General features: G+C 51.8%; 5 protein-coding genes and 1 non-coding gene across 8 annotated transcripts; 2 read left to right on the forward strand and 4 right to left on the reverse strand.

Annotated features, from left to right (window-relative positions):
- Window positions 1-506: 506 nt before the first annotated feature.
- LOC125442021 lies at window positions 507-5460 on the reverse strand. Its single transcript, XM_048513118.1, has 2 exons — window positions 5360-5460; window positions 507-2732 (listed from the first exon to the last, which is right to left on the reverse strand). The coding sequence occupies exon 2, from the start codon at window positions 2585-2587 to the stop codon at window positions 680-682; it is 1908 nt and encodes a 635-aa protein (XP_048369075.1). The 5' UTR covers window positions 2588-2732; window positions 5360-5460; the 3' UTR covers window positions 507-679.
- Window positions 5398-14632, forward strand: GPATCH4 (G-patch domain containing 4). The gene is made up of 8 exons (XM_048513130.1): window positions 5398-5583; window positions 6563-6724; window positions 7570-7643; window positions 9175-9267; window positions 11144-11251; window positions 12480-12586; window positions 13365-13415; window positions 13969-14632. Exons 2-8 carry the CDS (start codon window positions 6643-6645, stop codon window positions 14273-14275), a joined length of 822 nt encoding a protein of 273 aa, XP_048369087.1. The 5' UTR covers window positions 5398-5583; window positions 6563-6642; the 3' UTR covers window positions 14276-14632.
- A 1121-nt stretch (window positions 14633-15753) lies between these two features.
- Window positions 15754-28073, reverse strand: NAXE (NAD(P)HX epimerase). The gene is made up of 6 exons (XM_048514880.1): window positions 27764-28073; window positions 24156-24264; window positions 23303-23413; window positions 21315-21428; window positions 18200-18347; window positions 15754-16425 (listed from the first exon to the last, which is right to left on the reverse strand). The coding sequence occupies exons 1-6, from the start codon at window positions 27973-27975 to the stop codon at window positions 16223-16225; spliced, it is 897 nt and encodes a 298-aa protein (XP_048370837.1). The 5' UTR covers window positions 27976-28073; the 3' UTR covers window positions 15754-16222.
- Window positions 28074-31557: 3484 nt separating this feature from the next.
- On the reverse strand, window positions 31558-56951 carry TTC24 (tetratricopeptide repeat domain 24). 3 transcript variants are annotated; one of them, XM_048504002.1, is made up of 13 exons: window positions 55524-56951; window positions 54541-54708; window positions 52656-53451; window positions 49704-49919; window positions 44771-44899; window positions 42095-42216; window positions 39128-39247; window positions 38070-38161; window positions 37618-37766; window positions 36265-36421; window positions 34988-35061; window positions 34045-34093; window positions 31558-32617 (listed from the first exon to the last, which is right to left on the reverse strand). In XM_048504002.1, exons 3-13 carry the CDS (start codon window positions 53416-53418, stop codon window positions 32530-32532), a joined length of 1959 nt encoding a protein of 652 aa, XP_048359959.1. In that variant the 5' UTR covers window positions 53419-53451; window positions 54541-54708; window positions 55524-56951; the 3' UTR covers window positions 31558-32529. The 3 variants fall into 3 exon arrangements, with proteins under 3 accessions (XP_048359959.1, XP_048359875.1, XP_048359795.1); XM_048503918.1 differs by having other exon boundaries at window positions 55364-56951; XM_048503838.1 differs by having other exon boundaries at window positions 54442-56951.
- On the reverse strand, window positions 56514-56704 carry LOC125425451. Its single transcript, XR_007243366.1, has one exon. It is a non-coding gene; the product is annotated as a U2 spliceosomal RNA (small nuclear RNA).
- Window positions 56952-65651: 8700 nt separating the features above from the next.
- Window positions 65652-115575, forward strand: LOC125436915 (ras GTPase-activating-like protein IQGAP3). The gene is made up of 25 exons (XM_048504292.1): window positions 65652-65759; window positions 70022-70109; window positions 71285-71441; window positions 73887-73964; window positions 74084-74160; window positions 75337-75404; window positions 75860-75943; window positions 86481-86497; window positions 86814-86897; window positions 87006-87077; window positions 89108-89177; window positions 89468-89676; window positions 93129-93281; window positions 94097-94260; window positions 95671-95895; window positions 96788-96928; window positions 98109-98193; window positions 99079-99311; window positions 104967-105122; window positions 106491-106578; window positions 107891-108103; window positions 109195-109361; window positions 110432-110524; window positions 112062-112170; window positions 114075-115575. The coding sequence occupies exons 1-25, from the start codon at window positions 65711-65713 to the stop codon at window positions 114186-114188; spliced, it is 2994 nt and encodes a 997-aa protein (XP_048360249.1). The 5' UTR covers window positions 65652-65710; the 3' UTR covers window positions 114189-115575.
- Window positions 115576-141073: the final 25498 nt, after the last annotated feature.

Below are 141073 nucleotides of genomic sequence, written 5' to 3' on the forward strand. Positions count from 1 at the left end.
AGCCGAAGGGTCTGGAAGCTGGAGAGTCACTGCTACTCTGAGTAGACCATACTGACCAAGAGGCTGGTTCAGTACAAAGCAGCTTCATGTGTTTACTCCGCCTGCGACCGAGACGGTGATTTCTGCACAGCCCAAATATAACAGGCTGAGGAAGCAATTTATCCTATCTTGAGGAAGAACTTTGCACAGGGTCAGATGCGTATCTAGGGAAAATGGAGTCTAGGGCAAAATCTGAGTGTTCTCTTCCTACCCCCGTATGAGCGGCCACCCTCCCCCACCACAACCAAACGATGTTTTTTGGCACCAGGTCATCTCGAAGTCACCATCACATTATAAAACATGCCCCGACTCACAAATGCAAACACAGCAATGATCACAAATGCAAATCCAGCAATGATTCCGCCACACAGCGGAAATAAATTTTTTTGACGTTTTGAAAATGCTTTCAAAATGTTCAACTACTGTTATAACACTTTAAAGTGTTTTAAGGGTCACATGACTTAAAATGCTTTCAAAATATTTTATTTAGAATCTTTACAAAATAACTTCTCTTGTAATACTCATACAAAGATTTCTGTTAAGATAAGATGGAAGTAGTCTTCTATTGTACGGATTTGTTAAAGTCACAAACCTGTATTACCTTTACATTGTGGAAACTATTCCTGAATTAATAAACATTTCAACAAAAACGCATCTCAAGAATTCTGTCGATGATGCCATCAAAGTCCGTCTTCTCTGTCTCTTCTCTTTCCACATTCAGCAGAGCAAGATTACAGAGTCTTTGTTGATCCTCCAATGAGCTGCTCAGATATGGAAGTATCCGTTTCAACTTGCTGGATGATCGCTCACAGGTGGCGAAGGAAACTCCAATAATTAGCAGTATCTGGGTAGCAACAGCGAGATTGAGGAAGGTGGACTCATCTCCAAACTGAATGAATTCAAGAAGTTGTTCAGGGCTAGATAGCCGCAGCTCATCCCGCCCTGACAGCAGCATTCTGCAGTCCAAGATTTCTTGATAGAGCTTCTGCCCGTCCACATCACTGCTGTACACATTGCCCAAATTCACACACTTCTCTTCTAGGTCTTGCACGTCAGTGCCATAACACAATTTCCCGACGTCAAGGAGGAATCCAAAGTTGGTATCGAGACCGTGCAAGCGAGTGGACCTTTCGTTCAGCTCTCTGTGAAGATGATCAAGTGCTGCCTTCATACTGCTTTCCAGTGCCTCCTTCGCTGTTAACTCTGCATCGCTTGCTTGCTCACCAGGCGTTGCTTTCCTGAATCTCTTAGGACATTTAAATGGAACATCAAATTTCTGGCACAGACCAAACCCTTCATCAATTGACTCGCTGATCAAAATGTCTCTGTTAGCCTCAAAATAATCTCGGAGAGATCTTAGATGTTGGGCAGCATCGTGAAAGTTCGTGCTGGGATTCTGCAGACTCCTTTGAACAAGGTCAATGCGACCAAGTACCTTGTCCCAAAATCCTATGAAAGTTAGAAACTCATAATCCAACAGGCACTTGACCAGTGAACTTGCTTCATACATTGACAATTCATCCATTTCTAGATCCTCTGCCATGTCCTCGAGAAGTTCGATTATACCCTCAAGATACATTCGGACAGGTTTCACGGCTTCTACCTCTGTACTCCACCTGGTTTTGGACCGTGACCTGAGAGTGAAAGGCACAACCTCTTGGAGTTTTGCCCTGCGCTCGTCTGAACTTGCAAAAAACTCATACAGACAATCGAAGTTTGCAAAAAATATGCCCATTTTTGGTGCTTGAGAGGACGCATGACGACCCACCAAGTTGAGTGAGCGATTGTCACAATTTATGGACAAAGCCAGGTGGTTTTTTTCAGTTATTCTTTGATGTACAGTTCTGAATCCAGCCACGGTAGCATTGTCATAGCACTGTGACCGGCAATCCTTCAGATCCAGTTCGTCCTTTTCCAGCTGTCTCATGATTTCCCTGGTCCAGCTCTCTGCATCTTTCTCGTGGAGCCAGATGAAACCAAGAAAGGACTCTCTAACATGGACTTTTCTGCTCGCACCATCCATTTCCACGTACCTAACAACTTCTGACAACCGGTCAGGGAGTGCCCCATCAGGAACTGAGTCAAACATGATGCCATAATACTTGGCAGAACAAATCTTTCTCAGTATACTCTTACGAACCGCAGAAGCCATGAGGTGGAGGAATTTGTTTTGGATACTCGTTGAAAGGAAAGGCAGCGAGCCTAGATTACTTTGGACGTGACCAAAGTGCTGTTTCATGACAGGGTCATGGCGAATCAGCAGATTAAGTAACTCCAGGACAGTGCCTACGCCGGATTCATCATCCAGTGGAAATGACTCCCCGTTGCCTTGATAAGGCAAGTACTGGCATGCAAGGATTTTTACACAGTCTACGAAACGGCTCGAAACATCACGCCACTTCTCAAACTCTGTCTGTAGGTCAGCGTCTTCCTCCGTCTCAACAACCTCTGATGTATCCATCGTCACGTCTTCTGAGAATGCTGCACCAGATCCCACCTCTGCTACTGAGAAACTTGTGGAAGGACGTGGTGGCTCCTCAGATTGCATTGAAGTAGCTGATCAGGGATTCTTAAAGAAAGGTCAAGAGGACTTGACTTGATTTCTTTGCCTCCTCCGCTGCCAACGTTCGACTCTTCCGTGCTTGGTTGTCTGCGCTCCACTGTGGTAGCCTCACACATCAACTGCTTTTCACCTGTAATAAAGAAGGACATTTTTCATCACCAATAAACTTGCAGAAGAACTCTGTGAAATCTAGAGGCAGGCAGCGCAAACAAAGTAGAGGCTAACAGAAGGTTGCAGTGTTATCCTTATGAGGAGAGGCTGCAGCGTTTGGGACTCTTTAGTTTGGAGAGGAGACGTCTGAGTGGGGATATGATTGAAGTCTATAAAATTATGCATGGGGTAGAAAATGTTGACAGAGAGAAATTTTTCTCTCTTTCTCACAATACTACAACCAGGGGCATTCATTGAAAATGCTGGGGGGAAGAATTAGGACTAATAAAAGGAAACTCACGCAACATGTGATTGGTGTTTGGAATATGCTGCCACAGGAGGTGGTGATGGCCACTAACCTGGATAGCTTTAAAAGGGGCTTGGACAGATTTATGGAGAAGTCGATTTATGGCTACCAATCTTGATCCTCTTTGATCTGAGATTGCAAATGTCTTAGTCCAGGTGCTAGGGAGCAACAGCCGCAGAAGGCCATTGCTTTCCCATCCTGCACATGAGCTCCCAAAGGCACCTAGTGGGCCACTGCGAGTAGCAGAGAGCTGGACTAGATGGACTTTGGTCTGATCCAGCTGGCTTGTTCTTATGTTCTTATCCCTAACAAATTAAATGTTTTAGACGCACATACAACAGGAAGACAGTGTTGAAATGCAAGCCAGCTGGCATGTGTGGCAGTGCACAACCTAACCTGGTTCACCAGATAAGCCTCCTTAAAACAGAATCTTACTGAAACACAGACCAGAGCAATTGGCTGCAACAGACCCAGGATTTATATCTGCAGGCCAGTTGGCAACACAGTGAAACATTAAAAAGCATTCAGATGAACATGCAACAGGAAGAAAGTCTTTTAGGAAGAAGACACAATATTGTTCTTCTGAAATACTGCTCTTCAGTCTCTTATACAAAGCAGTGAGTAATACTGGTATATGTGCTGGGGCCCCAGTGCCTTCAGACATCTTCTGGCCTTCTGAAGATGCCAGGGGCCACGGCACGCATGGTGGCCAAAGCGTTTTCTGAAGGCAGCCTTCTGAAGATGCGCCTCAGCAGTGCCTGCAAAGTACAGTCACCAGCACGGTTAAACCAAGTCTGCAAACTTGTCTTGAAGTCAGTGTATGGACCGGGATGGGGAGGAGGAGTGTGGAGGCAATTTTCCGTTCCCCATGTGACTAAATGGCCGCAGCCTGGGGACATTTGCACAGGGCTCGTCCCCAAAACAGGGTCAGCTCGCTAAATTTCCCTCAACCCGGGTTTTACCAAGATCGCTAAACTAGCCACAGCAACCCGGACTGTTTCCAACTGCGTCTTGGAGAAGTGAAATCTCCAGTGCGACGGCAAACAGGGGAAACTAGGTTCCATAATAAGGCAGTATACACATTATTATTAATGTGCAGTGCAGAAACCACTACAGTTAACCTCTTCGGACTACCACTGATTTCAGAGATGGAACAAAGTACATCTTTACATCTCACTGTGCTACTCTAACAAAGGCACTGGCATTTTCTCTCTTCTTAGCCATCAAAACAACATTGACTGCTCCTTGGACCTGTAGTTTATATTTTAAAACAAAGCAACAGGAACTAACTGCATCATCCATTTCCTTTTATGCTTGCAAAAGAGCAGGAGGGGAAGATGCTACCATACTGTGCTTTTGCACGTAAAAAAAAAGTCTTAAACCTCAGACCTACATAACTCCTAATGAACAGCAGAGCAGCATAAAGTGAAATTTTAAAAATCAGGAAAGATTCCCTTTCTGCTCAGCAGATACGTAGCTCAGGTCCCTTCCGCACATGCTAAATAATGAACTTTCAATTCACTTTCAGTGCACTTTGCAGCTGGATTCTACTGTGCGGTATAGCAAAAGCCACTTGCAAACAGTGGTGAAAGTGGATTGAAAGTGCATTATTCTGCAGGTGCAGAAGGGGCCTCGGTCTACACCAGAAGCGTTCCTGGAGATAATGGCGTCCGGGGCAACAACTGCCCTGGGTGTCGTCCCCCCCCCCCGCCCCCAAAGCAGGTCAGGTCCCTTATGCATATACTGAATAATGCACTTTCAGCGCACTTTGCAGCTGGATTTTACTCTGCGGAATAGCAACAGGCAGTTGCAAACAATGGGGGAAGTGGGTAGAAAGTGCATTATTCTAAAGGTGCAGAAGGGACCTCAGTCTTTGCTAGAGGCGTTCCTGGGGAAAATGGCGCCGGGCCAACAAACCACCCTGGTTCCCCCCCTCCCCCCGCGGCGCCTGAAGGCAGCTCAAGAGGCCGCGGTTGGGCGCCTGAGCCAGGGCCTCAAACCAGCTCCAGGCTGGGGAAGGCAGGATCCGGCCTGCAGCCGCCCGACATAAAGGAAGCCGCCGGGCAGCCATCCCCCCCTGCCGCGGCGACCCGGCTCCGACCAGCAGGGTCAGCGTGGGGTGGGCAAAATCGCGCCATCTCCTCCTTCCCCCCGCGGCGACCCGGCTCCGGGTGGGCATGGAGGAGGGATGGGGGGCCCATTTTGCGGGGGTGGGGGCTCGTGACCTGATGGCGCTCTCCCGGGCACTCTAGACAGCTACTTGGAATCAAGTCCCGCAGAGTTCAACAGGATTTACTCACAAGCAAGCACGCAGCCCAGCGCAGCTCTCCAGGATCCTGCAACTTGGAAGCCTTCCTCCTCCTTCTAAGGATAGAATCTGGATCACGCCTCTCCGCAGCGCGCCCACAATCCTTTGCGGCCCGGGGAAAGGTGAAAGGGTTTACTTCATGTCAAGATGGCGACCCCCATCGTCCTCGTGTGACTCCGCGACGAGGATTGAATTTGGGAGCTTTGTAAAGGAATGGTAAGTTAAATGTTTCCATAGGATCAAAGAGGAGGAGGAAATAAGGGGCAACTGTTGTCATCACGCTTTTATTTAAGCAACATTTCAAGTTTGAAAGGGGAGGGAGTTGGCTTGTAGTGATTTTTTCGTGGTACTCCGAAATAAGACGGTGAACGATCTCGGTAGGACTGGGGGGAAAGGGAAAACTCCCATGTTTTCCAGAAGAAATGATGCGATGTGATTTTGCTCAGAAGGAATCTGGTTTGGCCAAACCTCTTTGAGGACAGTTCCCCACGCCCCCCCTGTTAGGGTGTGACTATGTGTATGCTCAGGGTGCGTTAACATAAAGTGGATCCCAGCCCCTTTGGGTCATCATAGCTAGAAGTTTGTAAACTTTCAAACTTATCTTTATTTTTTGTTTTTTTAAACTTTTCAGACAAAATGGGCTGTCAGTGTAAAGATCTGTTCAGATGACATTAAAGCAAAGAACAGATTTTTTTTGACAAGTAAGTTCTCAGTTGCAACTAGCTCCAAGCATGCCGACGCCTTTCAAAAAACGGAGTTAACCCGTTGTAGCAAAATAAAAGTCTGCTGCACCTTAAAGACTAACCATGTTTGTGTCCAAGATTTTACTAGATTTTAATATAGTTATTTTACTGCAAAACGTGTGAAACCTTTTATTTCAGCATATCTGCCTGTTTCCTTCTGTCCTCCTGGTATTTTCATTGAAAGCAGCAGACAGCCAGAGAAGGATTCCTTTTGAAAAAATAAGTTTATATTCTTGGGGAGCTATATTTTGCAATGACCATACTCTGTTTTCTGCCTTCACATGTGATTTATACAATTCTGCCGTGTAGTGAGACGATGGAAACATACTGGAGTTCACCATTTGGTTTAATTAATGTGAAATCTCTCATGTTGGACTATACAGAGTTGGACTATATTAAAGCCATGTTGAGGTAATGCATCTACATAATGCCTTTTCACTTCTGCTGGGCAGGTGATCCTAGGAGGCAAAGTCCAGATCCCTGAGGATTTCAAACCGAAGGTTTCCACTTCCTGGCATATGCAGCTTCCATCATGAGCAACTTTTCTCAGCAGCAAACGAGCAAAGGCTTAACATTTGCAGAGAAGCAGTTGAAGAAACATGGCTGGAAAAAAGGTTGGGAGAAGCTGAGTGTGCTTCGCTGGTCTCCATTTAAACACATCTCTAAAACCAGAAGCACTAGAACCTTAGGAGCAGCAGTGGCGTAGTGGTTAAAAGCAGGTGTACTCTAATCTGGAGGAACCGGGTTTGATTCCCAGCTCTGCCGCCTGAGCTGTGGAGGCTTATCTGGGGAATTAAGATTGGCCTGTACACTCCTACACTCGCCAGCTGGGTGACCTTGGGTTAGTCACAGTTCTTCTGAGCTCTCTCAGCCCCACCCAGCTCACAGGGTGTTTGTTGTGAGGGGGGAAGGGCAAGGATTTTGTAAGCCCCTTTGAGTCTCCTATAGGAGAGAAAGGGGGGATATAAATCCAACTCTTCTTCAGGGTTCTGATTGTTTTTGAATAAAAGTTATATCATCTGAATTGCATATTGAATGCCATGTTTCAAAGGAATTCTTCCTACCCCAGAATTTGTCAGTTATTGTATCTTATCCTTTGTCCTGGTTCTAACCAGGCCTCCTGTACCAGCTGTAGACGTTTTGGCCACTTGTTTTGGTTTAATTTGGAATTGTGTTTGAAGTGATCCCAGGAGCAAAGTCCCCTCCCTATATACATTAAAAACATTAAATTAATATGACACAGTTGTATGAAGCACCAAAAAGAGAATACATGACCACTTAATTACGCTGGATCTTCTGTAATATGTCTGTTGCGGATCAAGCCTTTCCATTAAGGAATACCTAACCATCATTCTATGAATCAATTTGCTTTCTGGCTGCCGGTACAAAGTTAAGTGTCCGTCTGTCTCCTATTAGTTTTTCTGTTTTCCCCTCATTCATTTTGAAAAATGTCTTGTAGGGAAAGGACTAGGAAAGAAAGAGAATGGGATCTCTGAGGCCATCAAGGTTAAAGTGAAGTGTGACGCCGCTGGGGTAAGTAGAGAGACAGATTTGGACTTTGGGGTTTAAAGAGACTGAGGTTTTCCATACACATAAACACACTTTATTATTGAAATTAAATCTGTAATCACCAGATGGATCTTTGAAGCCGTTTGTGATATTTTATTTAACTCATTCTTGTCCTGGCCACACAGCTTAAAAAGTTGACAGGGCACCTGTAAGATTCATGGATGGTAATAAAACTGATTAATAAAGAACAACAAATCAATATCAGTAACATTGCATTCCTGGGAGGTGAGGGGCAGAGAGCAAAGGGCTATAGAGCCAGCATAACCCTGTTGCTGGTGTCATTGTCACTCCGCGTGGCACAAGTGGCATCCATGTGCCTCACTAGGCTTGCAAGTATTCTTAAGGACTGCAGACTTTAAAAAAAAAACATAACCATAGCGTTGGAAGAGACCACAATGGCCATCAAGTCCAACCCCCTTCAAGGCAGGAACACACAATCAAAGCACTCCTGATATATGTTCATCCAGCCTCTGTTTTAAAATTTCCAAAGAAGGAGACTCCACAACTCTCCGAGACAGTGAATTCCACTGTTGAACAGTCAGGAAGTTCTTCCTAATGTTTAGGCGGAATCTCTTTTCCTGCACCTTGAATCCATTACTTCGTGTCCTCGTCTCTGAGGCAGCAGAAAATAAGCTTGCTCCCTCTTCAACATGGCATCCCTTCAAATATTTAAACATAGCTATTATGTCCCCCCGTAACCGTCACTTCTCCAGACTAAACACCCCCAGCTCCCTAAGCCTCTCTTCGTAGGGCGTGGACTCCAGACCTTTTACCATTTTTGTTGCCTTCCTCTGGATTCGTTCCAGCATGTCAATATCCTTCTTGAATTGCGGATATTGACAAACTGGAACGGGTCCAGAGGAGGACAACAAAAGTGGATCAAGGGTTAGGACCTTGAATGTTATCAGTAAGTACTTTTGTCAATAATGGGAAAAATATAGGATAGAATATAGGGATGGACTGAGATGTAGTTGAAAAGTAAAAATGTATTTACCAGATTTAGTAAAGGTTTATGAAAGCTAGTGTGGGGTAAAAGTTAGGATGTTGGAGTAAGATCCGGGAAACCCAGGTCTGAACCGCCACTTTACCATCAAGGTCTCTAGGTGAGGCTGAGCCCATTAGAATCTCTTGCAGCCTACCCCACCTTACAGGATTGTTGTGAGAATAACATGGAAGAGGAAGAATGATGTACACTGGCTACAGCACCTGAGCTGTAAATCTTATTTTAGTAGACATATGTAATGTTTTTAAACAATATTTACTGTGCAGTAGAAATTTATAGTTGGTCGTATGTTTTATATTTATATCATGTTAGAAACTGCCCTGAACCCAAGAATGAAGGGGTGGTATAGAAATTTAATAGGGTAAAAAAAATTAAATGGAGGAAGAGAGACTTGAATATACCACACTGGGGGAAAGGCAGGGTACAATGAGGATAGATAAGAGAGTCAGTCCCAAATAACCAGCTGTAATGCATATTTCTTCCTCAACACAGGTAGGCCATGATTCAGCTGAGCAGTTCACCTTCCATTGGTGGGATCACGTCTTCAATTCATCAGCTGCTAATATTTCTGTTGAGGCTGGACAGGTAGGAGGCCTCTGAGCAGTCCTGGCCCCTTTTCCTGACGCAACAGGATCTGAGGGGGTAAATCTGCTGGACCCAGCCTACCATATGTGAAACTAGCATTTTAAATGTGGTGTTAGGATGGTACAGCCTTAATGGCATGCATAAAACCCAAAGAGACCCATTCATTGTATTGTCAAAGGCTTTCACGGCCGGAAGAGGTTGGGAGTTTGAGTTAAGGGGAAATGAATTTAAAGAGCATTTTATCTTGAGCGAGCCTACGGCTGGCATCTTCAGAGGATCCTCTGAAGATGCCAGCCACAGATGCAGGCGAAACGTCAGGAGAGAATGCTGCTAGAACACGGCCATACAGCCCGGAAACCACACAGACCCATTCATGTTACATGGATTATGGCAGCAGGTGTAGGAGCAAAACTGCATCCCTCTTACACTCATGGAGCTATGCTTGTGGAAAAATGGATGAGAGCTAGTGTAGTGTAATGGTTAAGGGCAGGCGGATTCTAATCTGGAGAACCGGGTTTGATTCCCCTCTCCTCCAATCTGACTAATATCTTGAGTCTCCTTACAGGAGAGAATGGTGGGGTATAAATCCAACTATTCTTCTTACAGTCAGTTCTTCCTCCCCACAGTAACTTCCAGGCTCACATAACTATATTGCCTAATTGGGTCCTACAACTCCAGGCATCATGTTTCTTTTTTTTTTCAATGAAAGATAATATACACAAATTCTTATGCACATTATACACTAAGGAAGCATAGTAATGTAGAAAGCAACTGCTGAAGTCATTTGGAATAACTCTTAGATCTTCATGCTTACAGTGATGGAAAGTGTCTTCAGCTGACTAATGGCAACCTTGTAAGATTTTCAAGGAAAGAGAAGTTCAGAGGTTGTTTGCCATGGTCTTCCACTGCATAGCAACCCTGATTTTCTTTGGCGGTCCCCCATCCAAGTACTGATCAGGGCTTTCCTTGCTTAGTTTGTGACTATTTGTATGAAAATTAACTAAACTTTCACTCTGTAATTACTCTGAAAGCAGTTTCTAACAATCATCTCAGTGAGCGAAAAGGACCAAAAAAATAATTACCTGATTTTCAAAGTTCTGCGAGAACCAAAATATTAACAAAGATAAACAGCAACTTAAACCAATTTATTATCTAATCTTCTCCAACTATCCAGTCCTGTCTTACTTAATTGACATTACCGTATATCATTCATTGGCCTTGTCTTAGATACACTGTAGCATCTCTTGTTCCACATTAGAGTTAGGATAATAACAATTCCAATATTTAATTCAAGCCAACCGGACCGCTGCAATTTTTTTACAAGATCATGTATACTTAAATATTGAAATCTGTCTTGAGTTCGAAATAAGCTGCTGGAGGAAAGATCGCATGAAGGAACATCGTGTTTGCCACGGGTGGTTGGCTAGATGCAACCTTACATATAGTTGTCAGTCGCTAATTAAACTTTGACTTGGAAGTCTTGTTAAATACCAATTTAAAAGGAAAGACAAAGAAGAAGAGACTGGATTTATATCCCCCCTTTCTCTCCTGCAGGAGACTCAAAGGGGCTTACAATCTCCTTGCCCTTCCCCCCTCACAACAAACACCCTGTGAGGTGGGTGGGGCTGAGAGAGCTCCGAGAAGCTGTGAATAGCCCAAGGTCACCCAGCTGGCGTATGTGGGAGTGTACAGGCTAATCTAGAGAATTCCCCAGATAAGCCTCCACAGCTAAGGTGGCAGAGCTGGGAATCAAACCCAGTTCCGCCCGATTAGATACACGAGCTCTTAACCTCCTACGCCACTGCTGCTCGCATACATGAGCTCTTAACCTCCTACACCACTATATATTTGTTTTCTTTCCCCCTCTCACTTTTAGGATGGTGTTAAAGTGAAACAGGTTTCCAAGCAAGATGGAATGATAACAAATAAAAAGCCCCGCAAAGCGCTGAGGGACAAGGACATGCTGTATGGCCGCTTTGTGAAGGTAACGGGACATGAAAGAATTTGCTTACTACTTGTAGTCTGCCGCTCTCACTGCGACTCAAGGCGGGCTATGCAGGGTTAGTCAACAGGATAGGATATCCAGTAGACAACACCATAAGTTTCGGATTGCAGAGATCTGATTGCAAAGCATTAACATCACACTTTAAATGATGCCGAAGTTACGTAACGCTGGTGGAAAATGCCGTCAATTCAAAGCTGACTTATGGCAACCCCGTAGGGCTTTCAAGGCAAGAGATATTAGGAGTCGGTTTGCCATTGCCTGCCTCTGCATGCACTGACAAGTGTTCTGGGAGAACTAACAGGCTCAAGGCCACCCAACAGGGGGAGTGGGGAATCGAACCTGGTTCTCTAAATTAGAGTCCGCCACTCTTAAACGCTACACTCATCACACATTAAATGACACCGAAGTTACATAATAGGCTCGTGCATACAAGAATGGCCAGTACATATTACACATAGTGTAGCCCATAGTTTCTGTTCTTATGAGGAGCGACGTTGAAGGGATGTCATGTTGAAGATGGAGCAAGCTTGTTTTCTGCTGCTCCAGTGACTACGAAAAGGTGTAATGGATTCAAAGTACAGGAAAAGAGATTCCACCTAAATGTTAGGAAGAACTTCCTTGCAATAAGGGCTGTTAGATGGTGCAGTTCACTGCCTTGGGGAGTGGTGGAGTCTCCTTCTGTGAAGGTTTTTAAAGAGAGGCTGGATGGCCATCTGTCAGGAGTGCTTTGATTGGGTTGGACTGGATGGCCCTTGTGGCCTTTTCCAACTTTATGATTCTATCCCTTTACCAAAGTAGCAAACAAACATTGGTTACAGTAGAGCCCTAATTACCCACGTAAAAACATATGTTTTGCATATGTTTATTTTTATTTATTTACTGCATTTATACCCCGCTAATTCTCCCAGGAGGACTCAGAGCGGTTGTTGTGGAAAGCCAGGATGGTGGGATCCTCCCTGGTCTCATCAGGCAGGCCATTCCAGAAGTGGGGCGGTGTGGCCACAACAGTAGATGCACCTGTTGATTTTCCTCATTTGCAGGGTGGCACCTGCAGAGATCTACCATCTCTGGGATTGGACAGTGGTTCTGTGGCAGAGCATGTTCAGAAAACCCACTTTTCAGTCCTTGCAGGGAGCCGCTTGCTTTTGCTTGGCCAGAGGCATTGGTAGTTAGAACTGATTCTGGCCCCGTCTGTGCTTCGTTCCAGGCAGCCACACTGACGGCCAGCAGAGAGGAGCCGCTGAAGCCGGCTTCCTCTTCCGACAGCAGCGAAGAGGATGAGGATGAGAAACTGGATCTGTCCACAGCTAAGAGGTAAACAAGGCGAGGGGAAGAGAGTTGTTCGAGCCACAATCTGATTGCCTGGAAACATGGATTCGGCTGGGTCCAACTGGAATATAACCCCAACTTGCCTTTATAACAGAAGTCCCCAACCTTTTTGAGCCTGTGGGGACGTTTGGAATTCTGATTCATCAGAATGGCTGCTGCGAAAGGCGGAGCCAGTCACGCAACAACTGACACAATTCAACTTCAGCAACACCATGTAGATTCTTGTGCTGTGATTGCCACTTCTGTGAAAGCAAGTTTTAAAAAATCTGCACAGCCAATCACAAGCCCTACCTGGCCCCAGTCAATTCCTAAAAACACTTGGTGGGCACCTGAAAAGGTGCTGCCAGGTACCATGGTGCTCCCAGGCACCATTTTTGGAGACCCCTGCTGTAGAGCATATCCAAAATCAGGAGAGTCTAAATGTGTGTTACTATGTGTGTGGTCTGGCACAGGTTTGTATCCCCCCTTTCTCTCCTGTAAGGAGACTCAAAGGGGCTTACAAACTCCTTTCCATTCCCCCCCACAACAAACACCCTGTGAGGTGGGTGGGGCTGAGAGAGCTCAGAAGAACTGTGACTAGTCCAAGGTCACCCAGCTGGCGTGTGTTGGAGTGCACAGGCTAATCTAGTTCCCCAGATAAGCCTCCACAGCTCAGGTGGCAGAGTGGGGAATCAAACCCAGTTCTCCAGATTAGAGTGCACCTGCTCTTAACCGCTACGCCACCGCTGCTTCTCTCTCAACCCATTTCTGCTCTTTTTCACAGGCTCACAGATGAAGAACTGGTTCGAGCTTGTGGGGGACGTACAGCACATAAGTGAGTGTAAAGCTTACGGTCAGTTGGAGTATCCCCAGTTGGGAAGTTTCCAAATTGTTAGCAGGGAGAGCCAAATTCACACCCCGTGCTTTCAGATAGCCACTGGACTAGCACCTGTGTTTACTGCGGTTTCCTTCAACTGCTTCTGTGGCGCTACTCTGAGAAATCTCTAGTTTGTGCAAGGATTAGGAGAGCGGAAGTTCAGGAAGCATCTGTAAACATAATACCAGGCAGCAAGGCAGTATCTGCTTGGTGACCATTAGCAGGCCGGCAGAATTTTGAAGTCCTTGAGAATTCACTGAAACCCCCATCTCAGATCCATTATCAGTAAGCATACATCAGTAAGCCTTGGCGTTTCATATACATTCTCATCCTTACAACGACCCTTTAAGGTAGGCCTAGTATTATCCCCCAGTTACAGGTGGGAGGCCTCTGGTTAAGAAAGAAAGGCTACATTTGCACCTGGGATGGCCTGCCTCTTTGCTTCTGTTCAGTATGAGCAGTGACTTGAGCGTCAGAAAACGTTTGTTTCCCCCCTTTTTTTCTTCCCCAGAGGAGCTCGTCACGGCTTGACCATGAGTGCGAAGTTAGCCCGCCTGGAAGAGCAGGAGAAGGCTTTCTTGGCCAGGTATAGTAAGCAGGATGCGGCGCCTGAGGCTGCTTCAAGCAATAGCAGCGAGGCTGAGAGACAGAATCCAAGCAAGAGGAAGAAGCGGAAGAAAGCAAGAGAGCCAGACTTGGAGAAAGCCATTTGTGAGAACGGGCAAGTTGAAGGAGAAGAGGTGCCTTTGGTAGATCGAAAGAAGAAGAAAGCCAAGAAAAGGAAGAAGAAACGGGGAAGTGAAGAGGACGGAGAATGAAATGCTGACCAAGGAAGCCCCCAGCCCCAGGAGACCTTAGAACTGAAATTTCTGGTCGAGGGGAGGAAGTCTCGCAATGCAAAAGGAGGGCGTATTTGTGGTGGGAATCAAACTGTATTGTGCCTTGTCATGATTCCTGGTGGACCTCCCATCCCGCATTTGTTCTAGGAACAGAGTTTTTGCAAATATGTGTAGCCAGTGCCTTGCCTGCTTCATTGTGGGGGGAACGGCTCTCTCCTCTGTCGTGAAAAAGATCACCTTCAATATGAGAGGAGGGAGAACATCAAGAAGATTCGGAAACAGGAAGAAAAAAAATCAGATAACCAGTTGTGAAATAAATGGATACCGGAGAGGGGATAAGGAGTGGGGTTTCATTATTTGTTTGACTGCTTGTTTATTAGCTACCCCCGCCCCCATTCATGTGCAGGGTTTGAACCCACTAGAAGAGTTCAGCCAGCTGAGCATGACAATTTCTTTTCCCCATCTTGCTGAGGCCCAAAAGGTCCCCTGAAAGGATGCAGCTGGGAAAAAGCAGATGCGTCGCTCTGGGTAATATAATAACAGGAAAAGCTGAAAATCTGTCCCTCCCCCTTGGTGAATACAGGCCCTTGGCTTCACATTCAACTTTTTGCCATAGAGCGGATTATCCAGAGGACGCACAGAGGCTGGGTTTAATCTAAAGCATCCTTCACCGTGCTGTGATATAAATGAGACAATGCCACAGAGTTATAACAATAGTGCACCATCAAGTCACAACCACCTCGCACTCAAAGGGCTTTCACGGGGAGAGATGAGCAGAGCAAGGTTGTTGTTGCCTGCCTCTTGATAGCAACCTGGTTTCCCTTGGTGGCCTCCCATCTAAGTGCTAGCCAGGACTGACCCTGCTTAGCTTCACAATCTTTGATCTGATTGGGCTAGGCAGTGCTATCAGGATGCTGCCCTATGTCCATAATGTTATACATATGTAGTGTTGTATCCTAAAACCATAGAGTTGGAGGAGACTGCATGGGTCATCAAGTCCAAGAATACACAATCAAAGCACTCCTGACAGATGGCCATCCAGCCTCTTTGACCACCACCCTCCGAGGCAGCGTATTCCACTGTCCAATAGCCCCTACCATCAGGAAATTCTTCTTAATGTTTGGGCGAAATCTCTTTTCCTGCACTTTGAATCCATTACTCTCTGTCCTAGCCTCTGGAGCAGCAGAAAACAAACTTGCTCCATCTTCAACAAGATGCCCCTTCAAATAATTAAGCGTGGTTATCATGTCACCCCTTCTCCACACTAAACATCCCCAGCTACCTAAGTCTCTCCTCAGAGGGCATGGAATTCAGAACTTTGACCATTTTGGTTGCCTTCCTCTGGACCCATCCCAGTTTGTCAATCCATGACCCCTTGAAACAAAGGAAATCACTGCTGATAGCAGAACACATCAAACCGGCACTGGTTTCTTAATAACAAGTCAAGACCAAAACTGTAAATTATTAGCAATATGTATTTTATTGAATAAAAGGAGAAACAGACCCTTGGTTAAGTGAGGATGGTTCACACTTAGCAGTAAGCCTCTACATTGTGCGGGTGTGAAAAGCTAGACCAAATGAAATACAGAAAGAAGCTCTGAAAAGGACAAATGGTATCTAGGGAATGTTCTCTTTAAAAGTGACTTGAAGTAAGGAGAGTGATGCTGCTTAAAGAAACTTTTTGGTCTAGAGCTAAAGGAGTTTCTTCTTTCCCAAAGATGAACATCCTTGTATTTTTTTTTAACAGCCATGTATCCACAAAGGAACCACAGCGTCCCTCGAAGCCAGATAGCTGCACCTAACAAGGGGCCAAGTGCCCTTCCCTTGGCTTCTGGCCCCACTACCCCAAACAAGTTTTGTTCCTTAGCACCGAGTCATCTTCCTGCAGGGCTCTGTAATCCTGATCGCTCCCCTTCCCCCAGTCTACTAAGGCAGCTGCAGCACACAATCCGTATCCGGGTACGCGGGGAGGTTCAGTGCATACTTCTTCTGCAGCGCTAAGGGCACAAACCTGCCACCAAGAAAATGGTAGCGGCCAGTGAAATGCTTTGCGGCTTTCTTTGGCGCGGTGAGAGAGATCAGCATGTCCGGACTGATACCGTCAGGCTTGCCCTTCTCCACGTCCCACCCTGAAAATAAAGGTGCAGATGATTGGAATAAAGAATCTGGTGACTGACTGGGGGGAACACCCACTGAAAACTCACAGAATATGACAAAAGAAACCACTTCTGTGTTCCCTGTTGGAGAGAAAACACAGGGTAAAAATCAGCCGATTACCACCCACTAGACCAGAGGCGCCCAGTGCACCTTTTACCTCTGGCTTTTACCCTCCCCTCTGGCCGGCGCCCTCCCATAGCGCTGAAAGCCCCCCAACCCCCCCGCGTACCCCACCCTACTTACTTTTAGGAAAGGAGCAGGCCAGAGAAGAAGGTCAGAAGCCTGCCTGCGTTGCCTGGGACTGGTGGGAACTACATTTCCCAGGAGCCCCTGAGAAATGTAGTTCGTACCAGGCCCAGGCAACATAGGTAGGCTTCTGGCCTGCTCCATTCCTAAAAGTAAGTGAGGTGAAATCAACGCCCCGGCGGGAGAAGAGGGTGGTCCGATCAAGTGCTGTTGTGAAGCCAACAACCGCGCATTGTTGGACTGATCTCGGCGGCATGGAAGCTGGGGGGTTCATTCCTGCATGCCTGCATAGATACACATGTTTTGCAGGAAATTTTAAAAAAGAGAGAAGCATCTCTGTGCAAGGGCGTGAAAGCTACCTGGACTGTTTCCATGGCACACATGTGAACAGGAAAATGGGTTCTTTCATAATGACTGCAACCCTTTATACATTTGCTGTGCGGAAGATGCTGCTGTCCAATAAGAATTAACAATCACACAACCAAAAACTTTACCAAACAACTTGCATTGCAGAGGTACCAAGAAAAGAGAAACCTTGATTTACAACCATTCAAGGTTCTAGCAGGGGAGCACAGATTTCATATACCCTTGACTGAAGAACGGTATGCTCCTTCGATGGGATGGTGGTCCCCTTCCACTGAGTGGGCAGCTTCGGGAGGGAGATACATGGAGTGGTGAGGGAGGTAGGAGATACCTGTTAGCGAGCCAGAACAGCCAAATGAACCTGGTGATTCATAGAGTGACAGATGTCACAGCCAGATCGCCCTCACATCCTGATCTACAACTGTTCCAAGTATTTTAAAGCGCAAACTTCATCAGAACAACAGAAAACAAATGTATACAATCAAATATATACAATGTAGAAGAAGAAGGAGAAGAGTTTGGATTTATATCCCCCCTTTCTCTCCTGCAGGAGACTCAAAGGGGCTTACAATCTCCTTGCCCTTCCCCTCTCACAACAAACACCCTGTGAGGTAGGTGGGGCTGAGAGAGCTCCGGGAAGCTGTGACTAGCCCAAGGTCACCCAGCTGGCATGCGTGGGAGTGCATAGGCTAATCTGAATTCCCCAGATAAGCCTCCACAACTCAAGCGGCAGAGCTGGGAATCAAACCCGGTTCCTCCAGACCAGAGTGCACCTGCTCTTAGCCACTATGCCACTGCTGCTCTCAGTGTACACTAATTATCAAGGCCTGGATCATATGAACCAGTACCTTGTGGGCTGGATCTTGGAAGAAGACTGGTGCTCCATGGCAGAGGCTATCTAGTACACACAGAACATGTTCCCAGGATCCAAGCCAAAAACATTTTCATTTTTTTCCACAATATTGTCTTTTAACAATGCAACAAATCCAACAACTCCATTCTACAGAAGCTGCTCCTTATAGAAGTGGAAAGCATTGTTAACAATTTTAGGTAAGTTCTCTGTAGATGTGAATGATTCTGTAAACTGATACCACAGCTGGAAGCCAGCCAGCCAGCCAGCTGCCACCTCCCACTTACCAGACGGGATGTCAATGCTCACGATGGGAATAGAGACCTTCTCTAGAGTATCCAAGATGGTACCGAAGGGTTCCCGGACAGCCCCTTGGAAGCTGAACCCAAAAATGGCATCCACCACCAGGCCATACACCTCCTCAATCACCGCAGCCTGTCAAGCAGAGAAGCCAGCGAGTCAGTGCAGTGGGGCATCGCTGCCTTAAGCGGACATGTTAGCTGACTACACAGATGGCATACACAGTACAGAAGAAACTTCTGCAAAGCTAAGATGGAGAAGCCTTGGCTGAAACAACTACAAATTGAACAAAGGCAAGAAAAAGTGTTTTTTGGTTTTTTTTACTGCACTTGTTCATTAGCAATTGGAAAACAGAAACCCCTAAGAAGAAGAAGAGTTTGGATTTATATCCCACCTTTCTCTCCTGTAAGGAGATTCAAGGTGGCTTACAAACCCCTTTCCCTTCCTCTCCCTACAACAGACACCTTGTGAGGCAGGTGGGGCTAAGAGAACTGTGACTAGCCCAAGTTCGGAGAGAACTGTGACTAGCCCAGGGGTCAGGAACCTTTTACACTCAAAGAGCCATTTGGACCCATTTTCCCCAGAAAAGAAAACTCATGGAGCCACAGATACTTTTTGACATTTAAAATGAAGATATCACTGTGTATTTTGGTTTTTTACCTTTACGCTTCGTATAAAACAATTATAGTGTGTTGCTTATGAAACACTTATGCTTATAGTGTGTTGCTTAAGAGCCGCAGAAGAAGCATTAAAGAGCTGCTTGCGGCTCCAGAGCCGAAGGTTCCCGACCCCTGGACTAGCCCAAGGTCATCCAGCAGGAATGTAGGAATGCAGAAACACACCTGGTTCACCAGATAAGCCTTTGCCACTCAGGTGGAAGAGTGAGGAATCAAACCTGGTTCTCCAGATTAGAATCCACCTGCTACTACACCACGCTGGCTCTAGTGATAATTTTTCCCCTGTGCCAATAAAGGCTATGGATGGATAATTTTTCCCATTCATAATGGAAAGGGGCCCTTTTTTGTAACAGTTCACGGCAATTCCTTGTTTCTGTTACCTACTTAACTTTGCCAATTTCTAGCTACAGAAAAGAAAGGTTGACAGGGCTGACATAACGTATGTGTTTAAAGTGCTGTCCAATTGCAGCCAACCTACATGGTTTTCAAGGCAAGAGATGTTCAGAGGTGTTTGCCATTGCCTGCCATTGCACAGAATCTTGCTATTCCTTAGTACAGTGATGGCGAACCTATGGCACAGGTGCCAGAGGTGGCACTCGGAGCCCTCTCTGTGGGCATGCGCACACAGAGTTTGTCACGTGGGGGTGGAAAATCACCCTCCACACAGACACATCTAGGCTGGCCTGGGCCACTGAGCACAACATGCACACACCGCGGTGAGCAGGGAGGACTTGGCTAACAGGCCTGGTGCCTGTGCTCCGGGTGGCTGTTGCCCAAGAAGGGGGGGTGGGCTCAGAGGAGGCAGAGATGCTAGAGAGGCACAGAGCGGTGCACATGGGACTTGCTGGAGGCTAGAGCAGGCTGGCCTCTGCTCGAGCGGGTGGGGCGGAGGAAGAGGGAGCCAACCATTTTTTTCTAAACTAAAACCTCAGCATTCAGGTTAAATTGCCGGGTTGGCCTTTTGCGATAAATAAGTAGGGTTTGGGTTGCAATTTGGGCACTCGGTCTCGAAAAGGTTCGCCACCACTGCCTTAGTAGGCTCCTATCCAAACACTAACCAAGCCCGACCCTGCTTAGCTTCTGAGATCCCATGAAATTGTGACAGTCCGGGCCATCCAGGTCAGGGCTGAAATGAAATGAAACTCAAAGAGTTTTGAGCTTGAGCGGAGCTTCATGATTTTTTAATGCCAGCATGGTGCAGCAGCGGCAGGTTCACCAAACCTGGTGAAGCAGGTCTGTTTCCCCACTCCCCCACACGAAGCCTGCTGGATAACTTTAGGTTTGTCACAGTTCTCTCAGAACTCTCACCTACCTGACGAGGTATCTGTTGTGAGGACAGGAAAGGAAGGTGATTGTAGGCCATTTTGAAACTCCTTACAGGAGAGAATAATGGGGTAAAAAAACCTTATTCTTCGTCAAATCTCCTTGGGCATACTCCGAAAGGTGAGTCCCATCTAGGTGTCAAACTCGCGGCCCTCCAGATGTTATGGACTACAGTCCCCATCATCTCCTGCCAGCATGGCTAATTGCTTGTGCTGGCAGGGAATGATGGGAACTGTAGTCCATAACATTTGGAGAGCCACGAGTTTGACACCTAGTTCAACTGTATTTATTCTAATTTTCACTGATGCAACAGGAAGAATGAATGTCTTTCACCAAAGACACCAGAGATGGATTTGCATGCAGAGCATGTGGTCTTAAACTCAGTCACAGTATCCACCTATCCCAGATTTGCTTTTTTTGGATGGACTATTGGTGTGTTCACCCCATGTTTATCCACATTTACTTTCCAAGTCCTGCTACCCGTTTAGCTAGAAGAGTTTGGATTTATACCTCCTCCCCCTTTCTCTCCTGTAAGGAGACTCAAAGTGACCTACAAACTCCTTTCCCTTCCTCTCCCCACAACAGACATCTTGTGAGGTAGTTTGAACTTAGCGAGTTCTGAGAGAACTGTGACTGGCCCAAGGTCACCCAGTAGGCTTCATGTGCAGGAATGGAAAAACAAATCTGGTTCACCAGATAAGAGTCCATTGCTTATGTGGAGGAGTAACCACTACATCATGCTGTGTAGATGGAGCTTAGAACTTTCCGCATGCAAAACGCATGCTCTGCCCCTTCTATAGAATGGGGCTTCATTGCTCCCGTGTTAACAATGATGGTCCGTATAAAGCACTTCCAGTGTTTAAAGAGCACTGGAAAGACTATTCACTGCACTGCAACGATCTTTGCAACAATCCTGTAAGGCAGGTGAATGTTGCCACATTACAATCAGGAAGGTAGGGCAGGCAGAGTGGCTTCCCACTAGGTGAGCACTCAGCAGAGAAGAGACTCAGAGCAGTGATCTCCTGCTTTGTAGCTCAACCACTAGCCACGATGGGGTGTGGGACTAGTACAAATTTCCTAGTTCTAGAGAAATTCTACTCACTTCTGATGGGAACTCCGAGAGAAAAGGGATATCCATCTTCTTGCACTGGGTGGTTAAGCCTTCAAAGAGTGGTTTGTTGGGGTGTTTCGGGTAGTATATTGTTGGCTCATAACCCTGTAGAAAAAAGAAGAGTTTGGATTTATATCCTCCCTTTCTCTCCTGTAAGGAGACTCATAAGGGCTTACAATCTCCTTTCCCTCCCACCCACCCCCAACAAACATCCTGTGAGGTGGGTGGGGCTGAGAGAGCTCCAAAGAACTGTGACTAGTCCAAGGTCACCCAGCTGGCATGTTTTGGAGTGAATAAGCTAATCTGATTCACCAGATAATCCTCCACAGCTCAAGTGACAGAGCGGGGAATCGAACCCAGTGCACCTGCTCTTAACCACTATACCATGCTGGATCCCAAGGACACCCCCCCCCACCCCCCATGCAAGATCTAACAGGTAAGGAAAGTTTATTTAAATATCTGAATGCTGCCTTTCCCTTTGGGTTCAAAACAGCTTGCAGCACATTCCATTGAAGCTACACAGCCACTCCTGCATCGCAGAAAATCCCATGCTGGGGTTATCCAACTGTAATGGCTTAAATTCACACCTTTCTCAAGCTCCAGTGAAACCTTTTTTTAAAAAATCCAGTAGCTGTGCCACAATGTGCTGCGTGAAGAAGTGTTAAGGTTTGAGAAAGGCTATGCACTCCAGCTTCTAATGTGGGTGGAAACTTGAGCCTCCTAAAAACACAAACCCTGCCCCGAAAGTAAGACGTAGCAAAGTTTATTTTTGGAAGCATGCCTGTCAAACAGAACACTAGAGCATGCAGCTATAGAGCGGAAAAAGAAGACATCCCCTGAAAATAAGACATAGTGCATCTTTGGGGGGAAAAATTAATATAAGACATTGTCTTATTTTCGGGGAAACACAGTAGTAGTTCTGCAGAATTTAGTCATAATAATATACCCAAAACTAGGTTTTGCAGAAGTCCGCTGGCTTCTTAAATGTTTAACGAGACAGCTAGACTGCCATAGTGGGTTTGTGTAACATACGAGGATTGGGAGGAAAATCCCTGCTCAATTGTGAACTTATTGGGTCATCCATAGCCAGTCTCAAACACAGCCTAGCTCACCTTACCTCACAGGGTTGGTGTAAGGCTAAAACGAAGGAGAAAGCCACCTACTGATCCTTGGAGACAGACCAAGATAAAAATGTGATTAAACCCTTCTACTGTGGATGACTGTGGTTGCTTGCATAATAGTCAAAAGGAGAAGGCACATTCACTAGTGATACAGCCCTAGCTGCTGCCACAGCTATGTAAAAGGAACATGTCACATTAGCCATATTTACAAGTGGAAGGGAAATCCTGATTTATATTTACTTATATTCTAGATTTCTATCCCGCCCTATCCCTATAGGACAGTGGTGGCAAACCTATGGCACGGGTGCCAGAGGTGGCACTCAGAGCCCTCTCTGTGTGCACGCACAGAGTGCCCCCCACACACACATCTAGGCTGGCCTGGGCCGCTGGGCTTGATTATTAGCATTAAAACTAAGATCTTGGGGAAGAAGTATAGGTAACCCTGTTAAGTGCTGTTAAACTGCACTGATTTTCATGTGAAGAACTAAAGCGAAATCCTTTACCTGGGAGTAAGCTTGGTTGCTGGCAATGGGGCTTGCTTCTGAGTAAACCCTCCTAGGGTCGTGATTCACCCGTTGGATGAGTTGCACAGTTGCTTCAAAGCAAAGCCACTGATTACCACCAAGCTCACTGCTGAGTAATGCACGCCTCAGAGCCAACGAAAACCTCAGTATTCTGGTTAAATTGCTGGGTTGGCACTTTGCGATAAATAAGTGGGTTTTGGGTTGCAATTTGGGCACTCGGTCTTGAAAAGGTTCGCCATCACTGCTATAGGACTTTATAATATGAATGCACACATACCAACAACAAACATGCCCTGAATTTGCATCAAAAGGAACAACAGATGAGAATACTCACAAACATTTTGAGATGCCGGGCACAAACCAGCCCATCTCCGCCATTATTTCCGGGACCGCACACAATCAACACAGCTGGCTGGCTGACTGTGAAGGAGCTGGCTGGGTAGGCCTGGGGTTAGGAAAGAGCAGAAATATGCTGTGTTAGGTGAAGGGTCACCAAGGAAGATAATGCTACAACTGCATGGAAAACCCGCAACTGCAGTTCTGGGTACAGAATTCAATTTCAAGACAATCTTGACTTACTTGGAACGCCCACCAACACAAAACAAAAACAGAATCCCCCCCCAAAAAAAACAAAAAAAACCAAACCCACCCCCAAATAAGTTTCAGAGTGTCTGATGAAGTCCTGGTAAAACTATGGATGTCACAGATGGCCAAATATGCTATCCGCTGGTGTTTGTGTATATATGGAAGGGATCCCAGAAGATGGGAGAACTGAATGATTAATTTCTTCACTATTATGCTATAATTACTTTGTAAAAGGCATTAAAAAGAAAGAAACTGTAACATCTAAGGACAAGGATTGCCCCATTTTGTTCTTGGGCATGTCTTAGGCCCCTTCCGCACACGCAAAATAATGCGTTTTCAAACCACTTTCACAACTGTTTGCAAGTGGATTTTGCTATTCCGCACAGCTTCAAAGAGCACTGAAAGCAGTTTGAAAGTGCATTATTCTGCATGTGCAGAATGAGCCTATGATATACTTAGATCCTCCCATGCTAAATAGCATATCGGGCAACAAGTGCTCTCCAGGAGTTCCAGTCTTGGGCGAGTGTTTCAGCCTCTTTCTACATAGTGTTCATTTTTACATACTACTACATTGTTCTAATGGCAGACACGGTCTCGTTTACCTTGGCAATGGCAGTGGCGCAACTCAAACCGGCCAGTTCCATCAGCTGGTCAACGCTGAACTTATATTCCTCAAACAGCTCCTGGTCAATGGCTTGGGCTTCCTTTTGGCTGCAGGGAAGGAGACATGAGCTTTTAATTTTAAGAACACGAAACAACCCCCTCAAAGAACCTTGAAATACGTTGGGATGTAGAATGGTAGGGTATACCAGAGGTGTCCAACTCTGGCTCTTCAGATGTTCATGGACTACAAATCCATGAATTGTAGTCCATGGGGCTGATGGGAATTGTAGTCCATGAACATCTGAAGCACCGGGGTTGGACACCCCTGGTATAGCCTGATTGCATCAGATATCAGAAGCTAAGAAGAGTCAGTACTTGGATGGAAGAACACAAAAGAAGTCTCTGCAGGGGAAGATGATAGCAAACCACTTCTGCTTTGTATTTGTCCGGAAAGTCCCGTGCTGGGGTCGCTATAAATCTGCTGCAGTGTGTCAGAATTTATGCATGTGTATACATAATACTGCTTAATTTTCATCCTCTACAGCAGTAGTTCCCAACCTTTTTTCACTCGTGCACCCCTTGGCAACCTATTTCCCTAAAACTGTACTCCCATATTAGCAAACCCACTATGTAATTTATTTTGTGTACCCTCAAACGCTCTGGCGCACATGTACTCCAGGTTAGGAACCACACACCACAAATATTACTAGAGATATGGATCTCACATCTCTGAAAATGGATATTGACAAGCTGGAACATGTCCAGAGGAGGGCAACCAAAATGTTAAAAGGTCTGGAATCCATTCCCTATGAGGAGAGACTTGGGGAGCTGGAGATGTTTAGTCTGGAGAAGCGAAGGTTAAGGGGGGACATGATAGCTATGTTTAAATAGAATCACAGAATTGGAAGAGACCTCAAGGGCCATCAAGTCCAACCCCATGGAATGCAGGAACATACAATAAAAGCATTCCCGACATTTGTTTGAAGGGATGTCATGTCAAAGAAGGAGCAACCTTGTTTTCTGCTGTTTTAGAGACCAGGACATGGAGTAATGGATTCAAGGTGCAGGAAAAGAGATTCCATCTGAACATTAGGAAAAACTTTCTGTCAGGGCTGTTCGACAGTGGAATTCACTGCCGCAGAGAGTGATGGAGCCTCCTTCTTCGGAGGTTTTTAAACAGAGGCTGGATTGACATATGTCGGGAGTGCCTTGATTGTGTCTTCCTGCATGGCAGGGGGGTTGGACTGGATGGCCCTTGTAGTCTCTTCCAACTCTATGATTCTATGATGGTGCTCACCATCACGCATCCATCCATCATCTACGAACGACATCCCTTTTGCTTCAGAGCAACCATTTTTATTCATAAGCAAGCTGATGCACGTTTAAATGGCTTATTCAACTAGAACTCATATAATTAATCAGCTAAGATTCTTTTAATTGGGCGACAGCCCTAAATAAACATTGTTCTGGCCTAATTAACCTAATTCAACAAATCAAGGTTTTGATACTACTACATGTATCACTTAATTTAAGTGTGATTTATTACCCTAATTTAGGCAAACTACTGGTAGAGCGTTATTTAAGTACCAGGTGATTATCTACCATACATATACAACCAAATTCAGCATCTAAACATAGGCAAGGACCATTAACATGTCTTCCCCCACACCAAGAAGATGTTTCCACAAATCCTTTTCAAAAGAGATGCTTTCTCCCTTAAATTGCAGGGCAGCCTGCACTGAAGTCTGGAGGTCTAGGCCTAGTCCTTAATTAAATTAGTGTTGAAGGTACCTTCAGTTGTCCAATAATTAGGGAATATTTATGGCTCAACTATTTCACTGAGAGATCCACCCATAAAAGAAGTCTATAAGCAAGATGCAAGTGCTCTATTTATGTGTAATAAAGTTGTGGACATTCACGATATATGGTAAAAATCCATATTCTTTTAATGGACTCTGGTGATTTAAAAGGACTCAAATGTTCTTTTAAAAATTTTGTGGAAATGAAATGTGTACCTGTATTAGGGAATAAGTATAATATAGGAATTAGTATATATGTTCATTCAAATGTTTGTACGTTTTAGGCACTTTATCGCACAAAAATAGAGAACTTACACCTTTCTTTTCTGTGTATATGTTTCTGTTTTAAGCCATTGGGCATAGTGTAAACAGTAGGTCTTTCTATACACCAGGACTGGCTGCAGTTACACAATTACGGAGAAAGTGCAATATGCAAGTGGCACTTATTGGTATATTACATGCTTCAGCCATGATCCTGAAAACCAATTCCAGGACTAGGTACCTCTTGGCTGTTTCTGCGAACTTCCTTTCTTTTCTCTATATCCCTCCCTTCTGACCCACTTCTCAATACTATTTCCAGGCAGTCTTGAGGACTTTACGGTTGAAACAAATCTCCAAGCCTGTCTAGAGCCAGGGTTCCCTGACCCAGTTTTCGTTGCCAGTACTGCGATGCAAATCATGATAAAGAGTGCTTCTGAGCATGTGCAAAATGCTTTCTGCATTTCAAGGGCAGCAATCACAGGCTCATATCCCACAGGTGGGACTACAAGGAAGGGCTTCATTAGGGGAATCTAAACTATCGGATTTACAGAGGTAGGTGCAAAATCCAGTGTTATGTAGTACAACAAAGCATTTTTCTGGTTTTCACACTCCTCGACCTGACATCTAAGGTACAGGGGTTCAGGCATGCCTTTCTCACAATGCCACGTGCATCCCTGTTTGCCAAATGCTGAGCAGCTGCGGATGCCGTTCCCCGGCTTCAGTTCTCCAAGACTTCAGCCCCTTCAGCACATGCAAAATAATGGAACTTTCAATCCACTTTGCAGTTGGATTTTGCTGTGCGGAATAGCAAAATCCACTTGCAAGCAATTGTGAAAGTGGATTGAAAGTGCATTATCCTGCATGTGCGGATTCCCTATTCCTGAGCCCCAACACCTCTTTCCAACAATTACATTCCCCTCTCTTCTTTTGTCTCCCAGGCTCTTAGTAAGCTCTGAACTCACTACCCAAATCCACAAAGCCATATTTTGACTGGATTTCTTTCACCCAGAGAGGTACCGGGGCTGGGTTTCGTGGCTTTTTGGGGAGAGCTGCTGGGATTCAGAACTGACTGAGCCCCTGGTACCTCTCTGGGTGAAAGAACTCCAAAATGTATCTATTTTTATTTCCCCACCCTACCCCCAAAGAGCTCAGGGCAGCTTACAACATCAAGAAATACAGACCCTTGCTCAAAGTTTCACACCCTCAGTACAAAACAGAAGGGGGCATTTAAAATACCTGGGAGAACAGGTCTTTAACCATTCTTTGGCAACTGGATATATTGCTTTGTGAACATGCGTTCAGGCCCCTTCCGCACATGCAGAATAATAATGCACTTTCAATGCCCTTTGCAGCTGTGCAGAATAGCAAAAACCACTTGCAAGCAATTGTGAACGTGGGCTGAAAGTGCCTTATTCTAATAGCACGTGCGGAAGGGGCCCCGCAGTTCCCTCTCCCTACGAGATCTGCGCCGGGGCACCCCTTCCAGCCCTGCTTTTGGACCCCCGACTCTCCCCACTCCCCAGCCGCCTTCCGCCCCGCCGCCCTACCCGAGGTACTTGACCCCCTGCGCGGCCGCCGCTGTCTGCATGGCCGCGGCCCCTGGCTGGCGATGGCCCGCGGGCGAGGGACCAGGCGGCCAGCGTCCGGCCGGGCAGTAGCCGGCCTGAGCCGCTCTCGCAAGCCTCCAGCCCCGGCAGGACGAGGAGGAGGAGGAAACCAAGAGGCCGAGTCCCAGCAAGGCGCGCCGCAGCGCGGACATTCGGCTATGGCGCGGCGCCCTCCCGCTTCCGAGCGCGCCAGGCCGGGCGCAGGGAGCAGGCGGGCCTCGCCAGGCGTGGGGCGGGCCTGAGCTCCGGGAGGAGGGCCTGCGGATCCGGCAGAGCAACCCCAGCAGGGGTGCCCAAATCAGAGGTTCGTGGACTACGATTCCCATCAGCCCTTGCCAACGTGGCCTTGGTCATGCTGGCAGGGTCTGATGGGAATCGTAGTCCACGAACCTCTGATTTGGGCACCCTTGCTAGGGTTGCTCTGCCTTAAAGAGTCCCGCCCTTCTCACCCCACTGCCTTCGGTGGGCTTAATAGGTGGGCTGTGTGGGATTGCCACCTTGCACCTCCTGGCCCCAGGGACCTGTTTTCAGAGGCTTTGCCTAACTTTGCGCTTGCTGGCAGGCCCAGCTCTCTTCCTAATGGGCCCTGCTGCCTCAAAGCATCAGCCCTGACACCTTTCCTTCTGTTTCCGTTCAACTCCAGCTTCGAAACTCACCATATCTGTGGTCTTCCCTCCTTGTTTTCAATAGAAATGCATCGTAATTGTAACGATGGGGGCATAGGCGAATCCATGGAGAGGGCCCCATCCGTTGCTCTTAGCCCGGGTAGCAGAATAGAACTGCCATGGCCAGAGGCAGTGTACCTCTGAAAGCAGCTGATGGAAGACCAACAATAGGGAAAGAGGCAGCTGTTTTTTCCTGTGGGTTTCCCAGCAACAGCTGGTGGGTTGCTGACTGTTGGAGCCTGGGAGTTGGCCCAAAGCTTTTCTTACATTCTTATGTATTGCAATAGCTAACAGAACCTCCATGTTCAAAGGCAGTGGGTCTCTGAATGGCAAGTGCTGCTGGGGGATGTGTGGCCTTCAAGCCCTGCTTCTGGTGCTTCCCAGAAGCTGGACTAGATGTACCTTCACAGTCTGATCCTGGAGGATTCTTACTTCTGCTGCCTTGGCTGACATTTTGTTCTCACCATTTCTTTTCCTTCTCTTTTGACATTTTCCAGATTGCCAGTTAGCACAGACCTTGGAGCAAAACATGAAAAGTCAGCTCAATGAGAAGGAAAAGGAACAGGTGGCCGAACCACCTCTCTCTGTGCTGGAGGCCAGGCAGCCCACTGGTTACAGCAGCGCCTCTTTCTATGACCTCACCAGCCTTCCGTCTCTCACAGAATCCACCAGCGATCCAGATTTCGAATATAGCAGTCCCTCCGAACCCACCAGTTCTTCAGACAATGCCAGCCCGGCCCACTCAGAACATAGTAGTGCCTCCCTTTCTTTAGCTTCTGACATTTCCTGGGCGGGCACTGCCCAGCCTTCTGCGGGTAGCGGTTCCCACTCTGAGCGCCAGTCGAGCGCTGAAAGCGGGCCTTCCTTTCCAGAGCCTAGCTGGGCAGCTTCTGAAAACACCACACCCTTTGGGCACAGCTTGGGCCTTGAAGGATGGTCTGTTGATTCAGACTCCTCGGGTCTCAGTTATGGCGGAGAAAACGGTGTTGCTTGGCCCACCAGTCTTATCCCTTCCGTAATGGCAAGTCCCCAAAATGGCCACAGCCCCATCGTGGTCAGTCCCACGAGCTCTCTGGCATCTGGGCCGTCAGAACAGCCACAGAGATGTGACCACCCAGGACATAGAAGCCGCTTGTCTTCAGAGGGTGAAAGTGACCACGAAGGCCCTGTCAGATTTGTGGTTTATTCTCCACACAAAACACTGAAGGACCTGAGAGGAGATTGCGGCTGCTGGCAAGAAAAAAAGAAACTACGTTGGAAGAGTTTGAAAGCTTACACTTAAAGGAGGTCCCTTGAATTTAACAGGGTTTGTTTTGAAGGTTACAGACTTGAGGCAGAAGGACGATGGTCCTCACAGAACGTACTTGAGAGGGGACGGAGTTAAAATGTGTTTGAAAAATAGACCATGTTCTAGATCACAAAATTCAGATCTTAGGGAATCATTTGTAAAATGGAGGATTTCTCCTTGGCTCGCTGTCTAGATGTGTGAGAACATTAAGTGAGGTCACATAACTGAAGGCTGAAGGCCATGAATTTCCCAGAAACAACTACAGCTGTCAGTTAGAAGTCTCCAGGAAATGCTGTTTGTTGACAGAGTGAACATTTTTATAATTTGTACGGTAACGTAATATGCAATGTACTGCATCCTACTACATCATATTTATAATTCTCGACCTGAAAAAAATCACACACTGCAATGACTGGAAACTAAAAAGATAATCAGTGTATTAAAAGATTGTGGATTCAGTCTAAGAAAAATGGGAATACAGAGTTATTCAGATATAATTTTAAATTGGGTAACTAAAAGCTGTGCAAAAATATGATTTAATTTCATTTTTAAAATATGGATTTTATCCACAGAACTGTGCCTTATTGCTTCATTTCTATAAAACTGGCAGTTTTAAAAACTATGTCATTGTTACTATTTGGGGCTAGGTAAATTTGTTTCAGGGGGGAGGTCCAATTTGTTATCCTGAGTAAAAATACTCCATTTTTCCAGCTTGTAATAAAAGAATGATTTCAGATTGCCCGTGGAGTCATTCCCAGAATTTCCCCCCTTAAATCATGGTGATCGCAACTAGACACAGTCCTTTGCTCCATGTGAGTTAAGTTAACGGTGAGTTAAGGAAACATCCATAAAGGCAGCAAACCCCTGAAACCAGGACTAGGAGGCAACACCAAGGCAGAGGCATATCTGGGGAAAATGTAGCCCTTATGTTCCCCAGGGCAGTACGCCCCCACACCGAGGGGAAATTTATGCTACTTGTCCTGTACGTTCGGCCCTCCAGGGCAACTGTTTGGCTGCTGTGTGAAAAAAGGATGCTGGAATAGATGGACCCCTAGACTGATGTAGCAGGGCTCTTTGTGTATTCAAATTCAGGGGGAAAGTCTCTTGTAGGTTCTGTGGCCGCATTCCTCCACAAAGAGTCAAGGACACTTTAATGCCACATAGTTTATTATATTTTGAATTCCAATATAACTTGACATTTTGTTTGAACTGCAGAGTCCAGCCAGCAGAACTAACAGTAGATTCCAGGGGAACGGGAGTTTTTCAGATGGCGCCAGGTCGTGTTCTTGAGCAAATCAATCCTAATCCCTGGGGGGAGGGGGGTGCACCATTGAGAGCGTCAGGGGAGCATTCCTAAAACTTTTCCCCTGACACCGCTGGTGAAGACACTGACCAGATGGGGAGCCACAACGTGAGAAAACATAGAGAAAAGGGGTTGGGCCCCCTCCTCTGCCAGGATTAACTATATCCATCTGGATAGCATCCCTGAAAAGTGGGCATAACATAAACAATAAAGCCAGCGTGGTGTAGTGGTTAAGAGCAGGTCAATTCGGGGATGGGGCGGTATAAAAGTTCCAAAAATAAATAAATAAATAAAATAAATTCTAATCTGGAGAACCGGGTTTGATTGCCCACTCCTCCACCTGAGTGGCAGAGACTTATCTGGTGAACCAGATGTGTTTCTGCACTCCGACATTCCTGCTGGGTAACCTTGGGCTAATCACAGTTCTCTCTGAACTCTCTCAGCCCCACCTACCTCACACGGTGTCTGTTGTGGGGGAAGGAAGGGAAAGGAGCTTGTAAGCCATCTTGAGTCTTCTTACAGGAGGGAAAGGTGGGATATAAATCCAAAACTACTCCTCTTCTTCTTTAAAACATTTGAGGCTGTGTAATTTATGCAGGAAAGAACAACTGAGGAAATGACTGAGCTTTATAAAATTATGTATGATATGGTGGAGAAGATGGATAGAGAGACATTTTTGCCCCATCTCTTAGAACATTGCTAGTAGCACTTTGGGTCACCTGATACAATCAATTGGCAGTAGATTCAGGTTAGGCAATAGGTAATACTTCCCCTGGCAATGCATAAAACACTTTTCAAGCTCATTGCATGTGAGTACACTTATGGGTTTCATCTCAATATTTAGCTCAGATGACTTTAAAAGGGGATTAGACGAAGATGTGTAGCAACCCTAATAGCCCAGAAAAGCCCGAACTCATCAGAGCTTGGAAGCTAAGCAGGGTTGACCACGGTCAGTATTTGGATGAGAAACCACCAAGGAAGTCCAGGGTTGCTTTGCAGAGGAAGGCAATGGCAAACCACCTCCGTTCATCTCTTGCCTTGAAAGCCCCATGAGGTGGAAATTCATTCATGGGGTAGCCATGAACAAGCTACAGATTAACAACACATTTTACCTTTAGTCAAGGATACCGAAGACAGATCTATCTATGGCTGTGGCCGTTATGGCAAAATTGATCCTCCAAGATTCAGAGGTGGTGGACCTCTTAACATCACTTGCTGGGGAGCAAGTGGCAGAGGTGGACCTTCGTGTCCTGCTTGTGGGCTTCCCAGAAGCATTTGACTGGCCACAGTTGGAACTGAGCTGGAAGAGGAGGACCTTCTAGTCTGATCCACAAGGAAGTTCCTGAGAGTTAGCGGGACGGAGTCTGTGGATGGGGATGAAGACACGGACCTTCGTATGGAAGTCAGGATGACAACTTAAGCAGTCAACAGGCCCAGCACCCAGATGTTGTCACATCAGGGCACACAAAATAGACCTGAATGGGATCCTCTTCTTCCTGTGTTGGCAGGGCTCAGTAGTTTGGCTGGGGAAGTCCGCCCTGAAAAGGGAAGAAGGAAGGCCTCGTTGAAAAATGAATTTTGTTTTGTTAGAAACCCCAGACAATAGATAGAACCAGACAATAGATAGAACCAGACAATGGTCTCACTTTAAAATTATGCCATCAGAGTCCACCCGCAGCGGAACTACTGGGCTCCTAAAGTTCATTTCTGGGATGCTTCCTGTGAATTGGACTCTTTTGAGCAGGGGGTATCTGCTAAAGATGACACCCAGGGCAAGCATTGCCCAGTGTTGAGCTGTGTGCTCCCCCCCCCCCCCCCCACCCCACAACTCCACGTGAGATTCGGGGCGGGCATGCAGTTCCTCAGTTTGACCAGCTGTAGCTTTAACTGTAGTCTTCACCTCTAAAGCCTGCAGTTTAAAGTTAGACACAGCTAGTCTGAGCCCCGCCTTGAACTATGGGCTCTGCCCTGGCTAGGTCCAGCTTTATACTGCTGGCTCCACCTCTGAAGTCATGTGGACTTCAGAGGCGGAGCCATCAATTTAAAGCTGGGCCCAGCAAGCTGAACCTTTAGTTCAAGGCTGGCTTCTGCCTGGCTGAGCCCAGCGTTAAACTGCGGGCTTCAATGTGGAACCCGCAGTTTAAAGCTAGACCCTGCCAAGCTCAGCCTTGTACTGTGTGCCCCACCCCCACTCCATTTGCAGTTCGGGGGTGGAACACACAGTTGCACGCTGAATCTGGCCTCAGCCTTCAACTGTTCACCCTGCCCCCAAGCTCCACGTGGAGTTCAGAGATGGGGGCACAATTCGATGATGGGGGGCAGGGGTTTCTGGGCTGCCTGGCACCCCCTCTCAAGAAGCGCCCGGGGCATGAGCCTTGGATTAACCCACCCTAGATACACCTTTGTCTCTGAGTCAGGGCAGTCTGACTCTTCTACTGTAAATGAGCCTCAAATTCTGCTGCTTGGAGCTTCTACCTCACATTTCCTTATTGTGAGTACAGACTTTCACTAGACATGCTTTTATTTTGTAGTCCATCTGCTCCTACTTGGACTATGTCCTGGTTACCATTTCTATGTTTAACCACTTCTGTCTTTTACCATTTCTGTCTTTCACCATGCCCCAATGAAGACAACAACCCCTTATATAAAAAGTCAAAACATTCAATTGTAGTTACTCAATATTTACTATTGATATGGCTTCCAACCTCAAGGTGGAGCGTAGGGTAGGCCTGGAATTTCAACTTATCTCCAGGCTACAGAGGTTCTTTCCCCTGGAGGACCTGCCTGCTTCAGAGGACAGATTCTATGGTATGCCATAGAGTCTAGGGGAAATTGAAGTCCTAGAGTGACATCACATCCAAGCTGAGTTCCCTTATCTTCCCAAACTCCAGCCTTCTGTGGTACTGCCTCCAAATCCCTATGAATTTCCCAAGCTGGAGTGGGTACTTGTTGAAGACCAACCTACCTTTCTAAGGTTCTCATTCTCAACTGGCCAGTTTTGTATTCCTGGTGGCCTGTTGGAGGTGACAGAAAAAGAGCAAGGGTAAACAAGAGCTGGGAGGAAAGAGAAAACTATATGATCTTATTATGGAGAAAGATACTATTGTTCATATGGTTCAAAAACTAGTATCTGCATAGGGCTGTCAGTTGGCCAACTGTGGTGCCCCTACCTGCTCTTGGGCAATTGGGCAGTGGGAGAAAGGAGGGGAGATGATATCATGGATATGGTGATATAACTTCTGGACATGTCCACAAGACTCTAGCGTTTTCCCAATCTCTACTGTATTTACCATATAGATTGAGGGGATTCCTAGAGCATTACTGGCACAATTATGTAATTTCTGTTTACATTCTGTTCACCTGAATGTAATATCATGCTCTGCCCCACAAAAGCCCCCCGAGACTGCTGACACAGGGCTGGTAATCTTATTTTAGCAGCCATATTCAGACTTCTACAACTTGGTGGCCTGACAAACCAAATTTACCTCACATCAGTGCAAGTTGCACCCTGTTATTTCAGTGATATGATCAGTTGTGCCTCTCTTTCTGGGCAGAGGGGACAGGAACAGATCCAGGATAATGTTTCCATGGACACAAGAATTTCCACCCACAAATTGTGATTTCCTCACTTCTCCTTCCCATGGCAGCCCAAAATGCCTCCCAGAAACTATGTTTCTGAAGATGCTGCCTCAAGAACAAGACTTGGGGGGGGGGGGGGAGAGGGGGCTGCAATTTTCAAACACGAACTGAAGGAAGCAGGAAACTGTGCTGTATGAATGGAAATTTGGTCTGGATTCTTCTCCGGCTGAGTGAAGGCCATAGCTTCTCAGGCTGAGTACTGGCACCACTCTTTATTAAAAAACATTTCACTACACAACAGTAACTCCTATAGCCATTAGAGAACTTACTTCTTTGTGAAGGATGGAACTTTCCGTCCTGGAAGCATGTGTGGCAGAAGGAATCTGGATATAGGCAGGCATTGCTGGAAAAGAATAGCGCATATATCACTGATTCCAGAGAGCCCATATATCAACAGATGCACAATTAATGGGGTCTACATATTTTTTGTTCTTTTCTATCTTTCTGTGGATATTGAGAAAACAGACAACTGATGGATATGTTGGCCTTTTCTTCCCCTCAGACCTTTTCAACTTTCTTTATGCCTTACAAGTGTTTGCATCTGTATCTTTCAACAGCGTTAATTGGCATTTTGATAATTAATTTTAAAATTTTCATGGTTCAGTTGCGTATAGTTTGGGTTACCTATAATTCAGAACCCTCACCCTGATTTGAACTTGCAAACACATACAACAAAACCCCCCAAAAATTTACAGTTGCATGCCTGCTTTCATTTCCCCATCAGCTTGGTTCTCCAGTGTAGAAGCTCCAAAGGCATAGCAGTGTGGTGTAGTGGTTAGAATGTCAGACTAGGATTTGAGAGATCCAGATTTGAATCCCCACTCAGCCATATAAGCTTGCCCATGACCTTTGTACGGTCAATCTCTCTTAGCCTAGCCTGTCTCACAAGGATAAACTGGGGAAGGGGAAAAGCTACACTCCACAAAATAATAAATAAATCTGCTGTAATTGTAGCTTGCAATCTGAGTATTTTAACAAACCAAAGTTTGGTAGCCTAGTGCAAATTATGGTTCCTGAGTCTGGTTTGCTGACCAATCACAACTCGTGCTTTGTCATGTCAGATGTCTCGCAAGACATAAACCATGGTTGAAAATCCTGTTGTGATGTGTGAACTGAGCCAATAAATGTACTTATCGGAGGCAGACACAAATCACAATAAACAGTCTAGGTTACAATTTTTACATAATTGTAAACTTTCAGGCACATTTTGTTTTTAGAAGTTACGGACAACTGAAGTTTCCCAATCAGTGGCGCGGGGGAATGGTGCCCGGGACAAAATGGCACCTGGGCCCAGCCCCCCAGGCAAAGAGCAGCCGGCTAAAAGTGCAGCCTGGCTGGGTAAGGCTGGCCCAGCAGCGGCTTCTGCTGGACCTGGTGGGGCGAGGGGGGAAGGGGGAGGGGCGGGGGAGCAGGGGGCGTGACCTGGGTGACCTGAACGGCATGACCCAAATGGCATACGCCCAAAGCGTGGCACTCTGTTGCCCCGCGGTAGGTGCGCGACTGTTCCCAATACCTTTTGAAAATACCTGTTGCTCTCTGAGCTCACCTGTTAACCTGTGTCTGGTTACGGCCGTCGGAAGCCATCCTAGGCTGATCGCCTCCTTCAGTAGTGCTGCTGCTGGCCAGCATCGCGTGGCCATTTGGAATTCGGACAGTGGGAACTCTGTCTCTGTGGGCTGCCTGCTTAGAGGCCGCTCCCATCTCTAAAAGCAAAGAAAAGGTTAAGAAGCTGTGCTGTCCCCGAGGCCTGGAATACAGCAGTTTGCTTCACGGTTTCCATTCATGCACCAAGAACCAGTCTGACATTCAACCAGGGTTAGCATATTACAGTCTCCCTCAGCCTGGGGAAGTCTGATTTGCAAATCAGGGAATAGCTTTGTTGATGCAAACGGTACACATTAATCATTCCCTTCACTATCAAACTGTAAGAGACTCAAGTCAGGACTCCTATCGGGCCAGGCTAAAACCCTTTCAAACAGTCTCCTTGAACTAGTTGCTACAACTTGCATATAATAACTACAGACTGCTTCCTGATACGGAATCACATGACTGGGTTCCAGCTAGAGTTGCCCACTCCAGGTCTGGAAATAACACAGAAATTTGAGGGGAGGGCTGGGAGGGTGGGGCTTAGGGAGGAGAGCGAGCTCAGTAGGGTATAGCAATTTATTGGGAAAGAAGAAGAAGAGTTGGATTTATATCCCCCCTTTCTCTCCTGTAAGGAGACTCAAAAGGGTTTACAATCTCCTTTCCCTTCCTCCCCCCACAACAAACACTCTGTGAGGTAGGTGGGGCTGAGAGAGCTCCAAAGAACTGTGACTAGCCCAAGGTCACCCAGCTGGTGTGTGTGGGAGTGTACAGGCTAATCTGAATTCCCCAGATGATGATGATGATGATGATGATGATGATGATGATGATGATGATGATGATGATGATGATGATGATGATGATGATGATGATGATGATGAGAAGGAGGAGCAGGAGCAGGAGGAGGAGGAGTTTGGATTTATATCCCCCCTTTCTCTCCTGCAGGAGACTCAAAGGGGCTGACAATCTCCTTGCCCTTCCCCCCTCACAACAAACACCCTGTGAGGTGGGTGGGGCTGAGAGAGCTCCGAAGAACTGTGACTAGCCCAAGGTCACCCAGCTGGCGTGTGTGGGAGTGTACAGGCTAATTTGAATTCCCCAGATAAGCCTCCACAGCCCAGGCGGCAGAGCGGGGAATCAAACCTGGTTCCTCCAGATTAGACTACACCTGCTCTTAACCACTACGCCACTGCGAGGTTATATATATAAAATGATCTATGTGGTCTGGGGATCAGTTGTAATTTTGTGAAATCTCCAGCCTCAACCTGGAGGTTGGCAACTCAGGCCCAGAAACACAGTTAGCAACTCTATTTACCGGACACTCCGTAAACAGCCTGCTGTGTTTTCATCTGGTCATTTGGAGGGATCGCTGCTTCCCCCTGTGGTTGAGGCCTCTGGTTCAACAGGGCAGGCACAGGTTTCTCTTCCCCAGGCTGTGTCTGATGGCTCTGTGGGGCAAAGGATCTACAAACAGACAGAAAAGAGCATCAGGGTTTTGAGGTGCTGCATTCAGGCAATGCAGAATTGATTCTTCTTGCATATGACAGGGAAGCACACACTTCTGACTTACCTTTGACTGAAAAAGGCAATCATGAGGTGCACTGATAGATTCACCTCAGCCTAGGACTGTTTGTTCATTTTTAATTTCAAAAAATTTAAATTCTCCCCCGTTTTGTTTAAAGGACTCTGGGTGGATACACAAAAGGGGAAAGGACATCCCAGGGCACGTATGCTACGGCACCGGAGTTAGCACAACCCCCTACTTACGACTCGCTGATGTGGGCCAAATTCTCATTCTTGTGGTATAGCGGCATGGTGAACCGGACCTGGCTCGAGGCCTGGGATGTAGGGATGTGCTTCTGAAGAGAGAGGCAAAAAAGAGAAGAGAAATGGAAGGAACCCCAGGGACGATCCGAGCCAACTGCCTTGCTTTAAAAACAGTCTGCTATTGTGTGATAGCGAATGGAGCTTCACGCTGGGGATATGGAAAGTGAAACTTGGATTAAAATTACATAATTAACTCTTTTTTCCCTTTCCATTCTTTTAGATTCACGAACTTTGGGCTCTCAAAAGCTTATGCCCTGGAGATCTGGTCGGTGTCCAAGGGGCTACTTGGCTCAAATCTAGCTGTTCCACTGCAGACCAACAGGGCTGTCCTCTGAAATGAGCTTCATTATAGATCAGACACATGTTGTTGAAAATAAATCCTATTGTGAAATGAGATACTTTTCCCTGCTGGGAATGAGCGGACGAGGTAAAGAGTTTCCCACCATTCCTGCAAATGTTGCACATTATAATTCCAGGAAGATTTCAGCAAAGCCGTTAAGAGTGCCCTAAAATAGCTCTGCTCTGCTTGCCTGTCTTCTTTCCTTCTCATTCCATTACACCAGCATGTAGAGCAGGTACACTTTAAGAGCAGGTTAAGAGCAGGTGCATTCTAATCTGGAGAACTGGGTTTCATTCCCCGCTCTGCCATTTGAGCTGTGGAGGCTTATCTGGTGAACTAGACTAGCTTGTGCACTCCAACACACGTCAGCTGGGTGACCTTGGGCTAGTCACAGTTCTTTGGAGCTCTCTCAGCCCCACCTACCTCACAGGGTGTTTATTGTTTGGGGGGGAGGGAAGGGAAAGGGGTTTGTAAGCCCCTTTGAGTCTCCTTACAGGAGAGAAAGAGGGGTATAAATCCAATTTTTCTTCTTCTTCTGAAACATTAAGATTGTTCATGAACATTCTGTGACATCATAGTTGCTGAGCCAATGATCAAAAGAGGTTCATAAACTTATTTTTTAAAGATGGTGCTATAATGTACTGAATTAACAATGTACCATGGGAGCAGCTGGGGTGATCCCTCTACTGTGGGAGAAAGAACTGTTCACGGAAAGCTTGGATTGGAGGGCGTCAGTAAGTTTGTTCACGATTCTCTCCTGAGCTGTTTCTGAGACATCCTGCGGATTTAAGAAAAATATGTCCATGGCAGAGTTTGCTTGGGGAAACTGGGCTGTCAGCCAATCAACAGCTTAGGCAGCCCAATACAAGGGGGGGGGGAGGGGGTAGAGCGGCAGGCAGGGGCAGTGCATGGCACCACCTCCAAAGGGGGAGTCAGCAGCATGGGCACCAAAGGAGAGGGAGAAAACATCTCGCCCTGGATAGCCCATTCTTTCAAATGACTTACACCATGCTTTTCGCATGTGTAAGTTACATGCAGTTTTTTCAAGGCAAGAGACTAATAGAGATGGTTTGCCACTGCCTTCTTTTGCAAAGCAGCCCTAGTATTCCTTGGTGGTCTCTCATCCAAGTGTTAGCCAGGACCAACCTTGCTCAGCTTTTGAAGCTTGATGACATCAGTCTAGCCCAGGCCGTCCACGTCAGCAGAGGCGTAGCTGGGCCAGACTGTGCCCGGTGCGCACTCTGGCTTTTTCGCCCCTCCCCTGCGGCGGCGCCCCACTCCCACGTACTTTAGAAAACCGAGCAGGCTGGAGAACAGGCCTTCCTGTTCTGGTGGGAACTACATTTCCCAGGGTCTCCTGGGAAATGTAGTTCCCACCAGAACAGGAAGGCCTGTTCTCCAGCCTGCTCGGTTTCCTAAAGTAAGTGTGGGGGGGGCGCCGCGGGAGGGGGGGACTATGGGGGGGGAATCATGCCGGCGCCCCCGCGGCACCCCCCCTGTGGTGCCCCCCCACACACTTACTTTAGGAAACTGAGCAGGCTGCAGAACAGGCCTTCCTGTTCTGGTGGGAACTACATTTCCCAGGAGACCCGGGGGGGGGGAAGGGGCCGGGGGATTTTGCGCCCTCCACGTGATCCAACTCCGTGCGCCCAGTGCATCGCACCCACCCCACCCCCTGGGAGCTTTGCTGCTGCACGTCAGGGCTTTTAATGAAGCCTGACTTATAAATGACACAACTACAGTGTGAAAAGAGAGTCTCTTAAGTCTTCTTAAGACGACAAACAAATTCATAAGAACATAAGAACATAAGAACAAGCCAGCTGGATCAGACCAAAGTCCATCTAGTCCAGCTCTCTGCTACTCGCAGTGGCCCACCAGGTGCCTTTGGGAGCTCACATGTAGGATGTGAACGCAATGGCCTTCTGCGGCTGTTGCTCCCGATCACCTGGTCTGTTAAGGCATTTGCAATCTCAGATCAAAGAGGATCAAGATTGGTAGCCATAAATCAACTTCTCCATAAATCTGTCCAAGCCCCTTTTAAAGCTATTCAGGTTAGTGGCCATCACCACCTCCTGTGGCAGCATATTCCAAACACCAATCACACGTTGCGTGAAGAAGTGTTTCCTTTTATTAGTCCTAATTCTTCCCCCCAGCATTTTCAATGAATGTCCCCTGGTTCTAGTATTGTGAGAAAGAGAGAAAAATGTCTCTCTGTCAACATTTTCTACCCCATGCATAATTCTGTAGACTTCAATCATATCCCCCCTCAGCCGCCTCCTCTCCAAACTAAAGAGTCCCAAACGCTGCAGCCTCTCCTCATAGGGAAGGTGCTCCAGTCCCTCAATCATCCTTGTTGCCCTTCTCTGCACTTTTTCTATCTCCTCAATATCCTTTTTGAGATGCGGCGACCAGAACTGGACACAGTACTCCAAGTGCGGTCGCACCACTGCTTTATATAAGGGCATGACAATCTTTGCAGTTTTATTATCAATTCCTTTTCTAATTCTTATAGTCCAGTGTCATAAAGATGCCGACAAAGCATTGGAACAGGTGGTTTTCTGTTCCTCAATTGCAGCTAGATGTGGAGGTACAAACAAAATGTCCAAGGGAGTGTTGTCAATTCTGATATCAATCCAAGACATGATTAGCACAAACCAGGGTTGGCAAACCTACTCAAACGGATGGCTTCGGATTCTGTTCATTTGGACACCACATCAAACCACAGTGAAACTTCCCTACTTCGCCACAGGAGGTGGTGATGGCCACTAACTTGGGTAGCTTTCAAAGGGGCTTGGACAGATTTATGGAGGAGAAGTTGATCTATGGCTACCAATCTTGATCCTCCTTGATCTGAGGTTGCAAATGTCTTAGCAGACCAGGTGCTCGGGAGCAGCAGCAGCAGCAGCAGCAGGCCATTGCTTTCACATCCTGCACGTGAGCTTCCAAAGGCACCTGGTGGGCCACTGTGAGTAGCAGAGTGCTGGACTAGATGGACTCTGGTCTGATCCAGCAGGCTCTTTCTTGTGTTCTTATGATATTATCTGTAGTGAGCCCAAAACCTCAGCTGCTCTAGGGGCACTTTCACACATGCACAATAATGCACTTTCAATCCACTTTCAGTGCACTTTGCAGCTGGATTTTGCTGTGCGAAATAGTAAAATCCATTTGCATACAATTGTGAAAGCCGATTGAAAGTGCATTATTCTGCATGTGCGAAAGTAAGTGAAGCTAGGTGAGCATTTTTCAGTAGAATTCCCACAGAATTAAAGTGGAGGCACATATTAGACATTTCTTGCAGCCATATATCTCCCATAGTATATCACATCAACTCTGCCAAGTAACACAACCTTTTGCTTCTGAGGTAATACAATATGTAGCCTGCTGTTTGATCCACAGGTAATAAATACCCGTCCACTTGGTGCAATCCTGCAACAATTCATGCAGACCCAGCGACTCCCGACACCTAGATTTTGGACTCTCCAAGTCCTACTATATGCCTGGTTTTCACTCCAGCTAATGTTAGCTGGACTTATTTTAATCCAAGATCCAATCAGCAACAGGTTAGGTTATACTGAAAAAATTATTAGCTGATACTTAACATAGAGTCACACATGACAAATTTTACCTGGCATTTAGAGAGAAGAGTCAGAGCCTCTTTGTAATGCAAAATGGACTTCTCGGGATTTCCCAGGTGGAAGCGTGATGCCCCAAGTCCTTCGCAAGCCTGCCACTGCCCTTGAAGATCCTCTGCAGACAGACAGGAAGAGACATGTTGGGGAAAGGGACGCAATATAGAACAGTGGGAAGAGCCCTGCTGAATCAGCCCAAGGGGCCATCTGGACCAGAATCATGTTTCCAGTGCAGACTGGCAAGCCTTGGGAAGCAGAGCAATTTGATATATCCTTTTAAAAAATTGAATGGCAGTGGGGGAATGCACTTTTGTCTAAACCTACCAAAAGCGAACAGGCTGGAATGGAAACAAAAGAAAATATTGTGGTGGGTTTTCTGGGCTGTGTGGCTGTGGTCTGGTAGATACACCTCTGAAGATGCCAGCCACAGATGTAGGCGAAATGTTAGGAACAAAATCTACCAGACCACGGCCACACAGCCCGGAAAACCCACCACAATCAGTTGAATCTGGCCATGAAAGCCTTCGATAATACAAAAGAAAATGTAATTGTTGCTACCAGTTGATCCACTATTGCTTGATTTTTGCTTATAATCAGTCCAGTCCCTCCCCTCCCTTGCATGCCACCCCTCTCCCACCCCCCTCCCTCTGCTAGGGTGGGTGGGCCATGTCCAGATGCCGGGGCCCCTCCCGACTCCCTTCCCTTGCATGCCACCCCTCCCTCCCATCCCGCTCCCTCTGCTAGGGTGGGTGGCCCATGTCCAGATGCCGGGCCCCCTCCCCATCCCTCCCATCCCTTTCTTAGCTTAAGGGACTTCAACGGACACTATTTGCCTGACAAAGGTTGATTCTGCACAGAATAATAACGGGTTGCAGCCATTATTTTTTAATCCGGGTCCATTTTTTCCATCACATGGGTACATGTTTACTGTGAAGGAATTGGGTTGAGGTCAGGGGAAATAATCCGTTTTCTTTCTAACCCCTTTGCACGAACCCACTACTTTTTAATTTTTTTTTTACAGTGCATTCATAGCTGCGCGGGTGGAAACATTTGAATCAGAGGAGCCATCCCGTTTTTCCTGCATTCTGACTGGCTGTTGAAGGAGAATTCCTGAGGGCAAGACAAGGCTCGGGAGGGAACAGCAATAGACTGCCAGCAAGGACGTGGCTCACAGAAGGGACAGCTAAGAGTCAATGCAGTTTAGGAGCTAGTTTCTGGGTTTTACAAAGTGGCTTTTGTAAAAAAGATAAAAATAAAATCTTTGTATTTTTGGAGACTTTCATCGCCAGAATCAACTGGCTGTTGAGGGTTTTCTGGGCTGTTGGTCATGGTCTGGTACTTTTTGCTTCTAATGATTCACCCACATAGATGCCAGCAGTCACATGGGACACGTGCCGGGGGGGGCACCTGGCCTTTCCTGTGGTGTGGCGACGCTGCCTGCACCCGGCGACTCCCCCCGTGTTGACATGCGAGGCGGAGCTCAGCCGCGCAGCCTGGAAGCCTCTCCTCTCCTTCACTGGGGGGATCGCATGGCCAGGAGCCCCCCCCCTCCGTTTGAGCCATCCCCTGGAGCCTGGCCCCCCAGAGCCTCCACTGCTGGCTGCCGAGGTAAGTGGGGCACGGGGGGAGGCGGGGGGGGGGGCGTTGGTCAGGCCGCAGCTGCCATTTAGGCCTCATACGCCCCTGGATGCCAGCCATAGATGTGGGTAAAACATTAGGAGCAAAAACTACCAGACCATGGCCACACAGCCTGGAAAACCCTCAACAGCAAATAAAACCTTCCTTTATTAGTCAGTCTTTATAAATCATAATATGGAACTTAGATAAGATCTTAGATAAGGAATAGATTAGAATAGAAAGTAGGGAGCCCAGCCTCCAGGTGGGATCTGGGGATCCCCTGGACTAACAGCTTATCTTCAAAGTACAGGGATCAGTTCCCCCGAAGAAAATGGATGCTTCGGAGGGTGGACTCTTAAGGCAGTGCATTCCACTGAGGTCCCTAATGTCACCAGGCTCCATTCCCAAATCTTCAGGAACTTTCCAACCTGGATGAATGTTAATAAAACATTAGTAACTAATCCCAAAAAGATTTTGACTGACAGATATGGGTTGCAGAGTAGATTGTAGAAGAAGAGGAGGAGTTTGGATTTATATCCCCCCTTTCTCTCCTGCAGGAGACTCAAAGGGGCTTACAAGCTCCTTGCCCTTCCCCCCCCCCCACAACAAACACCCTGTGAGGTATGTGAGGCTGAGAGAGTTCCAAGAAGCTGTGACTAGCCCAAGGTCACCCAGCTGGCGTATGTGGGAGTGCACAGGCTAATCGGAATTCCCCAGATAAGCCTCCACAGCTCAGGCGGCAGAGCTGGGAATCAAACCTGGTTCCTCCAGATTAGATATATGAGCTCTTAACCTCCTATGCCACTGCTGCTCCTTTCTTAGGACGTTGGGTGTTGGGTGTGGAAGCAGAGGTGTAGCAAGGGGGGAAAGCGCCCGGAGTACCAGCACGTCCTCTTCCCCCGCCACGCCCCAGAACACCCCCGGAACGTCCTCGCTACACCCCAACAGGGGCATGCGCCCAGTGTGTCGCACCCACCCCACCCCCCCGGAGCTACACCTCTGTGTGGAAGGCTTTCCCTTTCCCTTGGTATCTATTTCCACACCTCTTTACTCACCTGAGTCCTTGAAGGCCTGTAGGGCATGAAGGTAATGTTCTCCAGCTGCTTCATGGTCACCCAGCTGGCTAAACGCGTAGGCCAAGTTACCAAAACACTGCCCTTGGGCTCTTCTGTTCCCCAGGGTACCTGCACAACACGACACACAATCCGTAAGTCCCAGAAACTGCCCCCGCTAGGATTGCTCCATGATTTCAGGGCCCTGCTCCAGTTTCCAGCAACAGCTGAAATCAAGCAGACAAAGGTTCTCCCATTGCTTGATCATGACGCCAACTTAGTGCAGTGATTAGAGTGTCAAACTAGGGCAGTGATGGCGAACCTTTTTGAGACCGAGCACCCAAATTGCAACCCAAACCCCACTTATTTATCACAAAGTGCCAACCCGGTAATTTAATCTGAATACTGAGGTTTCAGTTTAGAAAAAAAAACTGGTTGGCTCCCTCTTCCTCTGCCCCACCCGCTTGAGCAGGGGCCAGCCTGATCTAGCCTCCAACAAGTCCTGCACACACTGCTCTGTGCCTCTCTAGCATCAATGCCTCCTCTGTGCCCCCCTCCTCGGGCAGCAGCCACCCGGAGCACAGGCACCAGGCCCGCCAGCCGAGTCCTCCCTGCTCACTGCGGTGTGCGCACGTTGTGCTCAGTGGTCCAGGCCAGCCTAGATGTGTGTGTATGTGGGGGGTGTGATTTTCCACCCCCCACATGACGAACTCTGTGTGTGCGTGCCCACAGAGAGGGCTCCGAGTGCCACCTCTGGCACCCGTGCCATAGGTTCGCCATCACTGAACTAGGGTCTGTGAGACCCAGGTCCCAATCCCACTTGGCCATGAGCATTGACTTTCTGTCAAACACTGTGGCTGTGGGGAAAAAATTAGTTTCTGTTGCAGAAAAAAACTGGGGTATAAATATCAAAGAAAATAAACTTTACCTCATGAATATCTGATTGTCCAGATCTTGTTGAAGATACCAGAATTATAAAGGTATCCCAAGATACAGACTTTTTGTTAAAATTTTCCTGACGATGATGATAATAGTTATGATTTAGCCTTATAGGTTTGGCCTAAATGGCTTAAGAGAACTCAAAGTCCACGACAAAGGGAACAGTAATTTCTTAGTGACTGAAGAGACTCTCCTCTATAGCCCTTAAGTACACATTTATTGATTTATCTTATTTTAGAAAATTTATGCTCTGCCTTTCTGCCCTTGTAAGGGCTACCCAAATGGCTAACAAATTATAACATACATAACAAAATCACATCTTAAAGCCAACAAAAAATATAATTGGAACAATTAAATACACACAAAAACATACAAAGAACAATTAAAGCATTGGTGAGGAAGATGGGGTTTCTGAGGGAAAATCAAATGAAATGAAATTAAGTTAGTATTCTCTGCACCTAGAACAATAGTCTAGGGCAGCGGTTCTCAACCTGTGGGTCCCAAACCCTTTGGGGGTCAAACGACCCTTCGACAGGGGTCACCTAATACCATCAGAAAACACATATTTCCGATGGTGTTAGGGACCGAGACACAAGTAATTTTGTGATTGGGGGTCACCACAACATGAGGAACTGTATTAAAGGGTCGCGGCATTAGGAAGGTGGAGAACCACTGATCTAGGGGAATTTGCCTGGCCCTGGGAACCCCAAGGCTGTGGTTGTCACCTTGCTACATCAAATCATGTATAACTAGCCGCTTGCCTGACCCCTTGTTACAAGCAAGAACTGGGGAACCAGGAAGAAAACTTTGTTGAAAACTAGCAGTCTTCACTTTAGCAGAAGATGGCAACAGAAGGAGACAGATTGGGGGAGGGGGAGAGAGAGGGCTAATACTACTGTTACTACAACTAATATTTATAGTTTGCTCTGGTCAAGTGGGCATCAGGGTTTGGGGCCAAGGTTGTCAACTTCACACTGGGACACACCAGGGGATTTGGGAGTGGAGCCTGGAGAGGAACCTCAGCAAGTGAAATGCCAGGTGCCACCCTCAGAAGTAGCCAATCCCCCCCAAGGGAACTGATCTCTGTAGATCAATTGTAATTCCAAGAGATCTCCAGGCCCCACCTGGAGGCTGGCCACCCTATTTGGGGCAGGTGGCTCTCCCCTCTGGAAAGGAGCAGGGGAAAAAATGTTCATGTGTGGAAAAAGCACAATTTGAATGCTGGAAGAGTAAGGAACAGACAGAGTCTGCTGGTGTTGGCGGAAGCCTTTGGGTGCACCCACAAGATCTCTTTCTTTAGGGCAGTGATGGCGAACCTATGGCACGGGTGCCAGAGGTGGCACTCGGAGCCCTCTCTGTGGGCACCCACACACAGAGTTCGTCATGTGGGGGGTGGAAAATCACACCCACACCCATACACACATCTAGGCTGGCTTGGGCCACTGAGCACGACATGCGCGCAGCGCGGTGAGCAGGGATGACTCGGCTGGCGGCCTTGGTGCCTGTGCTCCGGGTGGCTGCTGCCCGAGGGGGTGGGGGGTGGTCACAGAGGAGGCAGAGATGCTAGAGAGGCACAGAGTGGTGCGTGTGGGACTTGCTGGAGACTAGAGCAGGCTGGCCCCTGCTCAAACTGGTGGGGCGGAGGAAGAGGGAGCCAACCGGTTTTTTTTTTAACTAAAACCTCAGCATTCAGGTTAAATTGCTGAGTTGGCACTTTGCGATAAATAAGTGGGTTTGGGTTGCAATTTGGGCACTCAGTCTCAAAAAGGTTCGCCATCACTGCTCTAGGGATTTGCCTCCCTATGAGACGGTCTCATGCCTCCACCTGTTTATGTATGTGTGTGTACACATACGTACACATACGTATACTAACCCAGGTAAGCACCAGCCCTGGAACTTCCCAACACTTGGGAAACTGTGCAGGGGGAAGCACCTGATGCCATGTTAGGATTAATGTAAAGCCTGAGAGTTCAAATCATGCCACATTGTACCGGCAGTCCTTATAAACACCCCTACAAGGTAAGTCAGCATTTATTTTTTTAAATTGTCTCTCTTGCAGTCACAGACACTGGCCTTTTGCGCCTGTTTGATCTCTTTGGGTCAAGTGTACATTACTTTAGGTTCAGATTTATGAATGTCCATATTTCCCCTCTTCAAAACTTGCCACGCTACAGATAACAGAAGCCCTGCAGTTTCTAAGAGTAGGCAAAATGTGATCCCCCCCGCTCTCCATCCACAAAGAAAGCGAAGCAGAGCAGTATGCGTTTTGCTTCATTCGGTTTTTCCACACCTCCCTGCCTTCCCCTCCCCATGCAGGATCAGTTTCGCAGGCATTTCCAGGGGATTGATGGGGCTCATTTTTTTTTACACTTTTGATCCATTCCGGAAGAGACAGATAGAAGAACTGGCCTTATTTTTTTAAAAAATCAGAAACAGGCAACAAACAACCACCTAACCAAGAAACAGGCGACAGGCGAAATGGCAGATAGGTTCGAGAGTAGTGGCAGGGCACCTCCTTGCGTGCAAACAGGGAAACACAGAGAGAGTCCACTATAAAGCACAGAGCCACACCAAGAACTGCAAGTACATAAAGGGCCAACGTTCTCAAGGCAGCTTATGTCAAACACAATCAAATACAGCAGATTGAAACCAAACTGTACAATCGAAATAGAAACCCCACAGCTATAGAATTCCAGCACAGAAAACCAAAAGATCAGCAATGGGTTGGAGTCTATACTTGTATTCATAGGCGAAGCTACAAGGGGACAGGGGTGGGGCGCCTCGCACTGGGCGCCCGCCTGGGGGGGATGGAAAATCACCCCCAACCAGAGGTGGGATCCAGCAGGTTCTCACAGATTCCCGAGAGTAGGTTACTAATTATTTGTGTGTGCCGAGAGGGGGTTACTAATGGGTGATTTTGCCATGTGATTTTTGCCTTAGTTACGCCCTCCTCTCAGCAGTAGTGCGCAGAACTTGAAGCAGTCTAGCAGGAGGTGCACCGGCGTGCGTGGCAGCCTGCGCCTGCGTGCATTCGTTTCCCGCCCAAGGACTGGCGCAGTGGCTACGTCCTTGCCACAGCCCCGCCCAGGAATGGCCCGCCCCCGGAATGCCCGGCCACACCCCCATCCTGCCCCGCCCAGCCCCATTGGCGCTACGCCACCGTTTGAATCCCACCACCATGGGAACCTGTTACTAAAATTTCTGGATCCCACCACTGCCCCCAACCCCTCCCCCTCCCCCCACAACCCCATGGGGCCCATGGGTAGAGCGTGGAAAATGCAGAGTCCGCCCCGGGCATAGTTTGGCCCAGCTACGTCTCTGCTTGTATTCCATTCGTGCCTATGTGTTTTTTTGGCATGAGGCTGCTATGGAAAGAAGAGGAAGGAAAAGACGTGGTTTCAGTGGTGCAACTAGAGAGGGGAGCAAGGGGGCTGGAGCCTCAAGTTCCATTTGGATAGGTGACATGGTGGGGGGAGCAGCAGGCTACCCCCTCTGTGTGGAGTTTGGGGGTAGGCTGGTTCAGTTGAATGCTGAAGCAGCCAGTGTTGATCTGGGCTCGCCCCATCCCAAACTCCACATGGAAATCAGGAGCCAGGCAGACCTGTCCAGAGCTGGGCTCAGCTTGACTGGATCCAGCTTTAAACTACAGGCTTCAATCATGCAGTTTAAAGCTTGACCCAGCCATGCTAAATAAGCCCAGTGTTGAAGTGAATAGTTGGGATCACCATCTGCATATTCATTGGCCAACTGTAGTAACATGGCAAGCATCTAATTAAGTGGTCTGTAAATACACAAAAATGTGATGCTACCATCAGTCTTCCCAATGCCACAAGATATTAAAAAGCAGATTCTTGTTTTATGGTAGAGCTCCCCCCACCTCACCCTTTTAAATCTTGACTTGCAGATTCCCTTGGAGCTTTTCTAATTCCAAAAAAATAAAGAGGGCAACATTGAACAAGGGTCCCTGGACGGGTTGGTGTTCTTCCCAGCAACCTACTGTGTAGTGAAGCGGCCCTGCGGTGGAACCCCACGGCCGTGCTGAAATTCTCGAGGGTGTTGTGCACAGCTCCGAGGTTCTGAAGGACGATCGCTTCCTTATACTGGTTGTCTGTGTCACTTTGGCAGAGCGGAAGAGCCTTCTCAAAGCTCTCAGCCGCTAAGGAGAAGATTTTGAGCTGAGAGTAGGTGAGCCCAATATCATTGTAGAGTTTTCCTGCAAAATCCAAAACAGAGAGAGGAGGGGGAAGATTGAGAATATTCACTCAGGGGTATCTGAATCTGCTTACATTTTAAAGTGGTGGCCTGGAATTTGTGTTAATCAAGCGTCAAGAGTTGAAGCCATAGGTTAGGTCCACTGGAATGTTTCCCCAGTGGACAGATTCCCACTGACAGCTGAGAGTGACTTTTTTATTTCCCCATTTGTTGCTGAGGAGGAGGAGGAGGAGGAAGGAAGGGGAGGAGTTTGGATTTAAATCTCCCCTTTCTCTCCTGTAAGGAGACTCAAAGGGGATTACAATCTCCTTTCCCGTCCACCCCCCCCCCCCCACAAATACCCTGTGAGGTAGGTGGGGCTGAGAGAGCCCCAAAGAACTGTGACTAGCCCAAGGTCGCCCAGCTGGCATGTGTTGGAGTGCACAAGCTAATCTGGTTCCCCAGATAAGCCTCCACAGCTCAAGTTGCAGAGCAGGGAATCAAACCCAGTTCTCCAGAGTAGACTGCACCTTCTCTTGACCACTACACCGCACTGATGCCCAGTGTGCCCCCCCCCCCCCAATCAAATGCAGCTCCTGGGGTTGAAGCAGAAAGAGTAGGGTTGCCAGCTCTGGGTTCAGAAAGAACTACAATTTTAAATGTGGATCCTGGGGAGGACAGACTTTGGGGAGGGAGAGATCTCAGTGCAGTTTAATGCCACTGATGCCACCTTCCAAAGCAGCCATTTTCTCCAGGGAACCTAGTCTGTGTTGTCTGGAGTTATGTTGGAATCCCAGGAGATCACCAGGCACCACCTAGAGCTGTGGTGGCGAACCTTTGGCACTCCAGATGTTATGGACTACAATTCCCATCAGCCCCTTCCAGCATGGCCAATTGGCCATGCTGGAAGGGGCTGATAAATTATGAATCCATCTGAGTGTCAGAATCAAGTGCCACCATTCGACGAGACTAACAACCCTAAGAAAGGGGTAGGAGAAAAGTCATGCTACACAGGTGGAAATAATTCTGCCAGGTTAAATTTATAATCTCCATCTTTTCCTTGTCAAAAATTAACCCGTTTGAAATCAGGCTGCAAGGTTTCAATGCAACCAGCCATTTGGTGAATAACACGCTATCTCCAGATAAATTTGCAAAACCTATTCATTAGAAGCGCGTACAGGCATATTGTCTAACTTCTGAAGAGTCACTTGGAACATATTTTGTTTGTATTCCCAAAACTTATGGAATATAGACCCAATTTTTTTTCTTAAGGCTCCAATTTTGCCAGGCCCTTGCCCTCCTAACTCCAAACTGAATTATCTCCTGAATAATCAGGATCCTGTGTTATTGAAAATGATGGCCAATTTCTGGGATTCCCTTTCTGTATATATTATGTTCATACTACACTCTCGACATACACACACAAGCCTTTATTGGCATGCAAAACAGGACAATATTTTAACACTCTTGACATTCCTTCCAGTTATTTTATCGTGTCTATTTTTATTCGGTGTATCTCCTTTTGATGCCTAATAAAGGTTACTGTACCGTACAACAGAAATAATTCCTAACTATCAAAAAGGTACCCCTGAGAAACCATGCAGCAGAATTTAACTGGTTGGGGTGGGTTTTCCGGGCTGTGTGGCCGTGGTCCGGTAGATCTTGTTCCTAACGTTTCACCTGCATCCAGTGGCGTACCTGCCTAGGGACAGGGGGTACCCTATGTCCCCGGGCGCCCCCATTTGGTCACATGGGGGGGCGCCACCATTTCAGGGTTGTTTGTGTTTTTTTATTTTTTTAGTGTTTTTTACGTTTTGGCCAGCAGGGGCACATTTTTAAGGCTAGCGGCACCAAAGTTTCAGGGTATCACCCAGAGACTGTCCTGATGATACCACCCAAGTTTGGTGATGTTTGGTTCAGGGAAAACAAAGTTATGGACCCCCAAAGGGGGTGCCCCATCCCCATTGTTTTCAATGGGAGCTAACATGAGATGAGGGCTACCCATTTGAGGGACCATAACTTTGGTCCCCCTGAACCTAACTTCACCAAACTTGGGTGGCATCATAATAATAGTTACCAGATGATACCCTGAAATTTTGGTGTTACTAGCTTTAAAAATACACCCCTTACAGGCACCCCAAGAAAGTTGCCCAAGATTCTTTGTTTTGCAGTGACTTTGCTCCATTGTAGCCAATGGGGAATTTCTGAGTGTGCAAAAAATCATTGTTTGGTCATGGTGGGGGAGGGTGGCCGCCCATACGCCGGGCCCAGGGGAGGGGGCGCCAAACTCAGGTTTTGTCCCCGGGAGCCAGTTTGCCTAGGCACGCCCCTGCCTGCATCTGTGGCTGGCATCTTCAGAGGTGTATCACAGAGGGAAGTCTGTTACACACTGTGTCCATTGAGAATATGGGCATGTGCTATGTGGGCATCAAGGGGACACAGTGTGTAACAGACTTCCCTCTGTGATACACCTCTGAAGATGCCAGCCACAGATGCAGGCAAAACGTTAGCAACAAGATCCGCCAGACCACAGCCACACAGCCCGGAAAACCCACCACAACCAGTTGAATCCAGCCGTGAAAGCCTTCAACAAAGCAGATTTTAAATTTAAATTTTTGTTTTAATACCAGTACTAATATTTTTAAAAACTACAGACGGTGTCATGCGCCCAGCTGCTGGGTGAGCCCTGCATTGTCCAACACCCTGTCACAATTGATAGCAGACCTTTGTGTTTCTGTTCATCTGCTCCAACACATACCCAGCAGGGCTTTGTTTGAGATTTGGTCACACCACAAGCGACACTCGTTCAACACCTTGACGATCTCGCTGGCCCCGTGCTGTTGGCTCCGCAACAGGTATTTGCTGGCTTCGTTGAGAGCCGTCGCCGCCTCTTCCAAGCTGCCGACTTCCGCATAGGCCCGGCCAGCTTCCTGGAAACACTGAGCGGCTCGCGAAGGGTCTTCCATGCCCAGATAGCACATGCCCATCTTCATGTACGTGCCAGCCTCGCTTCCGGCCTGGATGGAGTGATAGTGTCCCTGGGCTTTGCGGAAATACTCCAAAGCTTTGGGGAAATCCTGCAGCCCTTCGTGGGCGGCGCCCATGTTGAAAAAAAGGTCCCCTTGGTGCTCTGCCACTTCGTCTTCCTTGGGCTGGGATTTGAGGAGGAATTCCAAGCCCTTTTCAGGCCTGCCGCACTCGACATAGGCTGCCCCCAAATTGAAAGCGCAAATCTTCTGGGCCCGCTTACTTGAAGTTTCTAAGGAAAGGGCAAACGCCTGGTTAAAACTTTGCAAGGCCTCGTCCTCTTTGCCAAGGAGCAGGGCCTGGTGTCCAGCTCTGGTGAGGCCTTCAATCTCAACATCTCTCTTTGAGGACTCTGCATGTTCTCTCTCCAGTTCTGCGGATGACTCTGGTTTTCCTTTCAATTTCTTCTTTTTCTTCCCAGATAGCTGAATTTGCAAACTTTGTTCTTGTTGGGTGATCTCTGGTTCTAGTGTGGATGAATTTTCTGAAGCCATCAGTTACTGAGGGGATGGGAGTCCATTGGCCTCCTAGGAAAAGAGGAGCACAGAATGATAGATCGTCCTATTAAACGAGGTGCCAGGTCTCCCCTGGTCAGTGGGTGGGTGGGTGGGTGGGGGATTGGAGTGGGGTTGCCAGATCCTTATTGGGAAACTCCCTAGAGATTTGGGAATGGAGCTTGGGGAGGACCAGAACCTCGGGGTTCAATGCCATAGAGTCCATCCTCTAAAGCAGGGGTGTCCAACTCTGGCACTTCAAATTTCATGGACTACAATTCCTATCAGCCCCTGGCCTATCAGCCCCTGGAGCAGCAGTGGCGTAGGAGGTTAACAGCTCGTGTATCTAATCTGGAGGAACCGGGTTTGATTCCCCGCTCTGCCGCCTGAGCTGTGGAGGCTTATCTGGAGAATTCAGATGAGCCTGTGTACTCCCACACATGCCAGCTGGGTGACCTTGGGCTAGTCACAGCTTCTCGGAGCTCTCTCAGCCCCACCTACCTCACAGGGTGTTTGTTGTGAGGGGGAAAGGGCAAGGAGATTGTGAGCCCCTTTGAGTCTCCTGCACGAGAGAAAGGGGGGATATGAATCCAAACTCCTCCTCCTCCTCCTCTTCTTCTTCTTCTTCAAGTGTCAGAGTTGGACACCCCTGCTCTAAAGCATCCATTCTCTCCAGAGGGACTGATCTCTGAAGTCCAGAGATAAGTTGTAATGGCGGGGGATCCTAGGTCACCCCTGGAGGTTGGCATTCTTATATTCAGTGGAATCCACTAAATATTTCTGACAGCGCCTGCTATACAAATCTCCTCACAGGCATACAATCTAAAAGGGATATGAGACAGAAAGTCTGCTATAGTATGAGACAGAAAGGGATATGAGACAGAAAGTCTGCTACAGTAGGAAGTTGAATGTCTTCCTTTTGGTGGCTTTTGAAACGCAGGAGGTTTTCTATATTTAAAAAGGCACTAAGTAATTCATATAAAAGCACACCCCAAGTAAGAACAACCACAATTTACTACTCACCAAGAAGACATCCAGCAATATTAAGATCTCTGAAGATCTCAGATGGGAACTGAAGAATTACCGAACATTTTCACCTATTGCTTTAAATATTAACATTACCTAGGAAAGGCCTGCTGTTTCCTGTTAAAGTTTACATGGGCTTCTTTTACGACGACAGTTTTCATGCTGGGTTTCTTCACAAAATTGATCTACGACTTCTTCTAGAATTCCTTCAATAAACAGGTGCTGTTATCTCAAGTCTGCATCCCTCTGTGGTTCCGTGGATCTCTATTGTAAGAGCAACCAAGAAATAACTACATGTAGCCGTCTTACGAGAGCAAACACCTGCTTTCCTTTCTGTGATGGCTTGTGAGGATTCAGTTACTTTTCAGAGACAGGTAGACATGTGGCATGTCTCCATGGCAACTGGCTCTAACAACTGAAGGCCCACCTGTACCTGGTTACATCCCAGGCCGCCATCCAGGTCTGGGATTGTATAGCATCACTTCTTGTGTTGCTCTTAAAGGCATGGGTCCAGGCTTGTGATTGGCTACATGTACTGTCACTTATACCAGTGTGAGTTCTATAGGGCTAGAATAGGAACAGAATTTGAAAGACACGTTAAACTGATTTCCCTAGCAACGGTACAGAGTGTATTTTTTTTCTTAAAGCTACAGGTGCTTTTTCTGTTTTGTGGGGTGGGGCTAACCCTAAGTGTAATTTTTTAAAAAGTTTTCATGTTTTTCTGCAGGCCTGACATGTTTAACAGGATTCTGGAAGATCTTTCTTATTTGTGTATGGCTCCTGTCATGGGATTCATTCACAGATCTGGCCACACTAAGGATTAGATACTGATTTTAAACATCCCAATGAAGCCCCTCCATAATGCAGTGGTGCGTGGCAACACTGGAGTTCCTTGATGGTCTCCCATTCAAATACTTACAGAGGTTGACCCTGCTTAGTTGCTGAGATCTGATGAGATCAGGTAAGTTTGGGCCATCTGGATCAGAGTTAGATCAATGCAAAAAGTATTTCCCCCTTCCTTTTATGGCAGGGTTTAAATTCCCTATTCAATTTGCCTCTTCACCAACAGCAGTGCATACCCTCATTCTGGGGGAATCCTTCACTCATATGACTGAATCACATGAAAATCCCTTTTCAGCAAAGTATGGTCACACATCCTCCGGAGGGGCAAAACATGGTGGGGGGGAGGAGGCAGTACAAAGCAAGGATTATTCCACCTTCACTGGGAGCCCGACCGCTGGAACGCATATTTGAGGTCCACAGGTAAATAGTCCACATTGGAATGGCACACACTGAAGGGACATCAGCAACTAGTTCACAATCGGAGACAGCTTATGTTCCAGGTTTGTACGTTCATAGTCCATGGTCTGCTGGTGACTCCCCTCCACTGGTTGGGAAGGTGAGCCGGAGTCTTGTACTGGCGGTGGCCGGAGATACGTTCCACGTAGATGTCTCTTGACCATCGAACGGTGTCACACACCATCAGCCAGTGCATCAGCTTGGCGTATTTCTTCCCAATGCCACAAGGTCTCAGCACGGGTTCATTCTTGGGGTCCCATCCGCAGAGGACCCCAACCAGTAGGGCATGGAGTGAGGAGTCGTAGTCCTTGGCCTTGAGTGCCTCTGTCAGTGGAGCGTACTTACGATGTTTCCTCTCTCCGGCCTCCTGCATGGCAGCCCTCCAGTTCTCCAATGGGATGGTGATGTCCACTTGGGTGATCTTCTTCCCTTCCTCGTCTCAGATGACAATGTCTGGCTGTAGCTGACTCCTGGTGCCCTTGTAGGCGGGGATGGCTTTGTCCCTTTGCAATGCAAATGGTTCTTTCTCCAACCCTGGACATTCCACAGGTATATATAGTCCACTTGCCTTACTACCATCAGATCCTCTGAAGATGCCAGCCACAGATGCAGGTGCTGAAACATTAGCAGAAAACGCTACTGGAACACAGCCATACAACCCAGGAAACCCACAACACTCTAAAAGAAGCATAGCCTACAGTGCCAAGCAAGCAAAAGAAAGAGAAAGTTTTCCAATCTGTTTTTGAACCAGCATTATTCTCCCCTGGGTGGGGAGGTGCACCGTTCCTGGAGGTACTGCAATACCAGGCCGATGCGTGGAGTGGATGGAGCAAGCCCCTATTCCATCTCCCAGTCCCAAAAATCCATTTAATATATAGTCCTCAAATAGAGGACGTATCAGATATTAAACTGATAAGAACAGATACTACACTTGATCTTAGCCAAAAGGCCGAGAAGCGATAAAACTCTGCCCGCCGAAAGGGCCTCCTGCTATCATAGGAGGCACTTTGGGGGCTCAGGGAGCAACGCCAGACCCGGAGGGGCCCAACACCACAGCCAGCCCAGCCGGGGACACAAGACCACCCGTCCCCTTCCCCAAAGACGGCTCTTGCTGCCTTGCAGGTCTTCAGTTCCCTGAAATAAGATTTGATGCCGTAACTGGGAGATTCTCTCCCTGTTGTCACTTTCATTGCTTTTGACTGCCGGGGCTCGACAGGCATTGGCTGCTGATCTGCATATCTCTGCCTCCTTTCCCATCATGCCCTGCAGTTCTGGTAACCCTTTACAGTCAGGGCTGACGCCCAGAAGTTTCCCTTTCCTGCATTCTCGTGCCTTGTCTTCCAGCTCCTAGATCCATTCCTCCAAGAAGCCGAACGTTTCAGACAGAAGGAAATATTGGGTGAAAGTGGCAGGAGGGAAAGAGCCTCATGCATTAGCCCGTGCATACCTTTCATTCATTAATGAGAACCATCATTTGATTCAACACACATCCTGCCTCCTCCTACTCAAGACTCGCATTTTGTTTCCCTTCCCTTTATTTCCTTGTTGCTTTCTCTTGCACTACCGCCTCCCACAACCCAAATCTTATGCTCCTCAACTAATTTATAGGAGTGGAGCAGTCATAGATTCCCCAACAAAGAATCTAGTTCACTTTTTAACATTGTTTCCAGCAGACTGCCAGGGAAAGGACAGCCCATAATGAAGCCCTCCAGGGTATCTCGATTCCTCCCCCACTCATATCCCTTCCCCCACTTCCAGAGGCAACCATGGGAAATTAGCTTACAGTCAACGCATCATAAAACATCATAAAACAAAGCACCATTCATATGTTAAGAAGGGTTGATACCTTCCATTGTCACTTTGAAAGTAAACATTCTTCCTTACCTGTGAGGCATTCTGGCTCACAATGACTTGAATAACACAACAATTCAAATACTATTGACAGATATGCTGGTGCTTTGAAATGCACTTGTCTCTGCCAGGGGCTTTAATGGGGGACATGATCCTGTCCTTACTCAAAGTTGCTCATCGATTATATCCTTAAAATTACTTTTCTTACTCTAGCTTGACCTTTATCAGTTCTTCAAGGATGCTTCTACATAACTAGAACAGTTAAATAATGGCCACACAGAAAAACTCATAAGCCTCTGTCTTATTCTTTTGCTAGTAGATGGTTACAGAAACATGATCTATTAGGTTATAACTACATTAACACAAAACTATAACTGTAACTGAATTCAAACGAAGTGAGTATTGTACTATCTAATACTTCTAAGTAGATACAAATTAATCCAGAGGACTTTAGTAAGAACTTTACATTTCTAAAATCAAAACCTTTAAACTGTGACACATGCCTGTTTGACTAAGATGCTTATCAAGGATTTCTTAAGACCCACAAGAAATTTACAACTGGCGCCTAGGAACTTTTGCCCACAAAAACAACCATTTGTTTTCCTTAACAGAGAGGGGGGTGTTTCTTCCTGCTTACTGAGTTGTGTTAAAAAGGTGACAATTGCCCCATTCAACCAATATATCTTGGCAGCTTGGCCTACATGTACTCTGTCTGTATCTGTATCGTGCTATGAAGGGCGTGGAACTCTGGTCAACCCAGGCCGAGGCAAAACCAGAGTATTCTAGTTACCAGTATGGTTTTCACTATAGGCCCAAATATGAATCCAAGATACAGTCAAACAGGGCCCTGGCAAAGGACTCTGGTCCTTTAGATCAATCTGTCTCATAACAATCTGTCACAAAAGCTGTGCAGGGGAGGGACTGCATTGACCTCTGTTAGCAGGAAGATTCAAAACCGGGAGCCCCAATCCAAACAGGACCAGCTTCATGCTCGAACAATCCTCCTCCATTTTAAAATCACTTAAGGCAACTCACAAGGGGTTGGATCCAGACAAAACTGGCCATTTCCACTGATTTCCCCTCCCTATTCAAAAACCCCAATGTAAATCCTTCACCCATTCACCCCCTGCTGGGGCATTTCATGATCAGAGGGATGCAGTGGGGGGAGGAGAGGAAATTTTTGTCCTAAATAAACAAACAGAAGCAGCCTGGCCCTGTCCTAAAGAGAGAAACAAACCAATCTAAAACCACACAACCCATGAAAACTAATAAAGCCAGACATTAATAATGGTACCTCCACATTCAGAGGCAGTCAATCAGTTTGAGGGAGGACTGTTTTCTTCACGCCTTGCTGCTGGGAGGACTAGAGGAATCAAGCTTCGGTCCAGCCCTGCAAGACTCTTTCTGTTTTGAAATGCCTTCTGCTCATAACAGGAAGAATACCCAGAACCAAGAGCTGTTGGGGGGGGGGGTTTTCTATGGCAACTGGAAGCCCCCATTTCCCAGGACAAGATGGGTGTGGCATTCGTTTGCTGAACAGGGATGATCAGACCATTCAATCTGAAGGGTGAAGGGTCCACCCAGAGTCAGCTGTTAGCCAATGGGCAAACTAGGATGAATCTGAATAGAGTACCTAAACCCTAGCAGAGAGAATTGACTCTTCCTGCTCAACCCTTTCTTTATTGTATCCTCATATGACAGTTCCTAATCTTGAAGGTGCCACAAGATGCTCTGACAGCTCATAATCAACCCCTCCAGGGTACCTGGATTCATCCCCACTTTCACATCCTGCATGTGAGCTCCCAAAGGCACCTAGTGGGCCACTGCGAGCAGCAGAGTGCTGGACTAGATGGACTCTGGTCTGATCCAGCAAAGCTCTTTTTTATGTTCTTATCCCTCCCCCTACTTCCAGTTACCACCAGAGGGGAGGAAGGCAACCAGGGCTGGGCTGAGTTGCTAAAACAGCCCTGGAAGAAGTGGGAAAGAAGCCCCCCACCCCCCCCTCCAGATCTGAATTAAACAAAAGTCCAGCAGCCTCACAGGGCTCATTTCAATATGCGCTTTGGTGAGAAACCATATTGATGATTACCCAAAAAGCAGAGCGAAATAAAACAAAATTAAACAATGAAATATATTTGTTTTTAAGTGTATATGCATAAATATATTAAAAACAAAGGCCCCTTCCGCACACGCAAAATAATGCATTTTCAAACCACTTTCACAACTGTTTGCAAGTGGATTTTGCTATTCCGCACAGCTTCAAAGAGCACTGAAAGCAGTTTGAAAGTGCATTATTCTGCATGTGCGGAATGAGCCCAAGATACTTCTAGCCCCTATGGCAGCACATAGGAACTGATAATCTCAAACCACAAGCCACACGGAATCCTGCCATTTTAACCATGTAGGAGCCGCCCAGAGTGAGGGAGTATGCCATTACTGCCAGCTGCTGAATGGGCAAACTAGGATAGATTTGAATAGGATACCTAAATATTACTTAAGAGGATGGACAATTCCTTATTGTATTGCGTTAGTTGAACTTACTCTCCTCCCAGGCTCCATTTTTCCACGGCTGTACTCCGGTGCTCAAGAAAATGTGCACCTCTGCAATCCGTGGGCCGTTCTGAGCACTTCCCATCTTGGTCAGGCTTTGATGGGGTGAACGGGCAAAAAGATGGAAGAGGAACCTGCAAAACTGACCGAACATGGTACACAGGGTCTCAACATGACCCAGTGTAAAGTTCGAACAACAACAATGCCATCTTCTGATTGCACCCTGTTTACAGAAAGGTTTTCATCGGGTTGCTGAGAATTAGACACACAGATTTTAAACATCACAATGAAGCCCCTTTAGAAGATTTGACACCTTCCATTGACACTTTGAAAATAAACATCCCTCCTTATCTGTGAGGCATTCCGGCTCACAATGACTTGAATAACAGGACAGGGGCCTTGATGGGGTACATGATCCTGTCCTCACTTAAAGTTGCTAGTGGATCCTATCCTTAAAATTACTTTTCTTACTCTAGCTGGACCTTTATCAGTTCTTCAAGGATGCTTCTACATAACTAGAACAGCTAAATAACGGCCACACATTTGTTCATAGTTTAACAGAAAAACTCATAAGCCTCTGTCTTATTCTTTTGCTAGCAGATGGTTACAGAAACATGATCTATTTGGTTATAACTATATTAACACAAAGCTATAGTTGTAAATGAATTGAAACGAAGGGAGCATTGTACTATCTAATACTTCTAAGTAAATTAGGAGCAGCAGTGGTGTAGGAGGTTAAGAGCTCGTGTTATCTAATCTGGAGGAACCGGGTTTGATTCCCAGCTCTGCCACATGAGCTGTGGAGGCTTATCTGGGGAATTCAGAGTAGCCTGTGCACTCCCACACATGCCAGCTGGGTGACCTTGGGCTAGTCACAGTTCTTCTGAGCTCTCTCAGCCCCACCCACCTCACAGGGTGTTTGTTGTGAGGGGGGAAGGGAAAGGAGATTGTAAGCCCCTTTGAGTCTCCTGCAGGAGAGAAAGGGGGGATATAAATCCAAACTCTTCTTCTTCTTCTTCTAAATACAAATTAATCCAGAGGACTTTAATAAGAACTTTACACTTCTAAAATCAAAACGTTTAAACTGTGACACATGCCTGTTTGGCCAAGATGCTTATAAAGGATTCCTTAAGACCCACAAGAAATTTACACCTGGAGCCTGGGATCTTTTGCCCTCGAAAACAAACATTTGTTTTCCTCAACAGAGAGGGGGGTGTTTCTTCCTGCTTATTGAGTTATGTTAAAAAGGTGACAATTGCCCCATTCAACCAATATAACCTTGGCAGCTTGGCGTGAATGGGGTGGAACTCTGATCAACACAGGCAAAACCTGAGTATTCTAATTACTAGTGTGGTTTTCACTATAGGCCCAAATATGAATCCAAGATACAGTCAAACAGGGCCCTGGCAAAGGACTCTGGTCCTTTAGATCAATCTGTCTTATAAATTATAACCCTATATTATAATCCTTTCTGAGGCTACAACCACACTGAAATTAGCCTTTGAGTTCTTAGCTGGGCAATTAGACACCCTTGACTGAGAGACTCCAGTTGTTATTAACAGAAAGTGGAACAGAACTTCATTCACCAGACAGAGCTGAACTATTCTATACTATACATTCTAGGTCCTAGATTTCCCTCTTATCTCCTCAAGAAGTACTTTCTATCCAGGCTTCCCTTGAACCCCTGACCCAGGAATTTTTTATTCTCTGGCACTGGCCAGCCATTGCTTTCCATGATACAAATCTTAGGCTTCTCAGCTAATCTTGTGGAGTAAAGGAATCACACATTTCCCAACAAGGAAAAGTCTTGAAGGACTTTTTGCTACCATAGACTGCCATTACTTGTCACAAAAGCTGTTGCAGGAAAGGGACTGTATTGATCTCTGTTAGCAGGGAGATTCAAAACCGAGAGCCCCAATCCAAACAAGACCAGCTTTGCGCTCACCCAATTCCCACAAAATGTGGGCTGTGAAGCTGGCAGAGCAAAACTGCCCTCGAGGGGCCCGGGAAAGGCCCTCTGGGAGCTCTGAGGACTCTTCACAAATTAATTTTTCCGAAGGAAAGGACTAGGAACTACTGGACAAAGAGACACTTTCAGTCAAAAATGATTTCATCTAACGACCCAAAACCAACCAAAGGAACAAATACCGGGAACTCAAGCACCCTCAGTAAATGTGGATTTGCACGGTGTCCAATGGGGTACATGTGCAGCGAACTGCAGCCTTTGAGTATCTTCATAATCTTCATTCTCCATTTCAAAATCACTTAAGACAGTTATTGATTTCTATATGGGTATAGAGAGGGGTTGGATCCAGACAAAACGGGCATATTCCACCGATTTCCCTTCCCTACTCAAAACCCCAATGTAATTCCTCTGTGTCCCCCTGCCCCTCCCCCCAATAAGGGGGGAGAGAGAGGGGGAAATTCTGGCCCAGCTTAATAAACAAACAGAAGCAGCCTGTCCTAAAGAGACAAACAAACCAACCTAAAACCACACGAACCATAAAAACTAATAAAGACAGACATTAATAATGGTACCTCCACATTCAGAGGCAGCCTACCAGTTTGAGGGAGGACTGTTTTCTTCATGCCTTGCTGCTGGGAGGACTAGACGGATAGAGCTTTGGTCCAGCCCCGCAAGGCTCTTTCTGTTTTGAAATGCCTTCTGCTAATAACAGGAAGAATACCCGGACCCAAGTGCTGTTGGGGGTGGGTTTTCTATGGCAACTGGAAGCCCCCATTTCCCAGGACAAGGTGGGTGTGGCATTCGTTTACTGAACAGGGACTGTCAGGCCATTCAATCAGAAGAGTGAAGGATCCTCCCAGAGTGAGCTGTTAGCCAATGAGCAAACTGGGATGAATCTGAATAGAGTACCCTAGGAGAGAGAATTATATGAGTGGTAGCTCTGAACACTGAGATTTCCCTGCACTGACGAGGCTGAACTGTTGGTAACTCTTTGGTACTCATAGTAAAATAAGTCCTCGTACTGAAAAACTGAAATGCTGAATGGCTGCTTTGATTTGCGTTGAAATATTCTGGAGCAGCTTCCGCTCCAACAAACTGTTATATTTATATGGATGTAAGGTGAACCCCAAAATTGTGATTTTTTTGAAAGGCCTCTCTGCTAAGCCGAAACCTACAGAGAAAAACTTTGAAAAGCATTTTATTTTCTGAAAAGCATTCTTTTTGCAAACATGCTAAGATGCCCTGACCGCAAACTTCTTGCCTTGCAGAGACCAAGCTTATTTATATCCTGTACTAGAGGTGTCAAAACCACGAGGTTTCTCTTAGAAATACTCTTTAATGTTGTGTTCTTGTGATTCTCAGAAAAGCCACCTGCTTCTCTTCTCCTCCTGACCCCCTCCCCAGGGAAATTTGTGACATGTATAGCTAGAGCCAACCACGTATACCGGAACACATCCAAATTTAGACAAGACATAGACAGGAAGAAAGAGGAGGTGAAATACTAATTAGCCAATCATTAATTCAATGCTGCTTGTTGACGTATCATTATAAAAATGAATGTATTGCTAGCAAAATTCGTCCTGGACCCAACTAGATCTAGTTGTAAGAGCTCTGGTAATAAACTTTCACTGATTTTTCAACCATTTGCCTTTTTGCAACTGAATCGCGTGGTCTTGTGACTGACACTCAAGGGGCAGAGTTGTCATGGATATTGGATTTATATGGATATATAATTTTTTACATACCTCTCCCGTTCTCACCTGGCCACAGTGATCCATGCAACAGTCACCTCCATGCTTTATTATTGTAACTCGCCTTACACTGGCCTGCCTTTGTGATCCGGAAACTTAAACTTGTGCAATATGCGGCAGCCAGACTCCTTACTGGAGCATCTAGCCGGGACCGGATTTCCCCAGTCCTATACCATCTGCACTGGCTGCCCATCGAGTTCCAGATCATGTTAAAAGTAATGGTTTTTTAAACCTTTAAGGCTATAAGCAGCCTTGGGCCTGAATACCTGAGGGACCGCGTCTCCCTGTATTGCCCCACTAGGTCCTTCCGCTCCTTGGAGAAGAACCTATTAGAGGTCACTGGCCTGAAGGACATCTGGCTGGCCTCTAGGAGGACCAGGGTTTTCACAGCCCTGGGCTCTACCTGGTGCAACAGGCTCCCTAGAGCATAGGTGTCAAACTTGTGGCCCTCCAGAAGTTATGGACTACAGTTCCCATCATCCCCTGCCAGCATGATGCTGGCAGGGGATGGTGGGAACTGTAGTCCATAACATCTGGAGAGCCACGAGTTTGACACCTGTGCCCTAGAGTGACCAGGGCCCTGCGGGACTTACAAAGTTTCTGCAGGGTGGGCAAAACGGACCTGTTCTGCCAGGCATTTGGCCAGCTGGGTTGATTGTTGTAAGCCCCATTCTATCTAGGCCTCTTCTGGGCATAGAGGAGGGTGGTGTTTTTTTTTATTGCTGCCTGTGACAGTATTGCTCCTATTTTATGGCATCTTATCCTGAGTACGGTTTTATTCTGGTTTTATTATTGTATGTATTTTTTAGGATTCTGTTTTTTTTAATTCTTTTGTTCACCGCTCTGAGCCCTTTGGGGGAGGGCAGTGTACAAGTTTAATAATAAATAAATAAAATATTGATATTATAATTTATTGTGTTTTTCTTCATATTGTTTGGTACGGTTGCGCTGAAGCAGTAAAGTTATTGATTTCTATATGGGTATATTGTAAATGTGAAGCCCCAAACCACCTTTCCAATTACATACTTTAAGTAGCTTTGACTTCAGGAAAGTGTGGCTCAGCTGGTATGTCGTGGCCATTAAACAAAAGGGTTTCCATTTTTAAACCTAAACAGATTTACACCCTTATAAACTTGCAGCCGAAACAACAGTGCATCTTGTGGCATCTTCAAAACTAAGGAACTGTCATATGCGGATACAATAAAGAATATTGAGAATGTTTACTCAGAAATAAGACCTATTGGGTTCAATGAGATTTAATCACTTGAATCAGCATACTTCAGATTGCAGCCTAAGTAACTGTCATGGCACTTTGCTGCCTTTTCTCTCCCAAAGTAAAATAGTGTGCCAGCTTTCCAGCTCAGCAGAGTTCTTCAGGCTGGCTTTTAACCCCTTCCCTCAAGGAGAAAAGTTGCTGGACAGCTTTTGGGGAGAGCTTTCCTTCACGTCATCTCTGCTTCTCTTTCCTTTTAATTAATGTGGTCTGAAAAAGACTTCTGTTGAAGTCTGCAATTAGAAAGAATCAAAGCAAATATTTTGCCTCGTTTATTATATGCTGGGTCCCCCCCCCCCTTAAGGTCTTTATGGGTTAGGTATATCTAAGCTCCTGCTGCCTTTAAAAGTCTGGCCCAGGAACAAATCTGTAAAAAGCAAAACAGAACCCTCACCCCCACCCCCCACCCCGGACATCCCGTGCGAATCTCCTCTGTGCTTGCATGGCTTGGTGGACGCCAAGAAACTACAATTCCCATGTTCCCCAGCGGCCCCGGGCTGGTCAGCTGGCAGAAGCCAGGAGGTGGCGGGAAATTCAAAAATCGAATCCGAAGTGGAGGAAGCGGATCAGCTGGCCATGGAGCGATCTGCGGGAGGCTCCGGGCAGGGGCTGCCTCGGTCAGGGTGTAAGTCTTGGGGATGGGGCTAAAGACAAAAGAGGGGGTTCGGTTTTGCAAATCGAAGGACACGTGAAACTGGCCGAAGGGGTTGCTCGTGTGTGGGAGGAAGTCACAGAGGGACGCGCCCCTCTTTTTGAACGCGTTTAAGTGCGCCTTATCTCTTGAACTCTGCAACAGATTTTATTTCCAAACGTGGGTTTTCCGCTTGCAAGAAAGCGTGGCTTTGCTGCAACAGTAACTGCACGCAAACGGGAAAGAAACCCGTGAACGACAGCTGTAAAACAACGAGACAGGTGTTGGGATGAATATCGTGTCTTAAGAACAGACACTGTTTCCCCACAAGTTGCTCCTAAGTGGGGTTAGACATCCAGCCACTGTGTCCGATGCCATCAAGCCTCTAGCTGTCACTTCGAAAATGCCCTTTTAACTTTGTGTACTTGGATGGGAGGCTTCTGTTTTCTGCTTTCTCAAAGGATTGTTATCAAGACTGTAAAACGCTTCCCCTCCCCCAAACAACAGCATCCCCAAGCTGCGCTGTCATTTATAACATGTAATATTTTGATTGATGGGAGCAGGCAGAAAGGAGGGCCCAAGATGAGATGCATTGACTCTGTAAAGGAAGCTTCAGTCTGCAAGAAGTTCAGAGGTGGTTTGCCATTGCCTGTCTGTGTGTGGACTGAGAGAGTTCTGAGAGAAGCAGATTTCATGCGGAGGAGTGAGGAAACCAGCCCCATTCTCCAGACTAGAGTCCCCTGCTTTTAACCACTACATCACACTGGCTCTCAATGGTTACAGAAAGGACTACCAATCCAAGAGGGACCATGTGCAGATTTTTGTCACTGTACTAAAACAATCATATAGGGTGCTCCTGGGTATATTTATCTTTTATTGTGAGGTCTTGAGTGTGCCATTTCCTAATTTTAAAAAGCCTCACAACAGCTAATGGTGGGGCTGTAGAAATGTTATGGACAATTTATGTAAAGTGCCATTAAAGTTCATTACAGTCAGCAGCAGTGGCGTAGTGGTTAAGAGCAGAGGCTTATCTGGGGAATTCAGATTAGCCTGTGCACTCCCACACATGCCAGCTGGGTGACCTTGGGAGAGTCACAGCTCTTCTGAGCTCTCTCAGCCCCACCCCACAGGGTGTTTGTTGTGGGGGGGAGAAGAGAAAGGAGTTTGTAAGCCCCTTTGAGTCTCCTACAGGAGAGAAAGGGGGGATATAAATCCAAACTCCTCTTATTATTATTAGTAACGTTAAGATGTATATTGTCGGTTACACAAATGGGCATTTTTGTACTGCCTCTTTATTGATCTCCTGCTCTGACTTTTGACATCGTTTGGGTCTTTGGTTATAAAAGGCTGCTGATCCCCTGCTCACTACTGTCCATTTACGGCTGGACTTGAATTTCCTCTCCCCAGCTTTCTTGGTCCGTTGCCAACAGTCTTCATCCTGAGACTAACTTAGGTCATAACTCTGGCTCCCCTTCCTCTTGGCCTGCGATTGAGGGTCTGTGTCCACATTCATGGCAGAGTGATCTAATGGATGTTAGTTGTGTCCATGGCAGAGTGATCTAATGGATGTTAGTTGTGTCCACATTCATGGCAGAGTGATCTAATGGATGTTAGTTGTTAGCTGCAATTAGATGTGCAGTCCTCTTGACTGCTGCATGCTAGAAAGAAACATGTTCTGCTCTTGGGCTTCTTTGAGACCAAAGTTGCCAACAGGATGCAGGACTAGTTGGACACTTGGTCTCATCCAGCAGAGCCTTTGTGACGTGCTTATTAAGCATGGTAGCTGAGTGGAACCTCCAGATCCAGGGGCAGTCCACCTCTGAAAGCCTCTTGCTGGAGATCAACAATGGCAGAGGGGCTATTCATGTCCAGCTGTGGGCTTCTTGGAGACCTCTATGTGGGAAACAGAGAAGATAAACTTTGTAGCAGTTACATCAAAGCTGATCTTTTTTTCTTATTCATTCTCCCCGTGCTGACTCAAAGCCCTTAGGTTGTGGAAAAAGCCTTCTTACTAACTGTCCCTTTTCCTTTGGAAACCTGGGGAAGGGAAGAAAGGGAGGGGAGGAGGGAAAATACCCAGATCTGTTTACATCACTTCAGAAGAAAGATACACAAAGAGCCTGTATGAAATCACATGCCCGTTCTGGTGGCAGTTACAAGAATACCCTTTGGAGATTGTGAGTCATAACCTTCAGCGTGTTACAGGCTGTAGTTCTTGTTCCCTCTTGTTATAGATGAGATCACCAACCTCTGGATGTGTGTGTGTTCTTTATACACGTATGTGTAAGGAAAGAGGCTGTAAACTCTTTGGCACAGGGATCTCTCTCTCTTTCTCTGGTTAATATTGCTGTTCTGTAAGGCACTCATGTTATTGGTTGAGATTCCCGCTAGCCGTGCTGCAAACCTCAGAACAAAAGGAATACCATACTTTTTGTTAAAACAAAACAAGTGTGCAAACTTTTAAGGTCTCCAGAGCTCTTCATCAGGATGTCGAACAGCCCTTGCTGTCAGGAAGTTTTTCCTGATGTTTAAATGGAATCTCTTTTCCTTCATAGGTTCAAGGTGAAAGAAAAGAGATTCCACCTAAACATCAGGAAAAACTTCCTGACAGTAAGGGCTGTTCGACAGTGGAATGCGGAGTGTGGTGTGTCGGAGTGTGGTGAAGTCTCCTTCTTTGGAGGTTTTTAAACAGAGGCTGGATGGCCATCTGTCAGGGGTACTTTGATTGTGTGTTCCTGCATTGCAGGGGGTTGGGCTGGATGGCCCTTGGGGTCTCTTCCAACTTTAAGATTCTAGGATTAAGTCCTTCTCCCTGTACTCCCAATCAGAACTGAACTTCCACGTGACCAGGAACCAAGTTCCCTGCACAAAAATCTAAATGCATATCTGTTGATTTTGCGCTGCGGGAATCACCTCTCAATTACCATACATTAAACTGTAATTATCCGATGAGTGTGTTTTAAAGCAAGCTAAATTTCGTTATTTCACAATAACATTCAATCAGTTTAACAAAACTTGGTAAAATTAGCCTAAGAGCCAAATCTTGTGACTATTTTCTTGTGGTTTTGGTAAAGTTAGTTTTTAAAAATACTCTACCATTATTCAAGAGATCAAACAGTCAGCCCTACCAGTAGCGATCCTGTTGTTTAAAAGATTTATTTAGAAACTGTGAATCTTATTGCCCTGATTTCTGTCTTGTTTCTCCAGTGGTTCCCTCTGCCGTGGTAGCTCTGTTCATGTTACATTGAACATATGCACAATCTGTGTACAGTTTACCCTTTGTTTTTCTTTATTTGTATGTTGAGTAATTCTTGTGTTATTTTCAATGCATGTGCTGCTGAATGTGTGATTGAAACCCTACCTTTATCAAGGTACTGGACCCCGGTTTAATTTGTAAAATGAACTCACATTGGCTATTTCTTATGAATAAGTATACGCATGTACATGCAGGATGTGCATGTATTCACTGGTGCCCAGGGTTAGTGAGTTGTGTGTCTTAATGCAACCCCTTAGCTGGTAAGCATTAATGCTGGTCTCTCTAGTAACTTCAGAACTCTTCTAGAGGCAGATAGGATTTCTGGATATGACTCAGAGAAATGGGTCTCTTCAATACTGACCTTTAAATATCAGCTTCCAGTTCAAGGTAAGGAAGGGAGAATCATATTTGAAGGCTCTCTGTGAATATTGGTGCCATTTTTCTTGAAAATCAAAGAGAAGCCCCACATTCAGAAACAGTGGCTTGGTTCAGACTTAACAGGTTTGCGTGAATGAGTCTGGAGTGTTAGGAGGTGCGTGTTCTCCTTTGTCTTCTTTCTCACCGTGCTCAGTGAGATAATTAATTATTTGAGGTAAGGAAGGGGGAATCATATTTTAACTCTCTGAATATTGGTGCCATTTTAATAGTGGGAGTCAGGCAGATGTCTTTCTCCAGTGGGTAGCAGTCTCTTAAGTCCATGAAGACTAGATTCATGCATCATCTTTGTTTTTATTGGCAGTTGAGGCCTAAACCAGAGTTCTTACAGTCTGTCAGCGCAAAGGTTTTTCCACCACAGAGATGCCAAGTGATAGAATGATGTCACACTATGCCCGTAACAAATCATGACAACTTTGGATTTTCCACAGAAGTTCAGACTGTGTTTGTGTGGCTGAAGCTTGATTGTGTCTTTTGGATTTGGCCCGCGGTGGCAAACCTATGGCACTCCAGATGTTAGGCCTTCCTCTCTGTCTAAAAGAGCTTCTTGTGTTTGGTTTCCCAGATGAACGCTTGACCGCAGATGAAATGGACGAGAAAAGGCGTCAGAATGAGGCATACCAATATCTCTGCCGCTTAGAGGAAGCTAAACGGTGAGCAAAGAACTTGGAGAAGGCTGTGACTTCTCTCCTCAGACCTCCATATTTGGTTATTGGTTGCCAGCCTAAGAGCTTCTTTCTAGTACCAAGACAGAAGTAATCATGTTGGACAAATTTTACTTGTTGATTATCATAAAGCCTTTATAAATATTTGGGGAAGGCTGTGGCTCAATGGTAGAGCATCTGCTTGGAGTGCGGAAGGACCCAAGTTCAATCCCCGCCATCTCTACTTATATCAGGATCAGGTGTAGGAGCTGTGAATCACCTCAGACTGAGAACCTGGAGAGCCGCTGCCAGTCCAGGTGGACAATGTTAGCCGTGATTGTCCAGTGGGGTGATTCAGTATAAGGCTGCTTCATGTGTTCATGGGGCAGCAACTGCATTTGGAGCACAGCGTATAATCCGGTGGCCCCCAAATCAGAAAGGATATCAGAGCCGGGAAAATTACACAGCATCCCAAATGGTTCAGGATTTACAGCACCTTTTCTGTGAAGAAAGGCTACAGAGTGTCAGGGATGGTTAGTTCAGGGAAAAGCTGATTTAAGGGGAGGCATGACAGAGGGCAATGAAATTGTGCAAAGGGGTGGAGAGAGATCTTAGTCTTGCTTTCTCCCATAATATGTGGACTCCAAGAGAAATTGGTAAGCAGTAGATTCTGGATAGGCAAGAGGGGATAGTTCATTGAAAGCATAAATAAGATGGACCTCATCGCCAGAGCCTGTAATTCCTACATCATGGAAGAGGAGAGATTTTTGGAAAGCCAGATTCAGAAATAGTGGCTTGGTTCAGACTTAAGAGGTTTGTTGCTATGTGAATGAGTCTGGAGTGTTTGGAGATCTGTGTTCTCCCCCTTCTTTCTCACCTTGTGCTGAGTGAGATAATTGCTTTTAGCCTTGGGGCAAGATAGGGTTTTTCGTGCACATCTCAACAGGCAAACCAGCCAATATGATGTACAATGTTTGAATATGACCAGAGACGGTTCCAGTTATGTCCTGCACTATGCCATGAAATGCACTGTATGAACTAGGTTGCTCCTCTCAGCATAACCCACCTCACAAGGTTGTTGTAAGTTAGTTGGGAAAGGACCAGTGAAAAGTCTTTTGATGCCACCTGAATGTATAGCGAAGGGATAGAGAACCTTATTTCCTGTTTGTCTCTGCACACACAAGCTGGATGGAGACCTGCTTGAAGGAGGATCTGGCTTTGCCAACCGAACTGGAGGAAAGTTTGCGAAATGGTGTCATCTTGGCCAAGCTTGGCCACTTCTTTGCTCCAGATGTGGTTCCCTTGAGGAAGATCTACGATCTAGGTCAGGCACGTTTCAAGGTGAGTGGCTTTCATTTTTTGCTGCATCTGCTGGTCATAAGTAGTCCACATCTTTTCAAAGCTGAACATGCCAGGCTAAGTCTCCTGTGGGGAAAGGGTGGGAAATAAATAAATAAGCAAGCAAGCAAGCAAGCAAGCAATGCTAGGAAAGGTGTCTTTGGGCATAGCTGAATGGCTGAAGCTTGCTTTGCATGTTGAAGTCCTGGGTTTGTGGTATCTCCAGTTAAAGAATTTCAAGCGGCAGGTCAAGTGGGATAATATAAACCAGAAAATGCATTCCACAAAATAGAATTTAACCCAGGTAAATATAATCAGTTTCATTTAAAGCACAGAAGAGCAATATTTAGGATGCACAACAAGAACAACAGAATCATAGAGTTGGAAGAGACCCCAAGGGCCATCAAGTCCAACCCCCTGCAATGCAGGAACACACAATCAAAGCCCTCCCAACATATGCTGATCCAGCCTTTGTTTAAAAACCTCCAAAGAAGGAGACTCCACCACTCTCCGAGGCAGTGAATTCCACTGTCGAACAGCCCTGACAATCAGGAAATTCTTCCTAATGTTTAGGTGGAATCTCTTTTCCTTCACCTTGAATCCATTACTCTGTGTCCTAGTCTCTGAGGCAGCAGAAAACAAGCTTGCTCCCTCTTCGACGTGACATCCCTTCAAATATTTAAACATGGTTATCATGTCCCCTGTTAACCTACGCTTCTCCAGACTAAACATCCCCAGCTCCCTAAGCCTCTCTTGTAGGGCATGGACTCCAGACCCTTTACCATTTTGGTAAAAATGTACAAAATATAGAAAATATACAAAATATAGAAATGACAATGGACAGTTAAGTCTGTGGTAACTCCCACTGTTCATGCAAGCTTTATGATGAGTTCCACTTGAAGCGAGTTCAAAGATAAATTTTGGTCGATGTTCGATAGCCGCATAACCTTAAAGTTCTTTCTCAGTGGATTATTTAAACAAGGAAACTCCAGTCCAAAATGAAATGAAGCTAAGCTTTCAGGGATTTGTTACAAATGATATGCAGTCCACATTATCTCAAGTAGTATTGCAAAATGAACTTGAGCCTACAAGCCACTCTACAGTCCGACTTCTTCAGCAACCCTTCACTGGGATGAGATTTCTAAAAGAGAACAATGTACCAGTTCTGCTAAACAATTCAGCAATGAATCAGTGATATTTAGGTGCCAAAAGCATTTAAGGAATTAATCCTGTGGAAATACAACTGATACAACTGATCTCCAGACTGCGGAAATCTGTTCCCCGAGAAGAAAGGGCAGTTTTAGGGAGTAATGTAAGGTAATCACATTGCTGCTGAGTTGCCACGCTCCTCAAGTTCTACCCCCAAAACTAGAAATTTCCCAGCCTGGTTCTGGCAACCCTAGGCATTGGAGAAACCCTTTCTCTACTTTACTTTTGTTTTTCATTCACTTCATTTATAGCCTGCTTATCTCACCAAGACTCAATGTACAAAATATATATTTTAAAAAATTCAATCAGACCCCGTAAAGTAGGGGTGTCAAGCTCGCGGCCCTCCAGATGTTTATGAACTACAATTCCCATCAGTCCCTCCCAACATGAGCATTGGCTATACTGGCAAGGGCTGATGGGAATTGTAGTTCATGAACATCTGGAGGGCCGTGAGTTTGACACCTGTGGAAAGTGTTCAGTGAACAGTGCAGCAGAACTAGGATTACAGAAACAGTAAACATTGCCAGCTACAAAGAAGTATCCTGTTTAAGGCGTGACAAGCCATAATGCATGAAGTAGGTTACTAAAGTAGAAGACAGAGCAGTAAAAGGCAGTGATACATATAGTAAACTTTGCCACAGATTGCAATCCTGTTCCCTTGTGTGTGTGTTTTAAACCAGACCACCTGAGCTGTTTCATTATACTGCGGTTCTAGTCCCTGCTCTTCTGATCATTTCTGTTTTACACATTCTGCAGAATGTGTGGGACAGAAGGCAGCATGTATTGTCTGATCTTATCAGATCTCAGAAGCTGAGCAGGGTCGGTGCTTGGGAGTCCACCAAGGGAGACTCCGCAGAGGAAGGCAACAGCAAACCATACCTGCTTCTCACTTGCCTAGAAAATCCCTTGCTGGGATTGCCGTCAGTTGTGGCTTGACAGCACTTTACACACACGTGTACACAGATTGTGTGTGGGGGGCCTTCCTGATATCCTTGGATACAGCAGCCCACAAACTGGGAGCCAGCATGCACAGCATATGTAAATAGGCAGTGGCCAATCCTACCCATTTGCAGCACGGCTCTTTCAGAAGACCTTGGAGAATCTGCCATATAAAGTCGAAAGTGCTTAGCCAGATGGACCAGGTGGTCAGATTGCATGCATTGTCGCTTGATACAGTCCATTCTAATTCTATCTGAGCATTTAACTGAAGCATTTCTCCTTTTCAAAAAATATTTAAAGGCGTGTGGGCTACACTATCGTCATACGGACAACATCAACTACTGGCGGGAAGCTATGAGTCACATTGGATTACCTGCGGTAATGGATACCACATTCTACTCTGTTGTGCCTGTTCATTTGAAAGGATCGGATATTATTATTATTTTAAGTGCTCAATAAGGATGGTTTCAGCTTCCTCTTTCTCCTTCGTTCAACAGATCTTCCACCCTGAAACGACAGACATCTATGACAAGAAAAACATGCCTCGTGTTGTCTATTGTATTCATGCTTTGAGGTGCGGCAAATCCTGGAGTCTTGGTTCAAAATCTTCTCTTGGTTTGGTTGCAGGGCCCCTGTTTTGTACGTGCAGAAGTGCTGAGTAGACAGAATAGGTCGATAGACAGAATATGTTGCAGGCCTGAACCGTGGGTAGCACAGGGTATGCAGGGAAGTGCAAACCGAGGTTAGGGTTCTAAACTAGACAATTCATGGATTGGCAGGATGTCTGTGCTAAGCACATCACTTGGTTCAGAGGTAACAAAAAACCATGTTTTATTGCTTTGTGAATGAGCGTGAAAGAAATCTTGGCCTTAGTTGTGTGCGCCACTCCTCAGTCTCGGAAAAGGAAACGAAGTCGTCCCTCACATTGTGGGGGTCAGGGGCGTGGTGCCCCCTGTGATGAGCAAAACAGCATAACACTGCTGCTACCTCCAAGCCACTGTCTTCCCCCGAAGCCTCGGTTTTCCATCCTCGGGCAGCCCTGTCTTGGCCAGCCGATCCCCAGCCTGACCAGCCCTGCCTCCTCTCTGATGAGTCAGGGCTGCTTGCCCCTGGTTGGGTTGGTGGGGGCTCACAGTCCTACGCTGGGGCTGACCCAGGTCAGATGGCGACTTTTCACCCATGACCTGGAAAGTTGCAATGTGGAAGATACAACTATTTTCCCGCTTTTCCAAGCCAACCACAGTTTGCTTTTATAGCTGAACCTGTCCTGGGAATCGGGGTTTTAAACTGGGATTGAGGCACAATTCCTAGAGCAAAGAGAAAGCCCCAGCTTGCCTTCATAGATATTACAGCAAACGGGTTTCTTAAAAAGCAAGGAATCTTCCATTTATTAGGCTCATCTGAGAGGAGAACAGGAAGAAGGTGTAAGCACAGCCGTTCATGGGGCAGCAAACCCCACTTTGCTGTTACTTTTGAACCAAGGTTTAAATCAAAATATTGTTGCATGAGTCATGTATGAGTCGAGAAAAATGACTATGCCTCAAAACAAAACAAGCTGTTTGGGAATAACAATCAAAGTCATTAGTTTGCCAGCCCCGTGGGAGTCCTAGTTCTCGGGTAATATGCAGAAACCTCCCTACCTGCTCACCTGGAAGCTTATCCCGACTCGCCATAGGCAACTGCTTGTTTACAACCTAGTACATAAAACCTGTGTTTTGTATAAATAAACTCATGTTCTTTTCTTCTGCAGTTTATACCTGTTTAAACTGGGGCTGGCTCCCCAGATCCAGGATTTGTATGGGAAAGTAAACTTCACAGGTGAGCCATGTGGAAGTGGGGGAGGGACTGAGGCTCAGAGGCCTTGCTTAGCGTGCTGAAGGTCCCAGGTTCAAGCCCCAGTATTTCCAGTTAAAAGAGTCAAGGTCAAATGGCAGGTGATGCAAAAGACCCTGTAGCCAAGTTGAGGCCCTGGAGAGTCGCCCCCAGAACAGACAATACAGTCTTTGACAGACCAGTCGTCTGGCTCAGTACGAGGTAGCTTCACATGCTTATGTGAAAGTTGGTTGGTGAGGGTTTCCCATTTTATTTGTTTGTTTACTTATTTACATTTATCTCCCCATCCTTTACCACGGTCAGAGCGGGTTACAATAAAAACCATGCAATCTCATCCATGAATGGTCAAATCACAATAAAACGCCATCCTCAAAGTCCTAAAACAATCTAAAATCTCAAACAACCACCCACATAAAAGGGAAGGTGTACAGTCACCTTAGGGGACCCCAATGCCCAGTGTGAGGAGTCAGCCAAATGCCTGGATGAAGATGACAGTCTTTGCCAGGCGCGGAAACTGCAAGAGAGTAAGTGCCTGGTGAACCTCTGGATCAGGGGTCTGCAACCTGCAGCTCTCCAGATGTTCATGAACTACAATCCCCCCCCCCCCCCACCCCCCCCCCCCCCCACCCCCCCCGCCCCACCTCCCCCCACCTCCCCCCCCCCCCCCACTTCTCCCCCCCCCCCCGCCCCCCCCCCCCCCCCCACCCCCCCCTCCCCCCCCCCCCACCCCACCCCCCCCCCAGCCCCCCCCCCCGCCCGCCCCAGCCCCACACCGCCCACGCCCCCCCACCCCCCACCCCCCCCACCCCCCCCCCCCCCCACCCCCCCCCCCCCCCACCCCCCCCCCCCCCCACCCCCCCCCCCCCCCACCCCCCCCCCCCCCCACCCCCCCCCCCCCCCACCCCCCCCCCCCCCCACCCCCCCCCCCCCCCACCCCCCCCCCCCCCCACCCCCCCCCCCCCCCACCCCCCCCCCCCCCCACCCCCCCCCCCCCCCACCCCCCCCCCCCCCCACCCCCCCCCCCCCCCACCCCCCCCCCCCCCCACCCCCCCCCCCCCCCACCCCCCCCCCCCCCCACCCCCCCCCCCCCCCACCCCCCCCCCCCCCCACCCCCCCCCCCCCCCACCCCCCCCCCCCCCCACCCCCCCCCCCCCCCACCCCCCCCCCCCCCCACCCCCCCCCCCCCCCACCCCCCCCCCCCCCCACCCCCCCCCCCCCCCACCCCCCCCCCCCCCCACCCCCCCCCCCCCCCACCCCCCCCCCCCCCCACCCCCCCCCCCCCCCACCCCCCCCCCCCCCCACCCCCCCCCCCCCCCACCCCCCCCCCCCCCCACCCCCCCCCCCCCCCACCCCCCCCCCCCCCCACCCCCCCCCCCCCCCACCCCCCCCCCCCCCCACCCCCCCCCCCCCCCACCCCCCCCCCCCCCCACCCCCCCCCCCCCCCACCCCCCCCCCCCCCCACCCCCCCCCCCCCCCACCCCCCCCCCCCCCCACCCCCCCCCCCCCCCACCCCCCCCCCCCCCCACCCCCCCCCCCCCCCACCCCCCCCCCCCCCCACCCCCCCCCCCCCCCACCCCCCCCCCCCCCCACCCCCCCCCCCCCCCACCCCCCCCCCCCCCCACCCCCCCCCCCCCCCACCCCCCCCCCCCCCCACCCCCCCCCCCCCCCACCCCCCCCCCCCCCCACCCCCCCCCCCCCCCACCCCCCCCCCCCCCCACCCCCCCCCCCCCCCACCCCCCCCCCCCCCCACCCCCCCCCCCCCCCACCCCCCCCCCCCCCCACCCCCCCCCCCCCCCACCCCCCCCCCCCCCCACCCCCCCCCCCCCCCACCCCCCCCCCCCCCCACCCCCCCCCCCCCCCACCCCCCCCCCCCCCCACCCCCCCCCCCCCCCACCCCCCCCCCCCCCCACCCCCCCCCCCCCCCACCCCCCCCCCCCCCCACCCCCCCCCCCCCCCACCCCCCCCCCCCCCCACCCCCCCCCCCCCCCACCCCCCCCCCCCCCCACCCCCCCCCCCCCCCACCCCCCCCCCCCCCCACCCCCCCCCCCCCCCACCCCCCCCCCCCCCCACCCCCCCCCCCCCCCACCCCCCCCCCCCCCCACCCCCCCCCCCCCCCACCCCCCCCCCCCCCCACCCCCCCCCCCCCCCACCCCCCCCCCCCCCCACCCCCCCCCCCCCCCACCCCCCCCCCCCCCCACCCCCCCCCCCCCCCACCCCCCCCCCCCCCCACCCCCCCCCCCCCCCACCCCCCCCCCCCCCCACCCCCCCCCCCCCCCACCCCCCCCCCCCCCCACCCCCCCCCCCCCCCACCCCCCCCCCCCCCCACCCCCCCCCCCCCCCACCCCCCCCCCCCCCCACCCCCCCCCCCCCCCACCCCCCCCCCCCCCCACCCCCCCCCCCCCCCACCCCCCCCCCCCCCCACCCCCCCCCCCCCCCACCCCCCCCCCCCCCCACCCCCCCCCCCCCCCACCCCCCCCCCCCCCCACCCCCCCCCCCCCCCACCCCCCCCCCCCCCCACCCCCCCCCCCCCCCACCCCCCCCCCCCCCCACCCCCCCCCCCCCCCACCCCCCCCCCCCCCCACCCCCCCCCCCCCCCACCCCCCCCCCCCCCCACCCCCCCCCCCCCCCACCCCCCCCCCCCCCCACCCCCCCCCCCCCCCACCCCCCCCCCCCCCCACCCCCCCCCCCCCCCACCCCCCCCCCCCCCCACCCCCCCCCCCCCCCACCCCCCCCCCCCCCCACCCCCCCCCCCCCCCACCCCCCCCCCCCCCCACCCCCCCCCCCCCCCACCCCCCCCCCCCCCCACCCCCCCCCCCCCCCACCCCCCCCCCCCCCCACCCCCCCCCCCCCCCACCCCCCCCCCCCCCCACCCCCCCCCCCCCCCACCCCCCCCCCCCCCCACCCCCCCCCCCCCCCACCCCCCCCCCCCCCCACCCCCCCCCCCCCCCACCCCCCCCCCCCCCCACCCCCCCCCCCCCCCACCCCCCCCCCCCCCCACCCCCCCCCCCCCCCACCCCCCCCCCCCCCCACCCCCCCCCCCCCCCACCCCCCCCCCCCCCCACCCCCCCCCCCCCCCACCCCCCCCCCCCCCCACCCCCCCCCCCCCCCACCCCCCCCCCCCCCCACCCCCCCCCCCCCCCACCCCCCCCCCCCCCCACCCCCCCCCCCCCCCACCCCCCCCCCCCCCCACCCCCCCCCCCCCCCACCCCCCCCCCCCCCCACCCCCCCCCCCCCCCACCCCCCCCCCCCCCCACCCCCCCCCCCCCCCACCCCCCCCCCCCCCCACCCCCCCCCCCCCCCACCCCCCCCCCCCCCCACCCCCCCCCCCCCCCACCCCCCCCCCCCCCCACCCCCCCCCCCCCCCACCCCCCCCCCCCCCCACCCCCCCCCCCCCCCACCCCCCCCCCCCCCCACCCCCCCCCCCCCCCACCCCCCCCCCCCCCCACCCCCCCCCCCCCCCACCCCCCCCCCCCCCCACCCCCCCCCCCCCCCACCCCCCCCCCCCCCCACCCCCCCCCCCCCCCACCCCCCCCCCCCCCCACCCCCCCCCCCCCCCACCCCCCCCCCCCCCCACCCCCCCCCCCCCCCACCCCCCCCCCCCCCCACCCCCCCCCCCCCCCACCCCCCCCCCCCCCCACCCCCCCCCCCCCCCACCCCCCCCCCCCCCCACCCCCCCCCCCCCCCACCCCCCCCCCCCCCCACCCCCCCCCCCCCCCACCCCCCCCCCCCCCCACCCCCCCCCCCCCCCACCCCCCCCCCCCCCCACCCCCCCCCCCCCCCACCCCCCCCCCCCCCCACCCCCCCCCCCCCCCACCCCCCCCCCCCCCCACCCCCCCCCCCCCCCACCCCCCCCCCCCCCCACCCCCCCCCCCCCCCACCCCCCCCCCCCCCCACCCCCCCCCCCCCCCACCCCCCCCCCCCCCCACCCCCCCCCCCCCCCACCCCCCCCCCCCCCCACCCCCCCCCCCCCCCACCCCCCCCCCCCCCCACCCCCCCCCCCCCCCACCCCCCCCCCCCCCCACCCCCCCCCCCCCCCACCCCCCCCCCCCCCCACCCCCCCCCCCCCCCACCCCCCCCCCCCCCCACCCCCCCCCCCCCCCACCCCCCCCCCCCCCCACCCCCCCCCCCCCCCACCCCCCCCCCCCCCCACCCCCCCCCCCCCCCACCCCCCCCCCCCCCCACCCCCCCCCCCCCCCACCCCCCCCCCCCCCCACCCCCCCCCCCCCCCACCCCCCCCCCCCCCCACCCCCCCCCCCCCCCACCCCCCCCCCCCCCCACCCCCCCCCCCCCCCACCCCCCCCCCCCCCCACCCCCCCCCCCCCCCACCCCCCCCCCCCCCCACCCCCCCCCCCCCCCACCCCCCCCCCCCCCCACCCCCCCCCCCCCCCACCCCCCCCCCCCCCCACCCCCCCCCCCCCCCACCCCCCCCCCCCCCCACCCCCCCCCCCCCCCACCCCCCCCCCCCCCCACCCCCCCCCCCCCCCACCCCCCCCCCCCCCCACCCCCCCCCCCCCCCACCCCCCCCCCCCCCCACCCCCCCCCCCCCCCACCCCCCCCCCCCCCCACCCCCCCCCCCCCCCACCCCCCCCCCCCCCCACCCCCCCCCCCCCCCACCCCCCCCCCCCCCCACCCCCCCCCCCCCCCACCCCCCCCCCCCCCCACCCCCCCCCCCCCCCACCCCCCCCCCCCCCCACCCCCCCCCCCCCCCACCCCCCCCCCCCCCCACCCCCCCCCCCCCCCACCCCCCCCCCCCCCCACCCCCCCCCCCCCCCACCCCCCCCCCCCCCCACCCCCCCCCCCCCCCACCCCCCCCCCCCCCCACCCCCCCCCCCCCCCACCCCCCCCCCCCCCCACCCCCCCCCCCCCCCACCCCCCCCCCCCCCCACCCCCCCCCCCCCCCACCCCCCCCCCCCCCCACCCCCCCCCCCCCCCACCCCCCCCCCCCCCCACCCCCCCCCCCCCCCACCCCCCCCCCCCCCCACCCCCCCCCCCCCCCACCCCCCCCCCCCCCCACCCCCCCCCCCCCCCACCCCCCCCCCCCCCCACCCCCCCCCCCCCCCACCCCCCCCCCCCCCCACCCCCCCCCCCCCCCACCCCCCCCCCCCCCCACCCCCCCCCCCCCCCACCCCCCCCCCCCCCCACCCCCCCCCCCCCCCACCCCCCCCCCCCCCCACCCCCCCCCCCCCCCACCCCCCCCCCCCCCCACCCCCCCCCCCCCCCACCCCCCCCCCCCCCCACCCCCCCCCCCCCCCACCCCCCCCCCCCCCCACCCCCCCCCCCCCCCACCCCCCCCCCCCCCCACCCCCCCCCCCCCCCACCCCCCCCCCCCCCCACCCCCCCCCCCCCCCACCCCCCCCCCCCCCCACCCCCCCCCCCCCCCACCCCCCCCCCCCCCCACCCCCCCCCCCCCCCACCCCCCCCCCCCCCCACCCCCCCCCCCCCCCACCCCCCCCCCCCCCCACCCCCCCCCCCCCCCACCCCCCCCCCCCCCCACCCCCCCCCCCCCCCACCCCCCCCCCCCCCCACCCCCCCCCCCCCCCACCCCCCCCCCCCCCCACCCCCCCCCCCCCCCACCCCCCCCCCCCCCCACCCCCCCCCCCCCCCACCCCCCCCCCCCCCCACCCCCCCCCCCCCCCACCCCCCCCCCCCCCCACCCCCCCCCCCCCCCACCCCCCCCCCCCCCCACCCCCCCCCCCCCCCACCCCCCCCCCCCCCCACCCCCCCCCCCCCCCACCCCCCCCCCCCCCCACCCCCCCCCCCCCCCACCCCCCCCCCCCCCCACCCCCCCCCCCCCCCACCCCCCCCCCCCCCCACCCCCCCCCCCCCCCACCCCCCCCCCCCCCCACCCCCCCCCCCCCCCACCCCCCCCCCCCCCCACCCCCCCCCCCCCCCACCCCCCCCCCCCCCCACCCCCCCCCCCCCCCACCCCCCCCCCCCCCCACCCCCCCCCCCCCCCACCCCCCCCCCCCCCCACCCCCCCCCCCCCCCACCCCCCCCCCCCCCCACCCCCCCCCCCCCCCACCCCCCCCCCCCCCCACCCCCCCCCCCCCCCACCCCCCCCCCCCCCCACCCCCCCCCCCCCCCACCCCCCCCCCCCCCCACCCCCCCCCCCCCCCACCCCCCCCCCCCCCCACCCCCCCCCCCCCCCACCCCCCCCCCCCCCCACCCCCCCCCCCCCCCACCCCCCCCCCCCCCCACCCCCCCCCCCCCCCACCCCCCCCCCCCCCCACCCCCCCCCCCCCCCACCCCCCCCCCCCCCCACCCCCCCCCCCCCCCACCCCCCCCCCCCCCCACCCCCCCCCCCCCCCACCCCCCCCCCCCCCCACCCCCCCCCCCCCCCACCCCCCCCCCCCCCCACCCCCCCCCCCCCCCACCCCCCCCCCCCCCCACCCCCCCCCCCCCCCACCCCCCCCCCCCCCCACCCCCCCCCCCCCCCACCCCCCCCCCCCCCCACCCCCCCCCCCCCCCACCCCCCCCCCCCCCCACCCCCCCCCCCCCCCACCCCCCCCCCCCCCCACCCCCCCCCCCCCCCACCCCCCCCCCCCCCCACCCCCCCCCCCCCCCACCCCCCCCCCCCCCCACCCCCCCCCCCCCCCACCCCCCCCCCCCCCCACCCCCCCCCCCCCCCACCCCCCCCCCCCCCCACCCCCCCCCCCCCCCACCCCCCCCCCCCCCCACCCCCCCCCCCCCCCACCCCCCCCCCCCCCCACCCCCCCCCCCCCCCACCCCCCCCCCCCCCCACCCCCCCCCCCCCCCACCCCCCCCCCCCCCCACCCCCCCCCCCCCCCACCCCCCCCCCCCCCCACCCCCCCCCCCCCCCACCCCCCCCCCCCCCCACCCCCCCCCCCCCCCACCCCCCCCCCCCCCCACCCCCCCCCCCCCCCACCCCCCCCCCCCCCCACCCCCCCCCCCCCCCACCCCCCCCCCCCCCCACCCCCCCCCCCCCCCACCCCCCCCCCCCCCCACCCCCCCCCCCCCCCACCCCCCCCCCCCCCCACCCCCCCCCCCCCCCACCCCCCCCCCCCCCCACCCCCCCCCCCCCCCACCCCCCCCCCCCCCCACCCCCCCCCCCCCCCACCCCCCCCCCCCCCCACCCCCCCCCCCCCCCACCCCCCCCCCCCCCCACCCCCCCCCCCCCCCACCCCCCCCCCCCCCCACCCCCCCCCCCCCCCACCCCCCCCCCCCCCCACCCCCCCCCCCCCCCACCCCCCCCCCCCCCCACCCCCCCCCCCCCCCACCCCCCCCCCCCCCCACCCCCCCCCCCCCCCACCCCCCCCCCCCCCCACCCCCCCCCCCCCCCACCCCCCCCCCCCCCCACCCCCCCCCCCCCCCACCCCCCCCCCCCCCCACCCCCCCCCCCCCCCACCCCCCCCCCCCCCCACCCCCCCCCCCCCCCACCCCCCCCCCCCCCCACCCCCCCCCCCCCCCACCCCCCCCCCCCCCCACCCCCCCCCCCCCCCACCCCCCCCCCCCCCCACCCCCCCCCCCCCCCACCCCCCCCCCCCCCCACCCCCCCCCCCCCCCACCCCCCCCCCCCCCCACCCCCCCCCCCCCCCACCCCCCCCCCCCCCCACCCCCCCCCCCCCCCACCCCCCCCCCCCCCCACCCCCCCCCCCCCCCACCCCCCCCCCCCCCCACCCCCCCCCCCCCCCACCCCCCCCCCCCCCCACCCCCCCCCCCCCCCACCCCCCCCCCCCCCCACCCCCCCCCCCCCCCACCCCCCCCCCCCCCCACCCCCCCCCCCCCCCACCCCCCCCCCCCCCCACCCCCCCCCCCCCCCACCCCCCCCCCCCCCCACCCCCCCCCCCCCCCACCCCCCCCCCCCCCCACCCCCCCCCCCCCCCACCCCCCCCCCCCCCCACCCCCCCCCCCCCCCACCCCCCCCCCCCCCCACCCCCCCCCCCCCCCACCCCCCCCCCCCCCCACCCCCCCCCCCCCCCACCCCCCCCCCCCCCCACCCCCCCCCCCCCCCACCCCCCCCCCCCCCCACCCCCCCCCCCCCCCACCCCCCCCCCCCCCCACCCCCCCCCCCCCCCACCCCCCCCCCCCCCCACCCCCCCCCCCCCCCACCCCCCCCCCCCCCCACCCCCCCCCCCCCCCACCCCCCCCCCCCCCCACCCCCCCCCCCCCCCACCCCCCCCCCCCCCCACCCCCCCCCCCCCCCACCCCCCCCCCCCCCCACCCCCCCCCCCCCCCACCCCCCCCCCCCCCCACCCCCCCCCCCCCCCACCCCCCCCCCCCCCCACCCCCCCCCCCCCCCACCCCCCCCCCCCCCCACCCCCCCCCCCCCCCACCCCCCCCCCCCCCCACCCCCCCCCCCCCCCACCCCCCCCCCCCCCCACCCCCCCCCCCCCCCACCCCCCCCCCCCCCCACCCCCCCCCCCCCCCACCCCCCCCCCCCCCCACCCCCCCCCCCCCCCACCCCCCCCCCCCCCCACCCCCCCCCCCCCCCACCCCCCCCCCCCCCCACCCCCCCCCCCCCCCACCCCCCCCCCCCCCCACCCCCCCCCCCCCCCACCCCCCCCCCCCCCCACCCCCCCCCCCCCCCACCCCCCCCCCCCCCCACCCCCCCCCCCCCCCACCCCCCCCCCCCCCCACCCCCCCCCCCCCCCACCCCCCCCCCCCCCCACCCCCCCCCCCCCCCACCCCCCCCCCCCCCCACCCCCCCCCCCCCCCACCCCCCCCCCCCCCCACCCCCCCCCCCCCCCACCCCCCCCCCCCCCCACCCCCCCCCCCCCCCACCCCCCCCCCCCCCCACCCCCCCCCCCCCCCACCCCCCCCCCCCCCCACCCCCCCCCCCCCCCACCCCCCCCCCCCCCCACCCCCCCCCCCCCCCACCCCCCCCCCCCCCCACCCCCCCCCCCCCCCACCCCCCCCCCCCCCCACCCCCCCCCCCCCCCACCCCCCCCCCCCCCCACCCCCCCCCCCCCCCACCCCCCCCCCCCCCCACCCCCCCCCCCCCCCACCCCCCCCCCCCCCCACCCCCCCCCCCCCCCACCCCCCCCCCCCCCCACCCCCCCCCCCCCCCACCCCCCCCCCCCCCCACCCCCCCCCCCCCCCACCCCCCCCCCCCCCCACCCCCCCCCCCCCCCACCCCCCCCCCCCCCCACCCCCCCCCCCCCCCACCCCCCCCCCCCCCCACCCCCCCCCCCCCCCACCCCCCCCCCCCCCCACCCCCCCCCCCCCCCACCCCCCCCCCCCCCCACCCCCCCCCCCCCCCACCCCCCCCCCCCCCCACCCCCCCCCCCCCCCACCCCCCCCCCCCCCCACCCCCCCCCCCCCCCACCCCCCCCCCCCCCCACCCCCCCCCCCCCCCACCCCCCCCCCCCCCCACCCCCCCCCCCCCCCACCCCCCCCCCCCCCCACCCCCCCCCCCCCCCACCCCCCCCCCCCCCCACCCCCCCCCCCCCCCACCCCCCCCCCCCCCCACCCCCCCCCCCCCCCACCCCCCCCCCCCCCCACCCCCCCCCCCCCCCACCCCCCCCCCCCCCCACCCCCCCCCCCCCCCACCCCCCCCCCCCCCCACCCCCCCCCCCCCCCACCCCCCCCCCCCCCCACCCCCCCCCCCCCCCACCCCCCCCCCCCCCCACCCCCCCCCCCCCCCACCCCCCCCCCCCCCCACCCCCCCCCCCCCCCACCCCCCCCCCCCCCCACCCCCCCCCCCCCCCACCCCCCCCCCCCCCCACCCCCCCCCCCCCCCACCCCCCCCCCCCCCCACCCCCCCCCCCCCCCACCCCCCCCCCCCCCCACCCCCCCCCCCCCCCACCCCCCCCCCCCCCCACCCCCCCCCCCCCCCACCCCCCCCCCCCCCCACCCCCCCCCCCCCCCACCCCCCCCCCCCCCCACCCCCCCCCCCCCCCACCCCCCCCCCCCCCCACCCCCCCCCCCCCCCACCCCCCCCCCCCCCCACCCCCCCCCCCCCCCACCCCCCCCCCCCCCCACCCCCCCCCCCCCCCACCCCCCCCCCCCCCCACCCCCCCCCCCCCCCACCCCCCCCCCCCCCCACCCCCCCCCCCCCCCACCCCCCCCCCCCCCCACCCCCCCCCCCCCCCACCCCCCCCCCCCCCCACCCCCCCCCCCCCCCACCCCCCCCCCCCCCCACCCCCCCCCCCCCCCACCCCCCCCCCCCCCCACCCCCCCCCCCCCCCACCCCCCCCCCCCCCCACCCCCCCCCCCCCCCACCCCCCCCCCCCCCCACCCCCCCCCCCCCCCACCCCCCCCCCCCCCCACCCCCCCCCCCCCCCACCCCCCCCCCCCCCCACCCCCCCCCCCCCCCACCCCCCCCCCCCCCCACCCCCCCCCCCCCCCACCCCCCCCCCCCCCCACCCCCCCCCCCCCCCACCCCCCCCCCCCCCCACCCCCCCCCCCCCCCACCCCCCCCCCCCCCCACCCCCCCCCCCCCCCCCCCCCCCTTCCGCCCCCCACCACTTTGCCCCCCCCCCCCCACCCCCCCACACCCCCAACCCCCCCCCCCCCCCCCCCCCCCCCCCCCCCCCCCCCCCCCCCACCCACCCCCCCCCCCCCCCCCCCCCCCCCCCCCCCCCCCCCCCCCACCACCCCCACCCCCCCCCCCACCCCACCCCCCCCCCAAGCAAACCTTTGGCACTCCAATTGGCCATGCTGGCAGGGGCTGATGGGAATTGTAGTCTATAACATCTGGAGTGCCAAAGGTTCGCCACCACTGGTTTAGGGGCAAAGTGCATGCTTTGTATGGAGAAGGTCCTGTCTGACCCCACCCACTCACTTCAGATAATAGACCTAGAAAAACCCTTTTTAGACCTTTCAGCCAGTGTCGTATTTACACTAGGACTGAATAGTCCTGGGTTCAGATCTCCACTCAGCCTGATGAATCTCATGGGGTGACCTTGGGCCAGTCACTCTGTCTGGGCATATCCTCCCTCACAAGGTTGTTGTGAGAATAAAAGAGAGGAAGGGAGACACTTGCAAGCCACCCTGAGCTCCTTGGAGAAGGACAGGAGAAAATTTTTGGGTTGCTGCTGGAGGCTGAGGAAGCGATGAGACAAGGGGTTGGATTTGTGTCTCCCCTTTCTGCTCCTGCAGGGAGACTCAAGGGGGCAGTGACAAGCTCGCGCCAGCTGCTCCCTCACGCTTAGGCACCCTGTGAGGGTGCCGGGTGGGGCTGAGAGAGTTCAGAAGAACTGTGACTAGCTCAAGGTCACCCAGCTGGTGTGTGTTGGAATGCGCAGTCTGTCACCAGATTTACAGATTAGAGTACACCTGCCCCAACCACTACATCAGTGCTGCTCACTTTAGATTGGGGTCACAAGAATTCGGCCGCCACCCTCATGGTTTGACTTGATATACAACTGAGGCAGGATTCAAACCCACTCTGAGCCTTTACTCAACACCAGCTCCTCTGGTCTGTTCTCATAGGCCTATTGGCGTGGATGCCGACAGCGGAGGCGCTACTTGGAAAGACTGCAATATCTGAGGGAGAACACAGATGCTGTGATAAAGGTAGGCCTTTAAGGGGAGTTTTCATGATTGCCTTGGGGTGGTTCCTTTGATATCTCTTGATTCGTTGGCAGAAATGCATCTCGTCCTAACCACTTTTGTCTCTTTCAGATACAAGCTTGGGTACGGATGCGGCGCCTGCGCAAAAGGTATCTAGAACGGCTGCGCTACTTCAGGAAGAATGTGAGTATTTTTCACATGTGGGCCTATCAAATAGCACTGCTGAATCAAATCAAAGGCCTACCTGGGCCTGTTTTGAAGCCAGGTGCTTCTGAGAAACCCAGAAACAGCCTGCAGGCAACAGTATTTCCCTGTCTGTTGCCTCCCGGTTGCTGGTATCAGCCATCTCCTCATGTTATGTTTTTGTTCAGAGAGGAGATATACCATCTTTCTATCATTAAAATGACAGACGTAGAAGTTAAAAGCATTAAAATAACCTAAAATATTGGCTCTCACAGAAAGGATGGCCAGATACAGGAACTTCTGGAGATTTGGGGGCAGAGCCTGGGGAAGACAGCGATTGAAGGATAACCTTGAGAACCCACAGAACAAACAAACCCAAATCATGTACCTTTTTATTGGGACCGACCAAAATATCACACAGTGGAGTTTAAAAATGGAAGAATAAAGACCGCCTTAAAGACCATAAAACATAGCAGTTAAATATTGACGTGCGGCAGGAATTAAATGAACAATTTGCAGTAAAATACACAGACTGAAACATCAACAACAGGCAGTGAAAGCACATAATGCCTTCCAAAACAATATGTTTTGCAGATTGGCAAGAGGGAGGGGGCCCTAGGCATCCAAGAATATGGAAGCTGATTTAGATACTTTGAAGAACTCTGCTGAATCAGACCCAATATCTGTCTAGACCAGCATCCTTAATTCTGACTGTGGTCCTCCAGGTACCTCTAGGAAGCCCACAAACAAGGCCTGAAGGCTACTGTCATCCCCTGTTGTTTGTCACTAATGGTTGGCCATCTGAGGTATACAGCTCCTTAACATAGAGGTTCCGCCCTTAATTGCTATGGCTGAAAAACATCAAGGTTCTAAAGTCCATGAGTTTGTCCAATTGTTTTTTGAAAAAGCCATGTTGGAAGACATCATATTTTATCATTAATAATTAAGTTGTCATGTCTTCACTGACCTATGGCAATCCGTCATGGGACCTTGAAGGCGAGAAATAAACAGAGGTGGCTTGCTTTGTCTTCTGCATAGCATTGCTGGCAGAGGTGGGATCCAGCAGGTGCTCACAGGTTCCTGAGAGTAGGTTACTCATTATTTGTGTGTGCCGAGAGGGGGTTACTAATGGGTGATTTTGCCATGTGATTTTTGCCTTAGTTACGCCCCTCCTCTCAGCAGTAGCGTGCAGAACTTGAAGCAGTCTAGCAGGAGGTGCATCGGCGTGTGTGGCAGCCTGAGCCTGCGTGCATTCATTTCCTGCCTGGGGACTGGTGCGGCGGCTGGAGTGCTTGCTGGCCCGGCCCGGGAATGCCGTACTTGGAGAATGCCCGGCCACGCCCCCATTGTGCCCCGCCCAGCCCCATTGGCGCTACGCCACAGTTTGAACCCCACCACCATGGGAACCTGTTACTAAAATGTTTGGATCCCACCACTGATTGCTGGTCTTCCTTGGTGGTTTCCCATCCAGTTGCTGACACTGGCCAACTCTTCTTAGGCTAATTTGGGTTTTTCACACTGTTTCTGCTATATGTTCGGAGCAATAAAAGCAGTGGTGGGCTTCAGCCGGTTCGCACCACTTTGGCAGAACCAGTTGTTAAAATGGTGCTTGTAAACAACCAGCTGTTAAATTATTTGAATTCCACCACCGGAACCAGTTGTTAAATCATTTGAATCCCACCACTGAATAAAAGGGAATATTAAAGTAGGTCTTCCCTTATAAGAATGTAGATTTCTTTCATGCAAAATGCCCTCTTCTTTCCATAGTCTCAAAAAGCATCTTTTAAAACTGAGATGATGCAATGTATGAATCAACTTTTAAGCTGGTTTATTAACTGGTAAAAATGGCAGACTAATTTATTTATTTTTCCAGGGAGAGAACTTTATTGGCCGGTTTTTATTTGCCGTCCAATTTTTCCCTCCAGTTCCATGTGATGCCCACCATAATCTGATCAGTGTTTCTGTTTGGGATGTGTTTGAATCTCTCCAGCCTTTCCCATCATTCTCCCCTTTTGTGTCTGTCTTGACAGGTCAAGGCTATAATTAAAATCCAGGCATTTGTCCGAGCTAATAAGGCTCGAGGGGATTACAGGATGCTGGGTAAGTACCCGCGGTTTTGTACGATCATTTGTTAGAGTATGGAACGCGTAAGCCCACTAAGGTGGCTTTGAAACTGTTAGGACTGGGGGTGCCCCCTGCCCCTATGAATGCCTCCCAGCCCCCTCAGTGAACTTGACTTTTATCTCTCCCTCAGTCAGCTCGACTTCTGTTCTCAGAAAGCTTCCATGTTCTGTAGGCCTTAAGCCTGAACCCCTGTCCCAGACTGAACAAGACACTGTGAAAGAGGCCTAGTCCCTCGATAACATCTTTACTGGTTGCTCGTTTCCCAGTGCACAGCCGGAACCCGCCACTCAGCATTGTCCGGCGCTTCGCCCACCTGCTGGAACGGAGCCAGCGTGACTACTGGGAGGAGCTGGAGCTGCTGGATCTCCAGGAGAGCGTGGTAAGGGGGATCCGCTCCAACCAGCAGCTGGAGAGCGACCTCAACCTCATGGATATCAAGATTGGATTGTTGGTCAAAAATAGGATCACCCTTCAGGTCAGTTGGCTCTGAGGGGACAGGGGTGGAACTTGCTCAAGAATGTCAAAGGACTGGTTTTATCAGGGCAAGTCTGTGCAAGTCTGAATGTTGTATGAGTGTGTTGGGGACTTCTGGGCTTATCCAATGTGGGAGGTGGGGAAGGAGGTTAATACAAGTGCCCTAGACTGTAGATCTTGGTAGCCTTGCTGTGAATCTCCCTGAACAATCTCTCTGCAAATGGCCACAATTTGGAGTTGGCAAAAAAAAAGACCAGAGTCCAGTAGCACCTTAAGGACTGACCAGATTTATTTCTGCTTGAGCTTTTGTCAGTTGGAGCTCACTTCAACAGACCCATGGGGTGTTCACCTGCAAGGTAGTTGTACCTGCACAAGGAGCCATTTAAAACAGCCCATTGGTCAAACTTTTTTATTTGCACGAATTAGGGCGTTACCAGGTCTTAGAAGCAATGTAACAATTCAGGGTCTTAGCCCAAGTTTCAGTCAATGAACTTCACAAAGACTTGGAATTTGAACCCTGAGTCTTTTACATGAGCTGGTTCATCAAGATCAATATTGGCTACTCAAGCCATCATTGGCTCTCTGGGGATTGAGGTAGAGGACTTCCATATCACCCACTAACTGATCCTTTTAACTGGAGATGCCAGGGATTGAACGAGGCACTTTCTGTATGCCAAGATGCAACAGGAAATTTCCATCCTATTAGAGGACCTGAACAAAACAATTTTAAAGGCATTGCCTGTGCGATACTGTCTAGCAGCCAGGTTCTCCAGGGTTTATTCATTAAAGGGAAATCAGCAACCTACTATAAAAGAGATACAGTTTGGTTCCTTGAACTATGAACCAGCAAACTAGATCGAACACCTGTAGAAACTTTTATCTTTTGTCGAGAAAAAGAAAATGTTGGCTGTTGTGGGTTTTCTGGACTGTGGCTTTAGTTTGGTAGTTTTTTACTCCTAACGTTTCACTGGCATCTTCAGAGGCCCGTCACAGTAAGATGTGTGCCTCTCTGTGGCACAAGCGAAAACTGCCAGACCACGGCCACACAGCCTGGAAAACCCACAACAGCCCCTTGATTCAGGCCATGAAAGCCCTCAACCATACAAAGAAAATATTCCTTTTACTGAGCAATTCAGGAAAAAAAATACGGGCAAGAAAAAGTTAACCCTACAATTACTATGAAGAGAAATGCTAAAATTATCATTGCTGAATCATATTGCAGGAAGTAATAGTTTTAAACACAAATCACCTTTCAGGTTTTTTTCTCACTGCTTTTAAGGATGATCAAAAAGTCAGAGTTATCTCACCTAGTATTATTTGAGACTTACAAGAAATCTGATTTGTGTGTCACATGAGTGTGTATTTATCAAAAAATATCATCTTACGGTTCTCTGAATCTGATTTATTATAATCATGTGGTTTTCACTTCTACTCCAACCTCATCTAAATTTAATCTGGCTTTTCTTATGATATGTTCTGTACACAGATTTAAGAGATAGGAAGATAAAATGCGTTGTTGTATAACACCTTTGCCAACTAGAAACCATTCTGTTTCTCCATATTTTGTCCTAATAGTAGCCTTTTGTCTGTCAAGCCCTGGATCTGTGACCCCAAATCCAGAGGCTTAGCAAGGGGGGAAAGCGCCCGGTGCACTGGTGTGTCCTCGGCCCCTTGAACGCCTTCACCACACCCCCACAGGGGCGCACGCCCGGTGTGTTGCGCGCACCCCTGTCCCCTTGGAGCTACGCCTCTGTACAAATCAGACTCTGCAACTTGAAGGTTTAGAAGTCTGTATTGGCAGACAACAGAGGCTGGAGGGGAAAAGCTAGTTCTGCCAGCTAGAACATTCAAACCACCTCAATATATCAATCCGGTATCCTCCTTCCCATTCCTATCCCTTAGTTCTATCCCATACTACAGAAGGTGAGAAAGACAGGAATGCAAGATAGACTCAAGGTCAGAGGACTGAGATAATGCTGCCTGGCCTTGGGTGCCTCTACTTGGTTACCTAAGGAAAACGAAAGTATTTTGCCATCTGCTTGTTCGTCCCCCATCCCCCCCTGGTGCTTCTCTGTTTGATGCCAGGCTCCCCGCCTGACATTGTCCAGAGTACAGGTTGTGTATCAAAACAATCAAACGGCACACCCGTTTCCTTTAAAACCAGGCATAACTTTTCATGATCCACACAATCAAAAGTTTTGCTGTATGAAACCCATGAAACACACGCTGATTTTCTTCTGAAATTCTCTTGTATGCTCCAGTAAATTTGTAATAGGATCTCTAGTGCTTCTTTCATTTTTGAATCCAGCTTTGAACACTAGGCATTTCTCATTCTATATAAAGTAACAAGTTCTGTTGTAAGATTTTGAGCCTCACTTTACTTGCATGAGAAATTAATGTGATGATTTGATAATTGCTGCAGTCTTTGACATCACCTTTTTGAAGAATGGGAATGTAGGTCGTCCGTTTCCAGATCATGGGCCATTTTTTGTTTTTCATATTTGTTGGCGTATTCTTGTCAGGATTTCAACGGAGTTCATTTCTGTGGCTTGGACTAGCTCTATTGATATCCCATCTGCCCCTGGTGATTTGTTTCTCTCAGGGTAGTTTTCACTTCTCTTTCTAGAACCGTAGGCTCTTTTTCAAAAGATTCCTCTTGAAAGGAATCTCTCAACCTTTCATCTCTTCAGTGTACAACTCTTAACCTCTATTTAAAAAAATAGTTCATCTGGCTGATCTTTAACTTTTTAAATTAACTGTCCAAGATGAAAGTAGCTCTAAGCAACATTAGCTCTAATCAACAGAGTGCATTGACAGTTGAAAATGTGCTTGAATCCTTCATTAATTTGTAAACTCCACGAGAAAAGAGCAGTGATATTGTTTTTACTCCTACAAACCAGATGCTCCGCCATTGAACCACAGTTCTCTCCCCAGCTGCTAGACTGATACTCAAACCTTTACACCTCACTGGCTTCAAAGTTTGCACTGTTATGTTGGGATGTCTTGTTTGTTCCTAATAAAAAGGCATTATGTGGCAGTGGCGTAGGAGGTTAAGAGCTCTGGAGGAACCAGGTTTGATTCCCAGCTCTGCCACCTGAGCTGTGGAGGCTTATCTGGGGAATTCAGATTAGCCTGTACACTCCCACACACGCCAGCTGGGTGACCTTGGGCTAGTCACAGCTTCTTGGAGCTCTCTCAGCCCCACCTACCTCACAGGGTTTTTGTTGTGAGGGAGGAAGGGCAAGGAGATTGTAGGCCCCTTTGAGTCTCCTGCAGGAGAGAAAGGGGGGATATAAATCCAAACTCTTCTCTTCTTCTTTTGTATTTGGATTTCTCTTTGGACTCTCGTGGCAACCTCCAGTGTCTTGCAAATGCATCAGAGCCTTGACAGAAATGTTTATGTGAGAGAGGGAGGAACATTTATGAATGTGTACTTTTCCCCTTCCCTGGCAGGAGGTGGTCTCTCACTGCAAGAAGCTGACCAGGAAAAACAAGGAGCAGCTTTCAGATTTAATGGGCCTAAACAAGCAAAAAGGGCTGAAAGCACTCAGCAAGGAGAAGCGGGAGACCCTGGAGGCATACCAGCACCTCTTCTACCAGCTGCAGGTCAGCCAGCATCTTTTCAGATACGTTTGTGTGTGAAATGCCTTTCAAGGTTTTGGAACTGCAGCCATAGGACTGTTCTGCAATCACGGGCATCTTAAAAGCCAGCGTGGCGTAGTGGCTAAGAGCACGTGCACTCTAATCTGGAGAACCGGGTTTGATTCCCCGCTCTGCCACTTGAGCTGTGGAGGCTTATCTGGTGAACCAGATTAGCTTGTGCACTCCAACGCTTGCCAGCTGTGTGACCTTGGACTAGTCACAGTTCTTCGGAGCTCTCTCAGCCCCAACCACCTCATGGTGGGTGCGGGAAGGGAAAGGGGTGTGTCAGCCCCTTTGAGTCTCCTTACAGGAGAGAAAGGGGGGATATAAATCCAAACTCTTCTTCTTCTTAATGACCAACCAGATTTTCGGGTGTGAGCTTTCGAAAGTCTGATGACAGGGTCTTTGACTCTCAAAAGCTTATACCCGAGAAGTCTTGTTGATTTTTAAGGGGCTGCTGGATAACAATCTTGTTCCCCTAACAAAAAAGACTCTCTTGCCCGTGAAAAAGCTTCACAAGTCAGGACCAGGTGTCCTGTGCCTTGTGCAACTCCAGCTGTTAACAATAATCTGTGTGTGCTTGTGTGTGTGTACACATTGGCTGTCCTAGCGGGGAACCAATGCTGTGTGCTCTGTTCCCCATCCTTGCTTGCAACAGAAGTTGAGAATTCCTCTGAGCATCTGGTCTGTTGTTGAGGTCCAGAGGGACCCGTCCCACAAGCCATCTGTTACCCACTGTGGTACTCGGGTAGGAAACATGCTTGCTTGTTCCCTTTCAGACCCACCCGCTCTACTTGGCCAGGCTGATCATGCAGATGCCCCAGAACAAGTCCACCAAGTTCATGGAGTCAGTGGTCTTTACGCTCTTCAATTACGCCTCCAATGCCCGAGAGGCCTACCTCCTGCTCCAGCTCTTCCAAAGTGCCTTGCAGGAAGAGATCAGGTAAATCTCTGTTTTCCAGCTGAAAGTGGTTGCTTTGCTCGGTGTGGCTCTGGCAAGGCAGCCATTTCCCTTTTCTTAGAAACTCCATGGGTTGGCAATGGGGAGAGACATGAATTCCTGCCACGAGGTTTGCTGCAGAAATCCCCATATTCCATGATGCAAGATACCTGCTAATGTACCACCACAGATCATTTTAAAGAACAATTAATTTTAATAGCTCTTGAAAGCCCAGAGGAGGATTCCTGTTGCATCACTGGATGATTATTTGTCCTATTGTTTATTATTTTATTTATAGTCTGTCCAGAGGACCATTCCCATTTCTTTTCAGCATGATTCTTTGCTGCTTTTACATATTTTACATATGTATAGTCTACCCAGGGGACATGATGGCTATGTTTAAATATTTGAACGGATGTCATGTCGAAGAGGGAGCAAGCTTGTTTTCTGCTGACTCAGATGTTAATATTGCACAGACTCCAATTATGGCTGCTAGAATGAGAATCTGATCTGATGAGGACTACTCGAAAACGGCTAGAATAAGCGCATTCCGTTCATTCTGTTCATACTGCACAGACAGATTCGGTTGATTCTCTGATATTCCGTAGAACGAGTGGATACAAGATGACGGTGTTTCGTCAAGTTGAAAATACAGCGCGTTAACGCAGATAACGAACTGAGAACGCTGCATACGAACGCTGATACTCTTACAGCTAAGACTTGTTAGAGTTAAGAACTATGTTCTTGAAGAAATTGAGTACATAGAGTTTTGTTGTATAGCATTGTGGCACTCGGTTTGTCTTATATATATGCACCTTATTTTATACACATTTTTGAGCACATAAAAAGCGGTGGATGCAACGCGTTCTTTGATTGTGTATTAGGAACTTACTGACTGTCAGGGCTGTTAGACAGTGGAATTCACTGCCTCAGAGTGTGGTGGAGTCTCTTTCTTTGGAGATTTTTAAACAGAGGCTGGATGATCATATGTTAGTTGTGCTCTGATTGTGTGTTCCTGCATGGCAGGGGGTTGGACTGAATGGCCCTTGGGGTCTCTTCCAACTCTATGATTCTATGAAACAGCTGTTTGCTATAGTGTGGTGCAGAGGTTAGAGTGTCAGCCTAGGATCTGGGAAATCCAGGTTCAAATCTCCACTCTGCCATGGAAGTTCAGTGGGTGACCTTTAGCAAATCACATTTTGTCAGTCTAATTTACCTCACGAGTTGTTGTGAGGATAAAATAAAGGTGAGGACAGAGTCTCCAATGGGGATAAAGGTAGGATGTAAATGAGGTAAATGTTTTCAGTCACCCAAACGTAGAGCCCCGGGTTCAATCCTTGCAGACCTGGGCATTTTCTTGTCTCTAGCTCAGCGGCACCTCTTATGGACAGTTCTCTTGTGCTCACTTTCCAGGCTAAAAGTTGATCGGCCCAGTGATATCCTAACGGGAAATCCAACAGTGATCCGCTTGGTGGTGAGCTTTTATCGGAATGCCCGTGGACAGAACGCCTTGCGCCAGATCCTGGGGGGAGCCGTGCAGGAGGTTCTGCAGAACAAAGCCCTCAGCATCCGCACCAGCCCTGTGGAGATCTACAAAGGCTGGGTCAACCAGATGGAGTCTCAGACCGGGCAAAAAAGGTCTGGGCAGATTGTCCCTCTTTAAAATAAAAACAAAAAGGGCTAGACCACTCTTCATTAACAAAGTTCACTATGACCAGTTGAAATATTTTCAAATGTATTCTAATTACAGAAGATAAAGGATCTTTCAGCATGGAGGAGTTAAGGGGGAAGGTTCTCCCCCACCCCTTGCCAAAGTCCTTGAAGAGATATAGGTACACCAGGGGTGTCCAACTCTGGCACCCCAGATGTTCATGGACCACAATTCCCATCAGTCCCTGCCAGCATGGCCAATTGGGACTGATGGGACTCGTCGTCCATGAACATCTGGGGCTCCAGAGTTGGACACCCCTGAGGTACACAGTCCATGTAATGAGAACCATTTTGGTGAAATGTTGGACTTGGAACAGGGAGAGTAGTTTCAAGACTCCTTCTTGGCCCCCCAAACCACAAAACTCACTAGGTCACCTTGAGTTCTCTTACTCTTATAGGTTTCTTTGTGAGGGAAACAACAGGATAACCCCCACTGAATTACTCCACACTGAGTTCTTGGAGGAAGTTGGGATGTGAATGTAAGGGATGAACAAACAGCAAGGAAGAAGGGGTGAAAAAGGTGGGAGGCCAGGGTTTTGCATGTGTCTCTTCTATAGCTTTTTCAAAGTAATAAGGCTGGTGGTGATGTAGGGGCCACCTCTGAAAAGACTCTGGTTTGTCACTGCTGGGATCCTTTGGGAAAGAACAGGACAGGGGATGGTCCGAACAACATAAGGTGCTTATTGGGCTGAAAATCCAGGTTGCTGTCTTCCCGTGAAGCAATTGAGACAGACTGAAGGCTCTTTGGAAAGCAAGGTGATTGCAGCTCTACTGTGGTTTGGGTGGGGCCTAGAATGTGTTCATGTTTGTCTCCCCACAGCAATCTCCCGTACGATGTTAGCCCTGAACAAGCCCTTACCCACTTCGAGGTCCAGAGGAGACTGGACATCTCCATTCGCAATCTCTTGGCAGTGACAGACAAATTTCTCTCGGCCATCCTGACTTCCGTGGACAAAATTCCGTATGTGATCATCAGCATGGTTTATGCGTCTACTAGTTGATGTTGGCTCATTGATAAGGTTGCCAGTTCCAAAGTGGGAAATAGCTGGAGGGGGGTGGATCCTAAGGGGGGCAAGTTTTTGGGAGGGAGGGATTTCAGTGAAGTATAATTCTCTAGAGTCCATCTTCCAAAGCAGCCATGTTCTCCATGCAAACTGATCTCTATGCCCTGGAGATCAGTTGTAGTCCCAGGAGATCTCCAGCCACCATCTGGAGGTTCAACCATCAAAAAATGGGATGGGTACACCTGAAAGGTTAAATAAGTGCCATGCTGCACCAAAACACATAAAGGTATATTAACACCTGTAAGTCTTTAACTCATATAGTCACTTAAATAATTCTTACTCTTTCTCTATTTTTACAGATAACTCAAGATAATCCAGCAAAGAAGACTATATTGATATTTCTCAATAAACAAAATGTTCTCTAGGGTGTTGTGGGTTTTCTGGGTTGCATGGCTGTGTTCCAGTAGCATTTTCTCCTGATGTTTCACCTACATCTGTGTCTGGCATCTTCAGAGGCTCAGCCAGCCACAGATGCAGGCGACATGTCAGGAGAAAATGCTACCGGAACACGGCCATGCAACCCAGAAAACCCACAACACCCTAGTGATTTCAGCGGTCAAAGCCTTCGACAAAATGCTCTGGTTTTTTTCTCATTTACAAAACTTATCATGTGCAGTAGGAGCCTCACAAACTCGGCTTCTGCTGTAAACATCCCCAACAGAAAATCAGAGCACATCTTGCTTATTTTGTTTATTGAGAAATATCAGTACAGTTTTCTTAGCTGGATTATCTTGAGTTATCTGTAAAAACAGAGCGCTATTTAAGTGACTAGATGAGTTAAAGATGTACAGGCGTTAATACACTATTATGCATTTTAGTGTAACGTGGCACTTATTAACCACCTGGAGATTGGCAACCCTAATAATTGATGGATCCTACCACTCCACTGAGCAAAATTTGGAGCCTTCCTGCAACTTGGGTGGTCATCCCTTGGAGGAATCCATTCTAACTGTGTTTTTCAGGCCCAAGACCTTGTCTAGGTCGGGTTGTTTTTTTTTTTTAAGTGCTTTCTTCCTCTCCACCCCCACATGTTGAATACATGCTAACCTTGACTGCAACTTTCTCTCTTCTGGTTAGTTATGGGATGCGTTACATTGCCAAAGTCTTGAAAGTGTCTTTAACCCAGAAGTTTCCACATGCTCCTGAGGAAGATATCTACAAGGTGGGTGTTGCCTGGGGTGAAGAGAGAGACACTGACATTTAATTTACACAGATAATTAGTTTTAATCTGTCTTTTTCTCTCACTCACACCCAGCGTGTTGCAGGACCACCAAGAGTAAATTAAAACGATCTCCACCTGGTGGTCATTTTGCTTACTTTAAGCTGTCGCTGAGACAAGGCTTAAATGCTGCAGGGATTGCTGCTAGTCACTAGATATTGCTAACGATGAATTAAGGAGGGCAGAGAGAGTTTGCGAACATGCTGAGCAACAAATAGAAACAGTGTTAACAAAATGCAGCAGGAAAGTCAACATGCCTGCCCCAGCAGAGAGAAATGTGCCGTCTCTTTAGCAGGACGTGTAAAAATGGGCAGTTGAAGCTTTCCATAGCACAGAAGTAAATATCCCTTGGTAAATAACATCCCATTTTCTTCTTACCTGATTGCAGCACTAATTGTAATGTCCAATGAAATAACTGACAACTTTACCCTGTAATTACTCCCAAAATCTGCTACCTGAGGTAGTGACTTCAGTCTCCCAGATGGCAGAGCTGCCTCCCAACTGGAACAATCTGAAATTCAGGTGAAGGTAGCACTCGCTAATATGAATGAGTGAGAGGAGCTGGTGTTTTTTTGTTTCTCTGCTGCCCTATGTCTTTAAGGCCTGATCTATATAAGGTTCAGAGAGAATTGTAACTGGACCAAGTCATCCAGCAGGCTTCATGTGCAGGAGTGGGGAAACAAACTAAGTTCTCCAGATTAGAGTCCACCGCTCTTATCCACTACACCACGCTGGCTCTCCAGCATGAACTCACTTTTTTTTTTGGAGGATTACAATTTTAAAAATGATGGCCTAAATAAGACTGAAGTTAGTCCGTCTCTGTCCTAGATTGTGGGGAACCTGCTGTACTACCGTTTCATGAACCCAGCGGTGGTTGCTCCAGATGGTTTCGATATCGTTGACATTTCAGCCGGGGTAGCCCTGCATCCTGACCACAGGCGCAACTTGGGGTCCATTGCCAAGATCTTGCAACATGCTGTAGCCAACCAGATGTTTGAAGGGGAGAATAGCCATCTCAAGGTGATCAACCAGTACCTGGAGGAAACGCATCTTAAATTCAGGTTGGTCTGAAGGGCAGCATACAAAACTAATAAACCAAGAAGAAGAGTTTGGATGTATATCCCACCTTTTTGTCCTGTAAGGAGACTCAAAGTGGCTTACAAGCTCCTTTAATAAGAACATAAGAACTAGCCTGCTGGATCAGACCAGAGTCCATCTAGTCCAGCACTCTACTACTCGCAGTGGTCCACCAGGTGCCTTTGGGAGCTCACGTGCAGGAAGTGAAAGCAATGGCCTGCTGCTGCTCCTGAGCACCTGGTCTGCTAAGGTATTTGCAATCTGAGATCAAGGAGGATCAAGATTTATAGCCATTTTTTCCCTTCCTCTCCCCACAACAGACACCTTGTGAGGTAGGTGGGGCTGAGAGAGTTCTGAGAGAACTGAGTAGCCCAGGGGTCTGCAACCTGCGGCTCTCCAGATGTTCATGGACACAAATCCCCCCCCCCCCCCACCCCCCCCCCCCCCCACCCCCCCCCCCCCCCCCCCCCCCACCCCCCGCCGGCACGGCCCCCCCCCCCCCCACCCCCCCCCCCGCCCACCCCCCCCCCCCCCCACCCCCCCCCCCCCCCACCCCCCCCCCCCCCCACCCCCCCCCCCCCCCACCCCCCCCCCCCCCCACCCCCCCCCCCCCCCACCCCCCCCCCCCCCCACCCCCCCCCCCCCCCACCCCCCCCCCCCCCCACCCCCCCCCCCCCCCACCCCCCCCCCCCCCCACCCCCCCCCCCCCCCACCCCCCCCCCCCCCCACCCCCCCCCCCCCCCACCCCCCCCCCCCCCCACCCCCCCCCCCCCCCACCCCCCCCCCCCCCCACCCCCCCCCCCCCCCACCCCCCCCCCCCCCCACCCCCCCCCCCCCCCACCCCCCCCCCCCCCCACCCCCCCCCCCCCCCACCCCCCCCCCCCCCCACCCCCCCCCCCCCCCACCCCCCCCCCCCCCCACCCCCCCCCCCCCCCACCCCCCCCCCCCCCCACCCCCCCCCCCCCCCACCCCCCCCCCCCCCCACCCCCCCCCCCCCCCACCCCCCCCCCCCCCCACCCCCCCCCCCCCCCACCCCCCCCCCCCCCCACCCCCCCCCCCCCCCACCCCCCCCCCCCCCCACCCCCCCCCCCCCCCACCCCCCCCCCCCCCCACCCCCCCCCCCCCCCACCCCCCCCCCCCCCCACCCCCCCCCCCCCCCACCCCCCCCCCCCCCCACCCCCCCCCCCCCCCACCCCCCCCCCCCCCCACCCCCCCCCCCCCCCACCCCCCCCCCCCCCCACCCCCCCCCCCCCCCACCCCCCCCCCCCCCCACCCCCCCCCCCCCCCACCCCCCCCCCCCCCCACCCCCCCCCCCCCCCACCCCCCCCCCCCCCCACCCCCCCCCCCCCCCACCCCCCCCCCCCCCCACCCCCCCCCCCCCCCACCCCCCCCCCCCCCCACCCCCCCCCCCCCCCACCCCCCCCCCCCCCCACCCCCCCCCCCCCCCACCCCCCCCCCCCCCCACCCCCCCCCCCCCCCACCCCCCCCCCCCCCCACCCCCCCCCCCCCCCACCCCCCCCCCCCCCCACCCCCCCCCCCCCCCACCCCCCCCCCCCCCCACCCCCCCCCCCCCCCACCCCCCCCCCCCCCCACCCCCCCCCCCCCCCACCCCCCCCCCCCCCCACCCCCCCCCCCCCCCACCCCCCCCCCCCCCCACCCCCCCCCCCCCCCACCCCCCCCCCCCCCCACCCCCCCCCCCCCCCACCCCCCCCCCCCCCCACCCCCCCCCCCCCCCACCCCCCCCCCCCCCCACCCCCCCCCCCCCCCACCCCCCCCCCCCCCCACCCCCCCCCCCCCCCACCCCCCCCCCCCCCCACCCCCCCCCCCCCCCACCCCCCCCCCCCCCCACCCCCCCCCCCCCCCACCCCCCCCCCCCCCCACCCCCCCCCCCCCCCACCCCCCCCCCCCCCCACCCCCCCCCCCCCCCACCCCCCCCCCCCCCCACCCCCCCCCCCCCCCACCCCCCCCCCCCCCCACCCCCCCCCCCCCCCACCCCCCCCCCCCCCCACCCCCCCCCCCCCCCACCCCCCCCCCCCCCCACCCCCCCCCCCCCCCACCCCCCCCCCCCCCCACCCCCCCCCCCCCCCACCCCCCCCCCCCCCCACCCCCCCCCCCCCCCACCCCCCCCCCCCCCCACCCCCCCCCCCCCCCACCCCCCCCCCCCCCCACCCCCCCCCCCCCCCACCCCCCCCCCCCCCCACCCCCCCCCCCCCCCACCCCCCCCCCCCCCCACCCCCCCCCCCCCCCACCCCCCCCCCCCCCCACCCCCCCCCCCCCCCACCCCCCCCCCCCCCCACCCCCCCCCCCCCCCACCCCCCCCCCCCCCCACCCCCCCCCCCCCCCACCCCCCCCCCCCCCCACCCCCCCCCCCCCCCACCCCCCCCCCCCCCCACCCCCCCCCCCCCCCACCCCCCCCCCCCCCCACCCCCCCCCCCCCCCACCCCCCCCCCCCCCCACCCCCCCCCCCCCCCACCCCCCCCCCCCCCCACCCCCCCCCCCCCCCACCCCCCCCCCCCCCCACCCCCCCCCCCCCCCACCCCCCCCCCCCCCCACCCCCCCCCCCCCCCACCCCCCCCCCCCCCCACCCCCCCCCCCCCCCACCCCCCCCCCCCCCCACCCCCCCCCCCCCCCACCCCCCCCCCCCCCCACCCCCCCCCCCCCCCACCCCCCCCCCCCCCCACCCCCCCCCCCCCCCACCCCCCCCCCCCCCCACCCCCCCCCCCCCCCACCCCCCCCCCCCCCCACCCCCCCCCCCCCCCACCCCCCCCCCCCCCCACCCCCCCCCCCCCCCACCCCCCCCCCCCCCCACCCCCCCCCCCCCCCACCCCCCCCCCCCCCCACCCCCCCCCCCCCCCACCCCCCCCCCCCCCCACCCCCCCCCCCCCCCACCCCCCCCCCCCCCCACCCCCCCCCCCCCCCACCCCCCCCCCCCCCCACCCCCCCCCCCCCCCACCCCCCCCCCCCCCCACCCCCCCCCCCCCCCACCCCCCCCCCCCCCCACCCCCCCCCCCCCCCACCCCCCCCCCCCCCCACCCCCCCCCCCCCCCACCCCCCCCCCCCCCCACCCCCCCCCCCCCCCACCCCCCCCCCCCCCCACCCCCCCCCCCCCCCACCCCCCCCCCCCCCCACCCCCCCCCCCCCCCACCCCCCCCCCCCCCCACCCCCCCCCCCCCCCACCCCCCCCCCCCCCCACCCCCCCCCCCCCCCACCCCCCCCCCCCCCCACCCCCCCCCCCCCCCACCCCCCCCCCCCCCCACCCCCCCCCCCCCCCACCCCCCCCCCCCCCCACCCCCCCCCCCCCCCACCCCCCCCCCCCCCCACCCCCCCCCCCCCCCACCCCCCCCCCCCCCCACCCCCCCCCCCCCCCACCCCCCCCCCCCCCCACCCCCCCCCCCCCCCACCCCCCCCCCCCCCCACCCCCCCCCCCCCCCACCCCCCCCCCCCCCCACCCCCCCCCCCCCCCACCCCCCCCCCCCCCCACCCCCCCCCCCCCCCACCCCCCCCCCCCCCCACCCCCCCCCCCCCCCACCCCCCCCCCCCCCCACCCCCCCCCCCCCCCACCCCCCCCCCCCCCCACCCCCCCCCCCCCCCACCCCCCCCCCCCCCCACCCCCCCCCCCCCCCACCCCCCCCCCCCCCCACCCCCCCCCCCCCCCACCCCCCCCCCCCCCCACCCCCCCCCCCCCCCACCCCCCCCCCCCCCCACCCCCCCCCCCCCCCACCCCCCCCCCCCCCCACCCCCCCCCCCCCCCACCCCCCCCCCCCCCCACCCCCCCCCCCCCCCACCCCCCCCCCCCCCCACCCCCCCCCCCCCCCACCCCCCCCCCCCCCCACCCCCCCCCCCCCCCACCCCCCCCCCCCCCCACCCCCCCCCCCCCCCACCCCCCCCCCCCCCCACCCCCCCCCCCCCCCACCCCCCCCCCCCCCCACCCCCCCCCCCCCCCACCCCCCCCCCCCCCCACCCCCCCCCCCCCCCACCCCCCCCCCCCCCCACCCCCCCCCCCCCCCACCCCCCCCCCCCCCCACCCCCCCCCCCCCCCACCCCCCCCCCCCCCCACCCCCCCCCCCCCCCACCCCCCCCCCCCCCCACCCCCCCCCCCCCCCACCCCCCCCCCCCCCCACCCCCCCCCCCCCCCACCCCCCCCCCCCCCCACCCCCCCCCCCCCCCACCCCCCCCCCCCCCCACCCCCCCCCCCCCCCACCCCCCCCCCCCCCCACCCCCCCCCCCCCCCACCCCCCCCCCCCCCCACCCCCCCCCCCCCCCACCCCCCCCCCCCCCCACCCCCCCCCCCCCCCACCCCCCCCCCCCCCCACCCCCCCCCCCCCCCACCCCCCCCCCCCCCCACCCCCCCCCCCCCCCACCCCCCCCCCCCCCCACCCCCCCCCCCCCCCACCCCCCCCCCCCCCCACCCCCCCCCCCCCCCACCCCCCCCCCCCCCCACCCCCCCCCCCCCCCACCCCCCCCCCCCCCCACCCCCCCCCCCCCCCACCCCCCCCCCCCCCCACCCCCCCCCCCCCCCACCCCCCCCCCCCCCCACCCCCCCCCCCCCCCACCCCCCCCCCCCCCCACCCCCCCCCCCCCCCACCCCCCCCCCCCCCCACCCCCCCCCCCCCCCACCCCCCCCCCCCCCCACCCCCCCCCCCCCCCACCCCCCCCCCCCCCCACCCCCCCCCCCCCCCACCCCCCCCCCCCCCCACCCCCCCCCCCCCCCACCCCCCCCCCCCCCCACCCCCCCCCCCCCCCACCCCCCCCCCCCCCCACCCCCCCCCCCCCCCACCCCCCCCCCCCCCCACCCCCCCCCCCCCCCACCCCCCCCCCCCCCCACCCCCCCCCCCCCCCACCCCCCCCCCCCCCCACCCCCCCCCCCCCCCACCCCCCCCCCCCCCCACCCCCCCCCCCCCCCACCCCCCCCCCCCCCCACCCCCCCCCCCCCCCACCCCCCCCCCCCCCCACCCCCCCCCCCCCCCACCCCCCCCCCCCCCCACCCCCCCCCCCCCCCACCCCCCCCCCCCCCCACCCCCCCCCCCCCCCACCCCCCCCCCCCCCCACCCCCCCCCCCCCCCACCCCCCCCCCCCCCCACCCCCCCCCCCCCCCACCCCCCCCCCCCCCCACCCCCCCCCCCCCCCACCCCCCCCCCCCCCCACCCCCCCCCCCCCCCACCCCCCCCCCCCCCCACCCCCCCCCCCCCCCACCCCCCCCCCCCCCCACCCCCCCCCCCCCCCACCCCCCCCCCCCCCCACCCCCCCCCCCCCCCACCCCCCCCCCCCCCCACCCCCCCCCCCCCCCACCCCCCCCCCCCCCCACCCCCCCCCCCCCCCACCCCCCCCCCCCCCCACCCCCCCCCCCCCCCACCCCCCCCCCCCCCCACCCCCCCCCCCCCCCACCCCCCCCCCCCCCCACCCCCCCCCCCCCCCACCCCCCACTGGCATCTTCAGAGGAACCTCTGAAGATGCCAGCCACAGATGCAGGCGAAACGTCAGGAGAGAATGCTGCTAGAACACGGCCATACAGCCCGGAAACCACACAGCACCCAAGTGATTCCGGCCGTGAAAGCCTTCGACAATATATTTATGTAGTTTACCCCTGAATGGGTTTCCTAAGAACTGTTTTTCTTTTTTCCTTGTTTTAATTTCCACTCTTTGACAGGAGAAAGTGTGAGAAATGGAGCTGATGGAAACTCGGAACAGGCCCTCTCTCAGCTCGCCAATACAGAGATCTCACTTACCCTCGCCAGTAAATTTGATGGGGCAGAGACCGACGTGGAGGGAAAGGATATCAAAAGCTTGTTGCTGAGGTGGGTGGTTGCCAAAGTTTAAAAGTGTTGTAGTGTTCCATAAAGAGAATATTGAAAGTTACCCAGAGGTGTACTGTCCTGCCTAGTGTTTTTAGGAAGTGGGTGGGGCCAGCTAGAGTTTTTCCTTAGCAAGGTTTCTAATTGACTATTGGAGATGTTGTTGACTGGGCAGGTTTCTTACAAGGTTCCTTTGGCAGCAGCCGCCATCACAGCACAAGGATCTTCACTGTGTGAGTGAAGTGAAGCTGTGGCAGCCATTTTTGTGGCAGCCATATTGCTTCTGTGTCCACTGTGCTGTGTCAGAGTTCCAAATGTGCCCGCAGTCTCAAAATCGTGGGTGACCCGTGTAATCACTGTTTTGTTTTTATTTGGTTTGTCAGTCCTAATCACGGAATTCTGCAGCAGTTGCTGTCTCTCACCACACAGGGGCACATTTGTGCAAACATTAACTACTGGAGGAAAACCCATTTCTTAGAAAAGAAGTTCCACAGTGTTCAAATAAGGTTACTTCCAGCTAAGTGTGCTAGGATTCCAGCCAATATCTTGTGGACAGAAATCCTCGTTTAAACACTCTATTGCCTACTCTGATGGGCAGCAGCTCTCGATAGACTTTCTCAGGCCTTAAACGGAAAATGCTGAGGGTTGAATTGGAGACCTTCGCCTGAACCTGGAGAAACGAAGGTTAAGGGGAGGCATGATAGCTATGTTTAAATGTTTGAAGGGATGCCATGTCGAAGGGGGAGCAAGCTTGTTTTCTGCTGCCTCAGATGAGAACATGGAATAATGGATTCAAGGTGCAGTAAAAGAGATTCCACCTTTCTGTCAGGGCTGTTTGACAGTGGAATTCACTGCCTCAGAGAGTGATGGAGTCTCCTTCTTTGGAGGTTTTTAAACAGAGGCTGGATGAGCATATGTTGAGAGTGCTTTGATTGTGTATTCCCATATGGCAGGGGGTTGGACTTGATGGCCCTTGTGGCGTCTTCCAACTCTATGATTCTATGGCAACTGATTCCTGCTACAAGAAACTTCCAATTCCTAGATGATTTATAAACCCTTGGGATGTTCACAGGAGGGAAGTGAAAACCTTCTTTCTCTCCTTCTCCCACCTCCCCCTCAGCTCACTTTAACTGAGCTGGTAGCAGAAAGTGCTGTCAAATCGCAGCTGATTTCTGGTGACCCTGTAGGCTTTTCGAAGAGAGAGACTTTCAGAGGTAGTCTGCCATGTTCTGCACAGCAATTCTGGACTTCCTTGGTAATCTCCCATGCAAACAATAACCAGGACCGTACCTGCTTAGCAGCCACAGCCCAATGAGCGTGGGTTAGCCTGAGCCACCCAACATGAACTAACGTCTGCTTTTATTTACAAAGCACCAAACAGATGCTGGTGGACGTGATCCAGTCTCAGCCTGGAGATTCCCTTATGGAGATATTGCGGACAAAGGCGTCGGAGGAGCAGGTGAGTAAATTCAGCACTTACTGCCCCCCTCCCACCAGTATTCAGCTGAAATTGATGGTTTAGTTCAAAAGACACTAGAAATACTGATCACTGCAAAACATGTCCTATTACGATCAATTACTATAATTGATACACAATAATATATTATCAGCAGAATAACTGTATAAATTATCATTTGTACATCATTTTCGGAGATCAAATCATTCTGCATAAATATCTTGTTAAATCTTTACAGCAGCCATTTAATATACGGCAATATTATTATCCCATGGGGGTTTGTAGCTGCAGCAAAACATCTAGTGCGTCTGTGGGGAGGGCAAGATTTTAACCAGACATCTTCAAGAATTCCACACAACTCGTTCTCAGAGCCACCCCACCAACTTGTAATTAATTTCTTCTAGATTTGGTTCCAAAGCTCAAGGGCAAAACAAGATTCTGTTGTACAGTGGAACCTCGGTTTTCATCAGTAATCCGTTCGGCAGGAGCCGATGAAAACCAAAACCGAGGCACCATAGGACCACATACCTTGCAGTCCTGGGTCGCGCTCTACTGATGCGGTTTTGATGGACAGCAGACGACGGAAATCAACGAAAACAGAGTCAACTTTTTTGCCCAGGCAATCGACGAGAACCGAAACGAACAAAAAGCGAGGGCAACGAAAACCGAGGTTCCACTGTATAACATCCAGATCCAAAGTTCTAGTTGTTATTTGGGATAAGTGAAGACCCTTCCGCGCACACAGAATAATGCACTTCCAATGCACCTTGAAGCTGGATTTTACTGTGCGGAATAGCAAAATCCACTTGCAAACAATTGTGAAAGTGGATTGAAAGTGCATTATTCTGCATGTGCCGAAGGGGCCTGAGAGTTCTTTTTTTCCCTGTCACTTGTCTAGACTTCTGATATTTCTGGTGCCAAATCTGTTTGCCTATTCAGAATACATTCTATTGCTTGTATCAAGCCATCTGAATTCTCATGATACTTTTCCAGTCTTTGGAGATGGCTTTTCACTGTTGTTAAGTGAAATGTAATGCGCAAGAAGAGGCGCTTCATCACTAACAAGATTTATCATGCTGTCTGATTGCACCCAGAACTGTTGTGTGTGCAAAAATTGAGTGCTTTAGCATTATTTTTAAAAAAACTTAATGTAAATGTAAGTAGACTGTAGGGTTTTTAAAATATCTTGCCTGATGACCTCTCTGTTCCAGGTGGCTTTAAGAGCAACTGTATTCTTCTTTGTGCATCTGTAGTTTGACCTGATTTCCCCCAAGTATTGCTCCTGCGGTAACCTTTGCATTTCCTTTCTCTTCAGGAAGTCCTCCACCACCACCTCATGAAGAGGAGGGCCTTATACGATGCTCAGGCCCCAGACAAGCTGAGGCACAACCGCTCCCTGGCTGGCAACAGTTTCCTCTCGATAGAGGAGAAGAAGAGGAAAGTCATCAAGAATTTGCGGCGTCTCGAAAGTCTGGGCATGGTGGATTCTGCCAACCAGTATCAAGAGATCATCAACGAGATGGCCAAGGTACTCAGTGCCGAGCATCTCCCCAGTGAAAACGAGAGAGGGCAGAATGAGGGGAAGCAGGCAGGGAAATGGCCAATTGCTTCTCAGTCTTCACTGAATTGGTTTGGTGATTCCAGATGAAGATAGATTCCAGATGAAGAGAGCTTTTTTCCCCCAGATAGTTGATGGAATATATAGCCAGACCAACAGATAGCCAGCCTGGGGTAGAGGTTAAAGTATTGGACCTAGGACTTGGAAGACCCGTGTTCAAATCCTCACTTAGCTTTCTCATTGGGTGAAACTTGGGCTATTTTCAACTACTTTTCCCAGAGTTTTGGGAGGACAGAAACTGGTAAGCAAAAGAATGCCGTCTGGTGGTTTTGGGCAAGCAGCGTCCGTTGCCTTCCCAGCTCCAGCCTGCTGAGTGGGTGAGTGTAAGGTGCCATCAATTCACAGCTAACTTAAGGGTTTTCAAGGCGAAAGACAAAGGCCCCTTCCATACAGCACAGGGAGAGCGGGTTGCAGGCGGGATAACGTAACCCGCTCTCCTGTTTTCCTGTTCACTTGCCTCTGTGCAGGCAGCGACCAGAACCTACGGACACAATGCGGGTGGCTGTCGCACCTTTGCACGGAGGCACGGGTCCCCTCCCAACCTCCTTTGCTGCGTAGCCACGTGGGCAGGCTGTCATGGACCCTCACAGCCTTCCTTCCAGAAAGAGTCCTTACAGGATGCTCCACAGCTGTGAAGTATCTTCCGTATTACCACAGGCCAGAGAAGGACCTTGACTAGATAAGCGAAGCAGGCCCAGCTGCAAACACTTACTTGACAATAGCTGGAAAGTTACTAGATCTGTGGTGGCGAACCTTTGGCACTCCAGATGTTATGGACTTCAATTCCCATCAGCCCCTGCCAGCATGGCCAATTGGGGCTGATGGGAATTGTAGTCCATAACACCTGGAGTGCCAAAGGTTCGCCACCACTGTACTAGATGGTAACTCTTTCTTGACAGCAGGTGTGTAATGTTTCACCAAACAGACTCACGTAGGTGAGCAGAGATTTTTTGAAAAGGAAATTTGAGCTCAGTGTTTATTGTGCCTGCCTTCCTCCCTAGGATATCCGCAACCAAAGACAATATCGGCAGCACCGTAAGGCGGAGCTGGTGAAGCTGCAACAGACCCTCCACGGGCTCAACTCCAAGAGGATGTTCTATGAGGAGCAGGTGGATTATTACAATCAGTACATCCGGACCTGCCTGGACAACCTCACTGTCAAAAACAAGTATGTTAGCAAAGTGCTGACTTTGGGTTTGTGAGAAAACACACAGGAGCAGCAGTGGCGTAGGAGGTTAAGAGCTCATGTATCTAATCTGGAGGAACCAGGTTTGATTCCCAGCTCTGCCACTTGAGCTGTGGAGGTTTATCTGGGGAATTCAGATTAGCCTGTACACTCCCACATACACCAGCTGGGTGACCTTGGGCTAGTCACAGTTCTTCTGAGCCTTCTCAGCCCCACCCACCTCACAGGGTGTTTGTTGTGAGGGGGGAAGGGCAAGGACATTGTAAGCCCCTTTGAGTCTCCTGCAGGAGAGAAAGGGGGGATATAAATCCAAACTCTTCTTCTTCATCTGCCCTGTGCCTACTCACCTAGGGCGTGCAGAAATTTGCCTCCGAACGACCAGGTGAGTCCGACCCCTGAGATTTTAACAGGGCCACACGCCCAAATTCCGCCAAATGGCTTGTCCCTTCTCACACATGGCTCACTCATTCGAGCGGAGTATTCAGTCTGGCTGGAATACTTCAGCACTTAGCCACAAATGTGGGCAATCCAGAACGAGAGGAGGATTTCTCTCTGCAAGCCGTGGTTTCGATCCTGAAGACTGCGTGTCTGGTTTGTAGGGTGATAGGGCTGAATCGCTCCTTCGTCAGAACGGGATCCTGGCATGTAGAAAATGAGCACATGGGGCTGGGGACCTGGGTCTACGACACGCGGCTGTGACGGACTGCTGAACTAAGGCTCAATTTTAAAGTGCAGTTCTGACAGAGCAGAAAAGGAATTCAGGTGTTTAGTAAAGTATTCCTGCCTGAGAAAAAGAAGAGCTTAACTATTTCTGTAGCTTATTTTCTATAAATAAACGTTTCACTTTTGTTTGCCTAATAAGAAGCCTCAGGAGTGATTTTAAGAGTGCCGCACTGCAGCCTGGAAAGAGCAGTCAGTTTTAGATACGGTCCCGAATGTTGATTTCTGTTTGAGGAGAAGTGAGCAAGCTTACCTAGACACTAAGGCAGGCTCACATGCTGGTTTCCCATGGTTTCCTGATACTGAGTTGATGCCTTCTCTCTGCTTCCCAGGCCCAGCAAGAAGCAAACAACGCTCCATTACACTGCGGCTCGTCTCTTTGAAAAGGGTGTTTTGCTGGAGATCGAAGATCTCCCCGTCAGCCAGTAAGTTCTCTCTTCCCCTTTTTAAACCTGTCAATCTAAAGCAGGGGTGTCCAACTCCGGTGCTTCAGATGTTCATAAACTGCAATTCCCATCAGCCCCTGCTGGCATGGCCAATTGGCCATGCCAGCAAAGGCTGATGGGAATTGTAGTCCATGAACATCTGAAATGCTGGAGTTGGACACCCCTGGTCTAAAGGCTGAGTTTCCCCCCAAGGTCCACCGCAGTTTGCTGGCCAGCAGATTCCTATAGCTCAGTGCTCAGTATATCCCACGAGATCAGTTCTCACAGTCAGCTTTTGACCAGTTTGTGTGAGCTATGCTGGACCAAGGCACATTCATTTTGCAGTCTGTGGCCCAGGGTTGCCGGTGCTGTGCCTGCAGCTGACTCTCAGCCTAATTTGCCTCCGTGAGCTTTTTGGAGCGACCAGTGAGAGGTAGACAGAGTGAACCCAGAGTCCCCAATCTTTTCGAGCCGCAGGCCCATTTGGAATTCTGGCATAGAAGAAGAGGAGGTGGAGTTTGGATTTATACCCCACCTTTCTCTCCTGTAAGGAGACTCAAGGTGGCTTACAAGCTCCTCCTTTCCCTTCCTCTCCCCATAACAGACACTCTGTGAGGTGGGTGGGACTGAGAGAGTTCTGAAGAACTGTGACTAGCCCAAAGTTACCCAGCAGGAATGTAGGAGTGTGGAAACACATCTGGTTCACCAGATAAGCCTCTGCCACTCAGGTGGAGGAGTGGGAAATCAAACCAGTTCTCCAGATTAGAATCCACCTGCTCTTCACCACTACACCATGCTGGCTGCCCTCAATGCCATGGTGGATGCAGCTAAAAAATGGCTGCCTCGACTTGACTTCAGTAACATAGTGCTGATCGTTGTGCTGTGGTGGCAGCAGCTGCTAAAGCGATATTTTTAAAAGTCTGCACTGTCACTCAACATTTCTAATAGTCAATCAGAATCCTTGCTGGGCAAAAGCCTTCCTGGCCCCACCTACTTCATAAAAACACGTTGTGGGCAGAGGCCTAGCTAGGGAAAATGTAGCCTGGTGCAAAATCTGAGTTTCCTGTCCCCCTCCCCGCCAGTATTGGCAGCCACCCTCCCCTACAACAACCAAACTTTTTTTTGCACCAGGTCGTCTCAAAGTCACCATCACATTATAGATCGGGGGGGGGGGATGAGAGGTGTGGGGGCAATTTTCCACCCCATGTAACTAAATGGCCGCAGCCCGGAGACATTTGACACCATACGTCCCCCTGGGCAGTACTCCCCTGTTTGTGGGTAGCAGAAAAGATGTTAGTGGGTGCCATGTTGCCCACGAGCCTCATGTTGGGAACCCCTGGAATAAATGCTAGTATTGATTGGTATTGCCCATGTAGGAGGCTTTGAACTGAACTGTTGCTCCACTTAGCCCTGCCCATTTCTCAGGTAAATAACATTTGAATGTCCCTTCTTCCCCTGAACTCACCTTGTTCTTCCCGTAGGAGGGAGGTGGGTTTCTGGACTCTCCTGACTGGCCTTTTGTGCTTCTTTGTTCCAGGCTTAGGAATGTCATTTTTGACATCGTTCCCTGCGGAGAAGCTGGCCAGTTCCAGGTGAAGGCAAAGTTTATGGGGATTGACATGGAAAAGTTTCAGCTCCAATACCAGGTAAAGGGATAACAGGGACTCTCGCTGCAGTTTTCCCTTCGGTCCTTCCATGCGTAGATCATAAAAAAGAGCCTTATGCAATCAAGCTGGATGACTATTTAGCCCAGCACCCTGTGACCAACAGTGAGCGATCGGATGCTACCCAGAAGCCCACAGGCCAGACATGAAAAAAGCACTCTCTTCTCCAAGGGATAGCATCTTTTTGGAAATATAACACAGGGTTCCCCAACATGGTCCCCATGGGCACCAGTGGTGCCTGCCCAGCTTTTTGGAAACTGGATGTGGCCTTTGTAAGAAGAAGAAGAAGAGTTTGGATTTATATACCCCCTTTCTTTCCTGCAAGGAGACTCAAAGGGGCTTACAATCTCCTTCCCCTCCGCCCCCCCCCCCAACAAACACCCTGTGAGGTGGGTGAGGCTGAGAGAGCTCCGGAGAATGGTGACTAGCCCAAGGTCACCCGGCTGGCACGTGTTGGAATGCACAAGCTAATCTGGTTCACCAGATAAGCCTCCCCAGCTCAAGTGGGGAATCAAACCCGGTTCTCCAGACTAGAGTGCACCTGCTCTTAACCACTACACCATGCTTGTTATTGGCTGCCCTCATTTAAAAGCAATAGCATCCACTGATGCAATAGCAGCAGCTACCTCTGGGGGATCAGGAACATGAGTAATGAGGCACGGTTGTACTTTCATTTCCCCTCTCAGGGTTTCTTTCTTTTCATTCTCCCTCCTCTTTCTCCCTTCCTCCCCTTGGGCTTTTCTAAGTTTCTTTTTTAAAAAATTATTTATTTATATCCCACCCTATCCCCTCAGGGCGGGTCGCAACGCAAAAATATACAATCGTAACCATTAAAATCGCAATACAAATGTTTAAAACAATAAAAACCCAAAGCCAATAAATACAATAGATGATACAATAAATACAATAGATGATACAAATCCCTGCACCACTTCTCCCCCCCCCCCTCCCCCTGGAGGCCGAAAGGAGATGGTCTTACATCATTCAATCCAGCTGGCTAGATGGAAAAGCCTGGTGGGACAGCCAAGTCTTGCAGGCCCTGCAGAATTGCGGTGTTATTCTCCTTCTGCAGGGTTTGTTTGTTTTTTTGCAAAACCAGGAAGGAGATATTGTGTTTGGCTTCACTTCCCATGGCAGGCATTTTGGGATGGCACTTACCACCCCCTTTCAAAAGGTTCCTGATCCCTCCACAGGTACTCCCAGGCTCGAGATTAATGTATGATTAATAGCATAAAGACAGCCCTACAGGATCAGTCAAAACATCCATCTAGCATTGCCTCTCCTGTTCCCTGTGAACGGAACTTCCTTGAACAGTTCAAGAGGAACAGACATTTAAGAACAGTTCCTCTGTGGAACAGACTTCCTTGAGAGGTGGAGGGCGCCCTTCCTTTGGAAGCTCTTAAGCAGAGGCTGGATGACCATCTGACAGCGATGCTGATTCTGGGAACTTAGGTAGATGAGTCAGTTCTCGTGGCCCCTTTCTTACACGTCTGGGTAATGCCAATCACCGCTTTGGGGTCAGGAAGGAATTTTCCACCGGGCCAGATTGACCAGGGATCCTGGAGGGTTTTTTGCCTTCCGCTCGGCAGAAAGCAAGGGTCACTGGGCAAACAGGCAAGGGGAGGTCACTGTGAATTCCTCCATTCGTGCAGGGGGTTGGACTGGATGACTCTTGAGGTTCCTTCCAGCTCTATTTTAACCAGCTGCTGCTGAAAACTCCACAGGCAAGTTATGAAAACAGCAGCCATTTCTAGCTGTTTGCCCACCCACCAACCCACACCTAATGTTCAGGTACACTGCCTCTGAACATAGGAGGTTCCACTGAGCTATTTTGGCCAGTATCTCCTAACAGACCTCTTCCTTTTTTTCATTTCTGCTCTTCCTAGGACCTTCTTCAGCTGCAGTACGAGGGCGTTGCCATCATGAAAATGTTTGACAAGGCCAGAATTAACGTCAACCTCTTGATCTTCCTCCTCAACAAGAAGTTCTTCAAAAAATAGCCGGATGCTGTCGGGAGGGGGGAAATTGGGCTACGGATCTGGGAAATAAACACAGAGAATATGTTGTTGAGAAAGGGACTTTGACATGATGCCAAAGAAACAGGAATACTCAGTGACATTATTGCTCTCTGTTAATAACTGCACAACCATCAACTTGAAGGGGCTGGTCTGCCGCTCATCATTCAATGTCCAAGCTGTTCCACTTCACACTGGAGTGATGGGGGCTTCGATAATTTAATATTCCTCCAGATGATGATATCCCTGTACCTAGAAAGGTAGCATATCTGGCAGAAGACTTTGCTCGAGGGCCCTTTTTCCTGATCATGCTAGCTTTCTATATGCAGGGAATGCTTTTCCATTCAGTGAAATCTCTTGCGTGTCGAAAACTAGGATATCCCAGAGAAGGATTCTTGTGCAACCATCTCCCCAAATTGCTAGCTTTCTGCGTTCAGACATTTTGTATGTACATCTGAAGGAACATTCTGCCCTTCTGTGACAGAAATGGCATAGCCCAAACTCAAATCACCCACTTCTATTTGGTTTTTCCCCCTTTGCACTCCAGTTCCTAGGTTTCCAAGAGCTCGCATGCAAGTACAATATATCTGCCCGTGCTATGACTTTCTCGCTTGCAGACTGAAGCATGCCTAGTTAATTAGCAGAGGTCGCAACAACCTTTAAACAAGACCCTAGGCCCATGCAAAGTCTCACATGGGAAAGGTCCTTGTCTCTCCAGCATCACATATAAATCGGGCCCAAGCATTTCCTACTTTGATGGTGCTGTGTGTTGGGCCAGTCTGGAGAAACCAGGCAAATGCTTGGCTGACACGAAACACATCCAAAAATCTACATTGTGCTGCTGCTTTGCTACTTTCTGTCCCAGACAATGACCTTGATTACTATTAGTTCTGTATGCATTTGTCTTGCTTTTTTAAGTTATTCACGGAAATGAGATTCCGTTTTGCCAACTGTAATTTTGTAGGAAACGTATCCTTTTTCCCCTACCTGTTCCCAAAGTTCTGGAATGCATTTCCTTGATCATTCCGCAGGCGAACAAGATGCATCTCTAGTGATACCAGTTTCTTAAAGGAGAGACCTCAGTAGCCGGAATAATTCTTGGAAAGGATGGCAAAATATCATAACCAGAGGACATTTGCCTGATCTCTGGGACATTGACGTCTTGGCATTTGAGCTGAATGTGGGGACATTACTGGCTGCCTGGTTTCATGATATTATTGTAAATTATGTACGTGTCCCTCTCATTCTCTCTTTCTGTTTGGTTTCTGGAAGTTTGGCCTGTGTGAGTCATGATGGTGGAGGACTTTGCATGTTTTTTTTCTAACGGTTTGCACAGGAGGGATTTTTAAATAAATAAAATACTTATATTGAATTTTAGGTCACATGTCAATTATATGATGGGAAGGTCCATAGCTCAGTGGTAAAGCAGTTGCATTACATGCAGAAGATTTCCCTTTCAGTCCCAGGAATTTTGAACAGCCACAGTGGGAAGAGCCCTTGTGGTGGTCTAACAACTATAAAGCCGCTGGCTGTCGTGTGTTATCTGGCTGCGTGGCCATGGTGGGGTGGTTTTAGCTCCTAATGATGCTGGCATCTTCAGAGGCATGTCCTGCTGAGACCACAGCAACACAGCCCAGAAAACCCACAACAGCTAGTTGATTCTGGCAGTGAAAGCCTTCATTCTCACAATACTAGAACCAGGGGCATTCATTGAAAATGCTGGGGGGAAGAATTAGGACTAATAAAAGGAAACACTTCTTCATGCAACGTGTGATTGGTGTTTGGAATATGCTGCCACGGGAGGTGGTGATGGCCACTAACCTGGATAGCTTTAAAAGGGGCTTGGACAGATTTATGGAGGAGAAGTCGATCTACAGCTACCAATCTTGATCCTCCTTGATCTCAGATTGAAAATGCCTTAGCAGACCAGGTGCTCGGGAGCAGCAGCAGAAGGCCATTGCTTTCACATCCTGCACATGAGCTCCCAAGGGCACCTGGTGGGCCACTGCGAGTAGCAGAGTGCTGGACTAGATGGACTCTGGTCTGATCCAGCAGGTTAGTTCTTATGTTCTTATGTAACAATCCAATGCAAAGCAGCTTCAGGTATCAGCTCAACTATATCAGAGTATCATAAAAACACAAGAACTTAGTTTGGTCAGACTAGTAGTTCATTGAGTCCAGCATCCTGTCTCACAGGGGCCAACCCATTCCTCTGGAGGTCCAACAACAGGACATGGAGGCCTTCCCCAGTCATTGCCTCCTAGCACTGGGATTCAGAGATTTACTGTCTGTGAATGTGGAGGTTCCTTTTAGTCCTGGCAAGTCACCACTGACAGACCTTGTTCACGATGAATCTATCTAAACCTTTAAAGCTGTCTGTTTGCTTTCAAAAGCAAGTGCTCCAGTGAATATATAGGTATCCAGAGAAACACGAGCTAGCAGTTGGTTTGGCACAGATACAAGAAAACGATTTTGTACATCGTTTAATTGATAAAATTAACAAGATGGCTCCAAAAAATAAGGTTTAGCAGTAGCGTTACCATGCCACTCTGACCGGGGGGGGGGGGGGGCTTCTCAGGTCTCCTTGCCCACATGCTAGCCTAGAAAGGTGATATTGGCACTGCAGTAAGGCCAGGGGTAGGGAACCTTTAATTGTCAAAGAGCCATTTGGACCCGTTTTCCACGGGAAAAGAAAACACTTGGAGCCGCAAATAATTTTTGACATTTAAAATAAAGATAACACTATATATATAGGGGGTTTTTTAACCTTTTACTTCCGTTTCCATTCTGAGAAGCGCTGTGGATGGACCTCGCCTCTGCTACCTGCAGGGCAGGCAAGGAATGAGGAGTCCGGCGTTCGGCCTCGTGGATTACACAGTGCAAGGAACAAGGAGCCTACGTGCTCTCGAGCCGCAGGTTCCCTACCCCTGAGTAAGGCCTTCTCTGGCAACTGCCAGGCCATCTAGAACAGGGGTGTCAAACTCACGGCCCTCCAGATGTTCATGAACTACAATTCCCATCAGTCCCTCCCAACATGAGCATTGGCTATACTGGCAAGGGCTGATGGGAATTGTAGTTCATGAACATCTGGAGGGCCGCGAGTTTGACACCTGTGATCTAGAAGAATGGTTTTCTGGTTCTCATGTTCACACCTGTCATGTCAGCATATTTTCAGTTTCCCAGCTTCGCAGAAGAATGTGTTCCCAATATGATACAGAATCCTAGCTGAATACAACACCCATTTCAGCCACAAGACAATTGCTGATGCCTTCCCTGAAAATCTTAACCCAGTGATGGCGAACCTATGGCACGGGTGCCAGAGGTGGCACTCAGAGCCCTCTCTGTGGGCACGCGCAAACAGAGTGCCCCCTCTAGGCTGGCCTGGGCCACTGGGCTCGATTATTCGCATTAAACCTAAGACCTAGTTTTGGGGAAGTAGTGTAGGTAACCCTGTTAAGCACTGTTCAACTAAAGCGCAATCCTTTACCTAGGAGTAAGCTCGGTTGCTGGCAATGGGGCTTGCTTCTGAGTAAACCCTCCTAGGGTCGTGATTCACCCGTTGGAAGAGTTGCACAGTTGCGTCAAAGCAAAGCCACCGACTACCACCAAGCTTACTCCTGAGTAACGCACGCCTCAGAGCCAACCGTTTTTTCTAAACTAAAACCTCAGTATTCAGGTTAAATTGCCGTGTTGGCACTTTGTGATAAATAAGTGGGTTTTGGGTTGCCATTTGGGCACTCGGTCTCGAAAAGGTTCGCTATCACTGTCTTAACCCAAAAACTCCCTCCTGTAGCTAACGTCTTTTGACCACCTCACAGAACTCCATTGTTTTCTCAACAACATCCACCCAGAACTTTCCCAAAGGCTGACCCACCAGCCCCTAAAGGTAGTCCCTGCCACTCCCAGATTATAAAAGTCCTACCCCCGCCCCACCCCGGAAGCCTTTGTTCAGCACCATTGACATCTCTCCATCTTTGCTGTTGTTCCCACGCGTGCAACAATCCTCTGGAACCAAATGCTGGCCGTTTGGCTCTGAACCCTGGATCTTCGCTTCACTATCAGGTTGTATCACCCATATGCCCCATATCCTATTTCTATTCCAAAATCTATTTTCCCAACCTATCTATATCTTAGGAACTCTGTGTGTGTGTGTGTTTCCTGAATTGACTCAGATGCTTGTGTACCTCTTTCTCCCTACAATAAAGATTGTCAAATTTGTATCACATTCCTCTCTGTGGATTTTCTTCTGAGAGCTTTTCCCTGTATACACTGGTACAAAAGATTCCTTACCCAAGCCGCTGGCAACATTAAAAGCAGTCTGCTCTAAGCTAATTTCCCCACTATATTGAGAGACTGTGTCTCTACCTTGGATAACAAGTAGTGGATAGAAGGATGGGTCTGTTAACTAAATTTAGCTATGATAGTTGAATGGAGCCTCCATATTCAGGAACAGTATCTCTGTGATAGTCAACTGACTGGCCTGTGGAAAATGAAAACTGCCTAACAGGCCACCCACAGACCATAAGAACAAGCCAGCTGGATCAGACCAGAGTCCATCTAGTCCAGCTCTCTGCTACTCGCAGTGGCCCACCAGGTGCCATTGGGAGCTCACATGCAGGATGTGAAAGCAATGGCCTTCTGCGGCTGTTGCTCCCGAGCACCTGGTCTGTTAAGGCATTTGCAATCTCAGATCAAAGAGGATCAAGATTGGTAGCTATAAATCGACTTCTCCTCCATAAATCTATCCAAGCCCCTTTTCAAGCTATCCAGGTTAGTGGCCATCACCACCTCCTGTGGCAGCATATTCCAAACACTAATGACACGTTGCATGAAGAAGTGTTTCCTTTTATTAGTCCTAATTCTCCCCCCCCCCCCCCCAGCATTTTCAATGTATGCCCCCCTGGTTCTAGTATTGTGAAAAAGAGAGAAAAATTTCTCTCTGTCAACATTTTCTACCCCATGCATAATTTCAGAGACTTCAATCATATCCCCCCTCAGCCGCCTCCTCTCCAAACTAAAGAGTCCCAAACGCTGCAGCCTCTCCTCATAAGGAAGGTGCTCCAGTCCCTCAATCAGGACAAACAGGAGACTATTTACCCCAGGACTGCAGAAAAGCATGACTCTGAAAATCAGCGCAAAGCAAGAAGGCTGGCTGGCTGAGGGGGACTGAACACACTTTAGCAGGCAGAAAATGTTGAGAGCAGCTGAGATGCAGTTAAAGGTAACAAGGCAGGAGGACAAATTTAGAGAATCAGGCAGTGAGAAATTTCAAGGGCAGAGATGAGCTTTCCATATTGTTTCACCTTTGCAATTCCCCACAGACTGCAATGCCCTTGAATACACAGTTCTTAGGGATCAAAAGAAGAAGGGATAGGAATCTTTTGTGAACTTACTTGGTGGTGGTGGTGGTGGGTTTTCTAGGCTGTGGCCTAGTAGTTTTGTCTCCTAACATTTTGCCCACATCTGTGTGGCTGCGTATCACGGTAAGATGCATTTCCCTCTATGGCACAGGGTGAAGTGATTGTGGGGTGATTATGTGTTGAACCCCTCAGAGATGGAAGTGGGGATGTGATGGGGACAAAACAGGACTGAAATGTTGATTTGTCAGCAGTGTGATATGGCAGCCAAGAAAGCCATTGCAATTCTGGGATGCATCAATAAGAATATAGTGTCTAGATCAAGGGAAGTAATTGTACCACTGTACTCTGCATTGGTCAGACTACACCTAGAAGAAGAAGAAGAAGAGTTTGGATTTATATCCCCCCTTTCTCTCCTGCAGGAGACTCAAAGGGGCTTACAATCTCCTTGCCCTTCCCCCCTCACAACAAACACCCTGTGAGGTAGATGGGGCTGAGAGAGCTCCGAGAAGCTGTGACTAGCCCAAGGTCACCCAGCTGGCGTGTGTGGGAGTGCACAGGTTAATCTGAATTCCCCAGATAAGCCTCCACAGCTCAGGTGGCAGAGCTGGGAATCAAACCCGGTTCCTCCAGATTAGATACACGAGCTCTTAACCTCCTACGCCACTGCTGCTCCTAGAGTACTGTGTTAAGTTCTGGGCACCACAGTTTAAGAAGGATATTGACAAGCTGGAACGTGTCCAGTGGAGGGCATCCAAAATGGTAAAAGGTCTGGAATCCGTGCCCCATGGAGAGAGATTTAGGGAGCTGGGGATGTTTAGTCTGGAGTACTAGCGAAGGTTAAGGGGGGACATGGTAGCTATATTTGAAGGGATGCCATGTTGAAGAGGGAGCAAGCTTGTTTTCTGCTGCCTCAGAGACCAGGACACGGAGTAATGGATTCCAGGTGCTGGAAAAGAGATTCCACCTAAACATTAGGAAGAACTTCCTGACCGTCAGGGCTGTTCGACAGTGGAATTCACTGCCTTGGAGAGTGGTGGAGTCTCCTTCTTTGGAGGTTTTTAAACAGAGGCTGGATGAACATATGTTGGGAGTGCTTTGACTGTGCGTTCCTGCATGGCAGGGGGTTGGACTGGATGGCCCTTGTGGTCTCTTCCAACTCTATGATTCTGGATGTGAAAGCCTTCGACAATACACTGCTTGGTGGTATTTGGCCCACTGCTGTTGGCCACCAAATGCTGGTGTATAGATGGTCTTTTAGTCTTAAGTTAGCAATATACATCCTGTTTGGATGGAGCAGCAGTGGCGTAGTGGCTAAGAGCAGGTGCACTCTGTTCTGGAGGAACCGGGTTTGATTCCCCACTCTGCCGCCTGAGCTGTGGAGGCTTATCTGGGGAATTCAGATTAGCCAGTGCACTCCCACACACACCAGCTGGGTGACCTTGGGCTAGTCACGGCTTTTTGGAGCTCTTTCAGCCCCACCTACCTCACAGGGTGTTTGTTGTGAGGGGGGAAAGGCAAGGAGATTGTAAGCCCCTTTGAGTCTCCTACAGGAGAGAAAGGGGGGATATAAATCCAAACTCCTCCTCCTCCTCCTCCTCCTCCTCTTCTTCTTCTTCTTCTTCTTCTTCTTCTTCTTCTTCTTCTTCTTCTTCATATTGAACTGAGGGGGGTGGGTAAATTGCAGACTTCCATTTGGGGGGTGGAACGACCCCTTCACAGGGGTCGCCTAAAACTCTCTGCATCAGTGTTCTCCATCTGTAAAATGGATAAATGTTAGGATTGGGGGTCACCACAACATGAGGAACTGTATTAAAGGGTCACGGCATTAGGAAGGTTGAGAACCACTGTTTTAGTGTATAGATGGGCCCTGTAGATACATTCAGCTTTTTCCAACATAAAATTGGAGTAATCGTCAGATATCTTCGAGACCGCATCACCCCATATGTTCCCACACGGCTTCTTCGTTCAGCAGAGGCCAACTTACTAGTGGTCCCCGGCCGCTCAATGATGCGGCTGGCCTCCACACGGGCCAGGGCTTTTACAGCTCTGGCCCCGGCCTGGTGGAACGCTCTCCCTCCAGCTGTCCGGGCCCTGCGGGACCTTGGTGAGTTCCGCAGGGCCTGTAAGACGGAGCTGTTCCGCCGGGCCTTTGGAGGGACCAGCCGCTGATAGTGCCCCCCCCTTTTCTGGCTCCTACATCTGGGCCTATAACATCTGATGAGACCTGCCGTTCCTCCCTTGGGGGAAGGATTTAATATTAGGTTATCGGGCGCCACCTATGCTTATATTCATGCTTTTATTCTAAGTGTTAATGTTTAGTTAGTCTTCGCTGCTTTTATAAGTTTTAGCTAATTTATGATGGTTTTATGATTGTATTTATTATATGCTGTACACCGCCCAGAGCCCTTCGGGGACGGGGCGGTATAGAAGCCCAAAGTATAAATAAATAAATAAAATAAGATATGTTTTCATTGTATAGATGTGTACAATTTAAAATGTGACTTGATTTAGGTGGCTGGCTCTTCCTTGAGTTCAGCAAAGTGCGTTCACAAGTGCAGGAAGGTTTCTTTCCCCCCCCCAGAAAGCTGTAAAGAAGCGGGGCAGATCTTTCCGCTAGGTGGCGCCCCTGCTTGGGGAACCGGAGAAGAGCTAACCCTTACTGGCAAAAATTACCGGGAGGTGTTTTTTTCTAGATGACTGCTGACGTTAGAGGTCAAAAGGGCAATATGCTGCAATTATTATTTTGTGTGGGCATGTTTATTTTTCAAGCCCTGTGAGAAAAGTTTGGCTCTAAGGAACTCTGTGGTAGAAGTCTCCTTTTATATGCAGAAAGACCCAGATTCATTCCCTAGCTAAAGCATTGCTGGCTGTATCTCTCTCTGCTAGAAACCTGGGAATCCTCCTGCTGGTCATTACAGACTGAACTGGGTGGACTAATGGCCCAAGTTAATGCAAGAGAGCTTAATGCCATCCTCTAGAGTAGGGGTCTTCAAACTTCGGCCCTCCAGATGTTCATGGACTACAATTCCCATCAGCCCTGTCATTGGGCCATGCTGGCAGGGGCTGATGGGAATTGTAGTCCATAAACATCTGGAGGGCCGTAGTTTGAAGACCCCTGCTCTAGAGCATCCCTGCAGAGTCCGCAAGCGTCCCACGGTCCATCTGGCTCCCTTGGCAGCTATAGTAGATTAGGGGTCTTTAACAGGGGCATCTGCTAACACCTTTCCTTTTGCCTGCCAAGTGTTTTTAGAAAGCAGATGGGTCCAAGTGGAGTTTTTACCCTGCAAGGTTTGGAATTACTTATTTTTACCCCACTCTCTCCTGCTGCAAGCGGCTCAAAGCAGCTTACAACAATATAGTAAGACAATGGGCCTTTCCCCACTTACCAATTGTTGGGGGCCAATCTGGCAAAATGACCCGGGGTTCTGCAGCACTCCCCAGCGACGGCAACGCGGCCACCCCGATTCTGGCGCTCTTCCACCCCCTTAGCGCACATTATTTTTGGACCTGGTCGGAAGAGCAACATTTTGGAGTGGGGAACATCGGCAGATATTAGTGGGGAACATCGGCAGATATTGTGGGGAACATCGGCAGATATTAGTGCGCCGCAAGGAATGAGCCAATCAGAAGCCAGAACAGGAGGTGGACAAAACACGACCGGCGACGTTATGATGACGTGTGCACGTGTCGACGACGAAAAAAAGACTCCGACCTCCAAAACGGCGCACCAGCCAATCAAAACAGAGACCCGCCCTCCGATGGCTGCGATCACTGCGGAACACATGCTCTTGGGGAACGTTGCAATTCTGACCTTGCGTTCTTTAGGGAAGATCTCCCGAAGAGCAAAATGATGTGGGGAACAACTTCTCCGTGCTCAAAAGCTGCGGAGTCTAACAAACGTGGGGTAGACACCCTTTGGCCCACAACAATTGGTAAGTGGGAAACGGCCCAATGACATCATAAATATGCAATGAAATCAACAATATTTACTGTAAACCGTATGTGCAATGGTGCTTAACCAACCATGGTGGAACCATCTAAGGACATTTTCCAACCTTATACCCTTAAAACATAAACCACTGTTCAGCCAAGATGGGGTGGGTGCGGAAGGGAGGGAGGCCAGCCATGATGGAAACATACCTGTTGCTGTGCTCAAATATAGACCTGGCTTAACAGCTCCACTTTGCAGGTCCTGTAGAACTGAGATTTGACAGAGCGTTCTGCCAAGGCGGGGCCAGAGCTGAAAAGGCCCTGGGCTGGACACTTTTTTTAGGCTGGGCGTCACCAGCAAGTTGATATTGGCAGAGCACAATGCTGGGGGGGGGGGGGGGGGGGGGGGGGGCTTGTTGACATTCTTTCCCTTTTACTGCTTTCTTTTTAAAGATAGCTCAGAGCATGTATTGCTCAAAGGGGTGGCTGAATGAAATCTGCCTTTCTAGCTATTAAATTGGTGACAAGTGGACAGGAATGGGACTTTTAATGGTGGGCTCCATTTTGCTGGTCTACCACTGAGACACAGTTACAAGGGGACGGTTGAATGGCTTTCTGTAGACTTGTGTGGTGAAAAGCGAAGCGAAGGGTAAGAGGAAGGGGTTTTCCCTCTTGCATCCTCCCCATCAGATCAGCAGCTTCCAAACTGAGCACCAGCTACAGCCCCCACCCCCACCCCCCAGGTGAGCTCCTTTTCGTATCTCACAGCTCTCTGGCATGCAGGCCCATTTCTGTTTCTCCATCGTATGGACAACTGAGGTCGCCTTATGACTGAATCAGCTCTTGGCTCCATCTAGGTCAGACCTATCTACTCAGACTGGCAGCTACTCTCCAGGGTCTCAGGAGGGCAAAGGTCTTTCACATCCAGTATTACCTTGCCTTTCAAACTGGAGGAGCTAGAGATTTTAGGGGTGGAGCCAGAGGAGGGTGGGGTTTGGGGAGGACAGGTACCTCAGTGAGGCATAATGCCCGTCTTCTAAAGCACCCATTTATCCAGGGGATCTGATTTCAGTAACATGGAGACCAGCTGCAATTCCAGGAACTCTCCAACCACCCCTTGGAGACTGGCAATCCTCCCTCCACCACGGTTGTCCGCCTCATTTTCCCCATTCTGCCCCTATGGCTGTATGCAAACCAACCCGCCACTGTTCACATATTGTTGAGAACATCCCCAAATTAGATCCTCCTACGCAGCTTCCCACTTCTCCGAGGTGGTCGTAGGATCTCTGCACTTTCCGCCATCCTTCCCAAGGGGATCGCCACACATGAGAAGCTTGGTGCACTGGTGCCAAGAGGGGGAGAGGGAGAGATACGTCCCCAGTTGCCACGCAACACCTTAGCAACACGGCTCCTCTTTCCCCCACTTCCCAGCCTGATTTTCTTTCGCCTCATTATTTATCATAATTGTCTGTGCGAGCATAAAGTATTTTAAATGAACTGACAGATTGGGGATGGAACCGAACCAGAAATATAAGAGACGTTGAAAAGAAAGGAAGGAAGGAGGAGGAGAGAAAGCCGGTCGGGCCCTGTGAACGGAAGGAGGGAGTTCAAAACTGCAGCTCGTGCAAGTTTCATACTTTGGTTTGATTAGGAAAGTGTGCTTTTGGGAAGATAAATCGTGTTCCGGAGGTGGCCGGTGCTCTTTGGCCACTCATGAAGCACTAAATCTGCGCCTGCATTCATCCGTGTAGATATTAAGTGTGAAAGAGGGAATGACGCCTCGCACCTGCTGACCCAGCCCTGATGTCCAAGTCTTCAAGGTCAACATGTTGGGAGAGTCTATGCCTGTATTGCTAAACATGCAGGGTGCTATTTATGCATCTGAGCGCCATCAAACCACAACCGACTTACGGCAATGCCAACAAAGGGCTTTCAAGGCCTTCCGTGGTGATCTCCCATCCAAGTACCGATCCTGCTTAGCTTCTGAGCTCTGGATATGATATGCCACCATTCCTCCCGACATGAGACATAATCCTGAGTCAGTGGCAAAAGTGTATCATTACAAGTTCTCTGTGGCTGTGGTTACCTGAGTGGATTCCCTTTTAGGAAGGAAGGAAGGAAGGAAGGAAGGAAGGAAGGAAGGAAGGAAGGGAGGGAGGAAGGAAGGAAGGAAGGAAGGAAGGAAGGAAGGAAGGAAGGAAGGAAGGAAGGGAGGGAGGGAGGGAGGGAGGGAGGGAGGGAGGAGGGGAGGGAGGGAGGGAGGAAGGAAGGAAGGAAGGAAGGAAGGAAGGAAGGAAGGAAGGAAGGAAAAAGAAGAGTGAGAAGAGTTTGGATTTATATCCCCCCTTTCTCTCCTGTAGGAGACTCAAAGGGGCTTACAATCTCCTTGCCCTTCCCCCCTCACAACAAACACCCTGTGAGGTGGGTGGAGCTGAGAGAGCTCCAAAAAGCTGTGACCAGCCCAAGGTCTCTTAGCTGGCGTGTGTGGGAAGAAGAAGAAGAAGAAGAAGAAGAAGAAGAAGAAGAAGAAGAAGAAGAAGAAGAAGAAGAAGAAGAAGAAGAAGAAGAAGAAGAAGAAGAAGAAGAAGAAGAAGAAGAAGAAGAAGAAGAAGAAGAAGAAGAAGAAGAAGAAGAAGAAGAAGAAGAAGAAGAAGAAGAAGAAGAAGAAGAAGAAGAAGAGTTGGATTCATATCCCCCCTTTCTCTCCTGCAAGGAGACTCAACTCAACTGCAAGGAGACTCAACAAACTCCCTTCCCTTCCTCCTTCACAACAAACACCCTGTGAGGTAGGTGGGGCTGAGAGAGCTCAGTAGAACTGTGACTAGCCCATGGTCACCCAGCTGGCATGTGTCGGAGTATACAGGCTAATCTGAATTCCCCAGATAAACCTCCACAGCTCAGGCGGCAGAGTGGGGAATCAAACCCGGTTCCTCCAGATTAGAGCACACCTGCTCTTAACCACTACACCAGTGCTGTTCCTACCAGTACAGGATGAGACATATCTACAAGATGGCAGACCTGCTCTTGACCAAGTCAGTGAGGGTCAGCCGGTCCACATAAAAAATGAGGTAGGAGAATGAGGGTGCTACATTTGAGTCCAGAAAGACCAACAACGTTTCCAAGGCTCAAACTCCTGCCGTTAGACTTATATTGCAGGCCGATGCATCTATCCACCTGAAAATATCTTAAGATGCTTCATTAAGCTTTTTGGGGCACAAAAGTCATTGTCATTCCCCCATCCCCTTCTGTTGGGCTCGCAACTCAAGAGGGCTATATAGCAATTTAAGAGGGCTATATAGCAATTTATATAGCAATTTAAAGCTCAGACAACACTTTTAAAGGTACGTTATACGGAGTTCAGTCTTGTGCACTGACATCGTGGAGCAGGAACAGTTGAATAAAGTGTCGCTTCTTAGTTACATGCACAGGAATTGTCGGAAGAGCCCTGCTGAAGCAAACCAATGGTTGCCAACCTCTGGGTGGGAACTGAAGACCTCCAAGAATTACAACATCTCCAGATATGGCTGCTTTGGAGGGTGACGTGCACGGCATTATGCCTTGCTCCTCCCCTCCCTATTTTCTGGCTTCCCCCTGGCTCCACCCCCAAATCTCCACGAATCTCCCAACCTAGACTAAAGGCTCATCTACGGGCGAAAATCCCCACTGGGAAAATAAAGCCCCGGTTCCATAAGATACAGCACCTTTTCATCCCGGTCTCTGCCTCCCCACTGCAGCGTGCGTCTGTTGAGGGGGTCAAAGTTAATCCCAGGATCAAAAACTGTAACTATTTCCACAAGCTGCTCGACGGCTCTTTCCAATTGGCTGTTGTGTTGGGGCAGGAACGCTGCCCCTCCCCTCTGCTTGAGGACGTTTTTTGGAAAAAAAATTCTGGCTGCGCAGCTTTATAGAAACATAGGAAGTTCTATTTTTTTTAACTTTTTTGGGCTGGGCAGCTTCGTTGGTACGCACACTCTGCGACAAGCTCTCCTTCTCTTTGTAGGTTCACGCCTACGAAGCCGCGACCAGCACATGCACACACACCAAGAAACCCTTCACACGCTCTGTGTCCAGCCCACTGCGCTCTGATTGGTGCGTGCCTCCTAGGGCGGGAAAAATAAACCGCATTGTTTTTCTGCTGCCTCCCCACTGATGTGTACCTTCCTGCCAGTTTTTGAAAAACACAGGATGAGAGGGAGAGCGCGCGCCAGGGGCGGGATGGAGCCGAGTTGGACACTGAAGCCGTGGGGACTCCTTGCCCAAACCGGGAAACAGGGTATTAAGGCATCAAGTTCTCCCCTGCTCTTTGACCCCTGGCTGGTATGCAGAGGTAAGCTGCCCTGAACATGGAAGATCCCTTTAACTAGCATGGCTAGCAGTCATTGCTAGACCAATTCTCTTGCACAAATTTGCCTAAACCCACTTTAGATTAATACAAAACAGTGGCCGTCATGCAGGGGCGTAACGAGGCAGCCCTGGGCAAACTGTAGCCCTGGGCAAAACCTGAGTTGGATGCCCCCCCCCCCCCGGCGGCCACCTCCACTGCGACCAGAATATTTTTTTTTGCACCAGGACATTTGGTGCCTGGCGTGGGGTACTGCATTTTGGTAGACATATCAGCACCAAATTTTCAGCATATCATTAGGATACTGGTCCTTATGCTACTCCCCAAGTTTGGTGAGGTTTTGGTTCATGGGAGTCCCAAAGTTATGGACTCCCCAAGAGGTGCCCTCATCCCCAATTGTTTCCAATGGGAGCTAATAGGAGATGGGGGCTACAGTTTTGAGGGTCCATAACTTTGGCCCCCCTGAACCAAACTGCACCAAACTTGGGGGGTGCCATCATCTCCAGATGATACCTCCTGAAATTTTAGTGCCGATTACGTCAAAATGCACCCTTTGCAGGAACATCTCTAGAAATTTGCCCAAGAATCTTTGTTCTGCGTTAGAGTTTTCTGCATTGCTGTCAATGGGGGGGTTTACGCAGGGGCTGTGAGGGGCACATTTCTGAAAGGCACAGTCTCCAAAACTTTCAGGGTCTCATCAGGAGACTGCCCTAATGATACCCCATTTCAAGCTTTGGTGCAGTTTGGTTCAGGGGCCAAAGTTATCGCCCCTCAAAACCGTAGCCCCCATCTCCTATTAGCTCCCATTGGAAACAATGGGGATAGAGGCATTCCCTTTGAGGAGTCCATAACTTTGGACTCCCTGAACCAAACCTCACCAAACTTGATGGGTAGCATGAGACAATCTCCTGATGATACGCTGAAATTTTGGTGCCATAGCTAGCCTAAAACTGCGCCCCCTGCAGGCCACAAAAAATGGAAAACCACTAAAAATACCCAAAAACGAACCCAGCATTTTGATGCCCCCCAGAAGGTGATGCCCTGGGCAGCTGCCCACCTTGCCCAATGGGCATTACGCCAGTGCCGTCACGCCATCCTATGGTAGTGAATTCCATACATATGTTGTGCAGCATTTGAAGCGGATAGAGAGTCGTACTGGAATCTGAGAGACCCAGGTTCCAATCTCCACATTACCATGGAAGCTTGCTCGGTGACCTTGGGATAGTCACATACTGTCTGTCAGCCCAATCTCCCTTGCAAAATTGTTGTGGGGATAAAATGGAGAGGAGGAAAATGAGAGCAACTTTCATCCCCCTTGGTGAGAAAAGTGGGAGTGAGCGAGAAGATAAGGTAAGTAAATAAATTTTTCCCATTAAGAAGCCTTGCTGTGGTTTCTTCCATTCCTCTAAAGTGGACCAGGAATGAATGGCCTGCAACAAAAGGTTGACGGAATATATGCAAATGTTGCCAAGTCGCAACCGATTTATGGTGACCTGTCAGGTCTTGAGACTGAAATCAATAAGCGGACTCTGGATGCTAGATCAGAAGCCTTTATTGATAACAGCTGGTACCTGGCTTTCGAAAAGCCAGTTCTGCCAAATTACCAAAATACAGTTGCCTTTATCCCCCTTGGAGCTCCCGCCATAAATCCCCCCCTCCCAATTTCCCATGGGGCCTTTCCCCACTCGTGGATTCCCCACTCTATGCCTCGGCGCTGCTCTCAGCACGCAGCATCCCAAGGCTGTAGCCCGGCTGTCCCCACGACCCCAGCTGGCTCTATGCGGGGGGCCATCAAAAGGCCGTTAAGAAGAGCCTGGGATGCTGCTTAGCTGAGAGTAGCGACAGCAACAGCTTGGCACCGAGAGGCTGGCTGCGGTACTGTCGCCGTACTCTCCTCTAAAAGTGGGGAGTGCCGAGGGACCCCGCACTACTCTCCTCAAGTAGCGCGGGGCTTAAATGGGGAAAGGCCCATGGAATGTGAGAATAATGCAATGGAAGAAAGATGGTTGGGAGCTGAGCATCTCGAGGCCAGCACAGCGAGAGTTCTCAGCCACCTGCCACCACCCCCCTCCAGCTGGGAAGGCACCCAGGGTTGCTCCTAGTTATCCACAGTTGCAAGCTCAAAGGAAAACAGAAGGAAAGAGAAAAATCCTTGCATAAAGAATCCTTGCGTTAGAACAGGATACGCGTTATTACGCCGTTTTCCAAAGATCTTTTGGAACGCGTATCTAACGCAAGGATTCTAATGCAAGGATTCTCCTGATTGGTACAAGAACTATATCACCCATCATTGGATGTTGAGCGGACAGTATGAGCCACATCCATAGGCGTAAGACAGTATTTGGATTACGTTCCATTATAAATGAACTCTTGTTGGACTATTGTTAGGGATGATATAAAATGATATAATATACAGGAAATCATTGGTTAGTTTATACATGTGATATTTTGTATTGAATGATATAATTGACACAGGGATTCAATTTATAGCAGTGGGTGTAACGCGTTTCCTTGTTTTGTTCATTGGTACTAACGTTACGCCATTGGTTTGTTCTTTACCCTACACCACAGGTGTCAAACTCGCGGCCCTCCAGACGTTATGGACTACAGTTCCCATCATCCCCTGCCAGCATGCTGGCAGGGAATGATGGGAACTGTAGTCCATAACATCTGGAGGGCCGCGAGTTTGACACCTATGCCCTACACCTATCTCCTGCCCTTTGGTGGCAGGAGGAAAGGCATCCTGACATGACTCCAGCAAGGGGTGTTCAATGTAAGTGAGAAGTGAAGGTGGTTTGCCATTGCCTTCCCATGTACAGCCTTCCTTGCCGGTCACCGGTCTCCCTTCCTTGCCGGTCACCAGTCTCCCATTCAGGTACCAACCCTGCTCAGCTTCCAAGATCCGACAGAATCAAGCCATGTACTATGCTGCCTTCCCATCCCAAGGCTGATGGTATAAACCACTTAAAATTTCTGGAAAGGGAAAAGTTACAAATGTTTTGGCCACGGCCACTTTTTCTTTCTCGCTGGCTGCGTCGCTGCTTTTGCGAGGAGCTGGGGTGCCCAGTTCCTTGGAGCGTGGCCTGTCTTCTTGCGACACTGTTCCCACTTGGTGGGGATAGCAGCAGCCTCCTCGTGGGAGATGGGGAAAGCACACCCGAAACAAGGGAAGCAAATGTTTTGCCAACTGTCTGCAGTGTGTTGTTGCTCTGCTGTCGTCTGTTTCTCCCGTTGCTATGGCAATGCCAAGGAAGACAGGCCAGGAGATTGGTGTATGATGGGGGGGCGGGGGGGCGGGCAGAGATGGAGCCGATGAGTCAAATCTCTCTGTTTTTAATTTGAATTCTTTCATATATTTAGTTGTATTTTGGGTTTTTTCTGGCAAGTCAGAAACTGTCTTCCTCCTGCAAAAAGTTTTGAATTTTGAAAAAAAAAAACCTGTTCTTTTGAAAATGCTCCTAGCAGGTGGCATAATTAATGTGTGGAACTCACTGCCACAAGATTAGTGGGGATCAGCTGTTAAAAGGGGGTTGATAAGAACAGAAAGGGGGTCGGATCAGTTTAAGTTTTGGATTATTAGCAGCACCTTATTCATTTTAAAGGAAGTTTATGGAACCTCCATGACCAGAGTATACCGGAGGATATCAGATGCTGGAACCCCAGAAAACGGGAAGGCAGTTGCCCTCTGCCTATGACCTTCCCAAAAATATCTGACTAGCTGTTGTGAGATGCAGGATTATGGGTCTAATTCATTAAGGAAGTTTTCAGTTCTTGATAGCTCTGATAGCTACATAGAGCCCCCATTTTCAAAGTGAATACCAGGTACTGGGGACAAATAACTGGGAAGGATTGTTGCCTTCTTGTCCTGCCCATGAGCTTCTTGGAAGCATCTGAGATTTAACAGAAGGAAGCTGGATTAGATGGTCTGATCCAGACAAACTGTTACATTTTCCTCCACATTTGTATGCTGCTGTGAACACATCCAAAGTGCTTTACATAACATTAAACTTGTAACTTTTCGCTCCTGGTTACTTATCTATTTCTTCTCTACCTGTGCACTCCAAGCAGTTTACAACTTAAAATACAACAACAATTTTTTTTTTTAAAAAAAGCAAACCAGTATGGGCTCCCTAGCCTATGCTGTACAACAACCCTTTAAAGTAGACTAGAATGATCATCCCCATTTTCATGACAGAGATGAGATTAGAATGAATGCTAGCCTAGCTCAGACACTGGAAATGAAAACACTCCAAAATCAAGGGAGCAAGATTTTGATCACCGTGGATATTCAGACTTTCAAAGGCAGAGTGGGAAGCTGCTAAATTAAAATTCATACAAAGACGATACTATCAGTTGCATTCAACAGAGACTTGGACTGGTTAGCTCGCTAGAAGAAAGTAACTGTTTCTTCTTAAAGATTTGTGTACGCTTTGAAATGGGAGCTCCTTCCTGTACTTCTTGGGACACACTTGAAAAAGTAACTGTGCCCGACTTTTCTCCTCCACAAAATAAAATGAGGGAGTCTCACATCATTTACTTGTTTATTTAGCTTACTTATCATTCACCTTTCCCCACTGACATGCAAGGCAAATTACAGAGTGCAGAGAGAAAGAGAGAAAGTTGCCCTACAGTGCAGGACATTCAGTGGACAATAAGAACAGGAGAACAAAATTTCGTGGCAATATGAGCACCAATTAGACAGTGTACGACATTCAACAACAATATAAGATTAGGAATACAGTAACTGAATGACGACATTTATTTATTTAATTTATTTAATTTGTTCCGCTTGATATATCACCCAACCCCCAAAGGGCTCTGGGCGGTGTACAATTACACATTAAAAGACCATAATATAAAATACAGTAAAATGCAATAAAACTATAAATTAGGTGATAAAAATACACTGATGGCTGACAACATGTCGTTCAACAGGGTGGTCCAGATGGTACAACCACAAAATAAAATACAGGGTGAGACGGAGCCAGTTTTGAGGATGGCATACAATCAGCAGCTACCACTTCCAAAAGCCCTGTGGAATAATACTGTTTTGCAAGCCCTACAGAATTTTTGCAGGAGGCATTCCCAAATGTGACTGCTCTCAAGTGTGACATGACTGCTCTCCCCAGGCCAACATAAGTGAGAGTGACACAGAAACGGTGAACAAGTTTATATTTTGGTTGTGGTGGGTTTTCCGGGCTGTGTGGCCGTGGTCTGAATCTTGTTCCTAACGTTTGGCCTGCATCTGTGGCTGGCATCTTCAGAGGTGTATCACAGAGAGAAGTCTGTTACACACTTTGTCCCCTTGATGCCCACATAGCACATGCCCATATTCTCAATGGACACTGTGTGTAACAGACTTCCCTCTGTGATACACCTCTGAAGATGCCAGCCACAGATGCAGGCCAAACATTAGGAACAAGATCCACCAGACCACGGCCACACAGCCCGGAAAACCCACCACAACCAGTTGAATCTGACTGTGAAAGCCTTCAACGTTTATATTTCATTTTTTAGCATAGCATTACTGAGCAACAAGATGTATTCCAGGGACAGTTTGCATATTATGCAGAGGCAAAGCCTAGTTTTCCAGTGAGCCTCTCAAAGTCACCTCCTCTCCCAGCTCATTTTATTCCGCTTCCTTCTTCCTGGCCGTACAACCACCTGCCAGGGAGTTTGCAACTCGCTTTTGGGTTCTGAGCCACAGTCTGAGATCCAGTGATGTACACTATTCAGATCGGTCCTATTTTGCTAATACAACAACCATGAGAAACGGTGCATGTGCCCTCTGTTGAGTGGCTCCTTTATTCTGTTGACAGGTTCTTGTTTTACTCTGTGCTCTACAGATCTAGGGGACCTATATATATATCTGTGAACAGAAAGTAACACTTCATGCATCTGGCAAAGTAGGCTGTGGCTTCTGCAACCACAAAGATGCTGCAAAACTTTCTGTTGTTAGTTACAGAAGACTAACAAAGTTGCCTTACTGGAATGTGTCTTGTACCTGCTGGTTGTCCTCTTTTGGTCGCTGCCTATTCCTCTCCACATAAGGATGTGCTTATGACACCCCTTTGGGAACACTGTCTGAGCATAGACATGCTTTCTCCGTCTCCCTCCTTTTGCTTCACTATTAGCTCTCACAGAAGGCTCTAGAATCATAGGATCATAGAGTTGGAAGAGAGCACAAGGGCCATCCAGTCCAACCCCCTGCCATGCAGCAACATACAATCAAAGCACTCCCAACATATGTTCATCCAGCCTCTGTTTAAAAATCCTCCAAAGAAGGAGGCTCCACCACTCTCTGAAGCAGTGAATTCCACTGTCGATCAGCGCACAGTCAGAAAGTTCTTCCTAATGTTTAGGTGGAATCTCTTTTCCTGCACCTAGAATCCATTACTCTGTGTCCTAGTCTCTGAGGCAGCAGAAAACAAGCTTGCTCCCTCTTCGACACGACATCCCTTCAAATATTTAAACACATCTATCATGTCTCCCCTTAACCTTTGCTTCTCCAGACTAAACATCCCCAGCTCCCAAAGTCTCTCTTCGTAGGGCACGGATTCCAGACCTTTTACCATTTTGGTTGCCTTCCTCTGGACACGTTTCAGCTTGTCAGTATCCTTCTTAAATTGCAGTGCCCAGAACTGAACACAGGACTCCAGGTGAGGTCTTATTTACTTATTTAATCCAAAATGACCCTTTTCTCCACTGATTTCAAAGTTGGAAGATGGTGGTTCTTCTAATTTGAGAGATACTAGGAAAGAGTTCAAAACAGACCTCAATAGCTGTATGGTGCGAAATGGCTGGCTGTGTACCACATGGCACATTAGTGTTCAGATCAAAGAAGAATAGTTGGTTTCTATACCCTGGCTTTCTCTGCCTTTAAGGTCTCAAGGAAGCTTACGAACTCCTTCCCTTCCACTCCCCACAACAGACACCTGAGAGAGTTCTGAGAGAACTGTGACCAGCTCAAGGTCACCCAGCAGGCTTCACGTGGAGGAGTGGGGAATCTAATCTGGTTCTCCAGATTAGAGAGTCTGCTGTTGTTGTGGAGGAGCAGGGAATCAAACTTGGTTCTCCAGATGAGAGTCCACCTCTTTTAACCATTACACCACTCTCTCAAGTATATACAAGCATTGGTGCGGCTACACGCTGCAGACAAGATGAATCCACTCACCACTCAGAAACTTCAGACCCTGGGAAGAGACCTGAGGCCTGAAAGAGGACAACATGAAAACCTTATAGCATTTTAACAAGGCATCCCTCAAAGACATCAACGGGGAGTGAATCAGAGCAATAATTTCCACGGGATATATTCCAGAAAATGTGATCTGACAGGGACAGTTGGAGTGTATGCTACTAATTGGTATTACTACTTACATTTGCACTTTCCCCCCTTTAAGGGATGGTAATTTCTTGCTTTAGTAGGTATTGTAGATTTTAATGGATTTGGGCCTTGTTAATGAATCCATTGGAAGGTTGGATGTAATTATTCTAAATGGATAACAAGATATTTGGGAGCAAGGTATGAGTCTAGAAGCACCTTGAAGACTAAGAAGATTTCCAGGGTAGAAGAAGAAGAGGAGGAGTAATAGTGATAGCGGAGCCAGGAGAGAATCCCGCTCCTGGAATATGTCTGAACTAAAAACGATTGGAAAATTTATTCTGTCTTGTATTTGTTTAGGTGGAAACTGATTTGTATTAGGTAGAAATAGGATTTGTAAGTTTCCCTGTATTTGTGCTTGTATGGAACCTCCTTGGCCCAGGGCAGAGAGCCATCTCTGCCCCACCCGGACTTATCCCATTCACGTGTAAAGTCTCCTGATGCACGCGGACAAAGGGAAACCTCAGCCGAAGCGCCCTGCCCTGCCTAATCTCGTCAGCAGGCAGATAAGGGGACTCACGTCATCGCTCTTTGCTTCCTGACCCCGGACACCTGGAAAACCTTTGTGTGTCCCCACAGTCAGTGGACCGCGTCATCATCTCGCCTCTGCTCTGGCGCTAAACTTGAGAAAGGGGATGCCTATCGGACACTGATTGGTTCCTGCATGTTGCAAATGAATGATTGGTTGTTTTGAATGGTGGTGGGCTGTCTTTGATTCTCCCGGGCTCCCGACGGGAGAAAGTGTACTTAAGGTGTTGTAAGGCTGCTAGGCGGCGCAGTGTTTTGTGCGGAAGGGAGGTGCTGACACTTAGGTCAGCATCTCAATAAATCACTTTTATTTATCCAAGCCTTGTTGGGTCTTGCTTGGGTTCCTGAAGTGGCTGCGAAGGCGGGATACCTCTGAACGAGGAAGAAGTGTTATCCTGAGCAGCGCGGTAACAATAGTAGTTTGGATTTATACTCCACCTTTCTCTCCTGTAAGGAGACTCAAGTTGGCTTAAGACTCTTTTCCCTTCCTCTCCCCACAACGGACACTTTGTAAGGCAGGTGGGGCTGAGAGAATTCTGAGAGAACTGTGACTAGCCCAAGGTCACCCTGCAGGAATGTAGGAGTGTGGAAGTGTGGAAGCACATCCGGTTCACCCGATAAGCCTCTGCCACTCAGGTGGAGGAGTGGGGAATTAAACCCGGTTCTCCATATTAGAATCCACCTGCTCTTAACTACTACACCATGCTGGTTTCAAGAGCTCTGTGGACATTTTGTTGGTCTTTAAAGTCCTACGGAACTTTTATCTTGCTTTTCTACTGCAGACCAGCCCGGCGACCTATCCAAAACTATATGTCTGGGAGGGGAACTGTAACATGCACTTCTGGGAAAGAAACACCAATGCATCTTAGCAAATGGTTGGCTGAATAACTTCCTTGTTCCAAGAAATGAAATCAAAAGCCCCACTGGATCCCTATTGGCTGCCCAGGACTCAGCCACAGTTGTGAAAGAGGGGAAGTAAAGCCGTGAGAGATCCTTAAAAGTGAAAATGAGGAACCAACATCCTGGGCGACTCGAGATCATTGAGCAGGCTGCAGTTCTGCAGGTGTGGCTCAGCGGAAGAGCGCCTGTTTTGCATGCAAAAGGTCCCCCAGGCCAACCCCAGGCATTTCCAGTGAACAGACCCCAGGTGTTAGGAAAGATGTTTTCTCTCCCCAATTCCCTTGGAGAGCTGCAGCCAGCCAGAGGAGATGACGAGTGGGTTAATTCTTTTTAATTCCACAGGGGCAATGGAAAAAACCCCTGCAATTTGGAATTCTGTCTTAATGGCACAAGTTGGAGCCCTTCTCTGGTTGCCGAGTGTCACCAGCCCTGCAGAACACAGGGGGTATCAATTCTTTCCGAATGCTTCAGCTCTGACAGGACAGAAACAGTAATACTTGGATTTTCCCTCCCCAGCCCCAAGAACCGCCTACAAGGGTTTGTGACTTCCATCGGCCAGAGGAGATTTCAGAGCTCTCAGGCCCGCTTCGGCCTACCTCCCCACCCATCCACCCCCAACGTTCCTTCTGCCTCAGCGTCCTTCATTTCTCCTTCACGGATCTGAGAGTCCTCAGCGAAGCGTCCTTTGATAATTTGGAGCTTGTGCTGTGGATGCTCAACCTCTCTCTCTCCCTCCCTCCCTCCCCCTTCCTCAGCAGTCATATGCAGAGCTTGGCCTAGTTTCTCCTTTCCTTTTAGCCTCTTGCTTCACTGTTACAAGTGGGGCATGAGCTGATGGATCGTACATCGACACAGCTCTCGAGCCCACTTCACGCTAGACAGGGCAGCTTATAGAGCCACTCAAGAACTGTGAAAAGTGGCTGGTGGTGGTGACCACGTCCTTTGGGGACTCCGGTTTGTTCCCAGAGCCTTGACCAGGTTTTTTCGGTGGGGGCTGAGCAAAACTGCATGTTGGGGTGAGCGCGCACTCAGGGATTTGCGCATGCACAGCATTTTTCCTTCCTCTTTGGTGATAGGACAAGTCACCCAACTGGCACCTCCGTTGCCTCTTTTGAACCCTGTGGACACAGACAGCCCTCTTGAATGCAGGCCAAAGAGTGAACTGTGTTCAGTTCTTACAGTTGCCAGCCTCCAGGTGGGGCCTAGAGATGTTTTAGCCTGCAGAGATCCATCCCTGTAGAGAAAAGGGCTGCTTCAGAGGGTGGACACAATGTTGTTATATTTGCTGGAGAAAGCATGCCATCTTCAGGCTCCGCCTCCAAATTGACAGGAATTTCCAAAACCGAAGTTGGCAACCCTGAGAATCACGCTAGGGCATAGGTGTCAAACTCGCAGCCCTCCAGATGTTATGGACTACAGTTCCCATCATCCCCTACCAGTGCTGGCAGGGGATGATGGGAACTGAAGTCCATAACATCTGGAGGGCCCAAGTTTGACACCTGTGCGCTAGGGCATCTAGCATCACCTCCTATCTGGACAGGAAAAGCTCCTAGGTGGGAAGCGGAAGAAGAAGTAGAAGAAGAAGCATTGGATTTATCCCCCGCACTCGTGGGGACACAGGAATTCACTCCCTTCCCCCCTCACAACAAACACCCTGTGAGGTGGGTGGGGCTGAGAGCAAAGAACTGTGACTAGCCCTAGGTCGCCCAGCTGGCATGTGTTGGAGAGCACAAGCTAATCTATTTCACCAGATAGGCCTCCACAGCTCAAGTGGCAGAGTGGGGAATGAAACCCAGTTCCCCAGATTAGAGTGCACCTGCTCTTAACCACTACACCACAGTGATCATATATTTTGACCTCCCTGGACAGGGATCAGCCCTGGTCAACCAGGGGGCAGCAGTGGCCCATGGTTGCTGTCATCATACTGAAACCAGCTTAGCTTTTTGCTGCCTAGAAAGCAGGATCACAGTATCAGCAAAGAAAAAGAAAGAACTATAATATACACAAGAGACAGCATGGTGTAGTGGTTAAGAGAGTGGTGGATTCTAATCTGGAAAACCAGGTTTGATTCCCCACTCCTCCACATGAGAGGCAGACTCTTACCTGGTGAACTGGATGTGTTTCCCCACTCCTCCACATGAAGCCTGCTGGGTGATCTTGGGCCAGTCGCAGTTCTCTCAGCCCATGTGGAGGCAGGCAACCTCCCCCAGGATGGTGATTTTCCCCATGCCCCCCACTGCAGCTCAAGGCATCCGCCCCTTCTATGCGAAGCTCCACCCTCAGTCCAAACTCTCAAAATGCTAGAAGAAGGTAGTATGTGGGAAATTCCTGAATGGAACCTTGTTAGCAAAGTTGCTTGTATTCACCTAGGTCTCAATGGTGACTTGGGGATTTCTTGCCCAATGTAGACATTTAAATTTCAAATGATTAGTTATTGTATAGGTCTTGCATATGTCCTAAGCAGAAATGTCCCAGGTGTTCCAGTTCTATCTCTGATATTCCATGGTCATTGTGTCCCACTAGCTGCCATCTTTCTTTCTTCTATACCCCATGACCAAGTGAAGACAAAATTTCAGGCATCTGACAAAGAGGTCTCCTGTCCGCCAAAGCTTCTTATGTAACAAATCTGTTGTATTTGGTAAGAGCCACAAGATGCTTGTCAGGGGGAATGAGTCGATTCACTCAGGGTTTAGTGTAGGCTGAGTGTCTCGTTCCTGGTATGTGTGAAATTGCCATAAAATTAGGACGATTACTGCCAATTGCTTCAGCTGCAGAGAGCCACTGTGCTTGTCTGGTATCCATCTGGGCTTTGCACAGAAACATCACAGGTAGGACTTTTGATCCTATGGTTGACAATTGTTTTCATGCAGCCTGCCGGAAGAAGGATAATATTTCATGCATGTTTGTAAAATCTGGTCCACAAATGCTGAGGCCACCATCAAACTTTCAGGCTGCAAAGTCCCACAAGACTTTGTTGCTTTGATAAGCCGAGACGTGCCTTGGTTTAGATCAGTGATGGCGAACCTATGGCACGGGTGCCAGAGGTGGCACTTGGAGCCCTCTCTATGGGCATGTGCATACAGAGTTCATCATGGGGGGGAATCACCCACACATCTAGGGTGGCCTAGGCCACTGAGCACGACGTGCGCGCACAGCAGTGATCAGGGGAAACTCGGCTGGCGGGCCTGGTCCCTGTGCTCCGGGTGGCTGCTGCCCGAGTGGGTGGGGCACAGAGCAGGCAGAGATGCTAGAGAGGCACAGAGCGGTGCGCGCGGGACTTGCTGGAGGGCTAGAGCAGGCTGGCCCCTGCTCAAGCGGGTGGGGCGGAGGAAGAGGGAGCCAACCAGTTTTTTCTACACTAAAACCTCAGCATTCAGGTTAAATTGCCGGGTTGGCACTTTGCGATAAATAAGTGGGGTTTGGGTTGCCATTTGGGCACTTGGTCTCAAAAAGGTTCGCCATCTCTGGTTTAGATGTTCACACCTAGACAATTCTAGATTTGTGTTTTTAATTGTTTTTAATTCTCACCTGAGGCTGCCATGTTGTAATGGTCCATCTAGTACACTGTGGTCTACTCTGGCTGGGAAGAGATCCCAGGATTACAAATGATGGAGGTGATGTAGCAATTTTTTCCAACACCTATTGGAAAAAATCACGCTAGGAAAAATCACGCTAGGAAAAAAAATCACGCTAGGAAAAAATCACGCCTGTGTGTGTGTGTGTGTGTGTGTGCGCGCGCGCGCGTGCCAACACCACAGCAGAGGACTACAGAGTATAGAGCAGGGGTAGGGAACCTGCGGCTCTCCAGATATTCAGGAACTACAATTCCCATCAGCCTCTGTCAGCATGGCCAATTGGCCATGCTGGCAGGGACTGATGGGAATTGTAGTTCCTGAACATCTGGAGAGCCGCAGGTTCCCTATAGAGCAACTCCATCTCAAGTGGTAAAGAGGGGCAGTATATATGGCAGTGGTTCTCAACCTTCCTAATGCTGCGACCCTTTAATACAGTTCCTCATATTGTGGTGACCCCAACCCTAACATTTATCCATTTTACAGATGGAGAACACTGATGCAGAGAGTACAGGTGATCCCTGTGAAAGGGTCGTTCAACACCCAAAGGGGTCACGATCCACAGGTTGAGAACTGCTGATATATGGTCTTGAGAGCTACCATGGTGTAGTGGTTAAGAGCAGGTGGATGCTAATCTGGAGAACCAGGTTTCATTCCCTACTCTTTCTCCTGAGTGGCAGAGGCTTATCTGGTGAACCAGATGTGTTTCACCCTCCTACATTCCTGCTGGGTGACCTTGGGCTAGTCACAGTTCTTCGGAACTCTCTCAGCCCCACCTGCCTCACAGGGTGTGTGTTGTGGGGAGAGGAAGGGAATGAAGTTTGTAAGCCACCTTGAGTCTCCTTAAGGAAAGGTGG

Source organism: Sphaerodactylus townsendi, linkage group LG01 (genome assembly GCF_021028975.2).
Source record: "Sphaerodactylus townsendi isolate TG3544 linkage group LG01, MPM_Stown_v2.3, whole genome shotgun sequence".
Classification (NCBI taxonomy): Eukaryota; Metazoa; Chordata; class Lepidosauria; order Squamata; family Sphaerodactylidae; genus Sphaerodactylus; species Sphaerodactylus townsendi.

What these genes read in the sequence shown, in the direction of transcription:
- LOC125442021 (XM_048513118.1), bottom strand. Translation starts at nt 2,587, where the DNA reads ATGCAATCTGAGGAGCCACCACGTCCTTCCACAAGTTTCTCAGTAGCA.
- GPATCH4 (XM_048513130.1), top strand. Translation starts at nt 6,643, where the DNA reads ATGAGCAACTTTTCTCAGCAGCAAACGAGCAAAGGCTTAACATTTGCA. An exon ending in GAAACATGGCTGGAAAAAAG is followed by an intron (nt 6,725 to 7,569) that starts GTTGGGAGAAGC and finishes AATGTCTTGTAG; the next exon opens with GGAAAGGACTAGGAAAGAAA. An exon ending in GGGGGACGTACAGCACATAA is followed by an intron (nt 13,416 to 13,968) that starts GTGAGTGTAAAG and finishes TTTCTTCCCCAG; the next exon opens with AGGAGCTCGTCACGGCTTGA.
- NAXE (XM_048514880.1), bottom strand. Translation starts at nt 27,975, where the DNA reads ATGTCCGCGCTGCGGCGCGCCTTGCTGGGACTCGGCCTCTTGGTTTCC. An exon ending in CAGGGGGTCAAGTACCTCGG is followed by an intron (nt 24,265 to 27,763) that starts GTAGGGCGGCGG and finishes CCTTCCCTGCAG; the next exon opens with CCAAAAGGAAGCCCAAGCCA. An exon ending in CCCGGCATCTCAAAATGTTT is followed by an intron (nt 21,429 to 23,302) that starts GTGAGTATTCTC and finishes TTTTTTCTACAG; the next exon opens with GGTTATGAGCCAACAATATA.
- TTC24 (XM_048504002.1), bottom strand. Translation starts at nt 53,418, where the DNA reads ATGGCTTCAGAAAATTCATCCACACTAGAACCAGAGATCACCCAACAA. An exon ending in ACAGGCCTTCAAGGACTCAG is followed by an intron (nt 42,217 to 44,770) that starts GTGAGTAAAGAG and finishes GTCTGTCTGCAG; the next exon opens with AGGATCTTCAAGGGCAGTGG. An exon ending in AACCAGACACAGGTTAACAG is followed by an intron (nt 35,062 to 36,264) that starts GTGAGCTCAGAG and finishes ATTCTTTTCCAG; the next exon opens with CAATGCCTGCCTATATCCAG.
- LOC125436915 (XM_048504292.1), top strand. Translation starts at nt 65,711, where the DNA reads ATGGAGCGATCTGCGGGAGGCTCCGGGCAGGGGCTGCCTCGGTCAGGG. An exon ending in ACCTCTTCTACCAGCTGCAG is followed by an intron (nt 93,282 to 94,096) that starts GTCAGCCAGCAT and finishes GTTCCCTTTCAG; the next exon opens with ACCCACCCGCTCTACTTGGC. An exon ending in GCCTTGCAGGAAGAGATCAG is followed by an intron (nt 94,261 to 95,670) that starts GTAAATCTCTGT and finishes CTCACTTTCCAG; the next exon opens with GCTAAAAGTTGATCGGCCCA.